The sequence below is a fragment of the Thyridium curvatum genome, assembly GCF_004353045.1.
Source record: "Thyridium curvatum strain D216 chromosome Unknown NODE_103_length_128479_cov_82.219210, whole genome shotgun sequence".
Classification (NCBI taxonomy): Eukaryota; Fungi; Ascomycota; class Sordariomycetes; order Thyridiales; family Thyridiaceae; genus Thyridium; species Thyridium curvatum.
Window position 1 is genome coordinate 1 of NW_022156858.1, and position 128,479 is coordinate 128,479.

Genomic DNA, 128,479 nt, shown 5'->3' on the forward strand with positions numbered 1-128,479 from the left:
GCGCGGGACCACGGGCTGCGGGACCGGCCGGCGCGCGGCGGGCGGGGTAGGCGCCGGGCCGGGGCCGGGGATCTCGCGCCGGACGACCCAGGCCGTGTCGGGCCGGAGCTTGAAGTAGTAGCCCCGGACGGGCTCGGGGCCCTCGCGCACGAAGCCCCGCGCCAGGTACCACGCGAGGCCGTCCTCGTTCTCGGTCCAGACGTGCGCGAAGGCCGTGCGGACGTCGAGCCGCGAGGCCGAGGAGGCGGTGTGGGCGGCGGCGGCGGCGAGGATGTCGTCGAGGGCGGCGGCGGCGAGGCCGAGGCCCCGGTAGGGGGAGAGCAGGGCCAGGGACTGGATGTAGATGGCCTGCTGCGCCTCGCCTGGGGACGCTGCGGAGGAGAAGGGCGAGGGCTCGAGGCGGCAGACGATGCCGCCTATGACCTGGTCGCTGGCCCTTTGCTCGCTGCCGCCTTGTTGTTGTTGACTTTGTTGGTCGCTGCCGTCGTCGTCGTCGTCGTCGCGCCAGAGGATCACGCGGGAGAAGAGGCCCGAGACGGCCGGGTCGAGGGCCTTGTGGTAGAACGAGTCCGGGTAGTTGACGGGCAGGAGGAGGGAGTTTATGCGGCGCAGGGCGGGGATGTGGTGCTCGGCGACGGGGACGATGGTGGCCTGCGGGTGCGGAGAGGCGGCGGCGGCGGGCTGCGTGGTTGTCGTCGGTAGTGGTGACGAGGCGGAGGCGGTCATGGGCGGCTCGGAGCCGTACTGTGTTGCTTGCGCTGCTGCCGCCGCCGCCGCCGCTACTTGCGCGGCCTTGACCGCGGCGGGCGGCTGGGGTGCCGGGCGAGGGGCGTAGTTGGGCTGTTGGCGGGGTTGGAAGAAGGACATGATGGAGGACTGTGCTCGCGACATGGCTGTATGGGACGAAAAGGAACAGGAAACGCGTGAGAAGAGAAAAAGGGGGAGGGGGAGGGGGAGGGGGGGTTAAGAATGAGGAGAGACGGTCTCGGTGTATCAATGGCTTGACATTGTCCTTCGTTCGAAATCTAGTAGTGTTCTTTGGCTTCTGAAGAAGAGAAAATGGGCAGGGAAGACGCGTTCCTGGCTCCTAGAAGACCCTGACGAGAGGAGGGATGGAGGGGAGAAGGTGCTTGTAGTCTACGTGGATCTCGAAACGGAGATCAATCGATGTCACCTTGTGGGTAGCGCGTTCCGGGACCGGGCACACGCGCTAACGCCTTTAATCGAGTGGCAGCAAGCACTTTAAGGCCTTGCTTGCGTGGGCTGGGCCTCCAGCTGTCTTCTTCCGCTTTGGGGCACTCAGGGGTTCCATCAGGAGGCTGAAAAGCGTCACTGCAGGCGGCCAGGGCGCCTGCGGAGGCTAAAATTGGGGGGCACTAGCGGCAAGGGAACAAGCTCTCGTCGCAGGGGGGTCCACGGGTGTTCCAGGCATTCCAGATGGTCGACTTACACATGCGTGATGATGTGACGAGCAAAGCATGGCCGAGGACGCCCCGGATGACATAAAGTCGAGAATGATTGATCCTGGTACCAGCCTAGAGCCCTGCCACTTGATCTCCTCCGTCTGCCGTAGTTGTATGCCTGGACTCTCAATTGCAAGTCTTTGGTACCCAGAATGCGGGTTGAAAGGTTGGGCCGCAAAGTGCTGGTCCCCGGGACCGACCAACCACTAAAAATGCCCCCTGGGTTAGGTACTGTAACCTGCTCAACGCTGCAACCTGCTCACAACACTGTAATCTACGGCCAGTCTTATCGCATCAACTGACAAAGTGATAAAACAAGTGACCATCCGCCATCTGTACCACCACCGTCTCTCAAGACAGGAGCCGCAACATTTTTTTGATCTGTCAATCTTCTGGCTTGCCCATCACTTGGCATTTTGATTGTTGCCAAGTTCATTGCGGACACTCGACGTAGCCTTCGGGAAAGGGTGGTTGCACTTCTCGTCTCACCCGGATCCCTTCCCTCTTCCCGAACTGCGTCTCTTACAGCAGGTGCTAATCCGGCCACTGTGGGCTTTTTTTTGCGGCTGGAGCTAGGCGGATCTTTTTCTTACTGCCTGCCACCACCACCGCACCAACACCACCACCCTTGCTTGACCAAGGCCATCCGCACACGACACATCTCCTCTCATCGGGCCATCGCGAGAATCGCCCAGGACTGTGCCGGTAGACTGGGCGCATTTCCCGGCAGGTTTCTGACCATGGCGCAGAATACTGGGAGAGCGGGTGTCATTGTCGCCCCCGACGATGCTAACAGCATGGATAAGCTTGTGAGTTCTGCCGCCCGTCTGAGCGACCGGAGCGCCGCCGTCCGTCCGTGACGATGGTTCTCCCAAAAAGATGCAAACTTCCCCAGACTTACACATCGGCGCCATTGCGCCGATCCCCTTATTCTAGGCTCATTCAGTACTCGACGATCTCCTCTACAATGTCGTCCAAGATCTACTGATCAAGACGCACCGCGATGAGAAAACCGCCCGTGCAGCCACGGCTGCGATCCGTGTCGAGAAGCTGGCCTCCGACACCTCAGAGACGGCCGACGCTAAGCCGGACGTGCGCATAGAGACGGATGCCGCCATCTACGAGGATGGCAAGGTTGTGCTCAAGGGCAATCCCCTGAAGACGACAAAAGAGATACTCTGCCCCAGATGCCATCTGCCGCGGCTACTCTACCCGACCGACGGCAAGGGCGCGAGGAAGCCCGACCCCAGCGTCATCTATTGCAAGAAGCACCCCTACATTGACAAGCCCGGCTACGACATCTACGGACAGACCTGGGTCGCTCCTGGCCCCGGCAGGGGAAAGAAGAAGAAGGACATGGATAAGAAGCTGGATCCCGCCACCGACTCGCCCGGCACCCCAACTCCCGACCAGAAACCGGCCAACGTGCTGTCTTTCCCCTCGGCCACGTGCAGCAAGTGCAAGAGGTGCATCCTGGTCACCAGGTTGAACAATCACATGGGTTCTTGCATTGGCAACAGCGGAAGAAATGCTAGTAGGGCAGCGGCCCAGAAGATCAGCAACGGCAGCAACGGCAACAGCCAGGACGCCACACCCCCATCGAGCCAGAAGGGCACCCCGTTACCCGGCTCGAGGGCGTCGAGCCCCAGGAAGAGGGACGGAGACGAGTTTGACGAGGACGGCGGCGAGGAGTCGGACCCGTCTAATCCCAAGAAGAAGAAGCTCAAGCCGACGACCGCCGTCACTAAGAAGGTCGTCCTCAAGCCTAAGGGCCCCAAGAAGGACAAGGTCAAGGCGAGCTCACTGCTCAGTGTCGAGCAAAAGGTCGACGACGATGACAAGGACTCCACGGTCGAAGTGGCCCCAAAGAAGAACCCCAAGATACCCTCCCCAGCCAAGAAGCTCAAGCTCGGCTCCAAACCGCCCTTGTCGTCGCCCATGTCCAAGAATGGGCGTGACGGTGACGCCGAGTCAGAGTCCTCCGGCACCTTGTCCTCCCCGCCTCATCACTAGGGGGATCGCTAGGAGGATACGGAGAATCCCTAGGAGGGTTGATGGCATGGTGCCGCCTCGAGTGTCTTGCTTAATTAGAGGCAACTCGAGGAAAGCTTTGAGAGCAGACTACCGTGCTCCAAGCCCGTTACCTCTGCACGTCTCCGATCCTGGAGGCTGAGCGAAGGCTTTACAGTCGCAGCGGCCTTGCAAGAATCCCAGCGTGCTACAGCTGGGTTGCAGAGCATTGATTGGGCTCACAGCACATTTCCATTCGATACGCATGTATTTATCTCCGACTGTATTCTGCATACTCTGGGGTTCGGAGTACTCGATGATGGGCATTTCTAGGGTGGCGCGTGTACCTCTATTTGGTGTTTCCTTGTTTCCAGCACTTGTACCAAAAAGAAAATAGCATTCAGGCCAGAGAAGGGGGGCGGGGGGGCAGGTATTCTCTGTGAGGACTACAGGGACTGGACGATCACAATTTGTATAGATGGAAGTTCAGCGATTGTCAGAAACGACCAAAATACTTTGTATGGCCTAATGAAGTATGACTTGTTCTACCTATGCCTCGATGTGACCGATGCCGCAGAAGTACCTTTTCTGTGTTCCGTAACCTCCAACGCCTCGCAATGCATGCACGACCTCGTAAGGAAAGGGTATCAAACCAGCCGTGGTGGCACGCCACCAAGACGAGTCTCGACGACACCAAGTCGAGTGTCGACAAGACCAAGACGCCAAGTTAAGTGTTAACAACACTAAGTCGAGTGTCAATGTAACTAAGACACTAAGTCAAGTGTTGATGTGACCAAGTCGAGTGTTGATGTGACCAAGTCGAGTGTTGATGTGACCAAGTCGAGTGTTGATGTGACCAAGTCGAGTGTTGATGTGACCAAGTCGAGTGTTGACGTGACCAAGTCGAGTGCTGACGGCACCAAGTCGAGTGCTGACGGCACCAAGATGAGTGTCGACAGCACTAAGATGAGTGTCGACAGCACTAAGATGAGTGTTGACAGCACTAAGACGAGTGTTGACAGCGTCGACGGCATCAAGATGAGTGTTGACAGCACCAAGATGAGTGTTGACAGCATCAAGATGAGTGTCGACAGCACCAAGTTGAGTGTCGGCGGCACCAAGTTGAGTGTTGGCACCAAGTCGAGTGCCAATATGGTTGAGCCGATCGTTGAGACGAGCAAATCCATCGTCCATGTTGGTGTTCAGCTGGTCAACAACACCTTCCATCTTGTCCATCCTAGTTCCCATCTTGTCCATCCTAGTTCCCATCTTGTCCATCCTAGTTCCCATCTCGGTGTTCAGCTGGTTAATAACACCTTCCATGTTCTCCATCCTAGTTCCCATCTGGACAATGGCATTGTCCATCTTGGTGTTCAGCTGGTAAATAGCACCTTCCATCCGAGTTCCCATCTGGACAAGATCATTGTGCATCTCCTGCATCTGCTGCAAAACCGGATCGACAGGGACAGCAGGGTACTGGTCAGGTCCAGCAGGTGGATCGAAATTGGGGGCTTGGCCGTTTTCAGCCATCGCGGATAGTTGGGTGATCCCACTCAACAACTGTTTTTCTCAGATTGGTCAACCCAGCGCCTACTTAGCAGGGACAACAATTCTTTTGACTAACCTCTGAACTGGGCTGGAATGAGCTGAAGTCTTGGGATACTTGTGATGAGCCGTGATGAGTCGTGATGAGTCGTGATGAGTTGTAAGGAGTTGTAAGGAGTTGTAAGGAGTTGTAAGGATTTTGGTGATCGTGACGGTCATGATGGTTGTGAAGTAGTAGAATGTTGAAGGGACTGAATGAGGGAGGAAGAAAAGCGGAAGAGGAGGAGGCACAGACAACTGCAGAAAATGAAATAAAGCGTGGACGCTGGAAATGAAGTGAATCAGAATACTGGAAGAGAAGTGAATCAGAACGCTGGAAGATAAGTGAATCAGAGGCAAGCTATGATTCAAGGAAGTACTGATTGTGAAGTCCTGGCAAATAGCTGTGTTATCACAACTAACCAGAACCCCCACCAATCGATATTGATTGCGCATCCTATCTCAGACAAAGCCTCATCAGCAAGCTCCCGGCTTCTCCTCGGATTCAACTTCAAAAATTTCATCCCAACTTTTGCGCCAGCTCGTGTTTCTGCCTGCCCGGACATTCAAACACCGCTTCCTCGCTGCAATCAGATCAATTGACTTCTCACAATCATTCTCTTCCGCAAATATCCCGCGCAAACCCAACCGCAAATCTCCCAAACCCTCACACAAACTCCCCTCGCACAAACTCACCACATCAAACGCCCTCCATTCATCCAGGATGACGACCGACATCTCCCTCGAGACCTCCATGGTAAGCTCCTCCCTGCTCCCTGCTCCCTGCTCCCTGCTGCGCCCACGCCCACAACCCACAAACGCCCTCCTCTTGACCCCTCACTCCGCACTCACCCTCACACTCATACTCACTCACGTGTGTGCGCGCTCGCTCTCTCACAGGGCCCCGTCGTGCTCGAGCTCTACGCCGACCGCGCCCCCAAGACGTGCAGGAACTTCGCCGCCCTCGCCGAGCGCGGCTACTACGACGGCGTCGTCTTCCACCGCGTAATCCCGGACTTCATGGTCCAGGGCGGCGACCCGACCGGCACCGGCCGCGGCGGCGACTCCATCTACGGCGCCCAGTTCGAGGACGAGATCCGCGCCGACCTCAAGCACACGGGCGCGGGGGTCCTGAGCATGGCCAACTCCGGGCCCAACACCAACGGCAGCCAGTTCTTCATCACGCTGGCCCCGACTCCCTGGCTCGACGGCAAGCACACCATCTTTGGCCGCGTCAAGAAGGGCATGACGGCCATCAAGCGCATGGGCATGGTCCCGACCGACAAGATGGACCGGCCTGTCAACGACATCAAGATCCTCAAGGCCCGCGTCGTCGAGGAGGCTGACCAGGTCTAAAATCACTCGAGGATAATTCTGGTCGAGACCCGACTTGGCTTCATCGAGGCTGGTTCAGAGAACGAAATGCTTTGAAAGCACAACCGCCACATCCGGGAAATCTTTCAAGACCCAACCTTCCTCCCCCTTGTCGATCCCCGGACTGGACAAGCCATCGACGGGTTTCCTACTACAGATGCGGCTTTGCTTTCGCTGAGCACTCCAGACGCAGTCAACATCTTGGACGCCCTTGAGATGCCAGTACCTGACTCTCTGGAACTCATGCGGCTGGCTATTGCGCAAGGCCGCCTCTACTGATTTCACCACCAATTCAAGCGACAACTTCACCAAGCTGGACAGGGAGCATCCCTAATGTTCCCAGTCCAATATTTTCCACTCTTGGGCTTCCTAGGATGATTTTGCTGGAGTTACATATTTGAGGTGGAGCGAGGAATACTTGAGATGGCTGGCCACACTGGCACTGCATGTGTATTTGTATTTGTATTGTACTTCTCCTCCAGTGCGTCTAGTTAGTGGGTTAGCCCAATCCTTTAGGTACCTAAGACAGGTACTCTAGTTAGTGCGATTAATTTCCTTACCTACCTAGGTACCTTATCCAGATTTCGTCAGAACCTGTAACACAGTACAGGAAATTGCTCTGGAGTGAAGGTTCACTGTCAGCCTAATGTCACTACAAACTTGCTTGAGGTATTTGGTACAGCTCCCAATTCACCTTTATCCCAGTTTCACGTTCTCATCACCTTACGACGGCTTTATCCTCGGGAGCCAATTTTCTCTGCCTTTGCCGACAAAGTATTAAACCAAATTTCAGTGCAGGAGGCGATATCTGCATTTCTTTCCGATTCTTCATCGACTCTGAGACACTCCCTCGTTTGGAGGAAGGTGTGAAGATCACCATGGCGACTCCAGGCGACAACTTGACAGCAGTGGACATGAACGTCACGTCCAATGCGACCGCCTATGCCTCCAGCCCGCCGATCTCTTCTCCCCTGAGTTTTCTCCTCTACCACAAGGATCTCATCATCCTGCAGACACAGCTAGTCTCCAGTGCCCTTGGCATCATCTACCTGGGAGCCCACGGAGCCTTGCGCAGACCTCCGTCGGCAGCCCCACCGGACAAGACCAAGAAAGGTCGCAAGTCGAGAGAGCCCGAGCCTTTCACCGAGGGCCTCCAAGCATCCGATGCCATCCTCTTTCCGCTCCTAGCAGGTACGGTGCTAGTTGGCCTCTACTACCTGATCAAGTGGCTGCAGGATCCGGAGATCCTCAACAAGATCTTGAGAGGATACATGTCGTTGGCGTCTGTTGCCAGCATGGGACTTTTGTTCACTGACACGCTTCACTTTCTTACGAGCTTTGTCTTTCCCACTGTCTGGACAGACATGAGAGGGAACGTTTACCGCGTGGATCAGGCTGCACAATGTCAATGGAAGGTCTACCGTCACTGGCCCTCTCGCATTCCCGGCTTGCGACCGGCCTTCAGATCACCCCTTCCCGGAACGCTATCTCATAGGTTCGAGTGGCCCAGCAACCCCGGCAGCTTGTGGGCTCTGAGACGCACCCTCAAAGAGGAATGGACAGTTAGGGTCAGCCTGCACGGACTGCTGAAGGAGAGCTTCCACGTCACTCTCAATGGTCTCATCGGGCTCACGCTCTCCCTTGGCGTCGCCACATACTATCACTTCACGAATTCGCCAACGGTCTCAAACATGTTGGGGTTGGGTCTCAGCTACGGCTCCTTCATGGTCATGTCTTGCACGTCATTCACGGTCGGGTCTCTGGTCCTGATCGGCCTTTTCTTCTACGACATCGTCATGGTATTCTATACGTGAGTGCTGCCTCCCAGACACAATGTATGACTAGTAGCTTACCCAAAAAAAAAACAGGCCGTACATGGTCACTGTGGCCACCAAGCTTGATGCTCCCATCAAGCTAGTCTTCAAGGCACCTGGACGGGCCAGCCTCCTCGGCCTCGGCGACATTGTCGTTCCTGGCATCTTCATCTGCCTTGCCCTTCGTTTTGACCTCTGGAGGTACTACCAGAAGCAAGTCAAGTACGTTGACACTGAGCTTGAGACGGAAGTCAAGGGAGACATCTCTGAAAAGAGTGTGACAACAACCCAAGTCAGGAAGCGGGCAGTCAAAAAGCCTTACATCAATCCCCAAGGCCAATGGGGCAATCGCTTCTGGACCTTGCCTGTTAAAGTGTCCCCAGTCGCCACCAAGGGACTCTGGGCTGCGGCCTTTCCCAAGACCTACTTTTATGCATCTATGCTTGGCTACACACTCGGCATGCTAGCAACCCTGAGCATGTTGGTGATATTCAAGCACGGCCAGCCGGCGCTTCTCTATCTCGTCCCGGGCGTTGTGGGCTGCACATGGCTGACGGGTCTGATCCGCGGTGAGCTGCACGAGATGTGGATCTACACCGAAGATGGAAGTATCGACACGCAGGACGTCATCGTGGAGGTGGACGCTGATGGTAATGTCATCAAGGAGGTCGCCCACAAGGAGGACAAGAAAGACGAGAAAGACAAGTCGGGCGAGAAGAGCAGCGAGAAGGAAGGCAATGAGACTGACGGGGATGCTAAGGGTGCCAAGGACAAGAAGTCATCTGGTGCTCATGATGTGTTCCTCTTTGCTATCACTGCACCAGGAGATGCCGAGTTTGAGGATGAGGAGTGAGATTAGAACATTATTATGCTTCGGCTTCAGAGCCTTGGAGGCATATCAGGATCATGGTATCTGAATTAACATCCACCTGGCGAAGCTCGCACAATGGGACGGTTCCCGGGAAACAAGTCGAGCGAATAAGGACAATTCAAATTCAAATTCATACTGAGTATCTGATCCTTCTAAGCCTGTATTAGTGTGATCGATGTCTCGCAACATCTGACCCATCATCCCTCGCACCACGGAAAGGTTCAGGCTTTTGTTCGCAAGGGACCCTCCACACAGTTTCCGCATCTCCATCCCTCGAGGATGTAAATGCATCCCATGTGCTTCATCGGGCTTACCCCACTCTCGGCGTTATGAGGGGCGTAGCTATTTTCCAATTCCTTAAAAGGCATCCATCCTACAAACTTCCAGGGCCCGACAGGCTCTCCTTTCTCAATGCCTCCGCATCTACAAAGCGGATTCACATCGCCTCCAGCACGAAGCCACGCACATCACGCTCGACTGGCCCGGTCAAGGGAGGAGCGGGAAGGGGGATGTCGGCTTCCGGCGGGTCATCGACGCCGAGAAGGGTCGGCAGAGAAGGGCAGATGGGCGGCCTTCCAGCGAGGTAGGGTTCGGAACTGGGGGCTCGCGAAGGGACATTCTTTCACTCGAGACCGCGTTGATTTGGTCGACGGCAACGTCAGGGGCGGGGGGGAGTTGCGGGAGGAAAGAGAGTCCTTGCGGCGGGTGGGCTCGACACTGTGCTCTACATCTTGATTTGGCGGCTTCTCACATCCATCCCCTGAGGCGTTGCTGGGGGTGTGTGTGAAGAAGATGGAGCTGTGGAGCATTTGCGCTCGACGCTGGCTGATGCGGCCCTCGATCTCCGAGAAGAGAGTGTCGCATCGACTGGCGGAACACAAAGTGGTACTTCTCGGTGCTCGACGCACTGGCATCCGCGAGGCTGTCGTTGCGGAGCTGAGAAGTCTTGTCTGTCGCTTGTTCGTGCTTGGTGGTGCTTCGAAGGTCCCGCGGTTCTGGCCGTCATGGCTTGGCTTCGGTGACGAGACCACGAGCTAGGGTTTCAGAGCAGTGGGAAACCCCTCTGGTGGCACCAGGTGTTATGGTCTTTTTTGAGTTGGTGACGGCTTCGGGGTACCTGCATCTGGCCTCATGGCTGGATCTGAGTTTGGATCTCGAGCTAGGCTTTCAGTGCAACACCCGGGCGGACCATCTTATCGAATGACTGGTCTTGAGAAGGCATTTTGCAATGTGAACAAAAAAAGCGAAGGGGACTATTCCCGGGGAACGAGGGGAATTGGCCATAGCGAAGAACAACAAAATGCACATTGATATGGTGTCACTTGCTCTTTAAATAAGCGGAAGATTGGAGCTTTCTCACGGCAGGTGGAGGAGGCCTTGGTGGTGTTTTGGGGGCTCCGATCAAAAGCCTACCAGCCTGTTTCATCTTACACCAGCATCCTGCGACACCATGGCATGACACCTGAAACTCGACTCAGCGCCTCACACACTACACATCGCACCACGATCTGCTCACTTTCAAGTGTCATGCAAGATTTCCCACCGTTGAAGTAACCATGGCAGACAGCGGCGGCGAGCGCCGCCCGGTGCTGGTTCAATGGATCCTCGACACCCGGAACCTGTGGCCAGAAGCATCCAAGACCAAGGATCTCGAAACAGTGGTGAGGTCCTCCCCGACTGGCCCCCCCGCACTAAGCTATCCCAACCTTAATACTCCTCAACCGAACCGAAGGATGTTTTGACTGATACAGCAGCTCGCCAACCCAAAAAAATAGGCGTCTAGGGCCCTCGCGCTCCTCACGCCGGAGGAGAAGGCAGGGGTGCTGCGCTACATGTTTGTGCGCGACGCCAAGATGTCGCTGGGCTCGCACCTGCTCAAGCACTACGCCGTCAGCAGGCTGCACGGCGTGCCCTGGCGCGAGGCCGCCATCACGCGCGACCCCAGGACGAAGCCCGTCTACCGCGACCCGGCGACCGGCGGCCAGCCCGTGTCGTTCAACGTGAGCCACCAGGCCGGGCTGGTCGCCCTCGTCGCGGTGGCCCGGTTCGACGGAGAGGTCGAGGTCGGCGTCGACGTGGTCTGCGCGTCGGAGCGGCGCGGCCGGGACCACAAGATGGTCGCCGAGGAGGGCTGGCCCGCGTTCGTGGACATGCACGCCGACGTGTTCGCGCCGGGCGAGGCCGCGTACCTCAAGTTCCAGGTGCTGAGCGGCGGAGCCCTGCCCGCCGGGAGCAGTGCCGAGGCCGTGCTCGACTTCAAGCTGCGGTGCTTCTACGCGCTGTGGTGCCTGCGCGAGGCGTACGTCAAGATGACGGGCGAGGCGCTGCTGGCCAAGTGGCTGCGGGAGCTCGAGTTCCGGGCGATCCGTCCGCCGGCTGTTGCGGCGGCGTCGTCGTCGTCGTCGTCAGACAATGAGGCGCAGGGCGGCGCGGTCAAGGTGGAGGAGATTTGGTTCCAGGGCCAGAAGGTGCAGGATGCAAACGTGTGTATCCGGTCGTGGGGTCCCGACTACATGACGTGCACGGCGGTACGGACGCCCGGACGCGAGGCGGACGGGCTGGCCTTCGAGCTGGGCCCTTACGAGGTGCTGTCTATGGATGAAGTGCTGAGCTTTGCCGAGTCCATGATGTGAAGATGGTCTCAGATGATATCACGAAGAACAAGATCATAGAATACAGGATGCTATATAAACTACCTACTTCGGTCGCTTGGGCTCCATCACAAGGTCATGTTTGTTGTTGATCATCATCATCATCGACATGCTCGCGTGTCAACACCAGAGAGACATATTTCCGAGTCCAGTTGCGTGTCCGGTAATACCATTTTTACCTACACCACCCATCGCATCGCTGACAAAATCCGCGGAGATCTCGGCGATGATCGCTACCACGGAGATCTTGGCCCAAGCCCACTCCGTACCTACTTGCAGAGATGGACGGATGTCTGGCCGCCGCTAGGACCTGATCTGGCCATCAAAATGCACCTCCATCAGCCAGAAGTGAACCCAGGCACTATTAACGTTAAATCGGCGCCCCAGCGTCCCGGTGCAGGGCAGGCAGGCCGCGAGAGCCTTCTATTGGCTGGCAGTGTGGGAGCTTCCCAGAGCTTGCCCAACCAGCGGGCGGCCAACAACGTCATTTCTCTAGCAGCCATCGCAACTTTTTAACTCGATGCAGCTAGGGGGGCGAGAGACAGCCAAACAGCGTACTTTCAGGCCAGACAGGTACCGACAATACCCCGACCTCGCTGGGGCTTAGCACACCATCTCGTGCCTCTCAATCTCCATCCTTGCTGGCTGGCACCACACACCCATCAAAAGCACTCTTGCTGGTTGCTGCCCCTCATCACGCAGGTGCCAATCCCAATTTTTCCCTCTCCCAGGGCCGATGCAATGAAGGAGGGTTGGTAGTCTTTGACCTCATCGTTCTGGTTTTTGTCCGTGGTTGTCGCGATTCTTCCTCCTCTTCTGTTTTTTGGCAGCACGCATTTGTATATTTCCCTCCCCTCACTCGACCCAGCGGCGGTCTAGTCAGTTGCTCGTACAGCTTCTCCCGTCCGTCTCCGCCACTCTGTCCACAATTGTTATCAAACCCACATACCGGTTTCTTGGCTTCACTACTTAGTAAGGAACGCACCCGCGACTCTAGTATGTCGGACGCCGGCGACAGGTACGAGCTCCAAAACCCCCCCAGACCAGACCCTCCAGTGCTGGCTGCCTCACAAAGCCCTCCCGAGAACTGACCGCTAACATCGCCTGATACCACCACGTTGCAGTACCCATAAACGAACCAAATCTTCGGGTCCTTTGTCTCTGCTGAGGCGTAAAGATCGCGGCGGCGGCGGCGACGACGACACGACTTCGGACGACGGTTCCCAGCATGCTCTGTCTGGCATAGCATCCAATCCCACTGCCGCGACCTCACAAACCTCCTCCGCCATGGCCCAACAACAACCGTCCAACAAGGGCCACAACTCTCGCCTGTCCGTTGCTGGGTCTTCTCTTGGCCGAGTGCCTTCCCACCAGGGCTCAGCAACCGGTGCATCCAAGTCTGCTCCGGCCATCGTCGACAAAGCGACCACGCTGGAGCAATCCGTGCGCAAGTTTCGCGTCGTCGAGGCCCTGAGAAATGGCGACACGGCATCCATATCCAGGACAATCCGTGAAACCGCCGAGGGCGGCCCCCGCCAGAGCATCTCCTCGGCATCTGCCCCGTCAGCGACGTCGCTCGACGACACGACGATCCTCCACCTTGCCATCCAATGCGCAGAGTTCCCTGTTGTCGAATACGTGCTCTCTGATGGCGCCGGCTCCATCGACGTGAATGCACGGGACAAGGACGGCAACACCCCGCTGCACATTGCAGCGATGCAGGGCCGCTCCCAGGTCGTGCGCCTGCTGCTGGACCAGAAGGACATCAATGAGTCCATCGCCAACAACCAGGGTCGCCTGCCCATTGACCTGGCACGAAACCCCGAGATCTTCCAAGTGCTGCAGCTCTCCAGATCGCTCTTTGCCGAGGAGAAGGTGAAAGAGATCCAGGAACTGGTCAACCGTGGGGATTACAAGACGCTGGCTCAGGTCTTGGAGGAACCTCGGCTGAAGACTGTCATGGACATCAACAGTACCGAGTTTGTCTCCGATCCTATTACCTCTCAGTCTGGTGGCAACCTGCTGCACGAAGCTGCCCGCAAGAAGAACACTGCTCTCATCCAAGTGCTGCTCCTCCACGGTGCCGACCCTTTCAGGAGAGACCGCAAGGGCAAGCTGCCCCAGGATGTGACCAAGGATGATGTCACGAGAGCCATGTTGAAGCGCTCCCCGGCCGCTGTCGCAGCGCAGAGGGGGATCCAGGAGAAGGCTGTCCTTGGCGCCGCGAGCCAAGGATCGGCTGCTTCTGCGGCTGGCGATCCTCTGGCTGGCCGCGAAGCGAGAGAAATGAAGGGCTATCTCAAGAAATGGACCAACTACAGGAAGGGATATCAGCTGCGTTGGTTCGTGCTCGAGGACGGCGTCCTGAGCTACTACAAGCACCAGGATGACGCCGGCTCTGCCTGCCGTGGCGCCATCAACATGCGCATCGCACGGCTGCACATGAGCCCTGACGAGAAGACCAAGTTTGAGATCATCGGAAAGTCTTCCGTCAAGTACACTCTCAAGGCCAACCACGAAGTGGAGGCCAAGCGGTGGTTCTGGGCGCTGAACAACTCGATCCAGTGGTCCAAGGACCAGGCCAGGGAAGAAGACAAGAACCGCGCGAGAAGCGCCGAGCTGCTGAAGCAGGCCAAGGCGGAGCACTCGCAAGGGACCTCTATCAACGAGACGCAGAGCGAGAATGCCAGCCTTGCCGACCGGCCACGCAGCAGCTTCCAGCTCTCTCGCCTGCACTCGGCAAGCAAATCCATGACCAAGGTTCAGCTAGCTGGCACGAGCACTGTGGGTAGTTTGGATGAGGATGATAACATCGACTTCTACGAGTCCAAGAGTCAGGGTGGTGCGCCGGGCCAGAACGATGACGATGACGACGATGAGGAGTATGGCGATGCTTCAAGCGGCCATGAAGCGCCAAGCGGCAACAAAGACGCCTTCAACATCACTGCCCAGTCTGTCAAGCTACAACTCGACACCATGGCGCAGGTGAATGCCGCCTTGATCACCGAAGCCACTAAGAACCCGGCTCTCACCCTGTCGGACACCAAAACGCAGCAGGCACTATCTACTTATGACGCTGCGATCCGCTCCATGACCGGATTGGTTGGAGACTTGCTCAGGATCTCTCGCGATCGCGATGCCTACTGGCAGTACCGACTCGACCGCGAGGTGGATATGCGACGCATGTGGGAGGAGAGCATGGCCAAGGTCGCACACGAGCAGGAGGCTCTCGAGGCTCGCGTCGGCGAGGCGGAAGAGAAGAAGAAGCAGGCCAAGAGGATACTGAAGGAAGTGGTCGGCAGCGGCATGCTCGAGGAAGGGCCGAACATCGCGCATGGCGTCGCCAAGGAAGAGATATCGCAAGGAGTGTCCGAGGCTGAGGTCGCCGCTGGGCAAAAGTCTCCGACTCATACCATCTCCCGCCGGCAGACCGTGATTGAGCAGGTCGCAGATCTGTCAGACTCCGAGTCCGATGCTGAGGAGTTCTTTGACGCCATCGATGCGGGCGAGGTCGAGGTGGAGCCCTTGCCGCCGGCCGAGCTTGTCGCGGCCGGGGAGAAGGAGAAGCAAGAGGTAGTCATTTCGGGCATCGACATCAGCAGCGCATTCCACGGATACGAGAACGGGCCCAGGCAGAGACTCAAGTTGGACGCTGACAACCGTCCCAAGGTCGGACTTTGGGTAAGTGCCAATTGGTTGAGAAACCTAGTCTCATCAAGACGCGAGCTAACAAATAATTACAGGGAATTCTGAAATCTATGGTTGGCAAAGATATGACGCGGATGACTCTCCCCGTATCGTTCAACGAGCCGACCTCTCTTCTTCACCGCAGTTCCGAAGACATGGAGTACTCCGAGTTGCTTGAGCAGGCAGCGGCGCGGTCCGACTCGATCGAGAGACTCATCCATGTCGCTGCCTTTGCCGCCAGTATCTACGCGTCGACGATTGGCCGTGTCGCCAAGCCCTTCAACCCTCTGCTGGCCGAGACGTTTGAGTACGCTCGACCTGACAAGAACTACAGGATGCTGGTTGAGCAGGTCAGCCACCACCCGCCCATCGGTGCATCGTGGGCCGAATCGCCCAAGTGGACCTACTACGGAGAGCAGAATGTCAAGTCGAAGTTCTATGGGAAATCCTTCGACTTCCAGCAGCTCGGTACGTGTTTCTTGAGGCTCCGGCCCGACGCGGGAGGCAAGGAAGACTTTTACACGTGGAAGAAGCTCAACTCTACGGTCGTGGGCATCATCACGGGCAACCCTGTGGTCGACAGCCACGGCCCCATGGTGATCAAGAACTGGACCACGGGCGAGGAGGCGCACCTCAACTTCAAGCCGCGCGGCTGGACGGCGGCCTCGGCCTACCACGTCAACGGCAAGATCGTGGACGCCAACGGCCACGTGCGGGTGTCGCTCGGCGGGCGGTGGAACTCGAGGATCTACGCGCGGTTCACGCCCGGGTACGAGGCCACGGTCGAGGAGCCGGCGGACGGCGAGTCGGAGCGCAGGGGCAGCATCGGGTCGGACCCGCAGAACCGGGCGTTCCTCATCTGGCAGGCGAACCCGCGGCCCAAGGGGATCCCGTTCAACCTGACGCCCTTCGCCGTGACCTTCAACCACATCGACGAGCAGCTGGCGCGGTGGCTGGCGCCGACGGACTCGCGGCGGCGGCCGGACCAGCGGGCGATGGAGGAGGGCGAGTACGACTTTGCGGCGAAGGAGAAGGTGCGGCTCGAGGAGGCGCAGCGGGCGCGGCGCAAGGCGCGCGAGGCGAGCGGGGACGAGTTCGTGCCGGCGTGGTTCGAGAGGGCCAAGTGCGAGGTCACGGGGGAGACGTACTGGAGGCTCAACGGCCGGTACTGGGAGCAGCGGGAGAGGGCGGGCAAGGGGGACGAGGGCGCTTGGGAGGGGCTTGAGCCGATTTACTAGGGATGATGATGAGGCGTGAAGCGAAGCAGGGTGAGGGAAAAGGGGGGAAATAGAGAGAGGAGGACGGGAGGAGGGGAAGGGAGGAGAGAGAGAGAGTGTGTGTGTGTGTGTGTGTGTGTTGCTTACGCCGAGTTTTGCGTTTTCCCTTCGCTGGAGGTAGTATATTGCTGGCAACGAACATTTGTACTGCAAAAGCAAAAGAGAGTTCATTCTATTCAGTAAAGGGGGGCATTTGCCGTGATGTTGCTCGTATTGGAGGTCAGGTCCGTATGATCCTTTGCTACCTATCTAGGTATCTTTAAGGTGTGGATGTATATCCTACAGTTGAAACTATGTGTTCAATGGAAATAGGTATCTACTCGCTCCGCGGGTTCGTCTTGGATAGATCAAAGATGGATTCTCAACGGCTCTAATGTGTTATTCACGAACGAGGGCATGCACTGTCATGATACAAATCGCTGACCATTGATCAATGCAAGAGCTTCAGCATTGCATCATCGCGTACCTGTCAGGGATTAGCTAGCTAAAGAACATGGATTGAACCCACAGCAGCCAGACCCGCCCCGGCGGCGTCGGGACCCATATGTGCTGACAGGCTGACTAGCTCGCTGGCTCTTCGATGCCTCGGCATTTCATCTCTACCCGAGTGGTCCACGAACTCAGGAGAAAAGGGTTCACTTCAAGGATCAGCACTAACAAACATTGTCATCCTTCAACTCTGCTGATGCTAAAGTATAATAATCCTTCACCCTTGCGGAAGTCTACATAAACGTCAGCGCAACTGGCTGAATTGAAGACTCTCGTATTATCGCGTAGGTTTGAACCGTCATCGCCTCAGTTGAACGTGAATCACGCAGCAGGCCAGAAGAACAGCTACTAACTTTCGAAATGGATCCCAGAAAGGCGCCCGGGCAGAGAATCAATACAGCGGAGATGAGAGGATCAACGCTCTTGGAGCCGCCTCCCTTTGACCCGGCCAAGTCGGCCATAGAGAACCACCTCGAGGTGACCGAGGTCGAGGATCTCGGACGTGTAAGCTGACGACGACATCTCGCACAAAGTCCTGCAAGGCTAACAAGATACACCCCTCTGCCCCTAAAAGAACGTCTTCACCAACACGCGCCCGCAGTGGCACCCGGCCGGCGGCCGCGGCGTCTACGGCGGCGCCGTCCTCGCCCTGTGCCTCTCGGCCGCCTACCGCACCGTGCCCGAGGGCTTCTTCGTCAACTCGTGCCACTGCTACTTCCTTGACGCCGCCTCGGCCGAGATCCCGCTGCTGCTGCACGTGGAGAACCTGCGCGACGGGCGCTCCTTCGCCACGCGCACCGTGCAGGCCCGCCAGCGCGGCTCCTGCGTCTTCACCACCACCGTCTCCTTCGCGCGCCGCGGGTCCGGCGTCAGGGGCGGCCCGGGCAACGTCATCGAGCACGCGGCCGTCATGCCCACGCCCGAGCAGCTCGGCGGCGCCGCCAGCCCGCCCGAGGAGTGGGAGGACGAGCCGGCCCTCCTGCGCTCGTTCCCCGTCCAGACGTCGCCCCTGCACCTGCTCAACGGGGCCGACGCCGACCCGCACAAGCGCAGGGTCTGCCACTGGATCCGCTCGCGCGACCGGATCTCCGACGAGGGCGGCCACGTGGCGCACATCGCCGCGCTGGGCAACCTGAGCGACAGCTACTTCATCGAGACCGTCACGCGCGTGCACGGCCTCTGGCGCATGATGTTTGCGCCGCAGGACCTGCCGACCCTGCCCGAGGACCTGCGCGAGTACGTCTGGGCGATGCACCTGCAGGAGTCGGACCCCGAGAAGAAGAAGGAGGAGACGGAGGGCGACGACGTCAAGAAGGCCATGGACAGGGACCTGGACCCTGCCAAGTGGATCGGCCGGCCCGAGGTGGGCATGATGGTCAGCCTGGACCACTCGATCTACTTCCACAACCCGCTCAAGGTCAAGGCGGACGAGTGGATGCTCTATGAGATGGACAGCCCCTGGACCGGCGACGGACGGGGTCTGGTCACGGGGCGTATCTGGGCCAAGGACGGGACGCTGCTGGCGACCTGTGTGCAGGAGGTGAGTTTGTCTCTAATGCAGTCTTTCAGGGAATGGTCTACTGACACTATGAACAGGGTACTGTTAGGTTGAAGGCTAAGCCGGCTGGCATGAATGAGGCTGCCAAGCTGTAGAAGGGATGGCGATCTGAGCCTTTTCAACGTATGTGTTCGTCTAAATTTTGTCACAGGCGTTCCGGATATTTGATTCCAAGGAAGGACACTGCATGTATGTCAATTTGGTGTATTATATACCCCTTCAAGGGAAGAGTGGCAACACAGATAGACTGTATAGCACGTCTGCAAAGCCGATCGTGTTGATCGTTTCCCATCATGAGCTTCACCAATCGCCTCCAAACCTGCTCTCCGAGGATAGGAGATATGCCAACGTGCATGCCGTCAACAGCACTCCTCCAGAGACGAGCAGGGTGTCGTGCCCCGACGGAACCAGGTACGCCAACACAAAGCCCGAGACCAGCAGCCCTCCAAGCACAATGACAACATCCTCCACAGTCCACAACAGGTCTTGTACCTTGTCCAGTCGATGCGTTGATCCGTCCTGCACCACCACTCGATCCTGTTCGCACAGCTCCTTCTCCCGCCATGGTATCTCCACCCCCAGATCCTCCAGGACCTGCTCGGCCGTGATCTTGGCTCCAGCCAACACGATGGGCACCCCCGTACCAGGGTGCGTACTGGCTCCCACAAAGTAGGCATTCTTCAACCCCTTGGCCCTGGTCCTCGGCCGGAAGGCAAGCACGTTGAAGAAGTCGTGGCTCAGGCCCAGGATGGCGCCCTTGTCGAGGTTGAACTTGTCCTGCCACGTCAGCGGCGTGTTGACCATCTCGTGCTGGATGAGGTCCCCCAGGGGCCTGCAGCCCGTCCGCTCGCGCACGACAGACAGCACCGCCTCGCGCGCCCGGTCGACGAGCTTCGCCCACTCCTCCTCCTCCTCGTCCGCCGGCAGGCCCTCCTGCCCCTCTCCGTCCTCCTCGAAACGGCCCCTGGACCCGCGCAGGTGGCCCACGGGCACCAGCGCGATCACCGCGTCGCCGCGCTCGGGCGCGGCGGTGGGGTCGACGCGGCTGGGCACGTTGACGTAGAAGCTGGGCTCCGCGGGCAGCGACCGGTGCCGGAAGATGGCGTCGAAGGAGCCGCGGTACTCGTCCGCCAGGAAGATGTTGTGCGTCGACAGCTCGGGCACCTTCTCCGACAGGCTCCAGTAGAAGGACAGCGAGCTGCACGACGCCCTGCGCGCCCGCAGCGACCGGGCGTACGGCTCGGTCTCGGCGGTCGCCGGGAACAGGTTGCTGTACGCGTAGACCAGGTCCGCGTTGACGACCACCACGTCCGCGCGCAGGACCTCGCCGGACTCGAGCACGACGCCCCTCGCCGCCTCGGCCTCGCCTCCGCTGCCGTCGCCGCCGCCTCCGTCGGTCAGGATCCGCGCCACGGGGCAGCCCAGCCGGTACCGCGCGCCGAGCCTCTGCCCGACGCCCGCCAGCGCCCGGAGCACCTCGTGGAACCCGCCGCGCGGGTACCACACGCCCTCGGCCTGCTCCGCGTACTGCAGCAGGCTGTACGTGGCCGGCGCGTCGAACGGGCTCATGCCCATGTACATGGTGGCGAAGGTGAAGACGCGGCGCAGCTTCTCGGTGGCAAAGTACCGCCCCGCGCGGCGCCAGATGCTCTCGAAGGGGTGCAGCCGCAGCGCCGCCGCCAGGAAGCGCACGCGCAGCAGGTCGAGCACGGAGGTGAAGTTGCGGTGCAGCACGTGCTCCTGGCTCAGCTCGTAGTGCCGGTGCGCCTCGGCCATCCAGGCCAGGTACCGCTCGAAGCCCTGGGGCCCTTCGAGGCGCTCGATTTGCGCTTTTGTCAGGGCCAGGTCGGCCGACTGGCGGAAGCGGTCGCCGTCGGGGAACCAGACGTCGTAGTTTGCGCCCCCGGGGCAGCGCAGCAGGTCGACCCCCTCGGCCTCGAGCGAGGTGTCGAGGTCGTGGAAGGCCTCGCGGAAGAGCCGCGGCAGGAGCAGCAGGGAGGGCCCCTGGTCGAAGCGGTAGGCGCCGTGGCGGAGGGTGCTGCAGCGGCCGCCCGTGTGCTCGTTCTTCTCGAGCACGGTGACCTGCAGGCCTGCCCTGGCGAGGCGGGCTGCCGTGGCTATGCCGCCTGCTCCGGCGCCTTGGGAAGTATGTTAGCGGATAGGTGATATTGATGAGTGTCTGTGAAGTATATTTTTGCTTATCTCACCGACTATAATGGCTGTTTTCCGAGGAGCTTTTGGCTCAGACATGGTGCTAATCTACTGTATAAGCAGGCGATGTCCTCCTTTACAACCTGATCTGACGGTCGACTGTGCTCACTCTTCGTGGTTCAGATATGCAACCTTCCTCGACGAAGGGTCGGACAGTTCATGCCAAAGCAGCTCTCACAGGAACACTATGTACAAATACATATGTGCATTAAGTCTAAATTCACCGTCAGTCTTAAGTCTCGTGAAGCCGCGGGTTCCGCAGGCAGCGGGTGTGCCCGTGTAAGTGCGTCGGGTGTCTCGCTTCGCCCGAACTTTTAGCCTCCCCTTCCAGCTTCTATGACGACACCAACAGCTCTGCAACGCGTGTAAGTCGCGTCCGTCCAACCGAATCCCGTCTTGTCTGGCAGAAGCAGCATACTAAAGATAGCTGCCCAGAATTTAAGCGGTGCTTTTGTCTCAGACTGATATGCCGTTTCAAAAACTGCAGCTTCGGGGTTGCGTTGCATTCTTTCGAAAGACATTTGGCCTCATGAGACGATGCCATTTGATGAGCTCTGGAAGAATGGATCCTTCTCCGACAAACTGAGAGAGAATGCATGTCGATCTCTTCCAGGGGTGCCAATACTATCTACATCTGATATATCCTACAGCCAAACAGCTCATGAGCTACGCAGCAGCGATCTAAACAACACCCACGCCCTTCTGATCCTGGGAACTGTGGCCTTCCCACTTTTCACCGTGTAGTCCTTCCTCTCTCTGATGACCCTCCCAATCTCCATATAGCTCTCCACAGCAGCGATCATGGGAGCTCTGGCCTCCTTGGGGATGTGGTCCATAGTAGGCCGTGCCTCACGGTACAATCCAAACGCTTTGTCTAGCAGCCGAGTCCGTAGTCGCTGTATTGCCGGTCCTTGAGGGTGCTCCAGCACATCCCGAGGAGCCAGCCCTTCCTCCTTGAGCCATGTAGTCGGGATGTAAACCCTGCCCATCTCGGCGTCGACCTGGATATCCCGCGCGATGTTGACGCACTGGAGGGCGATGCCCATTGTCCACGCTGCCTTGTGCAGCCGAGACTTTTCGCTCTTGCTGATCTGGTAGCCACGAGTCTGTTCAACGTGGCTGAAGATCAAGCACATGCAAAGTTCGCCCACAGTGCTCGCGACGCACGCCGAGTACCTGTCAAGAGCGTTTTCATCCTTAATAGGAAACTCTAGTTCCTTGTCGCGGTCTGCATCGACATCGGTCTGAAAGCCTTCCAGGAGCTGATTCAGGGGCTGTCTCGGGAGCTTTTCCGTGGGAAGCAGCGACAGGGCCGACCAGGTTGGTCGAGGAAATTGCTCCTGAATGTACTTCTGAACCTTTGGATCTTTTGGTGACTTCTTCCGGTCATCACAGCTCAGGTCGAGGAACCTCTGAAGCTTTTCGAGCCACTTGCCTTGGTCACTCGTCGTTTCTGCATTGTCTATCAAGTCGTCGGCCATACGGCAGAACGAGTATCTGGTTGTCTCATGTCGTCAGCATTGGCCATCAAGAGCACAGTCTTTTGGAACTTACAGCAACATCAGATCAATTCTCAGTCGGCCGTGGAAAGCGCTGCTGGCGATGTGAAAGCTGCGGCTCTTGTGTCGAAGACGTCGAGCTGCATCTCGGATCCCCATGAGCCTCGCCATGTCGTATTCCTTTCCAGGGACCATGAAAGCTCTGATGAGCAGCATGGGCGAGAAGCACTCGGGCACTCGAGGGAACAGGGCTGGGAATGCCTCGAGAATGGCAAGGCCATAGTCGAAAGCAGCCAATCCGACCACTATCAGGGCATTGGTAGCGAGAAAGAAGACGGCTTCTTCGATATCCAGGCTACCCCAGAGGCAGATGCCCAGTTTTGTGCCAGGCTGAATCGCCCACGTTCCGTTCCCAAGGGCGAGCTCATCCACCATCCACAGGCAAACCGTAGGTAGAAAGACGGGCAAGGCGATGCTCCAGCTGGGCAGTCTCAGTATGAAGATCCCTCCAAAGGTCCAACTTATCAGCAGAAAAGGCGCGGCCCACAGCAGGATAAGACCGATGTATGTGTACTTTGCGCCGAAGCTGACACACAGGGCGCCTGTACCAACGGCAAGTCCTAGGACGCCCTGGACGAGCCACTTGGTACGTCTGACGCGTCGCTGAACATCTCGCCCGAGATACTCGACATGCAAGAGGGGTTTTTGGAAGAGGACATAGATCAAGGAGGTGATGTACGTCTGTATGACAAAGAAGAACACCTCCTCTGCCGGGATATCATACAACCGTGGGCCAATGATGGCGTCTGGCGGGTATGTCCAGACGTTGGTGCGAATCAGATAAGAGTCCCAGGGTATCGTAGATAGGACCGCGATGCAGACAAGAATGGAAATCTTGTATACACAAGTGCGGTTCAGAAACGGATAGGCTAGAGCAGTGAGGACCGCTGCCAGAGGAATAGTGAACTTCAAGTGCCTATTGGGTGTTGACTGTCAGCAGACGGGACTCGCGACCAGGCTTGTGTCTGGCCAGACTTACACGAAAGCATAATCATATGCCATGGCATCGACTCGAGCTGTGCTGGCACGGGCTCAACAAGCCGAAACGGGTTTGTGATGTGGTCGTGGAATCATCAATGCCTCCCGGAGGATGGAATATTTATTTGCAGAGCAGCATGAGACGTTTCGACAAGACCAGCAGAGAGGCTGGGATCCAGGGGAAGAAGGCCGAATTTCTTCATCGAGGGTAATACATGGACCACAGACCGTCGCTGCCGCTCTGCCGCACACAAAACGCGCAACACTTTCTTACCTGCCTCGCCCGGATCTAAACTTTGGCGACCTGCGGAGTCTTGTCTCACCTCTGCTACGCAAAAACGAGAACAAGATGGAAGAAAGACGACACAAAGAACCACCTCACGGCCATAGTTGATCCACGGCCCGCAGCGTCACACAGCATTGCGCGCATCGCAAGTTCGAATCGCGCGACTTTTGCCCAAGACAGGGGGAAGCCCGCTCAGTCGTGATGTCATTGATATGTGTGTAAGCTGAGAAGCGCAAATGAAGCTAGGATGCTAGGAAAGGAACCGGGAAACCGGAGCGCCCTGCGCCTCGAAACACACGTTGTCCATTTGACTGGACGCCGTTGATTGAATTCGGGTCTTTCCGTGAGTTATCTGTTCTAGCAATTGCTTCCCTCCCCGTCTGGACCCTCAGAACCGATGCTTGTCTCTTGCAACCAGAACAGTGGAGATGAGATCACATTGGACTGCCGATGCAACCAATATGCCGATGCATTAAACGGAGTACAAAATACCACATACATGTAGGCTCCACTTGCAAAGCTCTCCCCAGATTTGTCCAGGGGCAGGGGCAGGGGCAGGGGAGGCTGGATTGGGCTCAATTTGAAGTCATTGGCTTAGTTTGCGCGACACCGGCTCGTTTTCAGCCGAGGTCCCGACCCCATTCTTCAATTTCTTGAACTCCGCCTCGATCCAACCGCATCCGTCCCGCATCCGAGCAAACGACGTCAACCCGTAACCACCGCCACATCGGGCTCCGGCACAACACCCGCAACACCTGGTCAAGACGCCGGCACCCCCCGCTGCGTGAAAGCAAGCATGGCAGCAGCCCGGATGCGGCTGCTCTCGCAGCCCGCGCGGGCGAGTCAATTGGCCTCCGTCGCCCGCGCCTTTCACTGCCGGCAATCAGCCCCGGCCCGAACCCACCTCGTCGCCGCCTGGCCGCCAGCAGCATCACCACCCTCAGCATCATCGGCATTATCACTATCGCGATCCTTCACATCGTCCCGCCGCCTCCTGCTGAAAGATCCCGACAACCGTCCCCCGCCGCCGCGCACCTACTTCCAGCCCGGCGACAGGCCTCCTCCGCCCCAATACCAGTCCCTCGACGACTTCCAGTCCCAGGCGCAACTGCAGCAACAAGCTCAGCCTACATCACCAACGCCACCTCCCCCGCCGCCGCCGCCACCCTCCTCCTCGGCCCAAGAACCCTTCTCCGAACCTGGCCCAGATAGCCAGTCCCGTCCTCGCCGGCGCCGGCGGTTCCTCAGCTGGACGTTCCTAGGCTGGGTCGGCGCCATGCTCGCCCTCGGCGCCTACTTCGGCCGGCGCCTGCGGGTCATCCTGCTCCCGCCGCAGCCCGAGCCGGGCTCCGAGCTCGACGAGAAGGCCACGGCCCTCGTCCACAAGATGGCCGCCGACCTCGACATCGTCAAGCGCCTGTCCGCCGACCCAGACTACGAGTCCTGGCAGGCCTACACCCCCCGGCCGCGGTCCTCACCCTCACCCTCTTCCTCCTCCTCCTCCTCCTCCTCCTCCTCCTCCTCCTCCTCCGCCGCCGCCACCGACGACGAAGCCAGCCTCGAGGACGCCGCCCTCGCCATCATCGCCGCCGGCCTGCCCCACACGCCCGAGGCCGTCCTGCAGCGCAAGGACCGCCTGACCACGGGGCCCATGGGCGGCTACCGCGGCCTGGGCGGCTACCAGCGCGTCTGGCGCCACCGGGCCACGGGCGAGACCGTGACGGTCGTCTTCCTCGGCCCCGCGGTGCAGGGGTGGCCGACGTACGTGCACGGCGGCGCCATCGCCACGCTGCTCGACGAGAGCCTCGGCCGGTGCGCCGTCGGGCGGCTCGCGGGCGGCACGGGCGTCACGGCGCACCTGCGCCTCGGGTACCTCCGCCCCACCAAGGCGGGCCACTTCTACGTCGTGCGCTGCCGCTTCGTCGACGAGGCGGACCTGCCCGAGCACCAGCGCCCGCGCTTCAGGGCCGCGACCGGCGCCGGGGAGGAGGAGGACAAGAGGAGCCGCAAGGCGTGGGTGCGGGGCGTGCTCGAGGACCTCGACGGGCAGGGGCTCGTCGAGGCCGTGGCGCTGTTTGTGGCGCCCAAGAATATCAAGCTCGAGCGCATTGACGACAAGCTCTGACGAGAGGGTGTGTGTGCGTGTGCAGCAGAGCGGAGCATTGGCGGTGTTGAGAGAGCGAGGGGGGGGATTTTGGTATCATGGTGATGGTTTGGCCTGTGGAATACACTTCTTACAGAAGAATTGAACAAAAGGGAGAAAGTTGGCAGAGTGAGAGATTTGCCGCATAGCATTGGCATCAATAAGTTTCACATGTACAGTACACTCGAGAGATGTAGAGCGTTGCGCAGACATTCTGCACCACCCACTTGGATGATTAGAAGAAAGATAAAAGCAAGAGGCATATGTTTCTAGTCATCAACGAAATCCAGAGAAGAGACGCTCTTGGTCATGGCATACATTCATCGCTTTCCAAGTCTCATCCGTCGCTCTTAAATCACTTTCCCCTATCCATCAAGTCTCCAGCTTTTGACATGACAAGTACCATATGACAAGTACAGAATAGCGTATCCGTGTCCCATAAAGAGTATGCGCTCGTACCCCTGCTGCTTCGTAAAAAAGAAATGATGAGAGAGCCAACAACCAGAAACCCTTACTGACATTCTGCCTCCGTTTTTCAAGCTCGTCCATCAGACAAGTGGCAGTGCCTACTATGCTACTATGGCCAAGGAGGCCTTTGCTGCTAGCCCCTATCCGGACCCGGAACGAAGTAGTCGTCCTCTATATACGGATATGGAGAATGCCGATGCTGTTGTTGTTGCAGAGGATAAGGTATCGGCATCGGCATTGGCGGGGGCCAAAGGGTGATTAGCATCGGCGGGGGGGCATAGGCCATCAGCGACGGCGCCATCGGCGCCGTCCGCGTGGGAGGCTGAGGGAGAGGGTCAAGGTGAGGGTGAGGATGGGGTTGAGCAGGGCCGAAGAGTATACACCGACATCAAGCGACCTTTCCTAGGATAGACCGCCTGCGTGCGGCGGCGGCGGCGGCTGGGGATTGGGAGGAGCCCAGTGCTGATGCTGATGCTGATGCTTAGGCGGAGCCAGCTGCGGCTGGTGGAACTGCTGGTGCGGCTGCTGGTGGTGCATGTGCGGAGGCGGCGCCATGTGCGGGTGCAGGTGGTGCGGGTGCGGGTGCGGGTGCGGGTACTGCGCAAGGTAGTGCATCGGCGGCGGGAGGGTGTAGTATGGCTCCAGCCCGTGGTTATACCCCCCGTTGCCCACGCCGCCGCCCCGGCCGGGGCCGAACCCCCGGCCGTGAGGGCCGCCGCCACTGCTGCCGGTACCGATTCCGCCGCCGCCGCGCCCATTCCCGCGGTAGAAGCCGCCCCTAGGGCCCTCCGGCGGTCGGAAGGAGCCTTGGATGCTGTTAGTCCTGGCCGAGAGCTGCCCACCTCCTCCGGCCCTGCCGCCGTTGTGGTGGCGGTCTTGGTGGTTATTGTGGCGCGCCATCGCACCGGGGCCGGAGGGTCCCGACTCGTTGCCGGATGTGGCGGACTGGTCACTGGACGCGTTGCCATTACTTGCGTCATTGTTCGTGCCGTTGCTCGCACTGCCGCGGGTCCTACCGTTCCCGCCAGCACCAGCACCAGCACCGCCGCCGCCGCCCCGACCGCCGCCATTATTCCCTCTCCTCCGCACAAACGGCCGCCTGGACGGCCTGGGCTTGCCCTCGACAGAGAAGTTGATCCTCTTGACGGGGTCCGTCACCATGACGCTGTCCGCCAGCCCGGCCTTGGCCAGGTCCTCCGGGGAGGCCGTCCAGGCCTGCAGCACGTTCTCGAGCTTCTCGAGGGGCGCCACCTCGGGCACCCAGGCGCGCACGTACCGGCCCTCGGCGTCGTAGTCGAACCCTTGCTTAACGGGGTTGAAGATGCGCGCCTCGCCGCGCGGGTCGTTGCCCACGCCCGCCACGTACTGCCAGTTGGCCCAGTTGGACGACACGTCGTAGTCGACGAGCAGCATCTCGTAGTACTCGGCGCCGTAGCGCCAGTCGATGCCCAGGTGCTTACTCAGGAAGCTCGCGACGTTCTGGCGCGCGCGGTTCGACGTGTAGCCCGTGTGGATCAGCTCGCGCTGGCTGGCGTCGATGAGGCCCATGCCCGTCGTGCCCGCGGCGAACCGCTCCAGGATCCTCGCGACACCCTCCGGGCTCGGGTTCTGATTCGGCAGGGTGCCGTCCGGGCTGGCGGACTTCCACTGCCTCTTTTTCTCGTTGCCGTAGTCGCTGTCGCCTCGGAACCCCTCCCGACGGAAAAGCTTGTGCTTGAACTTGCGAGTGCACAAGCGCATGTAATCGCGCCACAGCAGCTCGAAGCGTATAGCCTTGGTGCCTTCGTTCTCCCCCTTTCCGTAGCCCTCAACGTCCTCCCACTTCGTCTCGGTTCCATCTTCAAACTTGACAAGCGCTTCATGGATCTGTCGTGCTGTGAGGCAGCCCTGGGCTAGGAAGGCCGAGAGCTTGCTGCTGAAATCGGTGCCCAGTAGCCCATTGCGAGTGTCTTTGTACGCTGACATGACACCCTTCCGTATTAAATATTCAAGTCGCTCTAGGGCCGGATCCTCACCGCCCTTGAAGGGGTGGGCCGAGGTCCCACTCTCTGGGTAGGCTGGCAAGTCCGGGATGAAGTTCTTGACAGGGTTGACGAGAGCCTCGAGGAGTCTCTCGAGAGAACCAGGGGTAGTGAAGGGCGACGCTTGGGCCGGAATATGAGAATCGTCGGGGAATGGAGGGAGGGAGTACTTTTCAGGTTTAGGGAGAGTCGCTCTAGGCTTCTGGCGTAGGGGTTCTGTTGACTTCCTGTAGGTGGTGAATACATCCGGAAGGTCAGCAATATCGGCGAGACTCAAGTCGCGGCTACAAAAGATCAGTTGGCGTTAGCAAATCGACCTTGGGAGTCTGAGCAAGTCAGGAGGGAACTTACTCGTCCACGAAGTATTTCTCGTCGGTCCATAGCCGGAACTCCGCGCTGTGCTTTTCACAGACGGCGGCAACTTCGCTCTGTTCCCGTCTTTCCTCGACACTCTCCTCACCAACCATCCACACGGCACCGACCTTGTGGTCTTTGGACTTCAGACCCTCGAGAAGTTGCTGCAGGACTTCGCCGTGTTTTCCCGCGCGAAGCACGAGCCCGCTACCAAGAGACTCCAGAGACTCTTTGAGGTTCCACACCGCCTCCCCGATGAACTTGGCCCGGTGGGGACCACATCTCCAATAGTTGCCTGTCTGGCTTCTGGCTTCGGGGTAAGGGCTCTTGCTGCCGTCGCGGATGAAACCAGATATCTCAATCTGGTGAGCGGGGAATACAAAGACGGGCAGCAGGTGTGTGAAGCCGTGGTCCGAAGCCGTTGCCAGGTGGTGGAGGATAGGGTTGTCAGAAACACGCAAGTCCTTGCGCAGCAAATAGATGAGCACGTTGGGGCTGGACATTGTTAAGGATGGAAACGCTTCGGAGCTAGTAATATGCAAATACCCGCCTGGCCAGACCCTGATAAGTTGACGTTGGAGACCTTGAAGCCTCTATGGACGGCGGCACAATGCGGAATAGGGCCGTGCTGGGAGGGCAAGTTGTGGTGGTGAAGGAGTTTCAAATCTGGAAAGTAGTATCAAGCAGTGGTGGAGCCGACGACTAGTTGCATTATATGTCTGTTCTTGCAATTCAATGGCGTAATGGGAGGACTTGACGACAAGCTGTCAAGCGGGTCGGGAGCTTCCAGCCCTGCTACTGCTGCCAGTCGATGGTCAGAGGACGGAGCCGTGTCATTGATCACGGATGGGGGGAGCACAAGAGCCACTGACGAGGGGCAGGGAACAGAGCAGGATCCTTGTCTGGGGTCTGTCAGGCACGCACCTTGAGCCTTGAAGGAGGGACCCTTCAGAAGTTAGAGTTTTGTTTTGGCAAGCCGCAGAGAGGTACCGGCGGCAAGGGTCTGGGAACTAGTCTACCAGGTAGCTGCTCGCTTGGGAAAAGCTGCCAGTAAACTCGACTTGGGCAGGCCGAACCGGAGGTATTCCGAGAGTGGATCGAAGCTGAACGTGGACGGACGGGCCCTTATGTCGTTCTCAGTTGGCCACGCATGTACGTCGTCGAACCTAATGAATGCTCCCGCACTACTACCTGACTTACAAGGGCGTGCGTACCTACACTAGGTCGATGGTGGATACAATCGACGGGGCACCGGAATCGATGCGGGTGATGATGTAGTCTGAGACACTCGGATCGTGGCGAGGTGCAACCACGGTAAGGGTCTTGTGGGAGCCGCCTCTAGAAAGGCTAAGTTGGCAGAGGTTGGTGATGACGCTGTTGGAGGAGGGCTGCCGTCCTAGTAGACGGTGTACGCGCTGATCGATCTGGTGTTTGTGATGGCAGCAACGTTCATATACGAGGGCATCGCAAGAGGAACTATGAGAAACAAGAAACGAAAGCGCAGACACCAGGCTTGGGGCTAGTATGTCGAGATCAGGAAACAAGAAGAGGGCCAGGCTTGATGGGCATACCTTTTTCTATCGACTTCAAGGCCTTTCCGTCAGACTGACAAGCAAGAGCAGACTTGGGGGGGGGGAGGCCCTTGTGGCGCCTTGTGATCCACCATGGACAATGCAGACGAAAAGTAAAAAAAAGTCATGACGAAGATTCCTTTCATTTCTGTTCCCGTTGCATCGAGGCGCGGCCGGTAAGGTGTAGCTGCTAGGCTGATAGTTCTCCAATGGAGGGCCGTCCAGACCTCCGGGGGCCCTAGCCGCGCAGGACAGGGGCCATGGCGGCGCGCCAATGGACCCCAGCCCATGGCTCGTGGGCCGCCGATCAGCAGGGCAGCTCGAGATACAAGGGTCTCGGATGTGCTCATCCAGCCAAGAGCATGATCGTGGTGGTGTCATTGTCCTGCGCTGGAATTTGGAATCGGTGGTGACGGGCTCGACTTGGAACGGGGTCCATGGGAGAGAAGTGTCAGAATTGGGTCGCACTGGGAGCTGGATGGGCAAGGCGAAAGACCCCTACCTAGCTCGAGATCCGCAATTCCTGGGCTTGGCCTTTCAGATTTCAGATTGCGAGAAGGGGCCGGGGTCCCGGCGATCGGACCCATTAAAAAGCCAGACGGTCGCATCGGCCGAGATCTAGGTCGCCTCGCCCACACACACAGCAATCACGCCTGGCACCCTCCTTACTGCCTTAGGTATTACAGAGACCCCTTCCTCTTCAGGCTCTGCAACGAAAACCTACCGGGATAGGCAAGCACCTACTCTTTCACAAATCACACAAGAGGCAGGCGCGGCCGGAGGGTTTCAGGCATCCTCTTCCTCCATTTTCTCCTCCATTTTCTCCTCCATTTGAAACCACTCTCTCTCACTTATAGTCTCTCTCTACTTGCAGTTCGGCTTTCCTTGTGTGTATAGGATTGCTGATGCTCCATAATACCCGAGAAGTAGGTAGGTATTTCCAGATAGTTCAGACCTCGGCCCCGCCGCGCCCAGCACTACGTCACTACGTCATTTCAGCCCTCTCGCGTTGGCGGTGCGCCCCGGTAGCTCCATCGCCATTTCCCTTAGGCCAGCACTAAGTTTCGCTGGGCCTTTTGCCGCTGTTCACGCGGGCAACTCTGTTCTTTCTTCCGCCTGGATGTCCCAGTGCAGGCAGCTACCTTACCTACTCCGTGAAGGCTCGTCGCTAGCCCCATCTCCACGTGTGGAACTTGCTCGCCAGGGTCCAAATCAAGTGATGGGCAGGGGTCGCAGGGTCCCCTTTTCTTTTCTTACGATTTACAAGCACCATCGCCACTGTGCACGCGTCGCCAACGCTGGAAATAGCCTCACTTCTGCCATCACTGCTGCACAGTGGACACATCCTTCAATTCATCCCTTTCAAAGGTCTGACATGCACTTGTCTACGTTCCCGCACCGACAGGATCGTATCAAATATCATCTGCATGTCTCCCTCGATGGTGCCACCTGCGATTAAATGTCTGATTGAGTGTCAAAAACATCGTGGCTTAGGTGGCTGATCGCCCCATGGCAGCCTCACCACCCTGTGGCGCTCAGCTGACCCGAGGGCTGAAAATGCTTGTCTGTTCAGACCGCAAGCAGATGATATCCCCAATCTGCTCATTTGATGTGTATTTTTTTGACATATCTTACCATAACTCGCACCAGTGTTCCAGATTCGTTCCTGGATCATCCGCAACCCCTGGTAGACTTCTGCTCAGGAGGGGTTGTGATTGGCCTTGCGTGTGCGCTCCCGATTCCACCACCCGTCACCCTCCGCCGCTAGCATTGACAGCACCCGCCTGGCCGGGTGTAACCGCGACTTGTTGTCCAGCGCTGCTCTGCAAGATCAAGTGCTGACAACGTGTTTTTCAGCCTCAACGGTCTGGACCTCTCAGACTTCTACTGCAAGCCCAAAAAGGCAACGTGTCTTGCTTATACGCACTTTTCGGGAAGTGAAACCTGGCCAATCCGCTCTCTTAGACATGCTGCAACCTTTCGGAGAACGGTCAAATCCTCCCCGTCTGCAATGCAGGAGCCGGTGATTTCTTCTTGACAAAATTAGCTGTCTCTACCTTCACCGCTGCTTTGTTTTATTTCTCTCATCTAAAGTTTTTATGGGCTTATGGGACCCCCTTATTAGTGAGAGTTATTGACATGCCAAATCAAGAACCATCGTACTTGTGACCCACGATTCCTTCTTTTTTTTTATATGTATCTGTATTGGAGTTACACGAGCTATATGGGAATGAAACAGTCTATAATAGCACAAAGGTGGGCACGGTGACCGATTGCACCAAGCTCTACATTACGGTTACAACGCTTGAAAGTAGCACAGAAGCTTGCCCTGTAGCCTTATTGTCTCGGTTGAAGAAGAAACCATAATTGTCTCTTCTTGTGCTATCGAGTGCCTTATGACGTTGGGCTGGACAATGAGGGACTACCTTAGTGATCAGCCTGAGGCATGTCTACTGTTGTGTTCAGAGTTCATACCTTCGACGCCACGAGACTCGGCCTTCTCAGTCAGCGGGGCCTCTCTGGCTCTCGACCAGACTTTTTCTCTAACTGGGTACTTGTGGGCATACTTTGGCTTTGTCCGGAGCTCCGAGTTGTGGGGTTTCAAATGGCCGATGCTCCTGAGCGACATCTTCACCACCGTCGCATGGTGGGTCAACCTCTTCATTCGCGGCAGCCCATCCGGACTTTAAGCAGACATCGTCGCTGCTGCAGTGGACTACGCCGTGGGAATACCTTTTCGTTGGCTTCTCGAGGCGCGAGAGACAAGAAGGCCACTCGGGGAGGATCATCATCATCGCTGCTCTGTTCCTCGTGGCCGAAGTCATGGCCACGGTTGCCATCATGGCACGACAGCACGTTGTCAGCGATGCTGAGCCGTCGAAAGTGGGCGTCTGAATAGTTGACGGAAGTTCATCAGAAGCTACTTCAATCTTAACAATCAATAACCTTGTCACATCCTTGCCCCGGAGCTCGGAAGGGCTATCCCACTACCTAAATCCGATGGGCTTGATTGAAGTCTTTTCGTCGCTGTCGTAGGCTGACATCGTTCCGTGTTCATTATAGTCACCGTATACTTGACAAAAATCAAAAATATCCTCCTGAGAGGCTACGCCTCGAGTTCCATCTTCTTGCCCAGTTCAATATTTGCCTCCATCACCGCCTCGTCCACAAACCGCATCAATATGGTGCCCAAGAAATCTCCACCGTTCCAGTCTTCCCATTCCTCCTCGCCCATATGCAGTAGCACCAACAAACCCACGATCTTCAGAAAGGTGTTATTGGTAGTGTTATGCTGGAGGCTGTAAGAGTAGATAGTGCTGTCTAGACTGGTGGTAGAGAGGAATTCCTGGGCACTAGGTTGAGCCTTGTCTAGGAATTGTAGACCTACTGCAGTCTATAGCAGGAGATCCTAGATGTGGGCGACGTACGGCCTCTATAGGTTGATACCTATTATATTGAGGTGGTGTACCTCTATAGCCATCCCCTAGAAGACGATGACTATATATCGGAGGGTATCTATCTCAACCTCTTCTATAGTGTGGTTAGTTATAGCAAGCTGGTCTAGGTAGGTACTAAATATATAAAATGCGGTTATCTTGTTAACTATCTATATTAATATAAAGATATATATATAAGGTAAGACGATATGCCTACACCTCTTATTATATCAGAACTAATGATATTATAATACTTAGTAGATATTAGTTATAATATCCTTAAATATGTTGATTATATAGTATTCAATCTTAATAGAGCTAAAGAATTTATCTAGAACACCTATATTATCCTATATTATCTATATATCAATATATATAAATCCTACTTTAGACAGCTTGCTCTATAGGTAGTCAATCATCTTAAGGTCTAGGATGATAATGATATTATTATCAAGATAGTCAGCAAGTATCATCATGCTGTTAGCATCTTATATAGGGGGTAGTGTGCTAAGACATACTTCTGAGTATATGATGCTAGCAGAGAAAGTCAGTCTGTATCATCTATATATGCCTAGAGGGATTGGTACATACATAACTTTACAGGACGTATGTATGCCTTCACAAGGCGCGTCGACTGAGGACGCAACAGAAGAAATCTCTGAGGTTACTGTCCCTAAGGACCGACGCGACTCAGTGGAGCGGTCTGTGTCAGTGACGCTCTCGTCGTCACCATCGCTGGTACCGGCAGGGACGTCTGGCTCTGAGAATACCGGTTGCCAGGCCAGGGTGGGCTTGGCTTGGAGGAGGCTTCGCAGGCTCTCGAGTTCCATAAACACTTTTTATTTACTTCTGCCTTGTATACAATATCCTGGCCATCATAGCTTGCTTATGTCGATATCAGAGAGTATTTGGTTCGGGGTTTCTTCTTGTTAGTTGGTTAAAACAAGAAGCAGATCCCATAAAGGCTAGAGACTCATCTTGGAAGTCATTCACTCTGTATAACCCTGAGCGGAGAGGCCAAAAAGACGGCCCTTTAAGTACACGCGACGCCTTGTCCTATTGATACAAAGTTGCCAAAGCTCAAGAGCTTTTGCAACGGTAACTCCTGTCCAAGTATATTATTAATTTGAAGCTTAGAATTTGAGCTTTCCATTGATAAAGCTGTTTCTTGGGAGATAGCCTCTTGAAGGTGTTAACAGGGGTGGCGGAGCAGCCATTCTCGAAAGCATATTCTCAAGAGTCTGCCTTGCATCATTGCGCCTGCATAAAATGGTTCAGCCTGGTCAGCTTTGCGGCCCAACGGGCAGATGACGATCCGACTGCGGCCTGAACAAAATGTGCCGCCGCTCACATCGGTGTTTTTTTTTCTCGAGAATCATAATCAATCCGAATCGCCAGTAGATTGTTTGAAACGATCATCTTCGCCATTCAACCGCTCGGGTAGGCCACCAAGCGCAGGTCTTCTTTTCCAATATCTCTCTGCGAGGGCTTCTCATGATGGATCAATCCTGCAACCACACTCGACAGGGCTCAGATGACGACACTGCGATACCTGGGCGAATAGAGAGCCACGGACCAAATCGGGGTAATATCTTTGACACGCATGCAAGCGACACCTCTTCTACTAGCGCCAAGGACGATGACGTTGAAGAGCCGACCTGGGATACCATGTTAAAGGAGTTTGACACGGTTGAACCCTTTTATGCAGACCGTGCACGCGACATCTCTTCCACTGGTGCGGAGGACGGTGATGTACTCATCAATCTTTCAGAAGAAAGGGGCCTACCCCCCGCTTCTTCGACGCCCGTCCCTTCAAAAGCCGCCTCTCCTGTCCGCCTGAGTAGCGAGGACGATTTTCCTGCGCGAGATCATCCACTGTACAAGAATGCCGCCCCTCAAGCGGACGGGCTCTTTCACTGCCCTTGGGAGGGTGAGCCGAGCTGCAACCATAAGCCAGAAAGGTTGAAGAGCAATTACAAGTACGTTGATAGCAAATCTATGTCGGAAATTGCTGACATGTGGCAATTTACAGTAAGTCCGTTGATAGTCATTTGAAGCCGTGGCGCTGTAAGGACGATCAATGTGAGAATGCTCGATTTTCTTCCAGCGCTTGCCTGCTGCGACACGAACGCGAGTCACATGGCTTGCATGGCCTTCCAGACAAGCCATATCTGTGTACCTATGAAGGCTGCGAACGGTCTATCGCCGGCAATGGATTCCCACGTCAATGGAACTTGACAGATCACTTGAAACGAGTTCATCCAGACCCGCAGGTGCTCTCTACGATTCATTCTGGTATGAGAAAATTTTCTTCTGGGCTTTCTGATTTATTGAGGCGCAGGAGAGTGGGTGCAGATTCTTTGGCGGAGGCGCCTCCGTTGCGTTCTCTGCCAAAAGACCATCTAGTCGACACTGAGCAGTTGACTGATTCTGGCTATGCGTCGGTCCAGAGGGATTCGACATCTCGCGTCAACGATGCTTCATTGCCGACTGACAACAATGATCGATCTGTGTCCAGCACACAGGCTCACGTCCCAGATGATGCTACTGTGTACTCTGTTGCGTGGAGTGTTCCGGACGATGTCCTTGATACCTATAAATCTGAGCTTGCAGAGTCCTTGTTTAAACAGCTCCGTCAATTTCTACCCGATCATGAGCTGTTACACTCATCGTCGTCGACCTTAACAACCTTTCTGCGATCCTTTGCCCTGCGTCTGGGAGGACCGGGATCGAGTAAGGCAGCCAAAAAAGTGATGTATTTTATACATAAGAATCGAGGGTATGTGTCTAGCGGGGAAATTTGTCTTACGGCCTCTAACTCTTTGTAGTGACATTGCAAGTCGGTTTGAAGCCGCTGCACGATGTGCTCAAGAAGAAGACTCGGCCATATACTCTACGGCAAAAAGAGAGGTCCTAGCGAAATTGGATATTGGCAAGTGGTTGCAAACGGTGGAGGAAGGCATGGTTCTAGAGCCTGCTCACCATGTCGATGATCATGATAAGAAAGAACACGGGCGGGAGTGGGATGATGATGACATGGAAGAGCAGCCCGCACTTCCCGACAAGCGAGGTTACCGCGATGTGGTTTTCGGCTCCGCTTCTTACAGGTGGCTGCTGGCCTCGATGGTCAAAAGTTTGACCTTAGCACTGCCCGACAAGAACGACGATGTCTGCGCCGAGATTCATACCAGGGTCAAGCTTTGCCTTGAGCAGAATCACTCCGTCAGTAGCCGGAGGCCTTCCCAGCGCTTTGGGCTACTTTTACGGTCTGATTGGAGCCCTTTGGAATTCTTGCGAGCCAGATTCCCGGACGATCCAGATGTCGGACGCTTGCTGGGGGAAAGTCTCACACTGACCGGGACGCTGACGAACGCGCAAGCTCTACCTTGCGCCGAGTACTTACGTCAGACATGGCCCGTGACTGGTCCTCAAGTTCTATCGCTTCTTACAAGGGCGCTAACCCTGGGGACAGAGATCACTGGTAAGATTATTCTGGCCAGACCCATGATGTTGAGAGTCGTTGACTGATCCCGTGCAGAGGAAATGAGTGATACATCCGTACTCAGGTGCCACTTCACAAGCTCTCAACTCCTCGTAAGGATAGAGGGAACTATAGACACTATCGCAGAAATCGGAGAGCAGATCGCTTGGCTTGGCGCGGCGCTGCGTCCCTCTTGCTCCGATTCAGGTGTCGCGAAGTGTCGTCCAGTACTCGAGGTACCTAACACAGGAATGGCGCCGATGATCAGCTTAAGGTATGCTCTTGAGTATGCTCTTGACGCAGGGAGCACTGGCGCAAAGGGCCCAGAAACTGGTCAATGTTGGCACGAACTGTTCCGGAATCCCGTCGTGGTGACCGGCTATCCCATTCCGAGACGGGCTCAAGACAGCAAAGGACTCGAGATCCCCTTGCAAATCATGTCCAAATTGACAGACTCTCCACGCGTCAACGAATATCTAGGAGGATACTTTCTAAAAGGGTTTTCGACGGCACTAGTGCCCACCGCTAAATTACACGATACTGTGCAGTGGCACATGTTCTACACTTCGGATGGTAGCCGGCTGCCATATTGGGATGCTCATGCAGAATATGGGATTGAACTAAACCTAGCAGAACTGCAGAAGAGCCGGCATATTGTTGGTTGGTGCTCGAAAGCCAACTTTCTCACAGGTATGATACGAGATACTTCAAAGCATTGAGAGATGCGGTGCCACAGGCTAACATACCATAGGATCGTCATCGATGAATTATCAGATCGGTGCCACACAGCTCCCGAGACCAGGTCGAGAGTTCTGTCTGGAGAAGGTGTCATTCTCCGTAGGCCAGATCGTCACCGGAGGCTGTCAATTCGCTATCGGACACAAAGAGCCTCCTGTGCGCATCACTCATGCTTCTTATTCTGAAAAGTTACGTTGGCTCAATCAGAAATACGTGACGTTATGGGGTGTCTCTGATTCTCGTGGCTGGCTAGTCAACGCCAATGCTGCTCTGCTCCACCTCTTACGAGCATCTCTGGAGTCGTCAAGAACGGATAAATTTGCTTCTGAATTTCTGTTCGAGGCTAAAGACTTCAAGGAATCCACAAACCCAGGAACTCTAGACTCGGTCCTGGATGTCCTGCTGAACACCGACAATCAGAAGCTCGAGCTGTACCTCAAGGACAGAAAGACATGTACCAAGATCAGAGAATTCCCGGACGGTCACCGAGAAGAGTTCACAGAGACAGTTCAGAGCTGCACAACTGTGAAAGACCGGGTAGAAGAACTCTACGAGTCTCTAGAGAAGCTCATCGACTTCAATGCTTCTCTTGAGAGTTCTTCAAAAGGCGTCGATGCTAGGCTTCGGCTTCGTGATTATCTTTTCGGGTGGGACTTTGCCGACATAGCCACTTATCGCGATCCGTTCCATATCAAAAAGGCAAACCTGCCCCTTCAGTTGATCAGCTGGGTCGACTTCACAAAGGCAATCCCGGCCGTGACACTATTTGGAAAGGGTTTCGGAGACTTGATCCGTGCAGCATCATGCATAAGCTCAAGCCAATGCTCAGAATGGGAGACGATGCCGGTCAACAGCAATCTCTTGTGCGTCAGTGCCGCCGATCTACGAGACATCATCGAAAGGACTGGTGATCTGTCGGCCAAGCCCATCACGGTCGCCCCGGGCATCGGATGGAACAGTCCCCCCACAGACGAGTTGTTTCGAGAAACATGTCCGTGTACGTTGTCCGTTACCAGGACATCTCAAAGGCGACGACCACATCATCATCCCATCCAGGAGCTCAAGTTATCCAAGTTCCAGTGGAGCGCCGGCGAAGTAGATCTAGACTTATCCAGCCACCCTGACGGCGCCGTCATTTTCGGAAGACAATCCGAGCGATACCCCGCCCAACCACATCGAGCTGATTCACTATCCGCCGGGGCAAGTTCGTCAGTCACAACGGGGTTAGGACACAGCAGCACCTCCGATGCCTCAAATACAGACGACCAGGCTCTCGGTTTCTTACCAACACCATCTTGGTCGCCCTCGGGAGGTCAGGGATATGATTCGTCCAGCACGGATAGTAGAGAGGTTGGAGGCTTACAAAGATTAGCTGAGCAGAGCCCTGATGTAAATATGGGAGGAAAGCCGCCGCATATGACACTGGTCCAAGGTACCTGCCTGAAGCGAAAGGCTTGTGTAGATGATGCGCACGGGGCTGAAGAAGCGGAGAGCCAAGATGACCCAGGGCCTTCCAGCATCCGAAAGGTGGCAAAGTCAATCGAGAGAAAGTTTCGGTCACGGGGCATGGATTGATATAGCTGGAGACAAACGGCTTTCGTTGGAACACGACGAGGCAGGCCTCTCTGGAGCAGGATCAAAATTGACAGAGCCTCAGAGAACATTGTGACACGATCACCAGATTGGAATCGAAGGGGACCACAAAACAAACACTGGCGTCGACCATTTGACGAGTTACTTTGGGTAATGAGTAAATTCAACCTGTTCGATGACCGGTTTCCATGAAAAGTGCCAGTTATCGGTCAATCCCGCTACCCATCGTACTGTTCTCTCGCTCAGATGCGCTATTCTAATGTACACACGTAAGTGAAGATCGAGTTCTGTCGCAAACATTCATCCAACAAACCAAGACTTCTCTTTCTCTTCTCCTTCGCTCCTCCTCAGACCTGAACAGTAAGAACATTGCCCTCCCGCGAACCGTTTAGGCCCGCAGGCGTGCATGACTGGTACACCTTGTGAAGCCACTCAGTCTCGCGGAACGACTTGCGGTTCTTCATGGCTGGGTGCACGAGGAGCCACTCCGCCTGCCGCGCCCGGGTCAATCCAACATTCAGCCTATGTTTTCCATCCATGAACCGAGTACTCCGGTCCCGTACAAAATCAATCCCCACCACATCCGCCTCGTGGCCCTGAGCCGTGTCCCATGTCCGGGCCTCAACCCGATCCTTGACTCCCAGATCTGGGTACTCTTCTGCGAGCTGCTCGATCGCTTTGTTGTAATACTTGATCGCGGATCGATACGGCGACAGAAGAAGAATCGTTCCTGGAATTTCCGGGCGATCCACGCGCCGAAAATGCGGATCGTGCAGGAGTTCTCGAACCTTCTTCATGGTCCAATGCCGATGCATGGGGTTGTGGAAACTCTTTCCATCCTCAACGACGGTGCCGACCGGGCATATGTGAACGATGAACCGCGCCACTGGGCAGAGCTCGCCGAAGAGCTTTCCCGAAGATGCTAGCCAGTTTCGCAGATGTGCCAAGCTCGTAGGGAAGAGAGACTTGCTGTCAATGCCGGTGGTCATTTGGCCGTCATAGAACAGGTTCGACGCCAGCCTCTGGAGATTGCCATATGCCCGATGGTTGATTAGTAACTGGCTATCGATGACATTGTTGTGATAAGCTCTCAACATCATGGTAGTCTGAAGTTGTGCCGCGTAAACGTTGTCTTTGGTGTTACCGACATACGGCAGTGTCTGCCGAAAATCTCCGCAGAAAATCCATGCAGCCGGACTGAAATGGGCGATTGAGATCAGAGTTGACAACTCTCGAGCGTGAGGTGCTTCATCGAAGATAACGAGATCAGGCTCAAACATCTTGGAGAAGTAAGTGCTTGCTGCGACTGGAGTGGTCGCAATGAAGTCTGCCGTCGTCAGAACCCTCTCGTACAACCGGAAGACTTCCCATTTGAAGAGCCGATTATCCGTTGGATCACCCTCTGAATTCTCCAGAAGTTTCGTGAGGCTTGCGTGCTCGTCCAGATGTTGTCGGTAGTACTGCCAAGCCGCCTCATCAAGTGTCGGCAAGGAGGCCGGGGCTTCGCTGGGTGATGGCGAGCACTCCTTGTGAGCAGCCGCGATTGAAGAGAATCGCTTCGTGAAGTCTACCTCAGGCTCTTCTCCATCAACATCGAAGTCGGCACGGTTTGAATTGAGAGTGCGCTTGATAGAGCAGTCCAAATCATCATTCGTGTCGGGAGGAGTACACTTGGTATCGGTGTCGACTTCCTTGGAGCCGGGAGAAGATGTGGTGACATTCTTCGCAGAGTTGATTCGGCGGCTCCGGCGCATCTCGTACGACCAGCCCTTCATGCGAATGATAGTCTTGTGTTTTCCGACATCTTCGACCAGGCGAAGCAGACGCCGCGTCGCGTCATCCAATGGCTGGTTGATGTCGAGAAGGTACAGGATCTTGCCTCCACAGGACAAGACCAACGCTGCCAGGAGCAAGACCCAATGGGTCTTTCCGCCTCCAGGGCCACCGGGCACAATTCCAATACCACAGGGCAGCTTCGACAAGGTTTCCTTCCACGCTCTCTGCTGCGACGCGTTCAATCCAGAGTACCGTGCCCGAAGCTGACTGGGCAGGTCATCGTCCTTTGGCTCTCGAAGACTGGGAAATTTGTCGAACAGATCCACGACGATTTCGGGGTCTTTCATAGACAGCCACCACTTGAGAGCAGCGATCTGCTTCTTCGAGACCAGTTCGCCTCGCGCCAACTTCTCCCAGGCGCCGAGTTCGGCTCGCAGGGTGGCATCAGAAACCTGGAAATTGAGCAGGATCGTGGCTGCATTGTCGTCGTCGAGCATCTCGGCGGGTACAGTCGTCGCCGTAGTGCCTCTGGGGAGCAATGGCTTCATCAAAGGTTCCATGTCCGAAACAGCCAAGATGACTTTGAAGACAATAAAGCGACCGAAGAACGTGACGCCATCCTCGCCACCCAGGTTGCTGCTAATGCGCTCGGCGGGCCACCAATCCGCCGACTTGAGCTTCTTCTTCTCTGGGTCGTAGGGACCCAAGAGACAGCGATCACCTTCTCTAGGCAGGACGCTCTCCACATTGTGGTGAGCTTCCACGAGGATGACATAAGTGTCGTCCTCTTCTGATGCAGGTGTGACCGAAAGACACCAGGCTTTGAAGAGCCGCTCTTGCTTGTTGTAGTCGACAATAGAGGCCGACTCGAGCTCGTGCTCTTTCTCAGTCCCGTTGACATGACGCTCCGAAAACTCGTTGGCCGACGAGAATCGGAAAATGGGGGCGACAGGCTCGGTCACCTCGGGTTTCTGATGGTCAACATAACGACCATTCGCCACATGAAGGTCAATGAACTTCTCCATTGTAGTCCACCATGCAGCCGGGACCGGCGTGATCAACAAGGGCGAGTGAGCTGTGGAAAGAGTTGAGGTCTTCAAGGTCGAGGAGGGGGAAAGCAGGAGGTGGTGAGAAGAAAGGAGGGAAAGAAGCACCCACGACACGTTGGGTGGCTGCCTTTTAAGGGCGTTGGAAATAGAGGGGTCCTGCCCTGAATGTCCTTCTTTGTTGCTGCCTGGCAGGGATAAGTTAATGTGAAAAGAAACCGAGTTGAAAAGTGATGAGTGTCTGATGGGCAAGTGAATAGGTCGAGAGACGGCAGGTGAGCCTGCCAGTTGAGGTACGTGCGCAGGAGGAGGAGCAACACAACCTCACGCCCTCCACGAAGAAATGGCTTCCACTATTTCACGCCACTCGTGATTGCTCTGTCTCGTCCCCTCTCGCGTTCTTGCCTGCTTGCCCTCTTCCCCTTTTGAGGGGTGTGAATTTCGTAGGGCTAGACCAAAATCAGGCTTCGGGGTGCAATTGTGAAGACAAAGCCCAACACGCCCCTGACACTTGACAATAATCACAGACCAACAATGCCCTTTCATCATAAAATCAGATTAAACCGAGTGTGTTGTTACAATAAAAACAATTAAAAAAGAAAAAAAGAAAACAAGATTATGCCCAACTCCCCCCAAACCATGACCCCATCCGCCATGAGGTAGTAAAGTAGAATAACAATAGCAAAGCTGGTGGGCAGGCTATGCTCATTTCTGCAGCCCGTCCTTCTTCCTACAAGTCATCGCCGTATTTTCTTTCCTCTCATCGGGCTCCGAGAGGCCGCTCAGTCATCGTCAAAAATCTGGTATGTGTTCTGCAGAATGGTGTCCACAGCCCTGACCTGCCAGCCAGCGTCGGCGATGTTAGAGCCGGAACCGGTGCCCATCAGAGTCGGGCCAAACACGATAGCCAAGTTCTGCGAGCTCATTCTGTTGACCTTGGAGTTCTCCATGACACGGTGGAGATGGAGTGTCAACGCGCGCAACGTGGCGTAGTTGGGATCTGGCAGCGAGTTGATGATCGCATGGAGCGAGTCACGACGGACAATATCATCATCATTTTCTGTTTGATAGAGTCAGCTCGGTCGATGAAATGACATGAAATACGTCGCAGGGACAACATACTGGCTGCCTCGATAAAACCCGAATAGTGCTCCTTGGTCAGAAGGGGGTCAGGGAGGTCCCGGAAGAACTGCTTCAACAGACCGGCAACACTATTGACGTCGTGGAAGAAGTTCTCGGGGTTCCTGAAGTCGAGATTCGCCGAGTTGGAATCTGAGATATGTGTGTCAATAACGCTACCCTGGTGTATCCAGTATGGTTCAACGTAGGGTGGTTCATACCTCCTGTATCAAACATGCCCTTGAGCTTGTTTACGTGCGGGACAGAGCCAGACAACCGGTAAATGCCCTCCACACTCAGACCGTATAGGTCAACGGCCTGGATGCACTGGTAGACGACCATGGGCACGGCCAGCGCATCGCGGTCGTAGAGCCGAGAGAGCGAGATACCAAAGACGGGCTTGGTAGGGGCCATTTGCGGGGGTGACTGGGCGCGGACCTGACCGAGACCACTTGATCCGGGCCGTTGATTGGGCGGGTGAGACATCAAGGGGTTGGAAATCGGTCCCTGAGGTCCTGGGGGCCCTTGGAGTTGCGGCGGTTGTTGTGGCTGTGATGTCTGAAACGACAAAGCTCCTAACTGAGGTGGTCCTTGTGAAGAATTGGCTGAGGTATTGAATCGAGAGTTCGGGACGGTCGGTTGCGCAGAGTTGCGAGTCGAGAACGGCGACTGCTGCTGGCCCTGGTTACCTTGCCCATACATACTGCTGTGGCTGAAACTGCGCTCGTGCTGACCAGAGCCTTGACGTTGAGCTGCGGGCATCACAGGCACGGGTCCCATGGGAGGCGCCCCTCCTGGAGACTGGCTTGCATCGGGGAAGCCTCCGATCGGTCCGGTCCGTGATGACATTGAGGCCGGTTGCTGGACTGGTCCGGGACCCATGGGCGGCTGGCCCATAGCTTGAGTTGGGCTCTGCACGGCTGACGGGGCTTGAGATGGCGGCGGGTTCTGCCTAGTGTTGTCGAGAACCTGAGACGGATTAGTACATGCTTTCAGGCTTCCAGATTCAGGATATCGGTGCGCTCGATGACTTACAGGATGACGCTCGTACACAGGCTCGCCCGTGCGTGGTGGCAGCTTGTTATGATAGCCTCCGATATATTCGTTCAAGTCTCGTTCGTTATCGATGGAGCTTGCAATCTCCTTAAGACTGCGTGCGTCTGGCTTGCCGGGACCTTTGAGGGGGCTGATGCTGAGGCCATTGCTCAAAAGCAGCTTCTCGTTGAATGAAGCTACGGCGAGGATTAGCACCAGTCATCAATTGAACGTAGAATCAGAACGTGTACGTACCAAATTTCTGCATCTGCAAAGCCAACCCGCTATCGCACTCCCTGATGTTATCGTGGAGCGCCTTCACCGCATCGGGCCTCGCCGTCTTGATCAATTCACTACGCTCCACCTGATAGGTCTGTACCTTGCCCTTGTAATCTTCATCGGCGGCCTGCACCTTGCGAAGAAGATCCTCTTCTTGCTGCGCCGCCGACTTGTGGCCCTTGAAGCCAAATTTGGGTCGCTGGCCGCCAGTGTCGCCAGTGCGAACACGGTCATACTCCTCGGCCAGAGACTCGTACTTGGCTTTCGACTTGCGCATGGCCGTCTCGAGGTCGGCGACTCGCTGCTCCGCGGCCAGACCATTCTGCTTCCAGCCCTTCCTGTTCTTCTCGGCCATAGCCGCAAGCTCCAGCAAATCCTCATGCATGGTCTGCAGGGACTGTCCGAACTGCACGCCGTTATCTGCCATCCGGTTGTGCGTCTCCATCATTTGGCTGTAAGCCGATGCAAAAGTGCCTCCCTTGTGCTCGCCGCGCGACATGGTCTCCATCGTCCCCTGAGACAGCTTCTTCAAGTGGTTCGAATGGTCTTGCTCGAGTTGACCCCTCTTCTTGAGGAACATGGCGAATTCCTAATTGCAAGCAAGGCACGAAAGCGTCAGCAAAGTCATCTTCTTTCGGAAGCAGGGCGGTGTAAGCAGGATCAATGTTCGCAACGAACCCTGACTGAGGCAATGCTCTGCTTCAATCTATTGAGCATAGCAGACACACCGATCTCGGACTGCAGCACGTCCTGGACCTCCTTCGGGGCGTCGATGTGGTTGGGGTTCGAAGGACCGGTCGGGCTGGTGACTGCAGCTGGCGGCGCGGCGCCGTTCGCAACGCTGCCTCCGTTCTCGCCGGCGGGGGGCTGTCCCAGCGACATGCTACCCATCCGTTCGCGCTGCGGCGGAGGAATGTCGACGGACGATCTGAAGTCGGTCGCGGCAGCCATAGTGGCACTTGCGAGCTTCCCGCGACTGGTGATAGGTTTCTAGGTAAAGACAAGGAGATCACGGAGAGGCGACGGGAGCGCAGTCATACGCTTGCCACCCGTTGTATTGGTAGAAATCCGGGTTCTGGTGAGGCAGGGGTTGAAACAGTACAGGTTCATGCGTGGTCGTTATGGTACCCGATCTCACGGATCTAGTTAGCGGCCAAACAACAAGCAGATCCTCGAGCGCTGCTCCGGTTGCTCGACAAAGCGATTATATCGAGCTGGGGCGCTGCCGGACGCAGATTGCAATCAAGCCAAGATCGGAAAAGGACTGCGGGTGACGATGGCAGAACTGACAATAATTAGGTCAGGAAAAGAGGATAAGATGACGAATGGGGCTGATGCTAAGATGGTGGTGGTGGTGCGTGCGTGCCTGTGGGAGCGGATCCAATCCATCCAGAGGGGCACCGGAATGGGGGGGATTCGAAAATGTCGTCGTGGCAAGCTTCGCGGAGTTTGCTATTAAAAGACCACCGGATAACGGATACCTGGCCTCCCCAGATTGCGACGGGCTCTCTCGTTAGGTTGACACCTTACCCACCTGCAAAATAAAATTGACACACTGACACTACCTAGGTATGACATCGATGCGATTCACCGTTGGGTTAGCTTCAGGTACCGCACACAGGCGAAGAGCTAACAGCCGAAGCGCCCATGGCTGTGAACGCCACTAAAGTCCTTGCCAGTAAGTTTCACTACAAACAATTCCGAGTCCCGGCACACTCCACACGTGTTGTGTGTTGTATCTCTCTTTCTGCCTTTCTCTTCTCTTCAAGGCTGCCATCCTCGAGTGCCTCGCTCGTCGCTGATTGAAATTAAAGACGGGAAACTGGGGACGCCAGGACGAGGAACCCTGGAAACCCCTGCCTGTCTCAACATCCTTGAATCGAAGTCTGTGCACATTCCGAACCCTCGGGAGGCTAGTACGACACACCTATGACCATACCGAGTACGTTGTAATAAAGTAGTAGGCTTCTTTTTTAGCGAACAGCATCTGGGGTCTATCCAAAATTACGGAGTGTTTGTCTTGACTCTTGACACTCGATAACCCGGGTGTTATTCGTGGGTCTCGGTTGTGCCAGAGTGACCCGGAGACCCTTGCCAGACAAAGCTAATTCGTATCCCAACTCCAACCGATGTATCATCCTTCTCTTGGTACGAGTCGCTGGCCATAGCCCTGGTGCAATGAGCTTGGCAAGGCCTGAAATATGGGGATATTCGCCTGCCGCCTGCCAAACCACCAAAGAGTTGCGCTGGGCTGATCCTTCTTGAGCCCAACGGTCGTACGTGCATCACCACCCGGCCTGATTCCGAGTCGCTCTGAATAGCCCATCGACCTGTACATTGTTTGATCGACATCATCGATATAGAAATCCTCCTTGGTATTGGCCGAGCTGGATGTGTCAGATCGACCCCATCGGGCAGAAAATCGCACAAACAGCCTCGGCTCCTCAGGAACCTGGCGTGTCTGTGCTCGTCACAACACCTTTCGATCCTCAAAGAACATCTTGCTGTAAGTGCTTCGATAATACAACTCAACAACGCATCAGGGGTGAGCAGCTTCCATGGCATCTTCCGAGAAGCACGTCCGCCCCCCTGCATGATCCCCGGGACTACGCCGTTCGATCCTTCTTCCAGACCCAGATCCTTGCCATGTCCTTGAACCAGCCAGCCCACCCTCTCATCCAAACCAAAGTGTTGAGGAGCCGGAGGTATTGCTTGGAAAATATCTCCACGCTCTCATAGTCGTGCGCGTAGCACTCCCAGATCGGCTTGCCGTCCTCCGCAGTACCCGGTGCTACGAGCCCGACTTCTCCTTCCCGCCCTTCCTGGATCCTCAAGCGCGGACCAATGACCAGCGCCCTGCCGACGATGCTCTTGTCGGCCATCAGGCGTGTGGCGGCGTCCACAACGTCCGGGACGGCTGCTAGACCGCACCCGGCCACGAGGCTGTGCCCAGAATTCGGTACGATCGCGGTGTCGGCAAAGTAGGGGCATACCATGTTGATGCGGACGCCCTGCCTCCACGATGAGCCCCGCAGCGTCCGGAAGAGGCCCATGACCGCATGCTTGGAGGTGCCATACAGGACCTGGCCGCTGAGGGGAAGGAAGCTGGCGACGGAGCCGAGCAGCAGCAGATGTCGGTCTCGAGCCGGGTCGTTCCAGGCCAGCCAGAACAGGGCGAGGTGCGTCGTGTACATGACCCCGGTCAGGTTCACGTCGAGGACCTTGAGTTCCGGCGGAGGCGGTCTCTCTATGTCCAGACCGTATGGGTTCTCAAAACCCAACCCGGTGGCGGCCGGCGTCATGTCCCTGATGCCCGCGTTGGCCACGACGGCATCTATGCCCCCGCTGACACTCAACCGGGCGGCAGCTTGGAAAAGGGACACCTGAGACTGCCAGTCCCTAACATCGCAGTGCTGGTAATGGTGATCCTGCGACCCGGTCGACGCTCGCAGCTCGGCAACGAGCTTCTGTCCGCCTGTGTCGTTGATGTCTCCGATAATCACGTTGGCGCCGTGGCTCGCCCAGCGCCGTGCAAAGGCTGCGCCGAAACCCGATGCTCCGCCCGTGATGACGACAGTGTTGCCCGAGACATTGTCAGGATTGTATGGGGCAGAGACGTCCACGGGAGCAGACTGCTTGATCATGTCCACAACATTATGCTGCTGCAGGTAATCCTTGAGAGCCATGCCTACCCAGAGATTCCCTTGAGCATTTGTGGACTATCAAAGTGAGGCAAACGAAGTGGACGGTAGGGACCGTTCTGATTTCAGAGAAGCGGGCAGTAGAATTCTGCAAGGGGCAGTGCCTTAAGTAGCTTGACACTCCCAGATGGCCTGCTAGCACACTGGTCGGTGAATAATTGGAGAAGACACAATGAATCGCTTATTTCAGCACGCGAAGTCCTGATATTGTTCGTCAAGTGGTCCAAAGGCGCGGCTGAAAACATAGTCTATTGCCATCAATCCAGATTATGAATTTTGTAAGGCAAGAGAGAGCAAGGATGGTGATCCTAGTGTGCTCGCTATTTTGTGACAGGCAAACAACGTACACACAGAGTTGTTAAAGTAGCTTGCAAGCTGTGGACTCACCAACCACAGCCGGCATTTGTGCCCAGGATGACTTCTCGCACAGCACGAACCCATGCTGCAAAGAGGCCGGTGCCTACAAGCATAGCGATCTGTGATGCTTGCGTAGTCCCTCTTCGCTGTTGGGAGTACGAACACCGTTGAGATGTGGAGCTCCCAAGGCTACTCATACAGCCATAGGTCCTGTTGATAGATGATACCTGCTGGGGCAAACATAGCAGGTTGTCATACAGCAAGGTTTGGCAACTCGAAGAAGGTCAGGTTTGCAGGACATGAGGATTTCCACTACCCATGTTTGCGAAGAACACATTAATTATGCGAGCAACCGTGATGGGCGCACGGGTTCCACATGAAGTTCTCAACATCAACCTGAACGCCGACGCTACAGCCCACCGGCTGATACTCAAGAGAGGACGGAGACTACGATGTCGAGACCAAGTCAACTTTCGATGTCTCCTCAAGAGAGTCAAATAGACCCGAACCAGATACCTACATGTACCTGATGGTCCCTGACTTGGCAGTCCACCCACACACCACACCTCTAAGGGGTACGTGGATAGCAGAGCCTCCGATGGGGGCTGAGAAACAGATAAAGACTTTGAACTCATGCAAACTTGAATTAGACATAACAAAACTGTGGTCAAGGCTATTGATTGACTCATTTGGACAGATCCAGGACATTTTTTTCAGGAAGTTCATTCATCAGCCCAGTTGGCAGAATGAAGAAGAAGTGATGACAGAAAACACACCGAAAAGCTGTTCAATACGATTTCTATAAAGCTATCTCTGACTGACTTCTAGATCATTTCTTTAGGAACTCTCTACGTAATCACCCGCAACACCTGGCATACGAGACTCGAGCTGATGAATGGGACATTACCTCCAGAACGCTGGCACAACAATCAACTGCGCAAGTTTGCTCCTTCCCTTTCGAAGACTACAACAAGACAAACCACCTCAGATCCACGCTCTTTCCGGGCCCACGCACCATCTGGAAGTTTATGGAAGGCATGTTTGGGTTTGGGTTTGTTTACTACATGGAGTATTTATTTCTGCTCTCTGCCCCGCGACTCTTCACTTTCTTTCTCTCTCTCTCTCTCACACCGTTTTCTTAACCCATCATTGCTAACAGTTGGATAGGTCAAGTTATATATACAGCAATTCCAAGCGACGCCATCACCAGTCTTCATGCAAAATCGTGCCACTCAAACAGCTAGAACCCCCGCTCAAGCCGCCTCCGAAAGAGCAGCCACAGTCTCCGACAATCATCAGCCTGTCCAGTCCACCTCAGCTTCCATCGACTACAACATCCATCCATCATCATCAGCGATGTCCTCCACGATGTCTCCATCGTCCATGTCGCTGCCGATTCGCCAGCGTCCGACAACCAATGGGGACATTTCTGCGATGATGGACTTGTTGCAGTCGAAACTGACCGAATCGCCAGCCGAGATTGTTCTGACGAAAGACGAGGTTCGCCAAGTGGTGGATCAACTCAAGAATCAGGGCAAGATCGCGGCAGAGCTGTCCCAGGTGAAGGAGGACCTCAAAGAGATCCGTTTCTTTACAAGGTTTGTCAACCTGTCACTCGATACCCTCTTCCCAGCATCCACCCCTCCCTCCTCGCAAGTCTACAATCGGAAGCTCGTTCCTGACACTTCACCATCCAGATACGGTGACTATGCCAAGGAGATCTGGACCGACATGAAAGCTTCCAACAGAAAAGAAGACTATGACGACAATATAAAGCTTCCACAAAGGCCCGCGACCGCAGTACACAGATTGAGCATGGGCGATGGCGAGAGTCGAAGCAGTTTTCATACTGCTTTCTCTCTTGCCGCCTCCAATCTCAAGCCGTCTGTACAATTTGAAACGGCAAGCGTCGCCGTGGAGGCCTATGCTGCGCGGAACGTGGCTTGCCACGCGCCGATAGAAGACTTGAGAGCTGCTAAAGACTTCATTGCTCTTACCAACCTGGTAGAGCGTGACCTGGGCGATCTCGTCGACTGTCTGCCGGATAGCCAGTCCGCAAAGCTCAAGGAATGGAAATCAATTCTTGGCTATTTTCAAGCTAAAACTGCTCCCTTGTCTAATGCAGAGTCCTCCGAGAGCGAAGATGCAGACCCCATGCAGAGTAGCTCGGACAAGAACAACTTGCACTCTTCAGAGGAGGCAATCGTTCAACCAAAGGAGCCCTACATCAAGCACGAAGCCCTGATCAACATGCCTCCTTCGACGGCAGAATTCCTCTTCGAGCAAAGTCATTTCGCCTCATGGCCACAATACCCATCCCAGTCGAAATCGAGCTTGCCAAAGGATCGTCGACGGGGCCCGTCCGATCCTTTCCCCGACGTGGCTGGTTCAAAGCGGAAATGGTCCGAAGACATTTCCTCGACACCAGCCTCGCCGACCAAGCGGCAGCGAGTTTCTCAGGACGGAGGGCAAATGAGCCGAGCACCAGGAGAGAGGGAGTTTCATTCGGCCGTGGACACGGTTAGAATGCGACTCATCAAGTTGAGGGAAGGCCCCTCGTTCAATCTTCCCGCTGCGGTTCAAGTGGTTGGGAAGGTAGATGAGGCCGCAAAACGGGTTATCGAGGAGGAATTGTCAGAGGCAGAGCGACGGGCGACTGCAGCTGGGCATGATGCGTAGGACGATGTTGACGAAGATGGTTTTGCTGGCTTATGGGGATAACGGTAAGTCTTTCCTTTGTTTACCTAACTATTGTCACTCCTTTGGCGTTGCTTTTTGGTCGTTCGGCGGTCTGTTGTCTTGTGTCACATGCAGCCGTCTGTTCAGGCTGTCCACTCATTTCATGTAGATAGGTAGATAGGTAGATAGTTAGATAGATGAGCGGCGAAGTCGGACTCCATTGGCCTCCACGTTGGCGCCGTTCGGATACCTGCTCTGGCAACCAGAATTCAGGCAACAATGGAGACGCACCGATACTGTACTTCAAAATTTAAATTTCTTTCTAGTTTCCAGCTCTGCTACTCTGATATCGCTTGTACTAGCCCTTTCGCGAGACTCTCCCCTCGTTTCATTCCTATCCGGAGTGCGATCGTCGATGGTACTTGAGCTCAAGGCTCCACATCGCCTGCGGTGTATAAGACCAGGGGGACCAGCTCAACGATCCCACCACGGCTGTTGACTTCTCTTCGGTTTGGCATTGTTCCTCGACTGCAATTCCCTTGCATGTTGCTCCTTGTCTGACACCAAATCTCTGTTGTGGCGTCGGTTTCGTGGCGACAAGAAATTCATCGACGAAGAGGTTCTCGCCACATCCTTTTGGCGACAGAGATTCTCAAACGGACCTCCAAGGTCACCTCCTTGCTCACACATCGCATCGATCAGGCGAGGCAGTGCGTGGGCGAAAGCATTGACCCGTTTCCGGACCCTAACATATGCTTTTGACATCCCTTGCTGCTGTTTCCACCGTTGAACACACTCCTTACTCCTCGGCCTGCCCCGCCTACAGTGATGGCACTGGACCTGGTGGCAGATCAACTCGAATAAAACCTCATATCCTGGCGAATGCGTTCTACCATGGCTGTCGTTAACCTGAAATGAGCTAGCCCATGGCGTGGCATAATGATAGTCAAGGTCGTCGAACATGACTCCACCCTCGACTGCTTCGAAGCCCTTGATCTCGGCAATATGCAGTACCATATACTCATACAGACAGAGCCCCTGCGAGAACTTTGGAACATGTTCATCGCACGTTGGTGGCAGGTGCAGCCTCGTGTCCCAAAAGGGGATTTGAGGGTCGTGCTCGTGATGGGACCAGCGTGCGGCCCAGTTGAGCCGGGTCATGACCGTCCGGAATATGTGGCCCCCCGGTAACCTGGCCAGTAGAGTTGCAGCATCTTGCATCTTTGCAAAGAGCAAGAGGAAGGCGGCGAGATGGTCGTCGTCGTTCTTGGGTTTGTGGACCATGATGGTAGCATAGTGGCGAATCCACTGGACTTGCTTGAGGAGGCGTGTCACTAGAGGATCGTCCAGACTCGTGATTCCAAACCGTTTGTGATGTCCGCGCTTGTTCTCATCATGCCACGATATGTCGACCCAAAGCCATTCAAGCGGGTCATAGTGTGGGAATATCTGGATAAAGAGCGTCTGGAGCTTTGTGAGTGTCGGGGGCACACAGATGTATTCCATCTCCCGCCTAGCCTGTCGACTTGTGTTTAACAGCCCGGTGGAATCAGGACCTTCCGAGACTAGATAGAAGATCCGGCGTCTGATTGGCCAAGGTAGAGAGAGCAATGGTGATTTGCTGTTCAATTCAGGTGGTGAGGCCATGGTGACGATGAGCGGCTATGAAGGCAGTCTGTAGGCTTTGGCTTTGGTTGTCGCAACTTGACGGATTTGCGAAGGCATGATGGTCTCGCAAGATGGCTGAGACGAAAGGGCAAGTCTTTTTAAATGCGATTCCGACACGTTATGATTATCTTCTCTAAATGAGCCATACATGCTCAAACTCGGTTCTGCCTGAACCACAAGCTGCCTTCCCACGGTTGGACAATCGGAAGGGAGGTTCCTGGCTGGCGGAGGTGTTCCGGTCTGGAATGGTGGGGTGCCGGCCCTGTGGGACCTTCGAGCTCGCCACCGACTACCGGCCCAGCTAACCAAAATTTCTCGACTGACAGACAGCCCATTGAGTCACATATAGTAGCTTACAGACATCTACTTCTGCATTCACGAACACGCTCCCTTCCTCTCTGTCAGCTGTCCCAGGACTTGACTCGGCCCAATTGAACATACTCCAAACATGGCTGCCAAGCTACCGAACAAGAAGTGCGGTATGTCCCTCTCTGCCTCTCCGATTCTCGGCGTGCGTCGTCTCAGGATTCTAACGGCGGGGTCATGGTCGCAGGTGTCCTGGGTGCGACTGGCTCTGTCGGCCAGCGCTTCATCCTCCTGCTGCAGAACCACCCTTCCTTCACTCTGCAGGCCGTCGGCGCCTCCCCGCGCTCCGTCGGCAAGAAGTACCGTGATGCCGTGAGGTGGAAGCAGTCCTCGCCCATGGGCGCCGTCGGCGACCTCGTCGTCCGCGAGTGCAAGGCCAGCGAGTTCGGCGACTGCGACATCGTCTTCAGCGGTCTCGACTCGGACGTCGCGCAAGATACCGGTACGTCATTCGCGGGCAAGAACTGCCAGGCTCGGTGAGAGCAAGAATCTATCAGTTGCTTACAACTCGGGCTGCACACAGAGATGGAGTTCCTCAAGGCCAACCTCGCCGTCTTCTCCAACGCGAAGAACTACCGCCGCGACCCTCTCGTGCCCCTCGTCGTCCCGACCGTCAACCTCCCTCACCTCGCCCTCATCCCCCACCAGCGCAAGCAGCACGGCCTCGAGAAGGGCTTCCTCGTCTGCAACAGCAACTGCGCCGTCATCGGCCTCGTCATCCCCTTCGCCGCCCTCAAGGCCGCCTTTGGCGACATCGAGTCCGTCTCCGTCGTCACCATGCAGGCCGTCTCAGGCGCCGGCTACCCGGGCGTCAGCTCCATGGACATGATCGACAACGTCGTGCCGTACATCCCCAGCGAGGAGGACAAGCTCGAGACCGAGGCGCAGAAGATCCTCGGCGGCGTCAACGCCGACGCCACGGCCTTTGAGGAGCTCAAGAGCATGCGCGTCTCGGCCTCGTGCAACCGCGTCCCCGTCCTCGACGGCCACACCGCCTGCGTCAGCCTGCGCTTCGCCAAGCGCCCGCCCCCCTCGGCCGAGCAGGTCAAGGAGGCCATGCGCAACTACACCTCCGAGGCGCAGACCCTGGGCTGCCCCTCGGCCCCACAGCCGTCCATCCAGGTCTTTGACGAGCCCGACAGGCCGCAGCCCCGTCTCGACCGCGAGCTGTCGAGGGGTTATACCGTCAGCGTGGGCAGGGTGCGCGAGGACGAGAGCGGCATCTTTGATCTCAAGTTTGTCGCGCTGAGCCACAACAGTACGTCTTCCCAGTGGCAACCAGTAGTATATTGTCCGTTGTGCTAACTTTTGTGGCAGCTGTCATTGGAGCTGCGGGATCCTCAATACTGAATGCCGAAGCTGCGGTGCTCAAGGGTTACGTGTAGCGAATGAGCACGGATGTGTTGGAGTGCTAGAGAAAAGAAAAGGGAATTCTTGATCAAAAAGGAAAACTTTGAAAAAGGCATTGCGGTTCAATAGAAAGAATGGGTTTGCGGCGTCAATACATTTGTCTTGATCTATATGCTGCCTCCTTTTGACTTCTCGTAGGTCAACCCATGAATCCAAGCAGGCTCATGACCTCGGGTTGTAGACCGTCAGTCATTCTGGACTGATCAACCCTCGCTGCAAATTGGACAAGTATTCTACATCATGACCATTAGACCCTCGTACCCGCTGTCTAAGTCAGACCGCAATACCAAGATCGGGTTTCAGCATCCTATCCAGCGGGCATAGAATATGGTCAGTGTCTGAAATCATGAGATTAACCTTGAGAGGGTTCACTCAGGCAAGCACAAGTACTGGTAGCTCTCCAGCTACCTCGACTTGACAGTTATTGTCCAAAAGACTCTCGCCTTCACTCGCGGATAGATGCCGGGCTACCGGGCTACAACGGCACCATCCGCCGTTACTAGGACTTCCCCGGAGGTGGCGAGCCCGACCTGGCACGAATTGCGCGCCAGATACATCACAACGGATCAGCCCTCAAAGTCTGACCCCTGGTGCACCACCTGCTAACTCACATCACCGGCCCAACCCAGGGCCGGGTCAGCTCCGGCGGTCAGCACTTGATGCACCCAGCCTTTCGAGGTGTCTTCACACCGTTGACGGACATCCATGTCCACGGCTTCGCCCCGTGCGCTTTCAACACCTTCCTTCAACGCCCCGGGGTGGGATAGTTTCTCTGGCAACTATGAGATATGCCATTCCTCGAGACGCCGTCCGCATGAGGGCATTCATCGGCCCTCTCTGGTTATTGTTCGAGGACGCGGCTGGCGGCATCGACAAGGTCCGGGTTCTAGACAGCGGCAGGGTGCTGGCCAAGGTCCTGGGCAGCGCGGAGGGCCCGGGCATCGTCGCCCCTGACGAGACTGTCATCTAGGTTGATGGCCTGGACCGAGGATCCCTGAAGCCGGTCGGTCTGGAGGAGAACGAGAAGCACGGGGGCTGGGTTCTTCCACCGAAGGGCGGAGCGGCGATCCTCCGTAGAAAAGGAAAAATCTGTTGATAGACTTTATAGCAGAGTTTGCATACGCACATACACACGAAACGAAACGAGATGAGATGATGCCCTCGCCACCAAAGAGCCCACTTTCAGGGGAGTCAATGATGTGCGTCTGGATATGCACGATCGTATACATGCACGCAGGGCCACGTCAGATGGCGAAATGCCGGTAAACTGCCGGCTCGGTTGCAGTGTCGTGCTTGTCACAACCTGCTCGATTGTGTTCTGCGGCTGAAGAGGACAGGGTCGACGTTTCCACATACTCCATGTATGACCCTTTTTGGGAATCTCTGACCAGCATGCCCTGCTTCAAGGGTTTCAGATATCCACACCCTGGCTACCCAATACAGAGAGGTCCCGGGATTCTCTCCCCAGTGTCTGTACTCTACTTTTACAAAGTTTCGTAGACGCGTATGAAATGATCTAGGCCCCTCGAGAACAGTGCGCATATACCTCCCGCAGGAATAGCAGAATCAAAGTGGCGTCGTGCCTTCTTGTTACTCCGTACTCACCCTTGGTCCAAAGGACATTCACCACCAAAGGCATCTACTGGGCCAACGAGCCAATGATAACTGGAGATGGCACCACCCGGAGCTTTATGAAAGGTCGCCCGTGGTATCCAGTAAAGATAGCCAACAGGCTGCAATACCGGAAGCCGCCCGTCAGCACTATCCACTCTTTGGGTGGGTCGACAGGCACTCCGCACCTCTTGCTGTCGATTCCCACTGATCAGCATCGAGCCGAATTACAAGAGAGTACCGTTGGTGGTCGGGTCTGTGGAGGGGGTCGCATCGCGTGTGTGCTGCTTCAAGTGCCATCAGATGATGATCTTCTGGTCCCGATCTCTCTCACTAGCATCGACCAGTGGAGACTTGGAGACGAATCTCCGTCAAACCCTCCCCCCGGCCAAGGCTCGGGAGGAGAGATGACAGTTCTTGATCGCCGTTATCTCTGCAGACTCGATGTCATCCCAAGGCTGAAGTCGAACATCAGTGTACCCATATTTCCTGGGGCAAAAGAGCAATCTAGACCGTGGAGACAAGCTCCCGATGATTGGATCAACCGTGCCTCGGTGGTTGTCACCTCGCGCTGGCTGCTGGACCGGTGAGAGTTCAGCCACGGGCATTAATGCCTGCATGGAAGCAAGTTATGATGTGTTATCGTGCATCGCACCTACACACCAATCAGACGAGAGAATAGCCTGTCCTTCACGCGACAAGCAACATCCTTGGCCATTTGAACAACGCAATAGGAAGGATGCCAAGATGTACTCGCGGGCTGAGCTGAGTGCCCCCGCAAACTGCTCACCGCGAAGGTGCCCAGACCCGTCCGTGTTATGGGCCTGAAGTCACAGTTGGTGTGTTTCAGGGTTCTGTCGGGACAAATGGTCTATCTTGCTCCATAAGTATGTAGGATCAACGTCTCTACAGACTACACTCCGCCTAAGCTTCTAATAACCTTTTGCCATGGATGTCCTGATACCTTGCTTTGCCATCTGCTTCAAGAGCTTGATAACGAGGCACACTTGGAGACGTAGTCACGTTTAAAATCAAGCGCCATTATTGTGAGGTGGTAAGCGGTGAACGTCATGGTTTGAAAACGATGATACAGAGATAACACCGAAAGAACTGTTATATACCGTATCTTCGTCAGCAACTCTGAGTATTCGAAGAAAAGGGAACTTCGAACATGTCAACGAGAACGTGGAGTAGCTGCTGTGCTTGGAGGCGGTTGTCGCATAATGCCAGGGCTTGGTGGGTATGGCTGATATACTGAAATGAAGAGGATCGTTATCAGCGGCAACGTGGCGGAGTGGTTAACGCGCCAGCCTGTACGGATCCCTCTTCCACTATCTAGAATTACCCATCATACTAACAATCAACAGGCTAAGCTGGTTCCTTCGGGAGCGTGTGTTCGAATCACACCGTTGTCGGTTTCTTTTTTTGGTTTTGATCATCAACCTCACCATCTCGTTTCATTTTTGTCACGTCCACAGTGTAGTCCTGATCTCCTCTCTTCTTTTAATTTTTTTCTACCTTCTGCCTTCATCGAACAGTGGACGCTTTTGGAGACAATCCAGCAGGCAAAGGCAGCTTCGCGCCCACAGACAGAGACCGGGACGTCTCCGCGGTAGTGTCCTGTATCAGGACCAAGTCGAGCTGGTAAGAGACCAATGAATTTCCCGACACTTTGCAACCAGGAAGGACCATGCATCCTTCTGCCGGGCTTTTGCTGTTTCGGGGCACATGCATCGAGGAGGAGCAGAACGACAAGATCCGGGGAATGAATGAGAACAGGAGTCTTGCATGTGTTCAATCACGAGCTCAAACAGGTTCCTACACGTACAGCAACGAGACACATTGTGAATGTATTTCCTGCACACAACATTGCCAATGGGCATGCATCCCTGTCACGGTATTACCCGCATGCTTGATGGGAGATGCAATCGTTGAGGGGAGTTTGGGGTGACGAGATTGATGTTGCTTTGACCGCTACCGTAGCATTGCCCTCTCCCGCGGCCAAGACCAAAATGCAAACACTTGGGCGTAGATCCTGAGTGCTTCATCCGAGCCCTTTGCTTCTGAATTCGTTCTGGATGCTCGGACGCCGCTGCAGAACCATCAGTTTGTCGACTCTGGTACGCTACAGCCTACAGATCATCTGTGGGGTGCAAGAGATATGTGATACTTGCGCACACCCCCTCTTCACTTGTTTATGCCTGCTCACTGTTCAGGCCTTGCTCTGGCCAGCGCGGTCGTGGTGAAGCCATGGTCCGGGAAGACGAGGTGTCAGCTACCTACTCCGTATGGAGAGGCAGTTCTTCCTCAGCATGCTGGACAGGAGCTCCGTGCAACCTCGACCAGGAATAAACTTTCCTTGGAAACAGAGCGCATTTGATCCCTCCGTCCTAGCCCCGGGGGGGTGTGAGGTCATTTGGAACCATGTGGAAAAAGCAAAACGGATTACCTACTCAGTTAGGTATTCAGAAGGGTGGGCAATATGCCAGTGTAACTGTTTTGCTTTCCCAAAGGTTTCGTGGGCTGGCAGGTTCGCGCCAAGGTGCCAACCCGGCATTATGCGCGCGTTGATGATTGCCGGTTCAGGACCAAATGACGCTTGTTGTCGCCGATCAGGGCTGAGGGAATAGTAGAAGAAGCAAAGTGTGTGAGCGGGAGGGGGTGTTGCATGGCGAGGGGAGTGCGGTCAAGTATCGTCTCGTTCTGACTGGAGCGGAAGGCAATCCGGACCGCATGCTGACCGAGGACGGAATTGCATCAGTGATGAATTTGATCAAAGTAAGACAAGTACATAGCTACGGAATAGGTAGAGCAGAGCAGGTAGGTCAGTCGTGCCCTCTCGAACTACGTACATCACTCACTGTCTGATATCGGGCGCTTGCACCATCATCTCATCTCAACCATGACCGTGGCCGTTTTTAACCGACTTCGTCACGTCGCAGGACTGAGCTGATAAGGTCGCACGAAATTGTGAAGGTCATCCTTCCGGGCACAGCAAGGGGAGGGAACTGCATCGAGCCATCGAGGCAGTGTCCTCGCCGCCATCTTGCTTTTTTCCGCCCCCATGTCCGTGGAAGCGGAAGAACACCCGAGCATATTGCGGTCGAGAGGTGTTCTCGTCAACTGCCTATCGAGAAACGAATGCCGTGAAAGTGTAGTGCCGACCAGAGAAGACACGAGGTCAGAGGGGAGACCCTTGGATGTCACCACCTGTCAAAGACGGTGGCAGCAGCCTATTTGTTCTCAATCATGGTCTGGGTTTGAAGCGCCTCAATCACGCAGCAGCACCATACGGAGCTGCCAGAACGAGGCCTGAAACGGCATGGCTTGGCTCTCAGAAGCTCAACGACAGGAGTCGTGGGAGAGAAAAAAAATAAATGGTGGACGGGTCTGCCGTGCATCGCCAGCTTGTGGGCATGCCTGGTCCCTCCCTCCCCATCCCCCTGTCCCGAACGAGTGAGAGCATTCACCGGCCACAGGGATCACCCTAGTCGCCGAACCCTCCTAAATGCTCACCGGTCCCCTCATCGTGCCCTCCATCTTCAGTGGCTTCTTGGCCTCGTGGACGAACCAGAGGCATGCCGGGTCTTGGAAGCGCGCGAGCAGAGAAATGCCAACAAATGCCCCCTTGTCAACCAGTGAAGAGAGTGTATGTGCTGCGACGGCAAACGTCGGGTGATTTGATTGCTGTCGCAATGGCTTTTTCTGCACTTTTGCGTGGGATCCTCGAGAGGTTGCTTTTCCTGCTCTCTCCCAACAGGACCGTGGGCGTGTTGGGATTGGTCCGGGCACGTCGAAGGGGAACAGACGAGGTCTGTTGGTGGAGAGTCTGCTGGTGGAGATGAGAGGGTCCTGCAAATCCGGGCAAGCCCAGCCTTATGGTCACCTACGACATCCATCAATCTTGCCCCAGCGCGTACCTACTGGGGTTTAAAGAGGTACCACCATCTTTTCAGGGGCAAGTGATCACCATGGCAAGTGTGCCACTGCACGGCCGACGACGGGAATTTGCATTGCCAAGGCCTGCTGTTTCAAGGTGACCCAGCGTCCCGCGTCCTGGGACCTCTGCGCCTCGAGTCCTCATATTTCGACGCCCAAGATTTCCAGGAACTTGCCCGACGAGCGAACTCAGAATCCCTGGAAATAAGCTTCGCCATCCATGCTGCGGGGGTTGGAATTTTCGCTGTCGAGTGTACATGGCGAAATCCCTGGCAGGAGGAGATGGCCGTGGTCCTACAGGGACTTGCGCCATGACTATCGCGGGTAGGGGACGAAGGCACAAAGCTACGGAGTAGGTAGGTTATAATATCTGGCGATATATGTTTTGAAGGCTTTGGGGAGAGAATACACCCCAATGTGAGTTGCACTGGGCATAGTTGACCAAAGCTTGGTACGAAGACCTGAACATGCTTCAGCATCTGGACAATCGGCACCGTAGACACAACCAGAGAGAGAGGATTTGATGTACGAAGTAGGTAGTCGACACCAAACTCCAAAGAGTTCCCACTCTTTGTCGCCCCATCCTGCTGGCCGTATCCAATCGACGCCAACCGCGACTTCGGGGTTGCTAGCGACAGAGTTTGTTGTCGGTTGTGAGGACTAGCGGGTGCCCACTCTCGAGACCGGCCGGGGTTTCTGCTGTGCGCACGCCGTCTGATTGGCACGATAGGCCTACCTAGCGCCCACAAGGCTTCTGTTAGGCTTGAGCTCTAGCGTCCGTAGTGTCGTCGTCCAAAGAGACGTGCTGTGGACGTCGTCTTTCGTTTTGAAACGCCCACTTTTCTGCTTCCTGACATGCAGAGTAAAGTACCTAGCCATCCACGCCATCACCCTCTTAGCTCGTGCTGACTGCGGAGCACTGGACCAGTATGGTCTGGAGTATCGAACTCTCGGTCCCATAAGGCTGCCTACTTCTGCTTCTGCTTATTTACCTCCCTCGGCTTTGTTTGATGCTCTGGATACAACTACTTGTAAATACAAGCAATGGTCAGGTGGAGTCAGCGCAGGCCGGACGGACGGGGGGAGGGGAGGTCGCGGGTCGCGGGTAGTAACTACTTGTAGTGTGAGTGTGCGTGTGTGGTTGAGGAGAGGAACCGAATCCTGTGACTCGAGTTCCAAGCCCCCAAGCTTTCCAGACCATGCATGGCATCCATGGATTTGGACGTGACCCTGTCCAGGACTCACAAATGCGCTGTTGTGTATGGTCTGTGCTGCTGGGTTCGCATCCCGAGCTCTGCCCTGTTCTCCACTTACAGTCAATTACCTGCCGGGCCAGGGCGTGCAGCACACTTTGTGCAGATTTCGAGAAGCTAGCGTCCAGGGCTTCCCCATCCTACAAGTACCAGCGCACTCCATGGGGTATGCCGTATCTGAGAGTCTGCGTGCAAACCTGTACAGGTACGGAGTATGATGCTACAAGTAGGAGGGCCGGGACCACGGTGTGCTCGTTGCGACCATCCTGAGAACCTGGTCCTTTCGTCAGTGGCCCGGAGGCGGTAGTACGAAGTACAGAACGCCCAGAGACGGAGAGGTTCCTGTCTGTGGTCCGCGTGTGTGATGATGGGCATGCCAAGGTCTGCTTGGGTGCCTGCCTGCCTGCCATGCCTGCCGAGTGCATCCAGCATCACATCCCAGATTGATGAAAATAACGTTGAACATGCTCTCACTCCTTCCCTGAACAGAGTGTATCTGTCTCATCGTATTGTTTTGTTTATCTCTCTCTTTCTCTCTCCCTCACATACTCCGTAGAGTAACCAGCGCAAAGCATTAGATCCGTCACGCCCGGTCCATCCGGTTGGCATCGTTCGGGGTTCTTGTTTGGTTGAGCCTTGCGTCCGAAACAAAAAAGAAATCTCCCTCTTTCACGCCTACAAATACGCTGGGCTGCCGTCCAGTTTAGGTTATCGTGGTCTTTCTCGTGGGACACTCGCACCTTCCTTGCATTCTGGATGCCCACCTTCCTGGCTGTTGTGCATCCTGTGGCACTTTCTTCTTCCTCCTCTACTTCCTTGCTTCTACCTATCTATCCCATTGCCTTCAATTCATGACAATTCATAGGTAACCATCGCAACCACTCACCATTTTCAACATCTCGACTCTGCCTGCACGACTTTACCTCCCACCATCATCATCCACCCGCCTTCTGTGCACGCGTGCAAAACGTTCCCACCCCTGTCTGCATTTTGCGGCGCTGGTACCTTGTCATCGCAACTAAAACGTACACGCCACTCAAAAATCAAGAAAGCCTCTTGACCGATTGCGTCTGCGCATCGAGAGCGCAGACCGGAAAGCGCCACCCTAGAAGCCAATCGACCACTGTTAACAGTTGATGCGTCCTATCTGATCGAACAGGCTCATCCAGACAGGCTATTTTCGTCCCGCACATCCTGCCTCTTATCAAACAACCCGTCGACTATATCAGCGATTTAGACGGGGCACCACACTACCTACCTACTCTCACGGAGCCCTTCTCGTCCGTCTCGCCTTGTGTGTCTTGTGCACTCTCACACTACCCTACCAGCAGCATTCGTCCCAACCGACATCTGCACCAAGCAGCAAGCTTCTGTGCTCGTGAACGAAGTGGTAGGCAATAGCGACGTTCATCCATCGCCTTCCTCCTTACTTTACCGTTATATGCACAGAAGGTGAGCTAATCTTGCTTGCGATAGCCTCCGGGAGTCACACATGCACACGCACCACGACTACTACCGCCGCGACGCAGCCTGGTTCAAGTCATTTAGGTCGAGTGTGGACACTGGAAGACCAGACGTGTCTACCCACTCCACCCTCCCTCTCTGTCTGGTCTGCCTGTCCTTTCTTCCCACACCCACCTCGAACAGGCCAAAGTACACCCCTCGTCCCATACCCCTTCCAGAGGGTCCCACATCCCGGCACCCGCTAGCGTACAGGAGTCGAGTCTAGCGTGCAGAGTGGACGGTACTCAGAAGGACCAGTACCAAGAAGCAAGATCGGAAGGGAGGGTGACAAAGTGTTCGAGTCCCATCTCGCGCCGGCGCACCCACAACAATCTTGCCCGCTTGTCTCTTCCAGACTGCCAGAGGACAGAGGGTACATCAGGTACATAATCTGTTTCTGTTTCCCATCTGCGACAGCTCCCTCCGTCTCACCCAAAGCCACTCCCCCCTCCCCTCGTCCTCCCTCTTACCACACACTCCACGAAACCACCCCCCCCAAAGACCTCCTGGCGGCCCATTTCAATACAGCCTTCCTCATTCCCAACCCACCGAATTCCTTTCTCCAACCCGCGGCGCACGCATCATCTCTCACCCCCAACTTTTTCCATCATTCATTTTCGTCGCGCACTCTCGTACATCTTTAACATTGCATACCATTAGCATTCCTGCCTCCTAGATCGCGTTCGCGCCGTCAAGGTCCAACCATATTTTGCCATAATCCACTCTCGTCCGGTTCTCCGTCGCGTCTTTCGAAATACCATCGCAAAATTAAGGCCAACTCGACGCCGAGTAAAAACCCACCAGCGACGTTTTCGAATCCATCCTCACCACCACTCTCAACGCGCGCGCAACACGGAACCCCACAGTAGGGCCCTTCCCACTGCCGCAGCTCCATCCTCGATCTGCGCGATCACCACTCCTTTGTCGGCATCGTCTTGACACTTTTATCTGTTCTGTCGCCTGCTCTGAATGCACCACGAGGCATGAGCGAGGATCCCATCACCACCGGCGCATCATCTGTCGCGCCATTCACCGCGGTCTCGACGTCGAGTCGCGCCAGTCCGTTTGCTCCATCGAACGGTCCGCCGAAGAATGCGATGGCTGCCTCGTCGTTCATGTCGCAGTCGCAGCCTTTCAGGCCAAACGTCACGTCGCAGTCGGCTTTTGCGTTGTCACTCGCTGTACACCCCTTCGATCGCGATGCGACAAAACCAGTCGGAACCCCCTTCTCAGCGACAAACTCCTCCTACATGTCCTCCGTACTTATTCGACGGCTGCCCATGAACACCTCGGAAGAACAGCTCAGGATCATGACCCTCTTCTCTAAGGAACGAGTTGACGTCGAGCTACTACCGCCGGAGCAGTCGGATGATGTGGGCTTCAGGTCTGCGATTCTCAGGTTTGAGTCTCCGGCCGGCGCGCAAGAGGCGAAAAGCATTCTGGATGGCAAGTCGAATATCTCGAATGATGCCAAGATGATCGTTGAGATCATCGGCGGTAGCAGCCCAATCTCGGGCAGGCGGTATCTCGGTGATGCTGGTCTCTCGAACGGTATCAATGGAGCTTCCACCGCGACTTCTTCAGCAGCATCGTCGGCCACTTCGTCGCGACAAACATCGCGCTTTGGTGCCTCTTTCCAGTCACCTCTGGAAAAGATCTCGCCGCCCATGAACGCGGTGTATGGAGTTAGCTCGGACCTCGCCAATTCTGAACCCAGTAGCAACTACCAGAGCATCTTTTCGCCGCAGTCTCCGATCGGCAACCACCTGGCCGATCGCACTCGCATCTCGGGCAAGTCGCTCATCAACAACGACGCGGCCGATGACGATGAGACGGGTGAGCTTCTGAAGGATCCAGTTGCGTATGCCGAGAATGGCGCACTGTCTGCTCAACAGCGCCGCGCCACCGCGCCACAGATTCCTATCACTTCTCGTCTTGCCGGACTCTCGCTCAATACAAATGCCAACATGGGACCATCCTCAGTGCCCCCTTACGCGCATCACGGGCTGGCGTCTCTATCGGCACATCCGAACACCATGTCTCCCACAGGAATGAACGGATCCGGACCCTCGCTGAATTACCAGATGGGCAACCAGCATTACCGCGCTCATAACTTCCCGCCTGTCAACCCGGCAGACCAAAATCCTCCCTGCAACACCCTCTACGTGGGCAATCTGCCGGTCGACACCTCCGAGGAAGAACTGAAGGCTATGTTCTCCAAGCAGCGCGGCTACAAGCGACTGTGTTTCCGCACCAAGCAAAATGGCCCAATGTGTTTCGTCGAATTTGAGGATGTGTCGTTCGCCACCAAGGCTCTTCATGAGCTGTACGGCCACATGCTTCACAACAGTGTCAAGGGTGGCATCCGTCTGAGCTTCTCGAAAAATCCCTTGGGCGTCAGGTCTGGCCAAGCACCCGGCCAGAATAGTGCCAATTCCATGGGAAACATGAACGGAATGATGGCCAATGCGGGAGCTGGCTTCACATCGGCAAACGGACCCCCGCCGGGCCTCAGCGCGCCTCCAGGCCTTGCGTCCAACGCGAGGATGGCTTTCAACAATGCGCCTGTCACGAATAACGGTTCTTTCTCAGCGTCCCCCTTCTCTACCACTTCTAGCAATGGCTGGGGAACTCCAGTGTACCACCCCTCCATGACAAGCTCTGGACCCGGGTCTGTCGCATCAGGCAACAACTCCGGGTTTCCTCCCTTCATGATGGGTAAATAAGTCGCGGCGTGAGCCCATCACTTCGGAACATCGTTTCGGCTCTTCGTCACCATTTCTCTTCGCGCCCTCTGCATTCGACCTAATCTGGAGTTATCAATTTGCACCGCAGTGGTTTTTTGTTTTCGACTATTTCGTTCTGACATTTCATATTCCGTATCATTTGGTTCACCATTCGCTAGCATCTACATTGGTGGTTATGAAGTGGCGCGGCATTTGTGGTTCCAGCGTTTGATGGTGTTCTCGTTTTACCTCGGATCTATTCCCCCTCAGCGACTGCTTGTTCTCTTATGGAGTTTAGAGGTCATACGGCGCTCACGACTTTGGCAACTGGCATGAAACTGTGCCTTAATATGTCGACTTTCTCTTGCTGAAAGCAGCGGGCGCTTCCCCGAAACAATGCGCACACCTTGGTCCCTACCAAAGGCATCGTCTTCAGCAGACTCATTGGCCAATAATCCCCGGCACGGTTCCGCGGGCAAGCCGAAGTGGGGGAAGCATTCAGCTTCAGGTCTCTTCTCATCTTCAGTTATTGTCGTGCCAAAGTTCTGTTTAATACGACTACACTTTCAACTATCGAAAAGGATCAAAAAGCACCAGGAAAGGGCTTGCTGGGGTAGTACTCGGGAAGTGTACAGCAAGGGTGCAAACAAAAAAAAACGGGTGAAAATATTCTGGGTATCAGAGCAGCATTTTCGAGAGGGAACCGAAAAGGGCATGGAAAAAGGTGTTCTCATACAATACACCGAGCGAACAAGACCCTTGCGAAAGCGAGGGGCGCTCACGACGGAGCATGAAGGGAATTTTGCGATTGTTTGCATTTTCGGAAGGACCCATAGCGTTACGGATTGTTGCACTTGTTGGTCGGATGGCATTCGCATTGGGAGGAGCATCAAGACAAGATTATGGCCATCCCGTCAGGCGCGGTCGCAGAGATATCCCCCCTTCTTGCTCGCCGGGCACGCGAGCTAGGCGAGCAGGGCTCATATTTCCCTAGTCCATCTATAGGCGCTACATTTTCGTTGTGGTTCTTCTGTCTCCTAGTTTGTCGTTTTTTGGTTTCCTTGGGCGCGGCATATCTCCCTCGTTTGCGTTCCTCATCAGGGCACAAGAAGTCCAGTTGCTCTCATCTACGTCGGGATTGGGATCGGGGATCATCACTCCACTTCTTTTTTGGGAGGAGGGAGCGGGAAAGCGTGGCGATCATAAGGTGTTCTTCTTTTTTCAATTCATGGGATCAGGGTAGCATGTTCTTTCCCACTTCCTCGGTGGACATTATCAACTGGGCCTTTCCTATACGGTAAACTATATTAGGGACAAATTCATGTGAGCGAGTTCTTTCAACACCAAGACTTCCAGAGCGACTTGTTTTGACACACGCGTCTCTTAACCACGGGTGTAGCTAGCGGGTTGATTTCCCTCTATCTAGACGATTTTGTTCACCTCACAGGCAGGAAAAGTCTCTAAGAGCACGTATATCACGAAAGTGACATAGACGAGAGGTACATCGTGATTGATCCGCTATCACCTGTCATGTCGTTCGGTGCTGGTCCCGCTCGCCGTTTCTGGACCCCGCCCTCTTTTTTGGGTGTGGCCCTGCGGCTAGAGCCGCTTGTAGCTTGTTGCAGATACTGCCGACAACGGGCAGAGACTTCACCTGTCTGATGTGATAGGTGATATAACGCCGGTCACGTAGGGGGATGGACATTCCTTGTCGGGGAGCCGGTGAGACGAGGCGTTTTTTTTTTGGTTCCCCCTCCTGGCGCCATGTTTGCAGGGTAGCAGCCGTAACTGCGATGCCGCGGGATAGATGGCGCGCGCCAAACTCGGAGAGAGAGGGAGGCGACGCATGCGGACAGACACAATATTCACAGACCAGATAGACCAGACGCATGTTGTTGCTTTCGTTGCAACGCAGACTTATCAGGTCCACTATACACACACACACACACACACACTCACTCACGCTCACACCTCGGTCAGCGGAGGGGGGTTTGTCTCTCTTTGTCTTTCTTTCCCTACTTTCTCATGTGAGACAACTGCGGAAACCCCGTTCCCCCCAAAACCGTGCCTGTAGATCTTTGGGGAGGGAGGGACGGATGGGATTGTGACGGCGGGGCTTTTCATGTGGGTTGTAGTGGAGGCGCATGGGGGTTAAAGAGGAGAGTCTAGACTTTGTCTCGATGAGAGGCCGAGTCTCACACCCTCTCTCTCTCTCGAGGTATGCAACTTGGTAAGGTATTGTATGCAAAACGTTGGGGGGGCAAAAGCGGGTTCGGGTGGTATGTCTGTATGTATGTATGTACGGAAGTAGAGTTTGCATGTAAGGAGATGGGCCCTTTCCTTGGGTGGAATGCTGGCGGTTCGTTCGCTTCGCTTCCGCTGTTGGGGTAGGTACACGCGAAAAAAGAGGAGCAGATGAAAGAGGGGTAGAGAGAGAGAGAGAGAGAGAGAGAGAGAGAGAGAGAGAGACATGTGCGGATGATGGATGTGTGTGGTAGCATGCAGACGCAGATGCAGACGCATTTGGTCTTGGGGGAGGCGAGAGGAGCGCCGAGAGAGAGGTGCAGCGCAGACGGGTAACTAATTATGCAGGCGTGGGTTGTTGGTGTGAGGAGGAGAGGGGGGGGAGACAGTCAGCCGTAAGCTGAGAGGGAAGAGGGAGGAGGAAATGTCGCGCAGAGAACTGCGACCGGCAATGTAACTCCCTGTGTAACGAATCTTGCATTTGTTGCACGTCCGGAACCTATTGGGCACGACACGGGACTAATAGACTAAGTACTTGCCGATTATATTGGCGATGACGGGCGACGACAGCACCACCGGCAAGGCCGCTCCGGCCGCCGCGGGCGGGGACGACCAGGTGCCGCAGGGCGGGCCGGCCCAACAGGAGATGTTCCCGCTCACGGACGTGTCGCGCGAGGGCGGCATCGAGGCATTGCTGGACAGTCAGATGTTGGAGGTCGATGTAAGTTGATCTTAGTAATTACAACCAATCAATTTTACCGCGATCATGCTGCTTCGCGGCCAGCTCCTCGCAGTGCATGTACATCCGTGATCTCTCCACTGACATCTCTTCAGGACCGTCTTTGGGATGGAGACTCTGCTGTCGGTGGTCTGACGAACGTGTAAGTCACAAGAGAGGGAAGTGGTTGATACCCTTCACCACCAAGCAGTCGAGTTGACTCTGTGACGAGGTCATCTACCATAAGCCTTTCGTCCAGCCTCTATGAGCACATCCAAGAGAACGGCCGGACGTATCACCGCTACAAAGAAGGCAGTGAGTTTTCCCTATATTTACACGATTACACAATCTAGAGGATGTGATACTGAGCTGCATGTGTTTCAGAGTATCCACTGCCGAACGATGAGGTGAGTTTTCACAACAAGTACTAGGAGTTGTCTGAGTCTAGACTCATGAGATTCTGCTTCAACACACACAGCTCGAGCAAGACCGATTAGGTGAGGAAACAAAAGTCGATTCGCAAACTTCTCATGTCCTAGTAGTCACTGACAACCAAACAGACTTTCAACACAAGCTGTATCGTCTGAGTCTTGACAACAGGCTCTATGCTGCTCCAATAGGAGACAACCCAAGGAACGTGTTAGACGTAGCGACTGGAACAGGCATATGGGCCATCGAATTTGGTGAGCGAAGAAATTGCTCTCAGTACATTTGAGGCTTCGAATGCAGACCTAACTTGGTCCAGCTCAGGAGCATCCAGGCTCGCACGTTGTCGGAACAGACCTCTCGCCTATCCAGCCGACATGGTGTGTACATTTACCCCAGATCATCCAGGGAACACATCATCCCTGATGTTTTTGGTCACCAGGGAACAGCTCTTCTAACAGTAGCAGCAGCGCCCCCTCCAACGTGACCTTCGAGATCTGCGACGCAGAGGACGAGTGGTCCTTCCCGCAAAAGTTCGACTTCGTCCACATGCGCGCCGTCGTCACCTGCTTCCGCGACCCCAAGGCCGTCTTCGCGCAGGCCCGCGACGCCCTGCAGCCGGGCGGCTACCTCCAGCTGCGGGACCCCATCATGCCCTTCAAGTTCCACACGCCCCCGCCCGAGGACTGCGCCCTCGTGCGCTGGAACGGCCTCTTGCGCGAGGCGACGGCGCGCATCGGCCGCCGCTGGGACAACGCGCAGCACTACGCCCGGTGGCTGCGCGAGCTGGGCTTCGTCGACGTCAGGGAGCACGAGGAGGCCATACCGCTGAGTCCGTGGGCCAAGAGCAGACGCCTCAAGTATCTTTCTCTGTGGCTGCAGCACGACATGGTCAGCGGGCTCGAGGGCATGAGCATGGCTCTCTTCACTCGCGTCCTCGGCTGGGAGGGAGCCAAGGTAAAAGAGTTCGTGGAGGAGGTCAAGAAGGATATCTGCAACCCAAGTATCCACGCTTACGGCGCCGGGTGAGTAGTACACTTCCTCCTGCCTAGTTGCACAACTGCGGTTGCCTCGTGCCGCCTCGTCCTGGCTGTACTAACAATTGCAAGTGTTCTGGTTTGGGGCAGAAAGCCTCTCGAGGGCGAGGTCATGACAGAGCCAAAGCATTCGGCAGAATCATCCGGTTGAGTTGTCAAGTTGAGTTGTCAAGTTGAGTTGGGATGTGTTTGGGTTCGTATATAACACCGACGAAATGTAAATGAGACCTTGAGATGCGTATATAGTCTACTGAGCCTCATTGAGAGCCAAAGTTCATATCCATGTTGTCAGATCCGTCATCTGCCCAGCTCATAGTCATTGTCGCCCACAGGTCATGGAACACCGCGGGTTGGCCAGTTGGAGGATTCGCGGATTTCTCATCCGAGGCCGCTGGCATTACCATGCTTGGATCCACGAAAGTCTCGTCCCAGACTTGAAAGTACTGATCTAGACTGCCGTCTAGAACAGGACAGCCTTTCATGGTGCGGTCCAGGTTGGCGGACGAGATAGGCTGGGCGCTGGGAGGCGCTGCCATAAGAAGCTCCATGCGCTTTTGAAACTTGCGCCTGACGACTTCAAGGATGACCTGGCTTGCGGATCGAACGTCGGCAGTTCGAGCTGTAGTGGGCGTGAGGCTCTGATGACCGGCGGAGCCCTCATCATCTTGACACAGTCGTGACAAGTAGTACTCGAAGTTCACTCTCTGCCGGAAAGCAGTGGCATTCCATTGCGGGCATTTCTCCAGCGGGAACGACAAGCGAAAGCAGAGTATGATGGAACAGATGAGCCGGCCCCAGTCCAAGCTACAGAAGTTCCCAAACTCAGACAGCGGCAGTGATACACAGCGGTCTAGAAACTGTTGAAGAGGTGATACTGCTTGTACCAACCTCTGAACATCGATCACCTCGACGACACCCGACGCGGATCTGGGCGTCGGAAACTTAAGTAGTGGCGCTCCGTAGAGAAAAGTCTCAGTGAAAAGTCTGCACAATGTCAAGGTCACTGGGAAATTATCTTAGCCGACCGCAGACTTGTTCATTGCCGAGATGTCAACTGACCTGTGGATGATACTTCTCTGGATATTTTGCCTGTCCATTCCCGTATCTGAGACTCCATACCCTTGACCAGTAGCTTGATTTGATACTCATCCTGAGAGGCATCCTTTTCAAGTTTTCGGAGCCCCATCACGCCCTCGTTCATATGCTGGAAGCGGATCATCCATGTAAATGCCCTGTCGCTTGGAAGTAGAGCGGCATTCTCGAGCATTTCACAGCAGGCAGCTGTCCAAGGAGTGAAGGGCATTGAAGTTTGCTTGGACCACATATTGGCTCTACTGCGTGAGAATTATCAGAACGAAGGTCTCAGCGATCAAGCCTTGAAGACTGCGTTGAATCTACTCACCCCGAAACAAGGTAGAAACAACCCAGGTAGGCTCTGAGACCACGGGACCGTTCTTCATCTATTGTGGGTTGGACAAACTGATCTTCCTCTGGTTGCTGGTCTAGCTCCAAGTCATGGACAATGTCGGTGGCCATTCTCAGATATTGAGTTAACTGTTTGCTCCTAGGGCGTAGATGAAATGGATACCTAGGTAATGAGTATCGTTAGTAGTGTGCCCTGCCCTGTCTTGTTGCTGGCTGAAATGCGGCCAGACACGGGCCGCAACATACCATGCGCAGTAAATTAGCAAGCCAAGTAAGAGGTCTAGCGTGCGCTCCCCACCGGCAACAAATTTCAGAGCCAGAATCTTGCGAAACTCTTCGTCGTAGAGACTGTGCCCTTGAAGCGACTTGGACCCAGTGGCTGAAGCAAGAATGGCAAGGAGCTCGAATGGGCGATCCTTCGCCAGTGAGGCAACATCAGCGTCCTCTGGCAGGCTGATAAGAGGAAAGTATGGCTGCATCTTTCGAAAAGCCTCTAGTAATTGAGTGGCTGATTCGATGTTAAACTGCGGCTGACCTGTAAAGCTTGATATAGGTCGCGTGGAATTGGACGACGACGGGGTCGCCGCACTTGACGTTGAATGCAATAAGGATCCAGCATATGGGCAGCTATCGGCAGAATCCTTAGGAAGAAGATCGTCGATGTACTGCTCATGCGCCTCGCGCAAGGAGTCGTAAATGTCATTTGGGTCTTCTTCCATGGCCAGCGGGATGTCAATCGTAAACGTCTTGGGCGGTGCAGGTGGCGGTGGCACGACTGGCGTCGCCGACAGTTTATTCCTGGACGACACACTTTAAGTTATGGACTCGACAAAGCAACACCTGGAAGCCTCACTGTTTGGACTGTCTGGGTCTCCGGGTTCTGGGACCGGTCTTGAAGAAGCACTCTCTCTTTGACTCGAGGCATCTGGAAACGGTCAGCCACTTGAGCTTGCCAAGAGGCCACTTTGTGGGAACACTGAATGACAATACCTTTGACAGATTCCCAGCTGGCTGCTGGCTATACATTTCACCTTGGACGCCCTGCAAGCCTCACACGCATTCGTGACTCGAGGCTTGCTATCTGGCTGTTGCGCCGACGGCGTTGAAGTGCCACTGGACATATTGACCAGATTTCAACGTCGGAAGAAGGTTTACATAGAAATGGCCTGTTCGCCCATGGAAAGACTTGAATGGGGATCAGAGAATGGGGACAGGATAAAAATTGTACGACCCTGCATTGATGTAAGTCAGCCCGAGATGTTGGGCGGAGCTGGTGAGGCAGTTGCGGAGGAGGTCCCACTTTGACACTCTTAACCTCCGATGGCAGTCGGAAGGAGCGTAAATCGCAGGGGTGCCGTGTGGGGCGGATATCAAAGCACCCTGATTGGCTCACGCCAATCGAAATCTTTATTCAGTGAGTTGAGACCATATGAGATGAGACTTCAAGACTGTCAAACAGATTCTCATCGGACAACAGCGTTGAAACCCCGGCATAGATTACAATCAGACCCAAAACGAAAAGCCACGGCCAATCTAATGAGATCTTCTAATTGAGCTATCCCATTGAGTCCCGCGGGGTCAAAAAACAGCGCGCTCACTCAGGGGATGAGCTGGGCAAGCACACGAGAACCATGATACCGTCCTGAGGCCATTGACGCACCTTGTTCCCCCCTGGAGCCTCGACTTGTTTTCTCTTCTCTCCATACACGATGGCTTCCATGTTAAACTCAATACCGGCCGTGGCGACAACAACCGCCAAAGCCGTGGCCGAGTTCGTGCCCCGTGCCGTCTACGAGGCCTCCCCGAGCATCACCCGCTCCTACTTCCTGGGCCACCACCACGCCGCCCTCGAGCGCATGCGCCGCATCTTGTCCAACGTCGGCGTCGTCATCGAGTGCCGCGACTTCCGCGTCCCGCTCACCTCGTGGAACCCGCTGCTCGAGCAGACGCTGTCGGCCTCCTCGGACCGCGCCCACATCATCGTCTACACGAAGCGCGACCTGGGCCCCGCCAGGCAGGACGGCGGCGGCGCCATCGTCAACCGCCTCGCCGACTTCCACCGCGCCGAGGGCCGCGCCGCCGCCTCGGCCGTGCTCTTCCTCGGCGACGGCGCCGACGGCGAGGCCGCCGGCGGGCGGCGCCGGCTGCTCGAGGCGCTGCGCCGCACGGCCCGCGACCGCGACTCGCTGACGGGCACGCGCGCGCTCGTCGTCGGCATGCCCAACGCCGGCAAGTCGACGCTGCTGAACCGCCTGCGCGCGAGCGGCATGGGCAAGGCCAAGGCGGCGCGCACGGGCGCCCAGCCGGGCGTCACGCGCAAGCTCGGCACGCCCGTGCGCGTCATGCCCGCCGACGACGAGCTCGGCGAGGGCGTCTTCGTCGTCGACACGCCCGGCGTCTTCGTCCCCTACGTCGGCGACCCGGAGAGCATGCTCAAGCTCGCGCTCGTCGGCTGCGTGCGCGACGGCATCGTGCCCTTCGTCACCGTCGCCGACTACCTGCTCTTCCACCTGAACCGGCGGGACCCGGCCCTGTACGCCCGGTACGCCGCGCAGCCGACCAACGACGTGCACGAGTTCCTGCGCGGCGTGGCCGCGAGGACCGGCAGGCTGGCCAAGGGTGGAGACCCGGACCTCGAAGCCGCCGCGCAGTGGATCGTCGGCGAGTGGAGGCAGGGCAACCTGGGCAGGTTCATCCTGGACGAGGTCACGCCCGAGACCATTGCCCAAGCGCGACGGACGGCGGCGGAGCCTCCTTTGAGCATGAATCAGGCGCGCAAGAAGGAGAAAGAGGCCAGGAAAGCCAGGCAGGCTGCGAAGCGCGTCGCGAACTAGCCGTCCGTGATGTGTAAGCCTGGGAAAGCCACTTCTCAAAGGTCGTGGCATCGTGAAATCCACAACTCTCTGTATTTATACTAGTACTTTAAACCAGATACCCTGTATAACCTCATGTAAATAAATAAGCTATGATCTCCTCCATGACTCCCTGATAGAAATGCACTTTCAAACACCTGAGGGTATTCTCAATTCAAAGTACACTGAAGTTACTGAAAGTTTCGCTGCCCGCATCGGGCCCATCCAAAAATTACTGAACAAAGCCACTCTTGCAAGTCTTGACCTGACTAGTCCGTGTTAAAGTGTAATAAACCATACCGTGAAACGCCTTGAAATGCCCATAACCGTGAAATTGCCATGGTGTTTGTTATTCCATGGAAGCCGTCCAGACCAAGCCCCAAACCGCCATTGGGACACAAATGCCAAGTTCTCTCTGACTGAGGACTCAGGCGACAAATTGGTTCTGCCAGTGGACGAGATCCCTAGTAAGATAATCCATCATTTCCACGCAGGAAAGTTCTTTAAACTCCTTCGTTGGCTTGTCGCCATTCTCTGTGCCTTTGTTGCCTGCAAGCTTCTTCGGCGACGACGTACCGCCATTGACAACTATCGAAGGCGCATCAGTGCTCACTGGGGCGTCGTCTTTGGAGCCAGCGGGGCTCGCATGGGCTTGCGCTGGCGAGGCCTCTCCAGCCAGCTCTAGTTGTGTCCTCGAGATATAGTCGAACATGGCCGTTGCTCGTCTTTTCATTTCGCTCATCGTTACCCTGCTGTTCATACCTCCCTTCGACCTTGATGATTTGCTATGCTCGCCCCCTCCAGTCCTTGTGTTACCAGAGTTGGGCGTGTCCTGAACGTCTCTCGATTGGGAGCGGGCTGGCGAGCCGTCGTCTCGATCCTTGGTATACTGATTGCGGCCTTTCTTCTTGTGCGTCGGTCGTCCTCCCTTTGATTTCGATACTGCCATGGGCACGGCAGACGCTGGTGGGGTATCCGGAGTGGCCTGGTGAGAAGAGACTGGAGCCTCGGGCTGTTGTACAGGTTCGGGAGCCGGGGGCGGCGGGGGGTTCGTTGGGGCGCGAGCAGCCAAAGGGAGTTCCTCGGAGGGGTCTGAGTCTGTATCCTGGTGAGCTTCAGGGGGCTTCACAAGGATCGTGGGTTGTATACCATCGGCTCGGCGGCGCTCGGCACGTCCTTTGCGCTTGTTGGCGGCTTCTGCACGTTGCCTTTCCTTTTCGGCCTTTTCGGATTTCTCTCTCTGGGTTCGCGCTGCCGCAGCGACGGAATTCCGGGATTTCTTGGAGGCTCCGTTTCGTGAACCGGCCTGGTCGTCAGATTCGTCTCCTTCCGGTTGCTTGTCTGGTTGAGGCGAGGGCGATCGAGAGCTTGTGCGCTGTCGTTTGGGAGCGGCCTCAAGTTTCCTACTTGAATCGACATTGTCAGTCACACCGTATTAGCTTGTGCACAAGAACAAACACATACTCTTCACTGCCGCTCCTCCCTCTTTTTGTCCTTCTTGTCGCAACTTCCGCTCCGTCAGTGCTGTTGTCTTCCCTGCTGGCCTCAATTGCCCGTCGCAATTGCTCTTCTTCATCGTAGGCGGCATCCCTGCTATTCATGGTCGATCGTCGCTTTGAGCTCTGACTTGCAGCAGATGCCTTGCTATTCCGCGTCTCCTTTCCTTTGGGCGACCGGGTGCCCTCTTTGACCAGAGACACGGCTCTTGAATTGCGCTCGAGGGGAAGGTAAAGGGAAAACCGCCGTCTGTAAACTCTTGCGTTAGTGAGGAACTTCTCAATGTCCAAGTGCGATCTGCGGCGAATACATCCGACCAAGACCCGTGGTAGTGTGATTCACAGCGCCGTCGGCTTCAGCGATGGCTCAAGAAGCCCTCGCCGAGGGGGTTGGTGATGATCAGAAGGGACGCAGGCTGGAGAATAATGCTCACCCGAGGCTTGTCTTGAATATACGATGGAAGTCTTCCCGACATTCTTCACAGAAATACTCCTCAGGGAGAGTGTCGTCATTGCTCAGACCGACACAGGCGCCATGCTGCCAAACATGACAAACGTCGCATTGTACAAAGAATCCTGCAAGATCTTCGGTTATCTCAGTTGGGAAGACGGCCTCAAGGTCGATTCCCTCCTTGGCGACGCGTTTGAGGTCCTCGAGCGAGGGCGGGCCGGGGTAGTCCTCGTGACCGCAGATGCACCGGACGGCCTCGTCGTCCTCTTGAATGTCGTCAGCCCCGTTTGTTGCCATTTCGTTGTCGTCTGGGTTCGTAGCTTTATTCTCGCGGTCCTCGTTGTTTGATCGCGTACGGCGGGGTCGGAGAAGGTGGTCGTCGGAGGCTTCGATGAGATCGTCGGGGGGCTCGGAGGAGAGCGAGCCTGTGGGTGTGCTCTTTTGAGGGGATCCGGATTTGTTCAGCGATCTTGTAGTGCGCTCTGCTCGTCCCGATATGCTAGATGTGGTAGAAGACTGCTGTGATTGCGAATGGGCTCGCGCTCGAGAAGACCGCCGTGGATCGGGTGCTGCCATTTCTCGCAGCTAACGCCGCCACAGTCGAAGGTTGGGGGTGGAGGGGTGGGCGATCGTGAGGAAGGGGATCGAGCTCTGGCAACGCGGCAATTGATCAATTACCGGCTGACCCGATAGAGCTGACAAGTTGAGCTGCCCGTCGAACGATGCTCTGGCAAGGAAGAGGAGTTGGTGAGGCGAGATGGTGGTGCGGAGAGTCGAGGGAGCTGGCGGGCCGCAAACAAAGATTTTCGAAGAGTGCGACAGACGGGGGAACAGCAGTGAGGAAGGCTGTTCGCAAAAGACGCAAAACTGGCAGCACCAAAGACAGAACCAAGAGGGAGACAGGCGTGTATGTCGAGAGCAGTCGAGAGAGAGGGGGTAGGAGAAAGAGGGTGGTGGGAGGAGAGCGATGGAAGGGAAAGCGACTGAATGTGCGGAAAAAGAGCAGCACCAAGCAACAAGCACCACCGCCCGCCCGCTGGCAGCCGATCCCTACTGTACCTCCGTAGCAATTGCGTCGGGGCCCTGCAAGAACAAGAACGTGCCTCGCTACTCCACTTACGCGCCCGCCCCCGAACCAGCGAGCTACCTAGGTAGGTACTTGGGATTTGGCAGCCAATGGCTGGCCGTCCAAGGTACCTCCATCGTGGATATCTTACTGGCGGCCAATGATGTGGGCTTGCTGTTGTTTCTTAGTGGACGCAGGCTCCTCCAGCCTCTCCAACTACAAGTAACAAGTGCCACCAAGGGCCCTCTCTGTTCTCAGCCAGTGCGGGGGACGCTGACTCTGTGAGAGGAAAAGGCAGATATTTGATGTAAAATGACCAACCCTGGCCGAGTCACCGCTCAAACATTGCCGACATACCTCCAGGACTGGCTTCGAGAGTGAGTGCGATTGTCTGCGACATGGTGTCAACCTCGATGGCCGGTTCATTTTTTGCTTGAGTGGTGCGACTTTGGAGTCATTCGCTACATATATGTAGGTAGTTACTTGGATACTCAAGTAGTGGACTCGAGGAGCGGGATGCACATTATCCTCGTGACCTCCTTTGATGATTGCTTGCTTCGACCCTAGATGCCTATTATTTTGCTCCCTACCTAGCATGGCTGTTTCCTCTGAAACGGCCGCCAACGGCGACGAATGTCGCATTGGAAACCAGCCTTTTGAGAGCTTGGATGCTCTCCCAAGCAGGGCTTAAGTTAATGATGGTAAAGTAGGTAGGTAGAGTACCAGACTTCGAATATGGGAAGTCGCTTATGTAAGAATGCCAATTCACCTTGGCCCTGGAAACTCCACTCTCTGTGACCAGCACCTCCTAACCACACAGAACGACCTTACCGTATCAAATGCTGGCTCGTTAGCAATCAAACTGTCCCTCACAATCAAACTCATCGACCGAACCGGACCTCCTTTCCAGTCTTGTCGCCAGTCGAGATTTGCCCTTGCTTTCGGCTACCCGAGCTTTCGCCCTGTTTGGCTATTCGTCTTGTCTCATTATTGTCACAGGAAGCAGAAACCAACTGCCTTGAAGAATAATCGATTTATCAGCGCCCCCGGTCGGGCTTCATTGACGGGTTCAGAAAGGTGGGTTGTGGCCAGCAAATCTCCAAGGCAAGCTTGCTTAAAGAGCCTGCACCATTGCTGCGATTCCAGGTGTCGAGGAGCTGTTTCTTCGTTCTGTATTTCGGAACAGAGGAACCTCCCGAAACGTGACAGCAGCTTGCCGGACACCATCACTGCATTCCCCTGATAACTGGACAGTGTGTTTCTGACGCTCCTCGGGTAGGAAAGGAGGCGCCGTTCTCGAACGGAACAATCGACCACGTACCGACCCAGACCATTCTCACCTGAAAATTACTGAACTGCTACCGACCTGAGCTTGTGGTCGTCATCTTGTCTGAAAAAGCCATTTCGTTCTGGCGTCGACAAACCTGACGTTATGTGATGGGTATGTCGGGACAATTCCTCCTCTTTATTGAGCCCACCCTTCACCCTGCCCTCAACACTTCGTCACTACTATCTCTTCCCTGCCCTAGATCAACAACAACCGGCCCGCTCCGTAGGGGATGAATCCGTCACCATGGTGTTTCCGGAGCTCGTTGCGCCCGCTCTCGGCGGGACTGGCCTTTGGCTCTCCACCTTCATCGAGACCGTGCCTCTCTTTCTCCTCTCACTAGGCCTTTTTCTGGTCCTCGAGCTAATCCGCCGGCGACTCTTTCAAGCAATAGGCTACCCGGAAATTATGTCAGCCGATACTGTAACAAATCCCTTCCCCGAGCGACCCATCCGTCCCTTGCCCAAGCGGCGACTTCGAGAACGCCTATCTCCCGATGTTGCCGATGCGATTGAGTACCCACCCCTGCCGTCCTCAACAACTCCGCTCTTCAGCTATTCTTGTGCTTCGAAGGATGAAGACCTCGAGTCAACGGGCATAGCTAGCCGGGAACGCGGAGCGGTCAGCGTTGAGGGTGGCTATGTCGCACGCAGCATCGAGAGTGACGGCGATGATGCAAGCGGTAGAAGAACACTCGTTGCTCGTTCATCCTGGAGAGCAACGGCGCGATCACGCCAAGCCCCAAGACAGGATGCATCTCGTGCTCAGAACGCTCAACCACCACCTTCGACCGACTCTTCTGCGGACGGCTATGATTCGTTTGAGAACACGAACAACAAAAAGAAGCGCAAGATACCGACCACCGGGGACTTGTCTCTAAACGGAAGCCACGGCATGAACGACGGTGCCGTGGCTTCCAGCCCGACGAGCGACTTCCATGGTGATGGATCAGGCGTGGCGACAGCGTACCACGGATCTGGTGGATTTATCTCAAGTTCGCCAGGTATATCTGGACCAGGAAGAGGCAGGTATGGGCGGAGCAGGACCGGCAGGAGCCCTCTTCGTGCTTTGTCCGATGCCAGCAACAACTGGGCAGGCAGGGGCGGCAAGTTCCGCCCTTCACAATGGGCAATGCAAACAGGTAAGCGTTTGCAGTCATCTTTTGTCTACTTGACTTCCCATGTTCCCTCTTGAGGTCTTTCTCGTAAAGACCTCTTTGGAAACATCAACTTGTCTTGCAACCTTCTTTTTTTTTTTTTTTTTTTGTATATGTCCAATTCTTAACAAATCATTCTGTAGGAGAGAATTCTGGTATCATCTCAAACGCCATCGCCAATGCTGAGAAGCTCCCATCGCAGCATGGTCAAGAGAATGTCAGCCTCCTTCAACAACGCCAATTAAGCACCAAGTCCAGTCCTGCTTCTACCCAATTCACCTTTACCTGCGACTCCCAGGTTCCAGGCAATCTCACCTGGCCTGGACCAGAGCACGGAACGGGCCTTCCGCCAACCCATGCAGCTGAGCCACAGTGGGTGCAGGACCGTTTAGTCGGCAAGGACATGGCTCCAGCACGCACGTCAGGGCCCAATAACATGGGTCAACAAGCCCCCAAGCAAGGAACAGGAAAGAAGAAGTCACGAAGGAAGCTCATGAACGAACTGCAGAGGCAAGCGCAGGACCGACAACGAGAGCAGGCTATGAAAAACTACGAGTCACCGCCAAAAGATGGAGAAGACCTCTACGTCTGCCCCTATTGCGAGTTCGAGATGCTCATCGGCCACAAGCCTCGAGCTTTACTCTACGACTTCGAGATGAAGGAGAGAAAGAAGCGTCTGGAGGAGGAACGAAGGCGCCGACTGTTGGATAAGGCCAAGGCTAGAGGCCGCAAGGGCAGGAAGGCCAAGTCGGCCGGCAAAACCAGTGGCGTCACCGATGCCCAGTCTTCTGCCGGTCAGCAAGCTCCCCCGATGCAGCCAAGCCACAGTCAGGACACCCGCAGTGAAGGTGACGAAGAGGAGGAATATGTCGACGGCAGTGAGGATAGATCTGGCGACGCGCCACAGCCTGGCGTAACAACGGATCTGGGACAAAACACTGCACTTGCCGAGCGTTCGGCGAAGGACGACGGAGGGGGTCATCCTGGAGGTGGTACTGGAGGGGAACCAGGTACCACCTGAGCGTTTTGGCGAGCATCGGAATGCGAATGCCGTGTGTTTTCCACTGGCAAGAAGCCCGTCCGACCAGCGCCTTGATCTCTCCAGCCTCGCGTCTGTTGCACTTTTCGTCCATTCTCATCCGGATATTCTGGTCAGCGACCATAATCCGCACCATCCCCCCCTTTTCAAATTAGCATCACCACTCTGCATGTGGTCTGGAGAATTCAAGGGTCGCCTTGTATAGCCTCTCGAGATCACCAAAGCATCCTACATCCCCTGCACAGCATCAGCGTAGCACAGCCCCGAACGTCAGCGGCCCCATCGCAGTCTTATTGAGAACCGAGTCTTCTCGAGATCTCTATTGGACGCGCACGGCACTCTTTGGCGTAATGAAGTTCTCTGGAAACAGTGGATAGAACGAGTCAGGTCACAGCATAGGCTAGCGTGCCTCGGTACTGTACCCGGTATTAGAAAGACCAAATACAGTCAAATTGATACTATGCCTGCGTTTGACTAGTGAAAACATAATCAGCATGCCGCCACGGCTGTGTCCATTTATCGGCAGTGCTTCTTTTCGTGGCTGGATTGACGGGGCGCTGGGATTGCCCTCAATGTGTGCTTGTAAACGGTGTAGTGGATTCCGCGCGTTTTGGACAAGTACCTACCTATGACGTAACTAGCCGAATGATGGCCGAAGGCCGTATCTCCAGTCCAAACTCTGTCCAGACCACTGCCATGAGAGGTGGGCACATTTTCAGCTCACATCTCCCTTGTATTCAACCTAGTTATTTGGGCCCTTGAGTAGTGTGGCAGGCAGCCATCAAATTTGTGAGCTCTCCCAGAGTAATTGCTTCGCAATCTCAGTCATTGGAGGCGAGAGAATCCAAGAGGCCTCTCCTTGACTGACCTGACTGTCCAAGACTAACAACGGAATAGTCGCGACACGATGGCGGTAGTTTAATTACACTTGCAAAAACAATAGTACAGTTGTTGAGCATACTTTAGATGATCATAGACCACTTCGATCCGCGCCCACCCGTCGCCCGCGTGTGCCGGCTGGCTGCGGGACGGATAACTAAACTGTCTTGCTGCCGCTGGGCAACATCGTAGAGACCTATTAACACGGCCTCACTGCCGGCCTGGAGGGTCGAAAGGCTGCCGTCGGGTTCGATGGGAAACTGCGGTGGTACGCGGGATCGCCTATCAACTTACACGATTCAAGCCAAGTTGAGCACTTGGGGTGATCCTAGACAAGTTTCATCGGTGCCCAGCTGAGAAAAGCTTATCCCCGATACCAAGTTCTCCTTTGTGAGTACTGTACTTCAGGTTGGTAATGTAGGGTGGACAGGAATTATGGCTGCCTCTGGGCGTGGGAACCATGCCGGTACCTGATTCTCGCCTGCGCCGCCAGCTGGCTTGAAGGCATGTCTCACCACTCGAAGCCCCACAGCAGCTTCCAGGAAGCTCGCAGCGCGATTTGGGTGCAAGTCGGGCTCGCGCTAAGGCCCAAAGGGGCTCTGCCTTGGCGGCATTGGATCAGTGGAGGCCACTGGGAGGGCCTGCATTTTGGTGCATTTGCTGGTAGCACCTCATTGATCGAATCCACCTAGCCTGTCCTTGGGGCCATCCTCTTCTTGGCTTGGCACCACTTCTCCGGCAGAAGGGCGGCGCCATTCATCGTCATCACTCCAATTTCCCTCCCTCAACTCGAACTTCCAACCGAGAAGAAGCGCGCGAGACCAAAGAAGCTTCTTGTCATGTCCCTCTTTTCCTCGTCCCCTTCTAGACCACCCTTCTAGTATTGCGTAATCAATATTTCTTGATTTTTTTAGGTGACAATTCCTTGATAGCATATTATTCACTCCCGAACTGGACGCCCTTCCCGCGCTACCTAGTCGACCGCGCAACCTTCCCGCGCTACCTAGTCGACCGCGCAAGAGAGAGAGGATGGTACGGACATCTCGGTAGCCCTTCGTGACATCATGTTTGGCTCGCGGAGACATCGCCAGCCGGTTCAGGTACGTTGGACATCAACCCCCCCTTTTCCGTGACGGGCCTCCCGCAAGCTTGACTCGGTTTGATATTTGAGTTTTGAGCTGCTCCATCGGCCTCATAAGTACACACACCCATCGCCTGGGTCGCGACTCCAGCTTGCCGGCCTGCCCATACCCTCCGTACCATATCCATCACAAGGAGAGTGCAAGCAATGCTAATGTGGCCTTTGAAATCGCAGCCTCTGACGACGGCGACGGCGAACCCAAATGCTGCGACAGCGGCCCTATCCGCCTTCAAGCGTCAGGAATCTCCCTCCACGACCTCCCTTTCCAGCGCTGCAGCGGCGGCCGCCCTCAGGGCTCGACCTGCGACACCCACGAATGTGTCCGAGGTCCAGACGAAGCGAACGCTGCGCCGGAGCGCGTCGGCCTCGTCCCGCGGGACACTCGACCAGCAGAATGCTCGGCGCCTGGAGAGGCGTGCGAGCTCCAGCTCCATGACTGAGCGCACCTTTCGCTCCCCCAGTCCGCACCGGCCCTCGAGCAGCGGCTCCAACGGCCATCGCTACTCCCAGAGTGCCGGACCCGAAGACCTACCGCCCGTGCCGAGCATTCCGAAGAGTGTCACCGAGGGTCAGCATCATCGGAAAGCGAATAGCTTGGGGTTCACCAGCCAGCCGCTGAAGCTTGCATCTGAAAAGCTCGGGAAGGACACGCAAGGGACATGGTTCGGCAAAGCTGCTGTGGGAGATGCGTCTAACGTGCGCACATCCGACGCGATCATGAGCTCGGCTGTGAGCACGCCGCAGAAAGAACCGCGCCCGAGCAGCAGATCATCTTCGGTCAACTTCTCATACCCTGCGCGTACCCGGGTCGCTTCGCCGCCTCCGGGGGAAGACATCTACGAGCATGAGCCAGAAGTGTCAGAGCCGACAACCAGGAGAAGATCGGTCGCGATATCTCCCGATGGCGTCAGGGCGCCGAAACACAGGCACAGCCAGGAACCCACCATGGTGTACGATCCCAACTCGAGGCGTATGGTGCCGCAGATCAGCACCCTTATGAAGGAGCAGGAGATACAGGATGCGGCGGACAAACCTCGACCGCGTAAAAAGAAGCAAGCGGCGTCGAAAGCAGGTTCCCACCTTGCTCATGGCTCGGTAGCCAGGACGACTGGGACAGCCGTGCACGACGACGTTGGTCCACCAAAGCCGCCCAGAGCACAAACCTCTACTCCTCCACCTCAGACGTACGAGGCTGAATATGACGAGCCAGCTGTCAAGGCAATCATCGGATCACCCAAGCAGCAACGAAGAGAGGAACCGCAGGAACGACGAAGTGATGTGCCAGCGACGGACTTCTTACCTCTTGTTGATGATCAGAGCGACAATCATCCCATCGAGGGGAAATCTGAACCAGAGCCGGACCTGTTCGTGGCAACAGGCCATGCTGCGCCCGAAGTTGCACCGGTCGAAGAGGCACGGCCTGAGCCCAAACAGCAAGTCCCAGCAGCTGATGATGCTACAAAATCAACGACTGCAGCCGTTGCCAGGACAGAGAGGGAGCATCAGGAAATCCCGAGCCACCAGGTCATCCCGCCTACTCCACCGGCCGAGCTTCCTGCAGAAGTGTCACATCAGCTCGAGAGGGTCGCACCCGCTGAACCCAAGGCCGTTGCGTTTGAGCCCAGGGAAGCCCATGCTGTGCGCCAAGAAAGGACACACTCCAATAGCCCAGCCCGCGCAGCGCACTTTGGCCCTGTCGTTCATGATAGTTTGACAGTCCGGCATTCGCCGCCTTCCAGGTCCATTTCACCTAGAAAATCGGCCCTCAAGCAACACAGCCCATCCAGGGGTGCGTCCCCATCCGACGATACCTCCGAGGCATCTGCTCCCGCATCTACCGTGGTGTCGCCGCACCGAGAGGAGCCTGGGTCTCACCGCAAGAAGTCCGTAAGGGTGAGCTTTGATGACCAGAATACTGGCGTTGTGGGACAGGCCGCACCAACTGATCGATCTTCATCCCCGATCCTGCCCAGTCCTCAGTCTGCCCGGCGGCCCTGGTACGGCAGCCTTGGCATTGGCAAGAAGAAAGACCATATGTCTCTGGATGACGATGAGATCATGAAGCCCCGTCCGGCGCTGCCGTCTTTTGGCAGTGTTCGGGAAAAGAAGCTGAAGGAGCATACCGAGGAGCGCCCGCTTGTCAGACCTCATGAGCCTTCACACTCGCCGCCGAGATCCAGTTCGCCCCCCGTACTCTCGTCAATCACGGGTACGGCTGGGGAAGAGACGCAGGAGCCCATTGGCCAGTCTAGCGACCAAGCCATTGGCTCGCTACTAGCTCAGGAGCAATCGCGAAATCCCGCGAATATTTCCCGCTTTAGAGAACCGCTTCCTCCTGTGGTGACGTCTATCGAAGGCAGCGGATATGTTTCTGATAGCAGCAGCTCGACCTCCGAATCAAGTGACGCAGACCTCGTGGCTTCGACACCAGGACTGAGGCAAGAAGAGAGCACGGCCACGACGATTCCAGAGACGGAGCCGCTGTCCAAACCGCTGGATATTCCCGCTGATATTGTCGAGACGACCGCTGCGGACGACGAACCATCGCGGAGCGATCCAGCCGAGACGCACCCTGCCGCAAAGGAGTTTGTTGCCCCCGCCGACTCGATCCCTACGATTGCCATCAGCCACCCCAGTCAAGAGAAGCTGCCGCAGACCAAGTCAAACCTTCTTGGTGTCCCAGGCACCTTCCCCGAGGACGACTCGGACTCTTCTTTCCACGAGGTCGATGAAAAGGCTGGTTCTTCTTTGCCTGCGCCCGCCAGACAAGCCGCTTTAGAGCCGGTAGCCCAAGACGCGGATGCCCACTCCAGTCCTCAGACGCCTGCTACTGTGCTCGCGACACGGATCCCGGTGATCGAAGAGGAGTCGGATGAATCCGGCAGTAGTATTTATAGTGATGCCTACGAAGATTTGTCCGACATGGAGGGTGACGGGTTCCTATCCCTGGATGCTGTGGTCGAGAGTCCGGTCGCCACGAGTGTAGCCAAGAGCCCATTCGCATCGGCCACGAACACGCCGTCACAGCCCAAGGTGGAGGCCATACAGCCTGTACAGAAGCAGGTGGCCATTGCCAACGCAACACCCGAGCCCGTCAAGACCGAGGATGACTGGGAGAACGCCAAGTCTTACTGGCGCAGCCTCACGGCGGAGAAGCGCGCACAGTTGGAAAAGGAAGCTATGGATGAGGCTGCCGTCGATGCCGACCTCGAGGAAAACAAAGCGCCGAAGAAGCCGCGTAGGAAGAAGTCTGTCGAGAAGAAGACGGCAGAAAGACGAGCCATTGAGAAGATCCATGCCGACCCCGAGAGGACGTATATGATTAAGCCCGGTACTAAGGTTGGGGCCGATGGCGTTACGCCGACGATGCGGAGCACTATGCGCGGAGAGCAGAAGTCTCGGCAGCAACCGGCCGGCGCCCAGGATGATGGCGCCACGCGGATGCGCAAGTCTCTGCGGACAAATGGTCCCAAAGCAGCATCCGCCCCCGTCAAAGCTCCCCGGCCCAAGTCCTTGCCTGTCCAGTCTGCGGCGGCTTCTACTGCTACGAGACATGCTAGAAATATGTCGGATGCTTCATCGACGGCAACTGCGCCCGGCAGGCCGAACGGCTTCTCCACTCTCAGAAGGCGAGGATCAGACTCGAGCGAGAGCAGCTTCAAGCGCAGCCGGCCGCGCACCAGCGAGGGCTTTGGCTTCCGGCGGACCATGAGGACTGCTGAGCCATCTTCGCCCGCCTCCGTTGAGGGAGGTCGGGATCGGAGCAGCCGCTTCTCGCTCCGGTCTCTGTCGCCGAGCGGCTCGGCCTTCCGACAGTCTCCGTCCGGCGGCATGGGCATGCGCTCGACACTACGTGACTCGGGGGCAAAGCAAAGCAAAGGTGGCTTCTTCAGCCGTTCGAGCGGCAGCAAGTCACAGTCTAGGTCCAAGGGCAAGTCTTCGAGTCGCTTTGACGATTCGAGTGACGAGGATGTCCGCCGCCCGATGACCTTCAGCAGCCGGTTCGACGACTCGAGCGACGACGAAGTCGTTCCTGCCAAGCTGCCTCCTCTCAGCATCCCCAAGACGATGCGCAGCAGCAGGGGACCTACCCTCGCTGACAAGAGCCCGCCCCTACCCGAGGAGATAGAGGAGTCATCGCCCGAGCTGCCCGACAGCGACGAGGATGCGCAGCGGGGGGCTGCTGGGGCAGGCATGCTCCCACAGCCCGGCGCGGGCGGTGCGAACCTGGGCACCGGTACGATCCGGCGGTCGCGCTCCGGCCGAGGCGAGCTCTCCATGTCGCCTACTTCCCCCACCGCCGCGGCCCCCAAGCACCAGCGGCGCAGCAGCTTCATGTCGGTGCTGCGGCGCAAGAAGGGCGAGGGCAGCAAGATCCAGCGGGCCGAGGTGACGGAGAGCGCGGCGCGCAGGGACACCAAGCTCGAGCGCAGCCAGCAGGAGCTCGCGGCGATGCGCAGCAACAGCCTCAAGAAGCAGCAGCAGGGCGGCCCGCGGCTGCAGAAGCGCAGCGCTACGTCTGACGGGTGGCCGCTGCGCGACGGGGACGAGGACGAGGGCGAGGACGACGGGGAGGAGGAGGAGCAGGTGCAGGTGCGCCCGGCTACGTCGAGCGGAGTCCCCGCCGCCGCCGAGGGCGGGCCCGGCCGGCGGCCTAGTTTCCTGCAGCGGCGGACCATGTCGGGCATGTCTCAGGGGGTGGTGAGCACCGACGGCGTCGGCGGGGAGCAGCGCAAGAAGAAGAAGTTTGGGGCGCTGAGGAGGATGTTTAGATTGGACGATTGAAGGGGTGGGGGGAGGGGGGTTGGTTTCTGGGACATATCACCAGGGTCATCACGGTGGTGGTGAGAGTACATACGCGCATACCTACTTTTCCTTGTTTCAAAACCTCGTCCTTCTTTGGCTCTCTTACCTAGGATCGGATGGACGAGGCGAAAGATTGTTGTTCTAGGGGCATTTGCAAGATACTGCTGCCCATCCAACCGCGCACGCGGTCCCTCACATTTTGTTTTCTTCTATTTCATCTCACAAGTTTCTTCTTTGGCTGTGTACACGAAGTAAAGGAAAGGGGGGGGGGGGGGTTGGAGGAAGGCATATACGCATTCATACCCCAGAGATCAGACTCTCGCACCAGGGCGGCTTCCCTTATTTTTTTTCCTTTGCCTGTTTTTGATACTGTTGGGTACATAGGATGGAAAATGGAGAAACACTGGATTGAGAACACTGGATTCTAGAATACACGCTCACACCGCCAAAGGGGTACTATCTTTGCTGAATTGGTTTGCTTCCATTCTTGGTGTACATTTGGACGCGCCTCTTGGGCTTGGTTGGAACTCGGTGGTATATCTACCTTCGGGTGTGGAGGAGGAAACAGCAAGGCTGTGATAGTCGCTTGTGGTCCTGGGGATAGTCTGTGTATGATAACTACCTAATTACTTCACCCTTTCCGCAGCAACCTCGAAGTCATCACAGCTTGCTGGCCGTGTCTAATAAAACCGACGGAATAACAAGATACGAGAGAATGCCTCTGGCTCAGCGTCGAACCACCACATGCTAGGATATCGACTCCACAAGCATAGCTACACACCGTGACACACTGGCGGTGACGTTGGAATCCACAATGCTCTAGATCTTCCCCCCTTCGACGTGGCCCTGGCAGACGAGAAAGATAGATCATCGGGAATAAGACCCCCTGTTGGAGGAGAAGCGGAGTCCATTTCGAGACAAAGGTCCTGATTCAGGAGCCTGCAACCCCCACGGCAGCTCCTCTGGGAATTGGGGCCCCTCCTTGGGCTGGCAACGGGCTGAGAGAACAAGGGAAGGAAGAAAAAAAGAAGGTATTTGCAATCTCAGGTGGTGTACTTGCCAGCTTTCCAAGGAGATCGACATGGGGGTTTTACGTCAAGCGCGATGCCATTCTGGGTCTGCCGAAGGACGGCGTGGTGGGCGTGGTACATACGGAGTACAGCTGGAGCTCTCTGATAGCTCTTTTGGAACCCCCCATGGCCCATTGGGGACTTTTGGCTGGGCACAGCCTGTGGAGCTGGTGTGGAGACGCTGTCTGTTCAACCTCCGATCTTCGCGCCTCATGGATGTTGGGGCGGCATCCCCGTCCGTCTCCGCCGCCTCCGCCTGGGATCTGGTTGTGACTCTGCAGCTTGCAGCTTGCAGATGCAGAGGCTTGCACACCGGCGGTGTTGCGTTGTGCTCTTGCGTCGAATGGGGAGCAGATGTCTACGAAGCCCACTCTTGTCAATGTAACGGCAGGGTAGGATTTCCCAGCTCGACCTAGGTACTTCAGGTAAAAGCACTTGCGAGGACTGCGAATTCCTACCAGCTTAGGTAGGTCTAGCAAGGCCTAGGTGCCTTGAGATCATGAAAGAAAGACGAGCAGAAAAAAAAATAAGGGCCGTCATGCGCTGCAAGAGCAGGGTACGTACAGATAGCTTGGAGGAGCTATGGCATTTTTTGTCTCGAGCCAACTGGGCCGGCCAGGCGGCGGGGTTCCCGAGTGGAGGCTGTCGAGGGGCGGAAACGGTCTAGAGAGGCTGAGAGGGAGCGATCTTGAGGAGCTTGAGTAATGTGCTGGTGGGCTCTTGGGGGTTCTTGTGGTTACCTAGCATGCTTCGATGTTGATCATCAGCGAGGATCTGTTGACGAGGAGGGGGCGGCTCTAAGTATGTGCTTACATTGGCACACAGGACACGCAACTCTCAATTCCTCTGCTGGCATTTCCTGATTCCCTTCTTTCTTCATCACCACCATACACTGACTGAAGAGGCTGGCAGTTGAAGCTTCCTGCAGTCCATTGACTCTTTGTTTAGCATCTGCGTCTTGTTGGGATTCACAAGCCAATTCTGATAAGCTTAACTTATACATAGCACAAGCTCTGCCTCCCGCAACTTAGTGTCAACTACGTCACAGCTTCAAATCCACCACGCACGCCCTTGGGGAACCGAACAATTCCAACTCAGACCTGTCTCAACTTTTTTATCACTTTGAAAACAAAGTATTGAGAGAAATCAAAGGAGCTTGACGCCCTTCGCCCTTTGTTTCTCGCCTTGCTTTTCTTCTTTCTCACAGCAGAGATCTCAATTGGCACTACATCATCATCAACGCCACAACCAGCAAGCCAAGATGTTCACTCTCCGGGCCTTCAGGACCGCCATGCGCACCGCGCGCCCTGCCATGGGCATGTGCGCCGTCGCCCCCGCGGCGGCCCGCCCCATCCACAGCACCCCGATGCGCCGCAGCACCAAGAGCGAGAACGACGGGCCGGACACGGCCGACCCGGAGCACCCCGAGACGGCCGGCAGCTTCGCGCGCACGGACGCCACGGTGACGGTCGAGTACCCCGAGGACCACGAGCTGCCGTCCTCGGCCCCCGTCGAGGGCGCCGGCCGCGCCGGCGTGCAGGTCTACCCCACGCTGGCCACCTTCTCCCTGCAGGGCAAGGTCGGCGTCGTCACGGGCGGCGCCAGGGGCCTGGGCCTGGTCATGGGCCAGGGCATGGTCGTCAGCGGTGCTGACCTGGCGATTGTCGATCTGAACAGTAAGTGCCCTTTCTCATCTTTCAACCACTAGGCAGATCCTTTTAGGCCCTCGATCAAGCAAAAAGTTCTAGAAGAGCCCGATGGCTGATTCAGCTCGCGTACAGAGGAGGAGGGCATCAAGCAGGCCGAGAACATCATCGAGACCTTCAAGGCCGATAACCCCAATGCCAAGAAGCTCCCCAAGGTCACGGCTCACTACGCCGACGTCGGCGACCCGGAGTCGGTCGACGCCTGCATCGCCGAGATCATCAAGGAGCATGGCAAGATCGACAACCTCGTCACCTCGGCCGGCTTCACCGAGAACTTTGAAGCGACCAAGTACCCCATCGACCGTATGAGGAAGCTGTGGGCGGTCAACGTCGACGGGACCTACCTCTTTGCCACCGCCGTCGCCCGCCACCTCATGGAGCGCGAGTCCAAGGGCAGCATGGTCTTCATCGGCAGCATGTCTGGCAGCATTGTCAACGTCCCTCAGCCCCAGGCGTGAGTCCAGTCCCGATTTCCAAGCAGGAAGCAGCAGAGAAGGGAACGAAAAGGTAGCTGACTTTTGTGAATCACAACAGACCGTACAACAGCGCCAAGGCGGCCGTCCGCCACCTCGCGGCCTCGCTGGCCGTTGAGTGGGCGCACGCCGGCATCCGCGTCAACTGCATCTCGCCCGGCTACATGCTCACTGCTCTGTAAGTTCGACACGGACCATGGGCAATACCTCTACAGGCCGAGTTCTTTTGTTTTTGGTTTCACTCTCGCTAACGTTTGTAACCATCTCTTAGTACGCAGAAGATCCTCGATGACAACCCGGACCTCAAGGAGAAGTGGACCTCGCTCATCCCGCAGGGCAAGATGGGTGCTCCCGAGGACCTCATGGGCCCCGTCACCTTCCTCCTGTCCAACGCCTCCGACTACGTCACTGGCGCCGACCTGCGCGTCGACGGTGGCTACACCGTCACTTAAGGAGCCCTTTAATCTTTCTTTCTTCTCCGTGTAGGGGAGAAGAAACGGAATGAAAAGGGGAATGAAAAGAAAAGGGGAATGAAAAGAAAAGGAGAGAGATAGAGGCACGCAGATGATCGATGCCTTCTGTAGATTACTTCTCGTAGCGTCTGCATTACGGAGATGGGAAGGAATATTACCCCATACAAAATTGAGACTGGTCTTACCCCGGAACCATTGGCCTTTTCTCTCTTTGAGCAGTGTGGACGCGAGAGTTTGTCTAGTCCGAGTCTCTTGAGTGAGTGGTGGTTTGCAAAAAGGAAAGATGATAGAATCGCCATGGAGGGAGCCTTGGCTTGATGACTGAGTAAAGTCATGTACTTCCTCGAGAGGTACCTCGACTACATGCGGCTGGAGGAGCGTCGGGAGGACGGGCGAAACATGCTCGCAGCTTCCCGAGGATGATTATTACATGTCATGTTACACAGCACTGTTGCGTCCATCTGCCGTCACGGCAGTCTCGCCCATATCCGGCTGAGGTTCCCCGGTTCGACTAAAGGCCTCGACCCGTTCCCTATCATATCCTGTTCTCCAAATGATAAAATGTGACGATTTTTTTTTCTTTCTTTTGGGTCACGAGGACCATCGCATCGTCCCGTGCTGACATTCGTTCGTTGCAGCGCGGGAACACACTCCCGGTTGCCGTGGTCTAGTACTACAAGTAATATCAACGATCGATACCCGTCGTATTTAGTGTTATGTCAGGGATATGCATGCATACATACTTGATGTACATACATTGATCCCTCCGGCCTTGGGAGTGGTGTTCGGCACCGACCCCGAAGCTGATATGAGTGCGAGGCGCGGCACACACACACTTCTCTCTGCATGTGCATCTGATGTCCATGACCAATGGGTGATATCACCCTCGACATGGGAGGGTGTCGTCAAAATCTGTTGGGCGAAGAGGTCATGCCCAACCAGCTTTCTGGGGTTAACAACCTGAAAGTTACTAGTCAAGGGTGCATGTTTTTTTCAAAGGAGAAAGCAACTGGCTTTTCTGAGAATTCGGAGAGTCCATTGCACCCAGCCTACATGAAAAAATCGGTGAGGTTTTCTCTTACAGCTTGGACCGGATGCGGGCTCCACTAACATGTGTGAATGCTTGCTAGTGCTAAATTAGCCGGCTTTTTCCAACATCGGGCAACATGGCCGAGTGGTTAAGGCGAGAGACTAGAAATCTCTTCCGTTCGCGGGCGCAGGTTCGAATCCTGCTGTTGTCGATTTTCTTTTGCTTCTCTCATTCAAAGATCTCTGTCTTTCTCTCCCTCCCTTTTCGTTTTTTTTTTTCTTTTGGTCATTCGATTCTTTCTGTTTCAAATTGGTTATTGAAACTGTCAGCAGAGCAAGTACTGTGCCATTGTCTCTTAGTCAAGTAGTGTTAGTGACCCAGCACTAGCTTCAACACGTCATGAATCATATGCATATTTACAGAATCTGGTTTTACAAAAGTGCCGATATTGGGGCCAAGATAACAATATCGAGTACTTGTCTATGCTTCGATACTTCAATATTTGTTGGGAAGCATGTGATATCAGCCGCTGCTTTTATAGTGTCCTTGGCTTACAGATGCCGGTTCCTGCAGGTTTGAATACTGTGTGGTGGTCAGCTCTGCAGGTGGTGAAGCACACTGATACGAACCCGTCAATTTAGAATCCCTCTTGGGGGGGCATATTCTCACATGCAAGGCCCTGTATCGGGACTTTTTGTGGTGGGTGTGCTCGTGGTAGGCTAAATGCAGAGCAAGGCTGCAGCCTGGAAAGGGAGGGGGAGCGGAAGTTGCACCGGGAAGCTTGGAGGCTCTGTGTTTTGCATATGTGAACTTGGGATATGCGGTTGCTGGGTGCACACTTCCGGACCAGATAAATCAAAGACAGTCTTATGAGAGCTTGCTTGTTGGTTGTAATGGACGTCGGCAGGCCCCGGCTCGTGGGGAGCAAAGGGCCTCCCAGAGGAGCCATCGACTTGCCCACGGATCATACCGGTCTCCTCGATGACCATGCCATGACAAATCTGTTGGTTTTGTTTCCCTCCCCCCTTCTTTACTAGGTAAATCCTTCTACAGGTGTGCAGCGTATCACCAACACAGGATACAGTTTCAAATCCCCGCCCATTTCGACATTGCAATCCTGGGAGATGGGTCCTCATCTATGCTTCTTCCCAAGAGGTACTCGCCGGTACCAAAATAGACCAAGAGAATTGTGGAAGGAGACAAGGGACAACGTCAGCCGTGTGATCGTTGAGATCATCGCTGGTTCCGCATTCACACCCAAACAAGCCGTGCTTATGGGAATGGCAGCTAGCCAAAGGATTGGCTTGATACCTACGCCAATCTCCTCCTGCAGACGCGCAGACGCCCCCGGACCCGGGTGCCGACGTCGACTGCCAGCCAATCGCCAGCGTTGGAGCCCGTCGGTCCAGGGCTGAGCAAAAGCCTCGGTCTGGGTCACACGACGTCGCTTTGTCCTTCCCCGCAAACCCGGAAGGAGATCAGAAGACCCCATTTCCTTGCGGTAGGGGTGGAAAGAACTTCCTAAAAGGAGGATTACCTTGGGTAAGAAGTTGGAACCTGGTTCACTTTCCGGGATGACGGGGCACCGAACAGAGCGCAATTATTGGGTGGGAAACACGTTGTTTCCCATGTCAACCGAAATTGCGGCCGGTTCCCCACGCGTCTTGGGTCATGTTGCGGACGGGCAAACTTTCCTTTTTTCTTTTACGTACTTGTACTCTATGACCTGGCGGTCCTCAATTGACTAAAAGGCCCTTTTGGCGGCCAACGGCAGGCTTCCGTATGGTCGGGGTGGGAGACGGAGAAGCCTTCCGGGGAGGTCTTGTGATGCTGATTCTTGATTTGCATCGAGCCCGGCGGCTTAGTTTTTGCTTTTTTTTTTTGCCAACCCCGGCTGCTTGAGTGATGCTGGTTGGTGAGACATGGCGCAGTCAAGGTTAATCTTTCGCGGCTTTACGACGTGAGGTGAGGTAGGCTCCTCCTCCACACACCATGTATGGGCAAGGGCCATCCCGCGTCTCCGGTTTGGTCGCGTGGAGAATCCCTGATCCTTGTGTCGTGTCATTCGGTCAGTGCATCAAGCTGTGTACTCGCTGTGACTTTTTGGGTTCGAGCGGCAGCCACGGAGGGAGTGGTTTGCTTGGATTCCCGAGATTGGCTCCCTGTCTACAGTTATGTACTTGCGCGAAGTAGTAGCGGTGAACGAGGGACTGTCAGATAGCCACGTTACTTGGCACTTCTCTTGTCTGCCTGAAGATCGTGACGAGTGTCAAGGCGGTGGCGGGCGGTCATGGCAACGTCAAAGCGAACGTTCCCTGCTCACTGTCTGGCGTGTTGCGTAAAACAAAAACCAGCTCACCATATCGAGATACAGGCAATCAACTGCTCTGCCGCATTGAGAGGAGACGGGAAAGCCGTCCAGCACCACCCTTCGCGGAGGATAGTCCAGAAGGCGACACCCGCAGCCGGAAATGCAACAGAAGGACCTTCTGGAATGCCGACTCTGGTGACTTCTCGTCTGGGTAGAGTTGCAAACAAGCGTGCGAAGGGTGTGGGAGGGATACCTACACGCATCTGCATGGCCAGGTTTGATATGGGTCCCCGGCGGCGGGCTGCAGCTGACAGCATGCTGCATTGCCGTTGATTGACCGCTGCGGGCATGTGCCTGTTCATGTGCCCATACCGCGCAGTCCTAATTGCAAGGTTCTGTCTCCTGCCAAGACGCTATTATCGATGTCCAATCCCGGGGGACGGGATATGCAGGCATCTCGAGTTAATTACCGCGCCGGGCTGAGTTTGCTGGCTGTTTGAAATGAGCTGGTCGTTTGCCGGCCAGACGAAGGGAAGGCCGCGGGCCGGTTTTTATTAGGGTATGAAGAGAACCGCTCTTGTGGTCCGAAGTTTGCAGAGTGATGATGCCTATGATCGGATCCAGGCCTGACCAGAAGCTTGACCGGTCAAAGTGCTCTCCTGCGGGGGCGTCGAGTCTGACTGCGAGGTGGATGGATGTGATATCCACTGGCCTACCACACCCATTTTAGGGCTGCCTAGACGAAGAACCCCACTGGTTCTAGAACCATAGGTAGCCGTCCTGCCACGTTCCTACGGGCGATAGACCACCTACCACAGAGCATCCTCCGTACACAGTTATACAACCCTTACTTGTAGAGCCAGGACGTGGGGGGCTAGGATGCCCCCTTTGGCACAAACAACAGCAGATCGATGGCCGGGTAAAGTAATGTGATATTGTAAACGCAGCTTCGAGGTCAACACGTGCCCAGGAGATGCTGCCGGGCTATCACTCTTCGAGGAAAGCTCTGTTTGGCCAGCCAAGAAACTGTATAGCAAAACATGGCATCATCAGGGAAACGGCACCAGCTTCTGGTAAGGAGGTGGACCGGGGCATTTTTTTTTTTCTTTCGCTGGGATGAGCTTGTTTGTCGCACACCACGTGGGTCGGCAAGGGATGTGACAGAGATGGAAAGAAAACAATACCTTTTGAGACGTGTGAAATGCCAGCCAGGCACCTCCCTGTCTCGTCGTTTTGCTGTCTTGCAGTGCAGCCGACGTAAGGCACGCATTAGTCTGCGTAGTCGAACAGGCTGTGGGCCAGAGAAGGCACTATGACGTGCAAACCGGAGACGTCTGAGGTATGTGGCATATCTGGCAAGCCTGGGAAGCCAGGGCCACATATAGAGGCCTCTTTGTGATGAGAACAGTTGTTGGAAGATCCGTGGCCAGAGGGTGAGAAGGAAAGGCATCTCGGTTCGGGTAACAGTCGCCACTCGGTGTCCAGGGCTTGGGGACCATCGATAACCAGCTTCCTCTCTCAGTAACAGACTCCCAGGGGGTCACACCGTGTTGCCCATCCCATCAGTCGATCGTGATGGTGTTTGTGGTCTGCGCCGCCAGAGATAAGTCGATCCCAGCCGGTCCGGCCATTGGTGAGGAAGGTTCCGATGCCAGTCTGTCCGCCACATGTCAGAAGAGTTAGTTGATACAAGCGAGCTCCTCCCTCCCTGCCACCAATTCCAACAAAGGTAGAAATCCCGCCAACATGGACGGCCATTCTCCGGGTGCAACCATGCCAGGTAGGTATGGTAGGCAGGCATGTATCCGTACGAAGGGCGCGTCTGAATCTTCATGGATGCCCCCTCGAGCCGTCGAGCGAGGGAATCTATTAACGACGAGGTCCTGGATCCCCGCCCCAGAAAGCGTCAAGCCGGTAAGAGGCTAACGTGCCGGGATGGTATCCCTAGCACCGAGCTGGCACATTTGGCACCGCTGGGACTCTCCACTCGCAGCCAGGCTAGGCCAGACACGGAGGCTAGAGCCCAGCGCAAATTCGCTCGACTGAGACCCTTGAGAGCTAGATCCTTGTCTCTCATCTCTGATATCGACAACTAGCCCCTCTCTGGGTGAGGGTGGTGGTGTTGTTGTTGTTGGTGCTGGTGGCATTGGGCTCTGTTAGACTGGCGCGCAATGGCTTTGGTCTGAATCAGAATTCCGCAGAACTGCCCAGGGAGGGATCCATGGATGATTGACGGGGTGCCTCCAGGGCTACCAGAGTGCAAGTGCAGGCGGTCTCTGCAGGTGGTTTTGTACTTGTAAACGAGTTCCCCTGGAGCTCGATCGGGGACAGGACCCCCCTCCCCCCCCCGGTAGGAGAACCCACTGTTACCACTAAACAGGGCAAGCTAAAAGCGCGGTAATGGGAAGTCGGGACTGCTGGCGCTGATTCTGGAGCCCGTTGATATTGTGGAGAGACTTCCAAGGTGATTAGAGGCCAAAACGGAGTCGCCGCCTTAGTCGTGCTCTCCCCATCTCCCTGGTCCATTTTGTAGGACGAGAGCAGGTAGAAAAAAAAAACACGCTTGCCATTCCTCTTTTTGACTCACTCTCTTTTTCTTCTTCTTCAGTCAAAACTCGCCCACGGCCGGCCAGCCTTGTGGTTTCCATCTGCGCGCGCGGTTCTTTGCTGGGAGTACACACTCTCAGAACCGACTGCGCTTCGTGCTTTTGCAGTGAGTGTGTGCCCACATCTCACAGCAGCACAAGTTAGTCGCAGCAGCAGCAGCACCAGTGGCGGCGGCAGCTCGTTTCTTTTGGCTGCAGGTGGATCTCAAATGTCACAAGGCACCCTCTACGGCTCCAGCTACAGGCCCTCCTCCCTCCCTCCCTCCGACTCCGACTTGACTCAACTGGCATGCATTGCACCGCCAATGCTTCAACCGGACCAGACCGCTAGATGCTCCCCAGCACCGTCACTGCTTCTGCTTTCGCCCAGCAGCTGACCTACATCCGCACACCCATCCTGAACTCGGCTCTTAAACCTTGGGCTACGTCGTTGATTTAGACAGCCTTCCTACATATACACACGCTTCCGCCCGCATGTGTGTACGTATCCCGACGACACCCTACCCTACCACGCATACCACGCATACCACAGACCTACCATTTGCCTTACCGTACCCTCCACTCCCTCGCCCTCCGGCCTGCCCGCCTGCTGCCCGGCCACCATAACCGAATCGCGACTTATACGCCTGTGCCCACCAACTCGCAAAACCCCGGTACCTGACGCTCTCGGGCCCAGCAACCTGTGCAATCTGCTCTGCAACACCAGGGAAACTCTTTTTAACTTCCGTCCGGCCTCGACCGACCCCTCCACTCGCCCGCCGTTGCTGCTCGGTTTGGCTTTTGAACCAGTCACACACGCCGATACAAGCCGCCAGCTGCCCTCGCGTCCCCCACGGACTCGTTGAGTCAAAGGATTGTGGCCTCGGACCCCATCTCATGTGTCACTGGCTATCCCTGTAAACGCCTTCCGCGACTTCCTGCGCGCCCATTCTCGATATATCCCAGCTTACACCAGCTCTTTTGGCCGAACCCGAAACCCCCACCACCGCCCGCCGAGCATCTCATTGCGCTTTTCCGCATTCCGTTCCGAGGGTACCCCCAGCCAGCTGACCTCGAGATATTCAATATCTCACCTCCTGTGCACCCTCCGCCACGGCCTCTTTGTGCGACTCCTCTGACTGTGTCATCTCACCCCTTCTGGCCGCCGGCGCACATCACACAGTAGTAAACGCCACAACGTACATCGTCTTGTTGCCCTCCAGCCTCGGCGGTTCCCTCTCCGCTTACTCAGAGTTCGCGCGTGGCCGTATCTTCGTGTCTGTTCCCCCTCGGTCCAGCCTATTTGAATTTCGACATGAACGGCAGACCGAGGAATAGGTAGAAACGACGACGCAATTCCTTCTGGCAGTCTCAAGGTTGCATGGTTTGCGAGGATATGATCTGTCCCTGCAGTTTGTTGTGCTGGTCCTCAGAGGACAGCCTTCCTTGTCCGTCTCGGTGACATATCGCCTCTTTGAGGCTTTCCGCTCGCTAATCATGGCCTTACCGCTTCCGCCCAGCATGGCCATGCTACTGCCCAAGGGCTTGGTGGAAAACACAGCAGAAGTCTACGCCGAGGTAGCCAGTTATCCAGTGATCCCACCAGAGAAGATTTACGAATACTGGCATGGTAAATCTCACCGCTCACCCTCTCCTGCAAGGCTTGCGCCTCTAATGCTTTCTTGCTCTCTAGTCTACACCACCACCTTCAGGAAGTTGATAGACCCTACTGCCCACAGATTGGAGAATTTCTGGTGGCATGTCTGGGGGAGCGATCGGCGCTACCTAAGTGGTCCAGCTCTGGCAAGAATCTACGAGGAAATATCCAAGGGCCCTACCTTTGTTCCCTTGAGGGGGCCTCCGAATCGATATGAGGGACCACCGGTAAAGCCGATCTTACTCGTTCTCACCGCTTTTAATGCTGATTCACCAGTATAGACGCCTCGGTTTAGTGCTCACGAGCTCGATCGACCCCGGCCAGGACAGCATCGGGGCTCGCCGTCCAGTCGCAATCGCGTCAGGACAGGAAAAGACCTAAGTGGTGAGGCTGAGGAAGAAGACGGCAAGAATGACCTTACGCGTCCAGCGACTCTACAGCAGCGCACATCGTCATCAGCGAAACCCCCTCCTACTCACTCAATCTTGAAGAAGCCGAGAGGGCCCTCGACCTCTGGTCCCCGCCCCACTGCACGCTTCATCTCCCCCCACGGTTCCGAAGATGAAGATGGCGACAACAAGGATGACGAGGAGCCCTCATCTACCAGCACTGCTGCAACCGGACTCGAAATGCAGGCCCGATCGCCTTCGACGAAGGGCGAGAAAAAGGCGCAGCAGCATCAGCATCATCACGTACCCAAGAAGTTTGTGGCCAGCACCCACTCCAAGCGTCGACCGGCCTTACCACGGCGGCAGAGCTCTCAATCATCAGCAGGCTCCGAGGCTGGGTCGCACCGAGCACCGACGCTCGCGGAGTTGCGGGGTGTCTCTGCACCACGGTCTCAAGGGAGCTCTGAATCGTCCGCGCAGTCTGATCTTCATCTGAGCGCCAAGGCGGCCGGGAAGCGGCCAATGACGCGCCTATCTCCCGATAAGAGAGTAGCTCACCGGAGCCATGCTCATGGTAAAGGCCCTGATCGAGACTTGGAAGAAGACGATGCCGAGCAAGCTGTTGCACAGAAGATGTCTCCACAGGAGGACCAGATTAGCATGCCGCCACCCGAGAGACAGACGCCTCGGAACGAGTTACATCCCAGCGTGTTTCAGAAGGTGCCAGTCTTGCCACTCGAGAGCCCTACCGGTGCTCCACGGATGTCGCGATCGCAGTCACATCAGGAACACCCTCGGCCGAGGAGGGACGACAGTGTTGGCAGGCGACCGCCTCATGGGCTGTTGGCGTCGAGTGTCTCGGCCATGTCCAACGTCGCAGCTCGAGGTACGTTCGACTCGGAGATGCCCATCCCCGAGCCCCAGACGATACCGCCCCCGAGAACGGAGCCCTTGCACCCGGGCGCGATTCCCATATCGCCAGGTGGCTTGACTTCGCGGCCTTCAGCGACCTCTTTGCTCGAGTCTCGCTTCACGCCCACCCAGCCGAGTGCGACGCCACCGGTCCCTTTCGGACGCTCCAAGAGTCAACTCACCCTCCTCCTGGAGCGAGAGAAGGCTCGGGGCGCAGACACGAAGCCGCGGCATCCGTAATTACGATGGCATCACCACTAATCAACTACTTGTAATACATAATACGTTTTTCTGGTTAGCCTGCGACTCTTGGTATACCGAGAGACGCAGACTCGCCTGACGATGTCGGTCTTTTTTTTAGAGCTACGAGGGAGCCCTCACAAGACATGGAGAGTTTCTGTCAGCTGTGTAAGTTAAAGTGTTGAATTGTGCTTGGTCGTTTTTCAACGGCATGGGTTGGGAAAAGGACTCGAAGCTCTCGGGGGCTTCAAAGCGAAATATGCATGTTTTTCTTTGTTTGCGGGGTTTTCTATTATCTAGAGCGCAGGCTCCTACAGCCTGATTTGGTTTTGATTTTGATTTTCTTTCATCAAAGATTCCGGTGCAAGCGCAAAGGTTATGCATGGCATGGCATGGCATGGTTTAGGAAGGAAAAAGTAAGCTGCCACTATCGAAAATCATTTCTTTGTACATAAACCCCTATAAGTTTGGCTCCCATGAATCAAGAGTCTGTCAGCAAGTTGCCAGAACAGTTCTGTCCGCTCTTTATCACACATTACTGGTTTGTTTTGATACTCTCTCGTCATCATCCTTTGCAACCTGCTTATCACACTCCCCCGTGTTGAGCGGACGAGTTTGTGATTCTCCCCTATCACTTCTACCCTTGTGACCAAATGGCTGGTAGGAGATGCCAAGTTTGGCGACAACTCCGACATGCCAAGGCACACCATCCCACCGAGGGGAAAACCGGTGTGCCTTTGGTGAGCGAAGACCGAGAGGAGACAACCTTGACCCGAAGTAGGTAAATTTTACGAGACAGAAATTCGATATCTTAACTCCGAAGACAACGAGAGAGTTGGAGGGTTGGAGGGTGAGTTTCAAAAAGGCTTTGATAAACATACCAACTCCTCGGGACCAAAACGTGGGGGGCTTGCATGCGCAAGTGGCTCGAGGTCATGCAACCCTTCCAACTCTCCCAAGCAGGGGTCAGTTCAGAGTAGTTGGCTCGACACAAAGGGTGATCAAGAAATACACCTCGATGCTAACAATACATATCATCGCCTTATGCCGGACATCCTACCACTTGCACTCCGATGGGTGTGGAGGATGCCGAGGTAGCTCTTGTTTCCAGCCTGTCCACTACTCTGACGCCAAGCTTTCGTCTCATTTTGTTGCCATTGCGTGGTTGTTTTGGGTATCTGTACACAGTATTCAAGAGGGAATCGTCTCATCTGACCACTCTCATTATCCCTGTCCCGAATCCGGTTCCCCATCGTTCTGATGTGAGAGGCTGACATCTGCATCGCATCCACATGATCTCATCTCCCTGGCTGCAATTCGCTGTGAATTCTCCCGACTCCCTTCCTCAAGAGCATTGGCTCACAAGATCTGTTGGCCCACTCCTCCCGAACCCACCTCCGGGTTCCCCAGGCGGTTCCATATCTCCGTCGATCCAACCTTACGCTTGCTGAACGATATACAGTGGGTTTGAGCCATGTGAATGGCAAAAGAAGCCCATGAAGAAAATCCTGTCGGCTTTGCAAGCAGATCAGGGCTTCTTGACAGCAGAACCAGTGTCAGCAGAAGAAGGCTAGGTGCTCTGCTACTGTAACATGAACAGTGACCAGTTGGCTTTCCTATGCATAGAGGTGTGAGCAGTTAACGTCGAACTGACTCCCGGGTATGTTGGACAGACGTTCTTCCCCGAATTGCTTTGAGAGAGCGCCTCTTCGTCGTACTGTGATATTGTTGCCCTCTTGGGGTGAGCTGTACCACTCACAGATGCTCCACGCAGGCTCAAAGATCGGATACCAGACACCGCATCCTGCATGCCTTGAGGATGAACAGCTTCATTCTCAATCTCTAACACTCTCTTGACTAGTTGATTTGGTGTTCGAGGTACTGCATGCCCCTGAAACTCCAGCATCCTCGGAGAATGGGCGCTCGTCATGTCCGACCCCCCTATGCCCCTATGTACCAGCCTCATCCTTCATGTTGAATGAACTCGCTCATGAGGTCTTTTGGCCCGTCGATGTCTTCGTATCTCAACCACCCATGGTAGACTTTTCTCACGAGAATGGCACTTCCCGGAGTCTTCCTGCTGTTCGTGTGGGTTGTGACTGAGTGGCACGTTCCATATTTCGTCAAAACTATATCCAGCCGGACTTGATCTAGCCAGACCCAGATTTCATTCAAGTTCGAAGATGTTCGTCTCCAATTCTACATAGTTAGAGATGGTTTGAAGCATCCGAGTGCATGGCTCCATGTCGTGCAGCACCGTGAGAGAGTCGTCCAAAGAGGTCGAAGTGTCAACACCCAGCGTCAAAGTGCCTCTGAAATATCCGCTCCGCTGACAATACACTCTTCCCACCTTCCTAGGACGTAGTCACTCAGTTTTCAGGTTGGGCCAGCGGCTCTCCCGCTTCCGGAGCTTGGCGCAAAGGTCCAGAGCCTGCTGCCGAGCAGATCCGGCTAAAGAGGCCGGAGGGCCGGCCAATCCCACGTCTTCGCAAAGATAAGCTTCTGTCACCAGCAGCCTGCATCCGACGGCAGTGGCACTTGAGCTCTCCCTGCCAATAACACGATCTGCATACCCAGAAGAGTGCCAGTTCGAGACAAACATACCCCACAAACGCAGCCCGGATCTCTTCTGCCGTGCGTTTGCAAACAACGAGGCATCCACTTGATAGGCGAATATAAATTACCCACGCAAGCTCCCCCCGAATGAGCACCCCAGACGCACTCCCGACTGCAGAGTCGATATTAACTAGTTAATCTGCTGGCATTGCGGCAGTTACAAGTCAGGATGCGAGCTTGCGAATCCAGCCCGGGGTCTGGATCTCACCCGACCCCGACATCCACGCGGGAAGGTTATCACTGATGGCAAACAGCACCTCTGCTCCGTTTTTTGATGTTTTACAGCATTTCGTCACCGGTGACCGGGATTCGTCTATCCTACGAAGATGCTAAAGTGGAGAGAGTGACATACCGTCAGATTGTCGAGATGCCTACCTGTCTTGGTCATCGCCTCGAGAAATATAGCCGTCGCATACGGCAGCCAGTATCTCGATATTACACCCTGGGGCACGGCTCATAATCCACACATACAACCTTCTGCCGATACATACTAGGGCTACATATACCGATCGGGGACCCCTCATCCCACCCGCTCCCATCCCCTCCAGCTCAGTGACACTCGAGCCTCTCCGCCGAAGCTCCTCGCCCACGCACGCCAAAGACCCGCGAACCATGCACTGGACCACCGCCCTCGCCGCGGCGGTGCTCGCCGCCGCCGCGCGCCCGGCCCACGCGCTGCTGCGCTTCTCGTGCTCGCAGCTCGTCGTCGACCGCATCGACCCCCTCGTGAACCCGGACCAGGCGCCCTCGCCGCACCTGCACCAGATCGTCGGCGGCAACGCCCTGAACCTGACCATGGACCGCACCGGCCGGATCCCCGAGCAGGCGACCTGCACGACGTGCACCTTTGCCGACGACTTCTCCAACTACTGGACCGCCGTGCTCTACTTCCGCGCCCGCAACGGCACCTTCCGCCGCGTCCCGCAGCTGGGCAACGTCTTCTTCGAGCAGGCCCGCCAGGGCGGCATGAGCATCTACTACATCCCGACCATCGGCAGCATGCCCTCGGCCGGCGCCGTCACGGCCTTCAAGCCGGGCTTCCGCATGCTCGTCGGCAACCCAAACTTCCGCACGCAGCAGGAGGCCAGCCAGTTCCGCCAGCTGACCTACACGTGCATGCGCAACCCCAACGACCGCTCCGGCGAGACGATGCACTTCCCGCGGCAGCCGTGCCGCGCGGGCATCATGGCCAACGTGCGCTTCCCGACGTGCTGGGACGGCAAGAACCTCGACAGCCCGGACCACATGAGCCACGTCTCGTACCCGGCCGGCGGCACCTTTGAGCGCAACTCCCCCTGCCCGGCCACGCACCCGGTCAAGATCCCGCAGCTCTTCTACGAGACCGTCTGGGACACGCGGCCCTTCAACAACAGGGCCGACTGGCCCGAGGACGGCAGCCAGCCCTTCGTCTGGAGCTTCGGCGACCCCACGGGCTTCGGCACCCACGCCGACTACGTCTTTGGCTGGAAGGGCGACGCCCTGCAAAAGGCCATGGACTCCAACTGCGTCAGCTGCCCGCAGCTCAAGTCGCAGACCATCCAGCAGGGCAACCAGTGCGTCAAGGAGCGCATCGTCAAGGAGGACATTGACGGATGTAAGTGCCTTTCTTTTTTTTTGTGGGTGTTGGAAACAATGCTCATACCTCTCGTCTTGTTACTCTGGCTAACGGTTTGTGTCACTACATAGGGTTGACACAACTTCCTGGAGATATGCCCGTGACATATAAATAGACTAGCGAGAGGGAGATGTTCGGTAAGGATGGACTCAAGCGACGAATGTGTGCAGTGTGACCTGTCACTCTATTTGACAGGTCATGAAATAGGGGAAACCGCGGCATCAGTCCCTACGAGAACACGCAAGTCACAATTCACCACAGCTACCAAGGATGACACTAGACGAGTCGAAGAAGGAACAGAGGGTATCCCAATCATAAAATTTTCCAAGTATGTAACATCAGTATGGCAGTGGGAGTAGAGTACATCTCCGAATGACCCTGTAAGGTTTGATATATCCACATGGCTGAGAGAAAAGACATTCCCCAGAACGGGCATTTATACACACACATACAAACAATATGTACCCAAGAGCTTCTTTTCTCTCCCGCCCGAGGTGCCAACACTGACAAAACCCCTGATAGTAAATATGCACAGGTAAAAGGAAAGATGCACAAGCAGATCGCTGAACCCAGACCGACACCTATCAGTCCCTTGTCTGTATGCAAGAAAGGGGAACTTCGTTGTTGCCCATCATTCGAGATGAAATCTCTTAGAAAGCAAAGACAGCGGCACCGACGAATGCCGACAGCGCGAAGGCCGCGACGCCGTTGCGGGCGGCACCCGCAGTGACGGGGCCGGAGGGCTTGCCGCAGCCGGAGCCGGAGCACACGGCAGCGCCGGTAGGGCCGCTGGTGCCAGGCTTGGTCGGCGAAGCAGCGTTGTTGGTGCCGTTGGTGTTGCCGCTGCCACCGACGACGGGCAGCGTAGGCTTGGGCTTGGGAATAGTGACAGTGGAGAAGAAGGTGGCAGTGGTCTGCTGAGTGCTGGTGGACGGGCAGTTGGGGCCGGGGCAGATGGGAGAAGCTCCATTGCCCCCGTTGTTCCCTCCGTTGCCTCCGTTGTTGCCTCCGTTGTTGCCTCCATTGCCTCCGTTTCCTCCGTTGTTGCCTCCATTGCCTCCGTTGCCTCCGTTGCCGGGGCACATGCCACCGACGCAGACCTCCTTAGAGCCTCCAGCGGGACCAGTAGGCTTGGGGCCCGTAGGGATGTGAGTCTCGGTGACGGGGCAGACGGTAGTGGAGATGGCAACCTCCTCCGTGACGACAATGGTGCTGTGGGCAGGGCAGTTAGTCACGGTAGGGGCGCACGAGGTGATGGTGCGGGTGGTCGTCGAGTAGATGGTCGAGGTAGTCATGGACGGGCCGGTGCTGGTCGGCGGAACGCTAGTGGTGCTGTTGCCGTAGGGCGTCGACGTGGGGACCGGAGAAGTGGGGACCGGAGAAGTGGTGGGCGGGACCGAGGTCGACGGCACGGAGGACGAGGGAACCGAGCTGCTGGAGCTGCTGGAGCTGGTGGGAGACGTAGTCGGGGCCGTAGTGGGAGACGTAGTGGGGGCCGTGGTGGGAGCCGTGGTAGCACTGGTAGAAGAGACGCTCGAAGAGGAGCTGCTGGAAGACGAGCTGCTGGAGGACGAGCTGGTGCTTGAGACAGTCGACGAAACACTGGTAGAAGTGCTGCTCGATGACGTGGCGGTGGACGAGGCAGAGCTGGAACTGGAGCTGGAGCTGGACGAAGAGCTGGAGCTGGAGCTGGAGCTGGAAGAAGAGCTGGACGAAGAGCTGCTGGAGCTGCTAGACGACGAAGTCGTAGTGGTGGAGCTGCTGGCAGTGGTGGTGGTCGTCGTCGAGGCCGTGCTGGTGGTCGAGGTCGTGCTGGTCGTGGAGGAAACAGTCGACGTGGTGACGGTGGTGGTGGGACGGCTGGGGTTCATGTGCTCGCCGACGATGGCGTAGAAGGGCTTGCCGCCGTTGGCGTTGGCGTTGGCATCGGCGAGCTGGGCATCCCAGAAAGAGATACCGGCAAAGTTCGTCACATCCTTGTACTGGTCGATCAGGGTGTTGGCGGCGCTGGGCGTGATGTAGCCGGAGATGGCGGGAGTGGCAGGCAGGCCGACGTACAGCTTGGCGCCGGCGCTCTGGGTGCCACGGAGGAATGTGGCCCAGTCCCTGAGGTTGAAGCCGTTGCCGGTGGCGTCACAGCCGGGGTTGTTGTAGAACTGAATGAACAGGGCATCGAACTTGGCAAAGGTGATCATGGTCTTCATCTGGAACCACTGGTCGGCAAGGGGGCACTGGGGAGCACCAGTGATGATCTGAGAACCCTTGCTGTCGCCGATGAGCTTGTGCAGCCTGTTGATCATAGCGATGTAGCCGGTCTGGTCGACAAACTGCTTCTCGATGTCAAAGTCGAAGCCGTCAATGACGTTGGGCTCACTGGGGCTGATGTCAAAGGGACGGGGCCCAGTCCAGCTGCTGTTGACGGGACCAAAGGCATTCCACATGAAGTTGGCAAAGTACTCGCCGTTGTTCACACTCGAGACGGTGTAGTCGTGAGCGGCATCGGCCCCCCAGACACCTCCGATAGAAAGGAGGATCTTCTTGCCCTGTTGCTTGCAGTACTTGATGTCCTGCTGGATGAAGGAGCAGTGGTTGTTCAGGCGGGAGCCGGGATAGACGTCGCCAGAGCAGTGAGCAGCGAAGTTGCTGGTGGGATAGTGCATGACGGGGTCCTGCTCAGGGGAGGCCGAGATGAAGGAGAGGGTCACGTAGTCAATGTCCACAGAGTCACAGTAGTGGGCGAGTCTGTCGCCGACTCCGGTCTGGCCCCAGTAGACGTTGACGGCACCGGAGGCGAGAGCGGGTGCGGCGGCGGCGGCGGCTGCCACCGCGATAGATTGTTTGAGCTGCATTTTGAATGAGGGATTAGAGAGTGACTGGCTTGCAAAAAAAGGAATGTATAGTGGCCGAGGCCGTAGGGAGCGTGAGGGAGGGGGCGTTGAAGCAACGAAAGGACGCAAACAAATGTTTGCACGGCTGAAGAGCAGGCCGTTGGGTGATGAGTTGACAAGACGGTAGAAGAGAAGGAGAAGGGGAACGGGAAAGGCGTTGAAGAGCCGGCTGCCCTACCTAGATATCCATCTGCAACGGCCAGTCTAAGCCCAGTATGATCCGGGGTGGTCATCTTGGTGTCGTCCCAAGCCAATGCAAAGTGGTGGAGTTAGCCTTGACAATTTCCGCCTGCGGCATCGATGGGGTGTGTCATCTCAGGGGCGAGTGAGCCGGGCAGGCGCTGCCTGGATTTCGCCAGGGAGGGGATCGTGGTAGCGAAGGCTCTGTCATCAGCTGTTGGTGTGTCTGTGTGTGCGTGTGGACATCCAGTGTGTGAGTGTGTGTGTGCTGGTCCCAAAAAGGACCAGACTTACACGCACGAAGTGGTACAAGACCGAGATGGCGGCTCGCCCATGTCACTAATTAGGCCGGGCCGGGACCTAGTGTCATCCAGGAACAGGTCTAGCGTGGAGAATATTGACAGGGGACCGATGAGAAAGGGGGCATTCTGGCCTGGTGATTGGCCGTGACTGTGCCCAGACTTGACAATGGTGTGTGAGGAGAACGAAGTCATCACCCCCCTGCGTGAACCAGGCGGCCGACTGGGCCAGAAGCGCTTGGTCTTCCCTGGTTCCTGTGCCGTACAAGTACTTGTATGTAGGACCAGGTCTTCGCTGAGGACCACAGACGGACGGGGATGACTGAGGTTATCACAGTCAAGCTTGGATCATCGATCCGCCTGCCCATTGCAGCAAGAATTGCGCAAATCTTTCCCCTCGATCAACGTCATGATAACACATAGAGGCCAAAGTGCACCCAAATCCTCGGCTCGACGGTCCAGAATGAGGGCTCCTGTGGCTGCAGAAACAAACGACTGGGCTGAAAATTCAATAGACGAAGAATCAGCATTGCATACTCCATACCCAGGCAGGCAATGTGCCGCACACTGTAGCGACAAGAGCTAGGTAGACAAGCACTCACTCATCACACAGCCAAACGAGACGCCACCAACAACGTATGGCTGCCTAGCACAGTACTGTTGAAGATTGTCACTCACAGTGCATGCGGCACAGCGGGCCACCTTGGCCGCCGTGAGCCAAGGTTGGTCTGGAGGAGTGAGCGAGATTGGAAAGGACGCCCTACTTAGTCGGGACGACAATGCAACGCGAAGGTTCTGCGGACAATGCTCGTTGGCGGGCGAGATGGCGACTTGGTGGGTTAGGAACTCTGCAGATCCGGCAAGCCGGCCAAAACAGCCCAAAACGCAATTATATCCGTGTGGGTGAGGGATGGGATGACCTGGCCAATTGCTGACGGTGGGGGCGGTCCTTTCAAGAGACGGCGCCTGATGGGAAGCCGGGTTCACCCCTGGCTAGTCAGGTTAATTAAGGTAGGTAGCTTGACGACAGAGAATATCCCAGCAAGAATGGGACCAGCACTGGGCCTTCCCGAGACATTCTCCGTCCGTAGATACCCATCCGCACTCCGATATGGGCGGAGAGTTGGGAGCCGGTGGAGAGTGGGAAAAGGCTGGCCGTTGGAGGCTCCATTCCACAAAAGCCACATTCCAGACGATTGAGACCAGAAGATGGGGTAGAACCGTAGAAAGGGTCCGACCAGCTCCTGACATCTGTAGTTGCGCGGTTTAGGTATCCCAGTTTCTGAGCCGAGTACTGGTGGAGTGTACTGATCATACAGAAGATGCACGCATAGACAAACGGCTCGAAGGATTCATTGCTGCGAAGAAGAATCAAATGAGGTGGCATTGACAGAGAGCGCACGCAATCCGCGCAAGGAAAGATCGGGAAATTAGCCCACAGGAAGGAACCCTCACAGCACTCTCGCGGTGACTTGGCTCGCTTGGCAAGGACAGTGCAGGGTTTTTGCAGGGGAACAGCACCCCTGGAGGGCCTAGTCGCACCTGCAGCAATTAGCGCCTGACACCACAAGACTGCTCTCCACTTCTGTGTAACCGTCAATGCAGCGCAGGTCTCGAGGTCCTCGTTGACCTTGTGTAACCATTCAGAGTCGACAACCAAGAAAAACCAAGACCATGTCGAAATGAACAACTCCCTCGACAACAGGCAGCAATGTGGAGTTGCGCACCTTCGCGGATAGGTGTAACCGCTCAGCCTGGTGGTTCAATCTCGCCTTTCGTCGTCTACAAGTAGGTGTCTGGCGACTGCGGCTGGAAAAGGGTGTTGTTGCCAATGCTAATTTTGGCAGACCAAGTGGACTGGCCTGGCTTACGTCCGAAACTACTTACCTGCCAGGTAGGTATCTCGTGTCTTGAGCTCACCGCGTATACGCAATGCCCACCCACCACAACGTTTCATTCCCCACCAGCTCCCATAACTGCTCAACCTGGATGGCTTGAGTCATTTTGGGGGTCCTTGTCAAATGATAAATGAGGGTGGAATACGCGTATGATGAAGCTGGTCAGGTTGGCCAAGACTTGACGGACAACGTATTCGCTTCAACCGGACAAGTGGTTGGTCTCAGGGGCACGAAGTCATCCAGAGTCGATGACTGCACATTCTGGGCCCTTTTGCCGAAATCGACGTCTTCCTTTTGTGTAACATCAAGGGACGGTGTCTGAAATTCAGGGGATCTCTCGAGGACGCTCAAGCGAGTTGCAGACCCGGCATCAACGGCTGCTCTGTCGCTTTGAGCTCCTGAGGGTTTCTCAGGGGCGACTTGATGCCACTGTTCGGTGTTGTGGTGTGGTTCATCCCTCCTCAGTACAGACAGTATGTTTTTTTTTTCGTCTCGGTCGGAAAGGGGGTTGGGTCTCCGCCGCCCCCTATTCCCAGAGCGTAGGGCCAGAACATCAGTCGCGCTGGTCCTGGGCACTTGACGGAGCACTATGTGACTGTTCAACTAACTTTCTGATCTTCTCGCAGAGCAACCGACACTCGTGTTGACAAGACCTTTGTGTCTATTGTTGTAGGGTTTGTATTGTTCTTTGTCCGTGTTTTGCACTCCCAGCCACAAGTGAAAACAAAGGAGAACTGGCAAATTGTTTATCACCACGTATTGTTGCTCCCTTTGTCCCACAGTATGCTCTTCTTCCTCCTTCGATCGAAGAAGACATCGTAGACAAGATAAATTGCGCGCCTTCGGCTCGACATGGCAAGTATGAGGCTCTTGAAGCTGCATCCGCGTGAGTCAAAGAGGCCTCAGATGCCCGCAAAACGTGTAGTAAACAGGCAAGATGGCCGCGACAATCCTCTACAAGACAGTCTGGAGCGTCTGCACCCACTACAAGATCACTCCCAAGCCCCTACTGACCAGCCAGCAACTCCGCGAGGGCCAGGATGGCATCCGCATCGCCAGGAAGCGGTCCCTCGTCCCGGACACCACTCCCTACGCCGCCGCCGCCGCCGACGACAACAGCATCTTTCCCTTCTGCTGTGGCCCCTACAACAGCACCAAGCCGCCGAAGCCCGACCGCCTGACCACCGACGTCGTATACGGCTGGTGCGACCGCTGCGTCGAGATCTACAGGCCCTTCTCCAGGATGCACTGCACCGAGCTGCGCAGCGAGGCCGCCGTGCTCGGCTTCTGGGCCTACATGTCCCGGCACAACATCTCCACGGCCGTCAAGCCGGGCGTCGTGCCCCCGACCGCCTTCCTCACCGAGCCGGGCGGCAGCAGGCGGGAGGAGACCCGCCGCCGCATGGAGTGCCTGGCGCTCGGCGCCGCGCTGCGCCGCAACACGACCAGGCGCGCCGACGAGATGGTCGAGATGGTCGAGTGGGTGCGCATGGAGACGCTGCGGTGGGCGGTGAGCGGCACCTGGGAGGAGTACAAGCGGCAGCTGCTCCTCGAGATGCACGCCGGGTACCCTGAGCATCCCGGATTGCCCCGAGAGGACGAGGACGAGGGCCGGGGCGCAACCGGGGTGGTTAGCGAGCAGCCCCGGCGACACGAGCAGATGCAGATGCAGATGCCTGGCATGCCAGCGCCGACCGCGATCCCGCCCCCGCCGCAGAGAGCGCTGCCTGCGCCGCCGCCGCGCGCGGTGAAGAAGAGAAAGCTGGAGACGGACGCCCCTCGCCCGGGATGCTCCGGCGGCGGTCCACCGAGAGCCCCTACTTCTCGCTTCGCCAGCATCGACTGGGACCCGCCTGCGGCACCAGCGGCCGCGGTGCTCAACGATGGCCGTCATCCTTCCTTCAGGCGTAAGCCCCTGCCTCCCGGCGCCAGAGCCAGGCCCGCGGCTTCCAAGACAGTCTCGAGCGGGAGAAAGCTAACCAAGCGTCACCCGGCCGCCGAGAGCAAGGCCCGAGAGACGACGCAGGCCAGCCACGTCATGAGCGACACCGACGGCACCATTCCCTTCATGATGCTCCCCCACTCCCCGCCACCGCCCTCGAAGAAGCCCGCGCCGTCTCCTCCCAGCGAAGTGTCGTCGATATCGTCGTTGTCGTTGTCGGATGATACCCCATCGTCGCAGAGCGGGACCCACGCGCCGCAGCAGCGAGACCACCTCGTGCCCTCAAGCAGCAAGCAGATTAAGGATCTCTTCAGCTCCGATGGGTCGAGCGAAGTCTCGGGCCTGACGTCGGAGGCCTCCTCGGTGATGCAGTACCCCGGCAGCATCGACGCCATCTGCAAGAAGGAGAATCAGAAGAAGAAGGACGAGAGGGGCGAGACGAGATACGGCGGCGCCGTGGCGCCCAAGGTAGGCGAGGCCAAGGCGGGACAACACGCGCCTGTGGTGAGCACGCAGCCCTATCGTAGCCCGGATAAGGCCGGCGTGCCGCTGCCGCGCCAGGATGATGCGCCATCTACTAAACAGCGAGCGGCAGCTCTTGAGAAGCAGGCGGCAACTCTTAGGAAGCAGGCGGAAACTCTTAAGAAGCAAGCTAAAGCATTTAAGAAGCACGCGAAACCTACCAAGAAACGAGCGGAATCTTCCAGCAAACGGTTGGCATCCACTATCTCAGGATCATGGCTTAGTGCCCTTTTCACGCCGGTAGGACCATACTAGACGCTCTTCATCTGGGAAAGTAAACCGAATGTTGAAGACGGGGCGGCGCTCAGTTGTGAGCAGGATATGGGATATATGGTTCACCTAGATTGTCAGACTTTGCAATAGAATCTCCTTTGTCTTCACACACATGTTGCAGTTAGGAACGCTCAATATAAACGTTGTTTCTTCTCAATCAATATCCAAGTAGTGCTACTTACACGTGAGCAAGCCAAAAACACTCACTTCTTCTTCCCCCCCTTTCCACCCTTGGCGCCCGACTTGCCTCCGCCTCCGCCTCCACCTCCGCCCTTGCCGCCGGCGCCGCCCGCCATCATGACCCTCAACTTGGCCACCGGCACGCAGTTGGCCACCTCCTCCTGCTTGACCGCCTTGATCAGCTCCACCTCGCGCGGCCACATCTTCTCCGTGTCGCGGCTCTGCTCGTCCAGCACGCCCTTCTTCCCCGCCGCGGCCTTCCACCCCTCGAGCACCTCCTTCAGCGCCTTGTTCTTCTTGACCGCTCCGGGCTGCATCTTGGCCTTGTACTTGACCTTGGCCATGGCCGTCCACGGCCCGCAGACGGGCACGGCCTCGAGGATCTCGTCGCCGGCCAGGGGCGTGCCGACCAGCGCGTCGAGCGCCGTCAGGTTCGCCTGCTCCGCCTCGTCAAGCACCTCGACCCCTTCGTCCAGCATCAGGCGCCGCAGCTCCTCGTGCTCCTTGGTCGTCTGCTGCTGGCGCTGGTGCTGCTGGCGCCGGCGCTCCTTGATCGCCGCGAGCTGGGCCTCCTTCTCGGCCTTGAGCTTGGCCTCGGCCTCGGCCTTTTGACGTCCGGCTGCGGCGCCGATGAGCGCTTCGACAGCGGCGCGGTCCTCGTCGTCCTGGTCCTTGTACTTGGCGGCGATCTTCTTGGCTTTGCCTCGCTGGCCTCGTTTCGGGGCGGCTTGTTTCTGTTGTGTGGGTGGATTCGGTCGGGAAGGTGGTTGGGGCTGCTTTTTCGCATCCTCGTCCGGAGCATCATCCTGGGCGGCGCTGTCCATATCTTCATCGCCGACAGGAGCTTCCTCAGCAGCTTCCGGCTTCTCTTGCTCGTCTTCTACATCGAGTTTGGCGAGCTCCTCCGTCGGAGCTTGTGGCTTGTTCGTCTGCTCCTCGTCTGAGTCGCTCTGACGCTCTTGCGATGGCTGAAGAGGATTAGCGCGAGGGGCGGACGCTTCGTCACCTTCATCGTCAGAGTCAGAGTCACTCAAGTTGTCCCGATCGTCCTCGTGAAGGGTCTCAGCATTCGACCTGGCTGTCTCTGCCGTCTCAGATCTCGAGAGGCTACCGACTTCAGGCAGCGTATGCAGGCGGTGCTTGACATGTTTGGCCTTGCTCTCCTCGCTGATCTTGAACATGATGCCGAACCCGAGCAATAACTGTGCCGGCGCTAGAAAGTTCTTTTTGCCTCTGATCATGAAGCTGCCGGTGGGAAGAAACTCTCCAGCAGGAGCTGATTTTGACACTTGATCAGCTGTCACCCAGTAGGCACCCATGCCTGCCTTCGAGTCCCAGGCATTTGAGGCGCAGACTGCTAAATTCCCAGCCTGCGACAGCGTGGAGGGCGGTATCGGTGCGTCGGGGGTTTGAGGGTTATTCTTGATGATGACGCTTGGAGCGCCATGAAGGTCTGCATGAACGTACACGTCTCCCTTGCGGAGATAGCGTCTGTAAATCATCTCGTTCTGCTGCGCATCCCGGCCTCCCAGAACGAGATAACCATCGGAGGAAATGAACCACAGGAACTTCTCAAACCAGAACTGCTTCCGGATTGGTTGCAGAACCGCCTTCTCCTGCTTCAGCCCCTTTTTGAGATCCGCGTTAATCTTCTGTTCCGCATTCTTAAGCGCTATTGACGACTGCTCGACGGTCTTCTGCTGTTTCACCGCTGCCGTGCGCTTCTCTTCGTAGTACTCCCTGGCGTTGCTCCAGGGTGAGAGACCCAGATTGATGTCAACCTCTAGCAGAGAATCGGCAGCCTTCTCCTTGCCCTCCTTGGTGTCCAAATCGTCATCATCTTCAGACACTGAGGAGTCGGTGTCATAGTCAAAGTTGTCAAACTCTTCATCATTCTCCTCCTCCTCGCCGCTAAGACGCAGGGTAATCATGTTGTCTTGAAGCTTGAGGGGCAGCTTGATGATCTCTGCGACAGGATTGTTCCGCTTCTGCTCCCGTTCTATGAGCTTGTTGATGTCGACCCAGTCCATGCCTTGCTGCACCAGTCCGGCAACGGCATCCATGGCTTCCTGCACGCGCTCGACATTTGCCTCGATGGCAGCCGCCTTGCGCAGGTTGATCGACTGAGCTTCTTGCAAGCCCTCGATTCGTTTGGCATGATCCTGCCTGGTGGCCTCTATCCTCCTCTTGGCAGTCTCCTCGCGCTCCTGAAGTCGTGATTCCAATTTCTGGCCCTCAATGGATGAGAAGAACTCGTCTACGGTTTTATTGAAGGTCTCGAAATCCAAAATTTTGTAGGTTGGGTCGTTGCTGAACTGAGCAGGTTGGAATGGGTGAAAATCTTCGTACAACAGGCCCTCGGGTTTTTCGGCGTTCACAGCATCACCATCTGCGCGAGGTCTCTTCTTGGCAATGATATACCCCTTGCAGGTTGGCGAGTTTGTGACTTCATCAACAATCCGTCGAGCTTCTTCCAATGCCTTGAAGAGTCCCTCGAAGAGCTCATCATTCTCGAGCACTGCGGCGGGCTTCGAGGTCGAATCGAAGCCGGTGGCCTGAAATGCATGGTCCACAAGCATCGGGGGGAGCTCCGTCATGGTCGTGGCCAGGCCTCTCCTTAGCTCATCCGCGGCTTTCCTGCTCGCCTTCTTTCCCGTAGCCGCGGCCCTTGCGGCCTTCTCGGCCATCGTCCCTAACGCATTCCGCAACCGCTCTTTGGTCAAGGCCGGGACGCCGTTGTAGTTTTGTCGGTTCTCCAGAGAATATTTTAGACCGACGCGCTGCGGTTCCTGGCCCTCGCCTTCAGGTACATTCCGGAGCAAGGTGATGATGTTGAGCTCGGCATCTGTGAGGATGACATTGCCGCTGACGAAGAACTCTAGATATAGACGGTAAGCGCCGTTGCTGAACTGGAACTCTATGATCCTGTCGGTGCCGATCTGCGAGACACCGGTCACGCGACGGGTCTTGAGGAACTTGCGCAAACGAGCGACAAAGGGGGATGGCGCGGCGGCCGTTGTGCGGGCAAAGTCGGTAAGATGGCAGCGGAAACCACAGTCAATGACCAGCTGCTTCTTGTTCTCGGGCTGCGCGAACTTGAAGAGGAGGATTTTGGAGGAGAGGTCGTAGATATTGGCAAGCCGCAAGTTCACCAGACTTTCCTGGAGCTCATGCGAGATGGCCTGTTTTTACCACAAATTAGTAAAGTTGTCATTGTGCTTTGCCAGTCTCTCCCGTACCTTGACGTCTAGTGAGGAGAATCTTTGCTTCATCTTGAGGGATTTTGGGTCCGATTGCTCGGGACCGAAAATTATGAAGCAGAATAGCAGAACGGAATGCAGCAATCTCAACTTTGCAGTGCCAAATCTGGTATGCTGTCATTGGGCCAGTCCTAAGCTTCGCCGACAGAGTCAGTACTCAGTGTGCGGAGGGGTCTAGTGGAGGGGCATTGCTGTTACGTCAGGCCGATTGGACGCCGGAGCGCTCACTAATGCAGCTTAGCTGCACCACAAACACAAAATATAAAAGGAAGAGTCCCCCGTAAGGTCGCATTAAAATGTACTCGTTTCTCTTTGCAGTCGATTGCTTCCGTAGACGTGTTGCAGCTCAATGCAACCTCAAGGCATCGCGATTTTGGTTTCTATGGCGCAGATTGCCCTTGTCAGAGCAAGGATTCAATCGTAGCTTTGGCACGAAAGTGGGCAATTATCGCTGACAAAAGTCCCGACCCTCAATTTTCATTAATGACAGGTCCCGCCCTGAACGGGCTGTATATATCAATTTAGATCGAAAATTGGTTGGCCCCTTCGGGTGGCCTAACGGAGTGGGTTACGTTATATCGAACGTACTTATTGACTTTTACCATAAATACCCGTGCAACGGCCCAAATACTCCATTTAAAAATCTTTGGAACCTCTGTTCGATCTTCGGTCGATGACAATTTTTTTTGGCCAGAATATTTTTTTATTCCTCAATCGACGTTCATTCTCAATCAATCCGTGCTTTTTTCCTATCATTCCTAACTGCTTCTATTTTTTTTTCTTGGAAATGCATCGCTCTTCATGGCCAGGTTGTTTGATCTTTGCATCCTGCACCTGTAGTCAGAGGCTGTCAAAGCTTCAATCAACTGTTCAACGTAGCTAGAAGAGACACAAGGACTACCGGTGCACAGTCCGATCTTGGCCAACTTTACAATATTCTCGAGAAGAAGGAAGTCTCTGCGGGTGCGGGACCGAGTGTCCAATGCGTTGAGTGGAGTAAATCGCATCTACCCAGGTTGGTATTCATGCGCGAAGGCATCTGTACCGCGTCCAAGGCAGGTCAATGCAAACAATGATCGAGACGACTCTCGGCAGCCTTGATAGATACTATGCGCATTTGGCTACGATTCAACATTTGACACAATTTGAATTGAAACCCAGTTGGTCCAATTGAGAACTAAAGTACCCGGGTACTTTGAACTCCCATGCCTGGAATGCGGCATCGTCCGAGACAGCGGGGACAAAGATTGCCATGGATCTTCGACCCCAACGGCGTATCTGCTCTGGAATGTATAAGATAATGTTTAAATCGACAAGCTCTGGAAAGTTCCCAGCAGTGTTCGACGGCCATGGCTCTTTACCGGAGACCAGACCCCAAACCAACATTCAACATGACTGCATGTTTTGATGGTGCCAGATGCTGCCACTATTTTGACAGGATTAGCGCGTGTATTGGCGACAGCTGGCCGTTTGCGATATACTCCGTCCCCACCATCACCTTCCCACTCTGCGCCTCCAAATTGGAGATCTTCATCGTTGCGAATAGAGACACTTCTGGCTCTCCTGGTTTCGCACAGAATAGAGCAAGATTCTGGCAAGAAATCTACCATGGCGGCCAGGTAACACACCGTCACATCGTCACATGTGATGGACCTCCCTACCGCGTTCATTTGGCAACGGGCCAGTGAGGCCCCAGCCGTGAAGGAGGGTGTGGTGGACCTTTCAGCTCGCCTCGTCCTTCGCGAAAACAGGTCCCTCGGCCTGCCCCGTGGGCTTTAGCGCCCATCACCTCGACAGGGATCGATGCCGGAGTTGTCATGGCAACACGTCCCTCGGCAAGGGTGTCGATGCGGTTTTGTGGGATTGCGGCCAGCTTGACACGAAGGAAGTCGACCTCCGGGAAATTGGCCAGCACAGTCGCAGTCGACGCAACAGACTGGCTGCGGACAACGACGACGAGGAACACCTCGCTTTCCAAGACAGTGCGCAATCGAACTCATCGAGGACTTTGCAATTGCGTGGCTGGTCAGATTGGAAGAGGTGGGCTGGCCACATAGCATTTTGCTACGAGACGCACAAGCCCCCTCAATTGTGGTTCGCTGGTTTGGAGACCTGCAGCACGTCGTGCCAATAACATCCATCCACGACAGATGTCTGAGGAGCAAATACGCAACGAGGTTGGGAGAGTGGAAGGGCTTGGTGCCCAAGCAGCCAGTCGAAGTCCTCTTGCAACGGTGTGCATCTCAGATGGCCGAGGGTCATCGAGCAAACTTCCCTCGGGGATGGTCTGACTAGACAGATCGAATCACTAATCTGGCTCGTTAACTAGTCTACGGGGTAATAGTCTGGAACATGCACATGTCACAATCCCAAGGTTCAGTCCTGAGCACTTGTCTCAGCTATCGATGTTGCTTGAGGATCTACGGGGCGGGTTCTCAGGGCAACCAGCGCACTAACTCGGTTCCAAGCCATCTCCAGCCAGACTAGCGAGACCCCAATTACGAGGCCCGCTTGCTGCCATGGCACTTTTTTGGTCCATCCCGAGATTCAATATCACGACATTTGTGACTTGTCTCAGCAGCCATTGAAGCTCGAGGATGCGTTCTTTTTGCAACGGGTCTCAGGAGCAACCCAGGATGGTTCAACAGGAGCCGCCCTGCCAGTCTTTCGAGTTGCTCCAAGTGTGGCTCGCAGGCAAATGCAGAAGATCATCACAGGCCCAGAGAGGGAGGTTGGGGGGCGACGCGGACGTGCTGGCCGAATCACAACCGCAACCTCCTTCTGATGAGGATGAGCCGGGGCATAGGGGCAATAGAGACGGAGGGACAGGGGACCTACAGGGACCTCAGCGGGTCCGCTAGGCAGTTTCCAGTGGATGGTAAACACATGCAAGGTCTCTCCCCCACCCAAAGTAAACACAAGATGCAGGCGCTGGCCACACATAAACCCTGCTCATGATCCCAGCTCTGGCCAGTCGGGCATCGTCCTCACAACAACGCCAGACAAGCCCCCAGCCCACCGCTCTGCAGCAGCTCTCCTATTTCATCCCAATCTCCTCGCGCCTCTCTCGCTCTTCCACTCTTTCTCCTCTTCTTTCGTCCACTCAGATCCAGACACAACTTCACCGCCAGAACAGTCCCCTGCTTCCTCTTCCATCAGGAATAAAAGCCGAAGAAGAACTCGGATTCTTCTTTCCTTTTCTCCCTGTCGACTTCTTTCTAGGAAAAGAAGCCAGAGGATTCTTCTTTGTCTTCCTTTCGAACACTTCGGAAGGTCGCTGAGAAGAGTACTCTCGCGTCCTAAAAGGTCGTCAACCTGGATTTTGAAGCCCGTGTTCCGGTCCCTTTCAGCATCTTCCCGTCAGCGTACAGGGAGTCAGAGACCGAACAAACCACCACCCAATCCACTCACGAAGAGCTAGAGATCAAACTCCCCCACAAAGCCGGACGGGAAGGTCAATACTCTTCTTTCTCTGCTACTGCCGATCTTCCTCCCCGCAAGGAGCAGTCACGCTACAGCGAAGAAGAGGTCCGTATCACTCGTGAAGAGGATCGTTACCGCCGTCCCGGTGTCCGTCAAGAGTACTACCGCGAAGAACGCAGGTCAGTAAACTCGCGCGTCTTTGCTGCTTGCTAGTGCGGTTGCCGTTTTATGTCCTTTTTTTCCGTTGTAAAGCGTTCTTCCACAGCAACAGCCTGGCTGACTCGGCACCCTCTAGGCCCTCTCACGCTTCGTCTTCCTACTCCGAGACTCACATTGAGACCGACCGCCACTCGCACCACCGAGACTACAGCACCCCCATCGACGTTGCCGAGCGCGAGTATCGCTCTCGCTTCCAGCCCAACTACCGCGAGGAGGTCCACGTAACCGGTTCCACCGTTGACGGTCCCCGCTACCCTTCCTACCACCAGGAGTCTGCTAGCCGTGTTGACGACACCACCGTCGACCCGCCCACCCAGCGTCCTGTTTACCACAAGGACGTGAAGATCACCGAGGAGACCGTCGAGGTTCCCCGCTACAGCAACACCCCCCGCCAAAAGTCCAAGATGGGTTACTACGACGAGGACGGTAGGTCTTTTTTCCTTGCTTTTCACGCGCGCTTCCCCATCCTCCCCCAACACAAGGCTAATGCAGCCATTCACAGGCCACTACCACTCCTTCCGCCACGGAATCCACAAGATGGCTGACAGGATGCTTCACCCTGAAGGTCACGAGAAGGTCGAGATCACCGAGATCCGCGAGTCTCGGGGTCCTTCCCGCCGCGCCTCTTCTGAGGGTGGCTACGTGCCCAACACGGTCACCATTCCCTGCCATCACATCCGCCTCGGCGACATCGTGATCCTCCAGGGCCGCCCCTGCCAGGTCATCCGCATCTCGACCTCCAACGCCACGGGCCAGCACCGCTACCTCGGTGTTGACCTGTTCACCAAGCAGCTGCACGAGGAGTCGTCCTTCATCACCAACCCTGGCCCCAGCGTCGTCGTCCAGACCATGCTCGGCCCTGTCTTCAAGCAGTACCGCGTCCTCGACATGCAGGACGGCACCGTCGTCGCCATGACCGAGTCTGGCGACGTCAAGCAGAGCCTGCCCGTCATCGACCAGTCCAACCTGTGGTCGCGCCTGTCCAAGGCCTTCGAGTCTGGCCGCGGCAGCGTCCGTGTCCTCGTTGTCAGCGATCACGGCCGCGAGATGGCTGTCGACATGAAGGTCGTCCACGGCTCCCGCCTGTAAAGGATGGATAGATTTGCCGATCTCATGTATAGATAGTGCTTTGGAATGAATCGTATGGTAAAGACTTTGAATTTTTCCCCTGCATATGATTGTCGCAAAGGGATGGGACAATTGGCACGATCTTTGGTTTTTGAAAATGGACAAAAACTTGGACGGCGTCTTGTCGCATGGACATTGTTGAAGCTGGACATAGCTAGTTTTTGTATATGATCTAATGGAAGAAGTGTCACTCAACTATCCGTTCTGCTGTGCTTGAATTCATTCTTCCCAGTGCCGTGGCAATGGTGAATCATACGGAGAGTAAGTGAGCGACGTAAGGTGTGTATTGTCGGCTCCCCCAACCCATCTGCCCATTAATGATCCACCTCGGGATCCGACCCTGGTCAGATTAGTTGACGTACTGCTAACAGAAGTACTTGACTATCCATCAAGCCCATCGGATTTAGGTAGTGGGATAGCCCTTCTGAGTTCTAGGGCAAGGATGTGACAAGGATATTGATCGTTAAGATTGAGGTAGCTCCTGATGAACTTCCGTCAACTAGGTATTTAGACACCTACTTGCCCATTAAGGTTCCTAGCCGGCCGGCGATAAGGTTGTCAACGGCATTCCGGTCCTAGGATCTGTCTTACTTGAGGACAACTAAACTAAAAAGAAAACCTAGACCTAAGACATACTTAGACGATCTAACTAGCTCGCTGCTATTTAGGCAAATAACTATAAGAATATTTTTAGTAATATAACTACTTTATATATCCTATCTAAATAGTTATTAGCCTAAAGATAGTAAATATTATATATAGCTTATAGTAAAGAGAATTACTAGCTAAGTATAACTGTTTTACTAGCTAGATATAATCTTAGCTAGACATAACTTTTTAAGCCCTTTAATTAGCTGTATTCTTATCTATTAAGAGCTCTTATCTATCTTCTTTTCTGCTAATTTCTACTAGCTGTTAGGCAGCAATAGGTTATAAAGTGGTGCAAAATATATTGATAAAGTCTAACTCTCTACTATAGGTGCTATTATGGCAGAATAGAGCTAAATACCAGCATAATAGTATTGATAGCTGCTAACATGCTTACTATTACGATCTATTAGATGTGCTAGGTAAACCTTAGGACTGTAAATAACTAGTTCTATTAGGTTGTTATAAAATCAACCGCCGTTACTATAGGGCACTGCCCTTAAGGGCGGTTATTATAATAAGATAGGCAGAAGCATATGGACTATATAATTACTATAGGATGAGTGATTATAAGTGATCTAGTCACTATAGATTATAGTGATCTATTATGATGTAACGATCCTTAATCCTAAGAGGTAAGGCTACTTTATAGGACTGAAGGTATATAGGTTTATATAAGCAGTAAGTGATAGGTACTGTTAAGTATTAGTGGTTGATTGTAGCTTAAGATAGCTTTACTTAAAGGTACTTTATTAAATAAGATACTTTAAATACTAGAGAGCTATCTAGGATAGATATCTAAGGGTAGATATATATCTATATATATAGATAATAGATTATAATAGATTATTATAATCTATAGTAACTAGATTACTCTTAATTACTTATCCTATGGTGATTATATGGTCTATATACTTCTGCCTATCTTATTATGCTGACTGCTCTTAGAGATAATGCCCTATAGTAATAGTAGTTGATTCTATAATATAATATCCTTCTTTTAGATTAATATTTTAATAATCTAAGGCTGTTCTTAAGACCTATCTATCTAGAGCTAAAACTTTTATTATAGGTATTAAACTCTTCTCTTAATTCTTTTAGTATCCTTCTAATAATATATTCTTAGGTTATATTAAGAAATAGAAACTTTCTGATTCTTCTAAGAAATATAAGGCTCTTACTTATATAATTAAAGATTATAGTTATAAAGTTATGCCTTATTTCTAGTATTTTAATTATTCTCTATCTTACTAGATAATAGAAAGGATAAAGAGGTATATTAAGTATATTAAAAGAGATTAGTTATATAATAATATTAATATTCTAATAAGCTCTTATTAATAACTACTTTTTATATTATCTCTTTATTATATTAGCTAACTTCTCTACTTAATATCTTAGATCTTAACTAAATAGAAAAGACTAAAATAGTAAGAGGAAGTAGGTAAGAAGATAATTAAGTCTATCTTTAAGTATTAGCAAGCTCTTTAGAAAGAGTTTGATAAAGTCTCTATCTATCTTTCTTATATTTATAAATAAAAATATAATATCTATAAGTATTTATAAAAGATAGTAGCCTAAGATTTATAAAATCTAAATAAACTAGAGGAAATAAAGTAAAAGAAGTTTAAAGCTACTATATAGAAGTCTTCTATAGTCTTAGAGATATAGGCTAATAGTAGTTTTAATATAATTAACTAGAGTACTATTAGTTTAGATAGTAGTTAGTTGTTGATTAGTCTTAACTTTATTAGTAGAACTATTAAAGCTTCTACTAATAATATATTAGGTTCTTAATAGGTTTCTAGATATTTTCTATAGTATTATAGCCTTTCTACTTAATTAGGTACTTACTATCTAATATCTATTATTTTAGTATTTATTTAACTTTATACTCTTCTTCTTCTACTTCTACTTCTATTAGTTTCTCTAGCTATATTTCTAGAGAGGCTGGTTTTAGTAGGAAAATATAAAAAATTAGGTGAATTTATATTATTTCTAATAATAATAGCTTATAGTTAGATATTAAAATTCTTTATTTAATTTTAAAGGGTTCTAGTTTCTTATAGTCTAATTTATTATTAGATTGCTTTATAATAATGTTTTTTTATAGTAGGTAGACTATATCTCTCTTTAAGAAGGATGGTCTCTTTATCCTTTTTTTATTATAGTAATAGTAGACTTGTTTTTAGATAAATTTAAGTTCTGCTTTTAAGGATGTATATAGTTTCTTAAGATATTCTACCTTAAGAATTATAGATTCTATATTAACCTTATCTTATAGTTATTAGTATACTTCTAGGTTTTAGTTATAGTTAGTAAAAAATAATAAGACTTTAGTTATCTTAGTTAGTATGTTATTATATATAAATTATATAAGTAGTAGTAGTTTTATTTAGTTGTCTTAGTTATAGTTAATATAGCTATATAAATATACTTTTAATATTTAATTTAAATATTCTATCTATCTATTAGTTTATAGATAGTAGGCTATAGATAGTTTTTTATTAGCTTTAAGTTATCCTATTAAGGATATATAGAATTTTAATATATATATTAATTCTTAATCTATAATAATCTTATATAGTATTCTATAGTTAGCTACTACTATTTATAGAAATATAAATATAAGTTATTCTACTATATATAATTTATTAAATAGAAGAAAGTATATATACTTAGTAAGTTACTTTAATATTACTAAAATATTATTATACTTTATTCTAATAATTAGGTCTTTAAACTTTAGTAGTTTAATAATAAAGTCTATAGCTACTAAATATTAGGGTTGCTCTAGTATAGGGATAGGCTATAATTCTCTATAAGATAGATATCTTAATATCTTATTATTATTATATTTATAGTATGATTTTTATATCTTTCTGACTATCTTATTAAGTTTAGGGAAGTTATATATTTCTTAGACTCTTATTTTAGTCTATATGATTTCTTTATGCCTATAAGCTTTAGCCTTATATATTTCTTATATATACTTTTCTCTTAATGCTAGAGGTATATAGAGTTATCTATTATATCTAATTAGTAATCTCTTAGGTGGTTTTTTCTTAATATAGGGATTATTATTATACTACTAGTAGATTTCTTATTCTCTTATTATATCTAGTAATATAATAAGTTTAGTAAGTATGATCTATTAAGAAATACCTCCTATACTTCTATTAGTTTATATCTATAGGATAGCTTATATTTCTATAGGTATCTTCTATTTATAGTCTAGCCTTTAGCTAAATATATTTACTCTATTATTTTTAGATTCTTTATAGTATATGATTTTAAAGTTGAATTCTAAGAGGAATTTAGCCTATTATGTCTATCTTTTATTAAGTTCTTTTAATATAGTAAAGTATATTAAATTCTTATAGTCAGTAAATACTATAATTAGATATTATATATTACTTAGATATAATCTCTATTCTTTAAAATACTTAATAATTACTATAAGTTTCTTATTATAGATTTAATAGTTAAGTTCTAGTCTATATAGCTTCTTTAAGAAGTATACTACTAGATAGAGCTTCCTATTATTATCATACTATCTAAGTTATCCTCTTAGGGTATAGTTAGATATATTAGTTTTTAATTTATATAGTTGGTCTAGATCGGCTATTTATATAACTAGTTCTTTAAGTATATTCTTTTTAATCTAGTTAAAGGCTGCTTAGTATTTAGATATCTATTTAAACTTAATATCCTTCTTTATAAGGTTGGTTAAGAGGATTATCAGTCCTCTATAATCTTTTAGATATCTTTAATAGTAGTTAGTAAATCTAAAAAAGGATTACACTTTCTTAATATTTATTAGTATAAGCTAGTTCTTAACTACCTCTAGTTTTACTAGGTCTATTTAGACTTATCTTAGTTTAATTAAGTGTCTAAGGTAAACTACCTCCTAGATATAGAACTAACTTTTATTTAGGTTGACTAATAGATTTATATCCTATAGAGCTTATAATATCTAGTAGACATACTTCTAATATTACTTTAAGGTTTTAGAGTAAATTAGGATGTTATTAAGATAGATAAGAATAAAGTTATTTAGATACTTCTATAATATATTATTAATTATATTTTAAAATAAGATAGGTATATTTATAAGGCTAAAGGGTATTATAAGATACTTATAATATTCTAGATAGGTATAAAAGGCTGTTTTCTACTTATCTCTCTCTCTAATATATATAAGGTTGTAGGCATCTAGTAGGTCTAGTATAGTAAACTAGTTAGTACTATATAACCTATTATAGAGTTTAGTAATTAATAGTAATAGATATCTATTCTTAATTATAATATTATTAAGTTACTAATAGTTAATATATATTCTCTATTTATTATTCTTCTTAGATATCTAAAGGATAGGATATTCTATTAGTAATTATAATAGTTAAATGTATCTCTTTCTAAGGTTTTTCTTAAGATACTTCTTTAGCTTACTTAGCTATAATTTATTTAGCCTATAGATCTTCTAGAATTTTAGCTATATCCTTAGTTTAAGAGGTATCTTATAATTATAATATAAATATAGTAGTAGTTCTATTTCTAATTCCTTCTAGAATAGTTTGTTATACTGACAGTACTCTTTTAGTATTATCATAATCCCTTTAGGTATATCCTTCTTTAGGTATAGTAGTACTCTATAGGTTTATGACTTATATACATTCTATCTCTAAGAAGTAGTAGAGGCTGAGTTCTTCTTTAATTATTTCTAACTAGATCTTATTATCTAGATTAACTAGCTAGTAAACTAATTAATAGTAGGGTTATATTTCTATAACTATAGTAATCCTAATATTATATTATATCCTACTATATTAATAATATTTAAAATGATTAGTATTTTCTTAGAGTTAACTATAATAGAGATTTATAATATCTTTTAGTTAATAATTCCTCTATTATACTAGACTAGTTTCTCTTCTACTATATATAATTTATAAGAGTCTTTCTTATAAGCCTATAGTATATTAAGTTTATTTACTATCTATAGTAATATAAAGTTTTCTTAAGCTCTACTATTTATTAGTATAGTAGTCTTATATCCTCTAAGCTATATTTTTACTATAAATAGCAATAGGTTAAAGGTCACTCTTAGATCCTTTATCTTTTTACTGTTTATTTAGCTTCTTAATAATAGTTCTTATTGTTTTTTAGTATAAACTAGCCAATAGCTTCTTTATAGAGTTATTTTATGTACTCTATATATCTTACTGGTTGTTCTATACTTACTTATTCTTTTAAGATAAGTATAGTAGCTTTAAGTACTTAGTTGTAGTGTCTTATTTATTATATTAGTGCTTTATATTATTGCTTATAGGCTAAGTTAAGGCTGATCTATAGATTTTAGTTAGCTTTCTCTTTAGCTTGTTCTATTACAAGCTAGATTCTTTATGCTCTTTTCTCTAGGACTTTAAGGTCTAGAATAGGCTTATTTCTTAATAATTTATCTAAGTTAGATGTTAGGGTGGTAGAGGCATCCTTTCTTACCCTTTATATTTATTTCTATATTAGGCTATGTTAAAAATATACTCTCTTCTTTCTGATTTCTTTCTGTTCTTCTTATTATTAATACTATAACTCTAGTTTTTCTAAGCAGTAGATCTTATATATTATTATAATATAACTGCTTATTGGTTATCTTAGGATATAGTTGATAGAGTAGTCACCTCTTATTTATAGAGTGGTATATCCTTATACTATATCCTAATAGCAGATCTCCTACTACTTTAAATCTTCCTCTAGATAAGTATATAATAGATGTTCTTTTTATTATTAGGGTATAAATTAATACTTTAACTTCTTTACTAGATGCCTTAAGTACTTATTGAATATATAGACAGCCTATAAGACCTCTTAATACTATTTATTTTAGTAGTATAGTTATAGGTCTTCCTATTCTTATATAGTTTTCTTTCTCTTTCCTATTACTACTTATTAGAGGGTTATTCTAGGAAGTATAATAACTATCTATCTTCCTATTGATGTTAATTACTATAGGGTGGTTATAAGTTACTTATTTCTCTCTTCTTTACTTTCTAGGATTAGAGTAAATAGGTTTTCTTCTCTTTCTTCTTATACTTTAAGCTATACTTATATTCACTTACTATTATCTTCTATAATTACTAAATAGTTATTATAGCTTAGAAGGAATTTATTTCTATTGTTTAAGTTGTCTTTTAAGCCTATTTATACTATTTCTAGTAGAGTGGGCTTTTACTTCTAAGTACTAAGTATATGTTATTCTCTGACTGTATGTGACGATCCTTGATCCCAAGAGGCAAGACTACTTCGTAGGATCGGAAGCGTGTGGGTTTATGTAAGCAGTAAGTGATGGGCGCTGCTGAGCAATGGTGGTTGACTTGATCGTAGCTAAGATAG

General features: G+C 54.3%; 32 protein-coding genes across 32 annotated transcripts; 20 read left to right on the forward strand and 12 right to left on the reverse strand.

The window, feature by feature from the left end:
• Positions 1-867, reverse strand: E0L32_011300 (uncharacterized protein; the record flags this gene model as incomplete). Its single annotated transcript, XM_031134014.1, has 1 exon — positions 10-867. A coding segment is annotated over one exon (858 nt), but the record flags the coding sequence as incomplete, so codon positions are not given.
• Positions 868-2,203: 1,336 nt separating this feature from the next.
• E0L32_011301 (uncharacterized protein) lies at positions 2,204-3,476 on the forward strand (the record flags this gene model as incomplete). The annotated part of the gene is made up of 2 exons (XM_031134015.1): positions 2,204-2,272; positions 2,400-3,476. The coding sequence occupies 2 exons, from the start codon at positions 2,204-2,206 to the stop codon at positions 3,474-3,476; spliced, it is 1,146 nt and encodes a 381-aa protein (XP_031000695.1).
• A 774-nt stretch (positions 3,477-4,250) lies between these two features.
• Positions 4,251-5,003, reverse strand: E0L32_011302 (uncharacterized protein; the record flags this gene model as incomplete). Its single annotated transcript, XM_031134017.1, has 1 exon — positions 4,251-5,003. The coding sequence occupies one exon, from the start codon at positions 5,001-5,003 to the stop codon at positions 4,251-4,253; it is 753 nt and encodes a 250-aa protein (XP_031000696.1).
• A 778-nt stretch (positions 5,004-5,781) lies between these two features.
• On the forward strand, positions 5,782-6,413 carry E0L32_011303 (uncharacterized protein; the record flags this gene model as incomplete). Its single annotated transcript, XM_031134018.1, has 2 exons — positions 5,782-5,814; positions 5,958-6,413. The coding sequence occupies 2 exons, from the start codon at positions 5,782-5,784 to the stop codon at positions 6,411-6,413; spliced, it is 489 nt and encodes a 162-aa protein (XP_031000697.1).
• Positions 6,414-7,309: 896 nt separating this feature from the next.
• On the forward strand, positions 7,310-9,098 carry E0L32_011304 (uncharacterized protein; the record flags this gene model as incomplete). The annotated part of the gene is made up of 2 exons (XM_031134019.1): positions 7,310-8,241; positions 8,300-9,098. The coding sequence occupies 2 exons, from the start codon at positions 7,310-7,312 to the stop codon at positions 9,096-9,098; spliced, it is 1,731 nt and encodes a 576-aa protein (XP_031000698.1).
• A 1,574-nt stretch (positions 9,099-10,672) lies between these two features.
• E0L32_011305 (uncharacterized protein) lies at positions 10,673-11,749 on the forward strand (the record flags this gene model as incomplete). Its single annotated transcript, XM_031134020.1, has 2 exons — positions 10,673-10,777; positions 10,892-11,749. 2 exons carry the CDS (start codon positions 10,673-10,675, stop codon positions 11,747-11,749), a joined length of 963 nt encoding a protein of 320 aa, XP_031000699.1.
• Positions 11,750-13,054: 1,305 nt separating this feature from the next.
• On the forward strand, positions 13,055-16,692 carry E0L32_011306 (uncharacterized protein; the record flags this gene model as incomplete). The annotated part of the gene is made up of 2 exons (XM_031134021.1): positions 13,055-15,448; positions 15,511-16,692. The coding sequence occupies 2 exons, from the start codon at positions 13,055-13,057 to the stop codon at positions 16,690-16,692; spliced, it is 3,576 nt and encodes a 1,191-aa protein (XP_031000700.1).
• An 888-nt stretch (positions 16,693-17,580) lies between these two features.
• E0L32_011307 (uncharacterized protein) lies at positions 17,581-18,873 on the forward strand (the record flags this gene model as incomplete). Its single annotated transcript, XM_031134022.1, has 3 exons — positions 17,581-17,724; positions 17,795-18,760; positions 18,817-18,873. The coding sequence occupies 3 exons, from the start codon at positions 17,581-17,583 to the stop codon at positions 18,871-18,873; spliced, it is 1,167 nt and encodes a 388-aa protein (XP_031000701.1).
• Positions 18,874-19,078: 205 nt separating this feature from the next.
• Positions 19,079-23,550, reverse strand: E0L32_011308 (uncharacterized protein; the record flags this gene model as incomplete). The annotated part of the gene is made up of 4 exons (XM_031134023.1): positions 19,079-20,916; positions 21,720-22,486; positions 22,544-23,464; positions 23,528-23,550. 4 exons carry the CDS (start codon positions 23,548-23,550, stop codon positions 19,079-19,081), a joined length of 3,549 nt encoding a protein of 1,182 aa, XP_031000702.1.
• Positions 23,551-24,608: 1,058 nt separating this feature from the next.
• E0L32_011309 (uncharacterized protein) lies at positions 24,609-25,937 on the forward strand (the record flags this gene model as incomplete). The annotated part of the gene is made up of 1 exon (XM_031134024.1): positions 24,609-25,937. One exon carries the CDS (start codon positions 24,609-24,611, stop codon positions 25,935-25,937), a length of 1,329 nt encoding a protein of 442 aa, XP_031000703.1.
• An 888-nt stretch (positions 25,938-26,825) lies between these two features.
• On the reverse strand, positions 26,826-29,301 carry E0L32_011310 (uncharacterized protein; the record flags this gene model as incomplete). Its single annotated transcript, XM_031134025.1, has 2 exons — positions 26,826-28,728; positions 28,796-29,301. 2 exons carry the CDS (start codon positions 29,299-29,301, stop codon positions 26,826-26,828), a joined length of 2,409 nt encoding a protein of 802 aa, XP_031000704.1.
• A 6,002-nt stretch (positions 29,302-35,303) lies between these two features.
• E0L32_011311 (uncharacterized protein) lies at positions 35,304-39,600 on the forward strand (the record flags this gene model as incomplete). Its single annotated transcript, XM_031134026.1, has 5 exons — positions 35,304-35,837; positions 36,257-36,585; positions 36,635-37,287; positions 37,345-37,977; positions 38,039-39,600. 5 exons carry the CDS (start codon positions 35,304-35,306, stop codon positions 39,598-39,600), a joined length of 3,711 nt encoding a protein of 1,236 aa, XP_031000705.1.
• Positions 39,601-39,965: 365 nt separating this feature from the next.
• Positions 39,966-42,419, reverse strand: E0L32_011312 (uncharacterized protein; the record flags this gene model as incomplete). The annotated part of the gene is made up of 1 exon (XM_031134028.1): positions 39,966-42,419. One exon carries the CDS (start codon positions 42,417-42,419, stop codon positions 39,966-39,968), a length of 2,454 nt encoding a protein of 817 aa, XP_031000706.1.
• Positions 42,420-43,222: 803 nt separating this feature from the next.
• Positions 43,223-45,824, reverse strand: E0L32_011313 (uncharacterized protein; the record flags this gene model as incomplete). Its single annotated transcript, XM_031134029.1, has 6 exons — positions 43,223-43,500; positions 43,563-43,712; positions 43,781-44,528; positions 44,595-44,791; positions 44,850-45,462; positions 45,552-45,824. The coding sequence occupies 6 exons, from the start codon at positions 45,822-45,824 to the stop codon at positions 43,223-43,225; spliced, it is 2,259 nt and encodes a 752-aa protein (XP_031000707.1).
• A 1,655-nt stretch (positions 45,825-47,479) lies between these two features.
• Positions 47,480-48,559, reverse strand: E0L32_011314 (uncharacterized protein; the record flags this gene model as incomplete). Its single annotated transcript, XM_031134030.1, has 1 exon — positions 47,480-48,559. The coding sequence occupies one exon, from the start codon at positions 48,557-48,559 to the stop codon at positions 47,480-47,482; it is 1,080 nt and encodes a 359-aa protein (XP_031000708.1).
• Positions 48,560-50,299: 1,740 nt separating this feature from the next.
• E0L32_011315 (uncharacterized protein) lies at positions 50,300-51,610 on the forward strand (the record flags this gene model as incomplete). Its single annotated transcript, XM_031134031.1, has 1 exon — positions 50,300-51,610. One exon carries the CDS (start codon positions 50,300-50,302, stop codon positions 51,608-51,610), a length of 1,311 nt encoding a protein of 436 aa, XP_031000709.1.
• Positions 51,611-52,409: 799 nt separating this feature from the next.
• E0L32_011316 (uncharacterized protein) lies at positions 52,410-53,257 on the reverse strand (the record flags this gene model as incomplete). The annotated part of the gene is made up of 2 exons (XM_031134032.1): positions 52,410-52,430; positions 52,478-53,257. 2 exons carry the CDS (start codon positions 53,255-53,257, stop codon positions 52,410-52,412), a joined length of 801 nt encoding a protein of 266 aa, XP_031000710.1.
• A 469-nt stretch (positions 53,258-53,726) lies between these two features.
• E0L32_011317 (uncharacterized protein) lies at positions 53,727-55,029 on the forward strand (the record flags this gene model as incomplete). The annotated part of the gene is made up of 4 exons (XM_031134033.1): positions 53,727-53,757; positions 53,832-54,086; positions 54,168-54,902; positions 54,962-55,029. The coding sequence occupies 4 exons, from the start codon at positions 53,727-53,729 to the stop codon at positions 55,027-55,029; spliced, it is 1,089 nt and encodes a 362-aa protein (XP_031000711.1).
• A 9,314-nt stretch (positions 55,030-64,343) lies between these two features.
• On the forward strand, positions 64,344-66,086 carry E0L32_011318 (uncharacterized protein; the record flags this gene model as incomplete). The annotated part of the gene is made up of 1 exon (XM_031134034.1): positions 64,344-66,086. The coding sequence occupies one exon, from the start codon at positions 64,344-64,346 to the stop codon at positions 66,084-66,086; it is 1,743 nt and encodes a 580-aa protein (XP_031000712.1).
• Positions 66,087-68,883: 2,797 nt separating this feature from the next.
• On the forward strand, positions 68,884-70,662 carry E0L32_011319 (uncharacterized protein; the record flags this gene model as incomplete). Its single annotated transcript, XM_031134035.1, has 9 exons — positions 68,884-69,051; positions 69,165-69,211; positions 69,308-69,363; positions 69,433-69,455; positions 69,527-69,545; positions 69,609-69,731; positions 69,794-69,854; positions 69,942-70,499; positions 70,584-70,662. 9 exons carry the CDS (start codon positions 68,884-68,886, stop codon positions 70,660-70,662), a joined length of 1,134 nt encoding a protein of 377 aa, XP_031000713.1.
• Positions 70,663-70,768: 106 nt separating this feature from the next.
• E0L32_011320 (uncharacterized protein) lies at positions 70,769-72,655 on the reverse strand (the record flags this gene model as incomplete). The annotated part of the gene is made up of 4 exons (XM_031134036.1): positions 70,769-71,514; positions 71,571-71,845; positions 71,914-72,099; positions 72,183-72,655. 4 exons carry the CDS (start codon positions 72,653-72,655, stop codon positions 70,769-70,771), a joined length of 1,680 nt encoding a protein of 559 aa, XP_031000714.1.
• Positions 72,656-73,645: 990 nt separating this feature from the next.
• On the forward strand, positions 73,646-74,770 carry E0L32_011321 (uncharacterized protein; the record flags this gene model as incomplete). Its single annotated transcript, XM_031134037.1, has 1 exon — positions 73,646-74,770. One exon carries the CDS (start codon positions 73,646-73,648, stop codon positions 74,768-74,770), a length of 1,125 nt encoding a protein of 374 aa, XP_031000715.1.
• Positions 74,771-75,215: 445 nt separating this feature from the next.
• Positions 75,216-77,311, reverse strand: E0L32_011322 (uncharacterized protein; the record flags this gene model as incomplete). Its single annotated transcript, XM_031134039.1, has 3 exons — positions 75,216-76,194; positions 76,253-76,534; positions 76,719-77,311. The coding sequence occupies 3 exons, from the start codon at positions 77,309-77,311 to the stop codon at positions 75,216-75,218; spliced, it is 1,854 nt and encodes a 617-aa protein (XP_031000716.1).
• A 2,063-nt stretch (positions 77,312-79,374) lies between these two features.
• On the forward strand, positions 79,375-81,305 carry E0L32_011323 (uncharacterized protein; the record flags this gene model as incomplete). Its single annotated transcript, XM_031134040.1, has 2 exons — positions 79,375-80,269; positions 80,428-81,305. 2 exons carry the CDS (start codon positions 79,375-79,377, stop codon positions 81,303-81,305), a joined length of 1,773 nt encoding a protein of 590 aa, XP_031000717.1.
• Positions 81,306-83,490: 2,185 nt separating this feature from the next.
• On the forward strand, positions 83,491-88,128 carry E0L32_011324 (uncharacterized protein; the record flags this gene model as incomplete). The annotated part of the gene is made up of 1 exon (XM_031134041.1): positions 83,491-88,128. The coding sequence occupies one exon, from the start codon at positions 83,491-83,493 to the stop codon at positions 88,126-88,128; it is 4,638 nt and encodes a 1,545-aa protein (XP_031000718.1).
• Positions 88,129-90,480: 2,352 nt separating this feature from the next.
• On the forward strand, positions 90,481-91,850 carry E0L32_011325 (uncharacterized protein; the record flags this gene model as incomplete). The annotated part of the gene is made up of 4 exons (XM_031134042.1): positions 90,481-90,895; positions 91,001-91,379; positions 91,472-91,576; positions 91,670-91,850. 4 exons carry the CDS (start codon positions 90,481-90,483, stop codon positions 91,848-91,850), a joined length of 1,080 nt encoding a protein of 359 aa, XP_031000719.1.
• Positions 91,851-99,318: 7,468 nt separating this feature from the next.
• Positions 99,319-100,995, forward strand: E0L32_011326 (uncharacterized protein; the record flags this gene model as incomplete). The annotated part of the gene is made up of 3 exons (XM_031134043.1): positions 99,319-99,427; positions 99,491-99,681; positions 99,736-100,995. The coding sequence occupies 3 exons, from the start codon at positions 99,319-99,321 to the stop codon at positions 100,993-100,995; spliced, it is 1,560 nt and encodes a 519-aa protein (XP_031000720.1).
• A 3,228-nt stretch (positions 100,996-104,223) lies between these two features.
• Positions 104,224-105,585, forward strand: E0L32_011327 (uncharacterized protein; the record flags this gene model as incomplete). The annotated part of the gene is made up of 2 exons (XM_031134044.1): positions 104,224-105,205; positions 105,434-105,585. 2 exons carry the CDS (start codon positions 104,224-104,226, stop codon positions 105,583-105,585), a joined length of 1,134 nt encoding a protein of 377 aa, XP_031000721.1.
• A 291-nt stretch (positions 105,586-105,876) lies between these two features.
• Positions 105,877-108,075, reverse strand: E0L32_011328 (uncharacterized protein; the record flags this gene model as incomplete). The annotated part of the gene is made up of 1 exon (XM_031134045.1): positions 105,877-108,075. One exon carries the CDS (start codon positions 108,073-108,075, stop codon positions 105,877-105,879), a length of 2,199 nt encoding a protein of 732 aa, XP_031000722.1.
• Positions 108,076-111,428: 3,353 nt separating this feature from the next.
• Positions 111,429-113,210, forward strand: E0L32_011329 (uncharacterized protein; the record flags this gene model as incomplete). The annotated part of the gene is made up of 1 exon (XM_031134046.1): positions 111,429-113,210. The coding sequence occupies one exon, from the start codon at positions 111,429-111,431 to the stop codon at positions 113,208-113,210; it is 1,782 nt and encodes a 593-aa protein (XP_031000723.1).
• Positions 113,211-113,431: 221 nt separating this feature from the next.
• On the reverse strand, positions 113,432-116,680 carry E0L32_011330 (uncharacterized protein; the record flags this gene model as incomplete). Its single annotated transcript, XM_031134047.1, has 2 exons — positions 113,432-116,590; positions 116,648-116,680. 2 exons carry the CDS (start codon positions 116,678-116,680, stop codon positions 113,432-113,434), a joined length of 3,192 nt encoding a protein of 1,063 aa, XP_031000724.1.
• A 2,942-nt stretch (positions 116,681-119,622) lies between these two features.
• E0L32_011331 (uncharacterized protein) lies at positions 119,623-121,399 on the forward strand (the record flags this gene model as incomplete). Its single annotated transcript, XM_031134048.1, has 4 exons — positions 119,623-119,941; positions 119,997-120,270; positions 120,387-120,736; positions 120,813-121,399. The coding sequence occupies 4 exons, from the start codon at positions 119,623-119,625 to the stop codon at positions 121,397-121,399; spliced, it is 1,530 nt and encodes a 509-aa protein (XP_031000725.1).
• Positions 121,400-128,479: the final 7,080 nt, after the last annotated feature.